The sequence below is a fragment of the Vigna umbellata genome, chromosome 3 (genome assembly GCF_029865625.1).
Source record: "Vigna umbellata cultivar VRB3 chromosome 3, Vumbellata_1.0, whole genome shotgun sequence".
In the NCBI taxonomy this organism is placed as follows: domain Eukaryota; kingdom Viridiplantae; phylum Streptophyta; class Magnoliopsida; order Fabales; family Fabaceae; genus Vigna; species Vigna umbellata.
This window is the reverse complement of record NC_142167.1, coordinates 511,579-616,384: the sequence shown is the minus strand read 5'-3', so window position 1 is coordinate 616,384 and position 104,806 is coordinate 511,579. Positions and strand designations below refer to the sequence as shown.

Sequence of the window (104,806 nt, the reverse complement as noted above, 5' to 3'; positions counted from 1 at the left end):
ACCAAGAACGAACCAAGCTCCAGCAGGTAAACTGCCTTGCACCTCTGGGTTGATTACTGCATTCAATATCTCGGCTTTGGCTTGTTAGGTTGTGTGGGTCGTATATGATTGCTGTGTGTGTTGCATAAGATTGTTGTGTGAATACATGTTCTGGTCTGCAACCTCTCGCCGTCCCATAATACTGCAACATCCATCCTCTATTCCTTTGTCTTCAACTGTCATTCATCCCCAATGACCCCCACCACTCCTCACGGCTGGAGCACAATCCAACACTCACCTACAACCAAAAGCAACGGGAAGTGGGAACAACATGAGGGCACGATGAAGGGAAGAATCAGGAAACCGGAGCTTCATCACGTAGCACCTGTTCACAAGAGCTCCATTATCACTCCATTATCACTATCGTCCCCCATCATTTTCAACCAAGGCCCTTCGAACCTCCATCACAGCCACCTCCACCATTGTCATCAACCTCGCCAGATCATTCAACCTCCACTGTCAAACAGCCTCCATCCCAGCCACCATCAACTTCTTCTCTCGTCACCACGAAACCCACAACCTTCACGCTTCCACTTCAAACTTCCACCATCTTCATATTCATCTTCATCATCTTCAACTCCGCCATCCACTATACCTCCGACGTCTGCCCATCACCCCGTGAACCCGTCATCCTCCTTCACGCCGTCATCGCCGCTCCCCACTTCATCATCTTCATCTCCAAATCAGCCTTCACCTTCGTCATCACCGAACAACATCCACACACATAGCCCATTGTACAGTCAAGAAAACAACAAGAGGAAAGAGAGGAAGGGTTGGAACGAGTGCTGGCGACGCTAGGGCTGGCCGGATGGCGCGGTGCCTGTCGGGGGGCAGCGGCCGTTTGGAGAAGAGGAGACCGGCGTGTGGTCGCGCTTGAGGGAGGAGAGACCCTAGGTCTCTTTCATTTTTTCGAATGAGTGAGAATGGGAGGAAAGGGGCAGAACCCCTAGTGTTTCAGCTAGGAAGAAGGTCTTGGGCCTAGGTTCAGACCGTTTTCCTATGCCACCCCCTTTTCTTCTGACCGTTTCTCCTCTGCCACCCCCATTTCTTCTAAGTCGAGCCCCTTTTTCCACTTGGGCTTTGGCCCAATCTGTTATCAGAATTTAATTTGGTTGGCACCCCCTTGTTTCGTTTTCACACCCCTTCTTCCACTTGGGCTTAGGCCCAATCCGTGTATAAAAGGAAAAATAGCTTAGACACCCCTTTCTCTTATTTAAGCACCTCCGCACCTTTTGTTATTTACTTATCATTATTTATTTATTTATCTTTTATTTTTATTTTTTATCTTTCCTTTGGTTTCCATTATAAATATTTATCTACCTTTTTTAAATATACTTTTATAAACAATAAAAATAAAAATAACAAAAATATTTTAAAAGGTTTAGGCACATGTGTGATCGCACGCATCGTCCTTGTGCTAAAACCTTTTCTTCTTCTTTTCTAAAATTACAAAAAATATTTTAAAAGGTTTAGGCACATGTGTGATCGCACGCATCGTCCTTGTGCTAAAACCTTTTCTTCTTCTTTTCTAAAAATTACAAAAAATATATTTTAAAAGGTTTAGGCACATGTGTGATCGCACGCATCGTCCTTGTGCTAAAAACCTTTTCTCTTTCTTAAATAAAATTACAAAAAATATATTTTGAAGGTTTAGGCACATGTGTGATCGCACGCATCGTCCTTGTGCTAAAAACCTTTTCCCTTTCTTAAATAAAATTACAAAATATATTTTAAAGGTTTAGGCACATGTGTGATCGCACGCATCGTCCTTGTGCTAAAACCTTTTCTCTTTATTTTATAAAAATACAGAAAACAAGAAATCTACAAAAAAATTAAAAATATCTACAATTTCAAACAACAAACAAATGGCTACCCAGAACTACGTGATCCTTGATTCTCCATCAAAAGTGGAGATACGTAGGAGCAAGGCTAGCCCTTGTCAGGTTCACTTTCCCAAAAATCCAAATTTATCCATAATCATTTTCCAAACAAAATTTTCTAAACAATTTTCAAACAAATTTTCAAGCAGTTTTCTAAAAGAACTAAGTAACCCTGATTTCTCATTTTGAATGAGAATACGTAGGAGCAAGGTCAATCCTTGTCGGGCCCAAAAAACTAAAAAATATGTTTTGTTTATTTTAGAATTTTATTTTAGGGGATAGTTAAACATTTTGAAAATCACATCATATTCATGCATTTAGTTAAAGGTACTGCCTTAGGGCAGGCGTTGTGGGGTGCTAACACCTTCCCCACGCGTAACCGACTCCCGAACCCAATCTTTGGTTTTCGTGGACCGTGCTTTATCGTTTTATGGTTTTTCCGTAGTTTTCCAGAATAAACTATGGTGGCGACTCCAAAATCTCTTTTCAAAACCCGCGTTTCTTTTTGGATCGTCGTTCCGTCGCGATTCCGGTTGCAACAACAACTATGATCAAAATGTACCTATGGACGCTCGCTACCTGAGAACAAATAACATCATGACCGAACGCTCGCTACTTGAGAACAACTATGATCAAACATTACTAAACCGGACACTATTGGAACGACCGTTTTGAGTCTTGGTCGAACATTTAGAGCAATTTGCCGAACACCTAAAGTACTGAACAATCGTCTAGAATCCTGGCCAAATGATCACAATTTAACACATGACCGACCAGTACCACATCAGCACTTAACCGAACAGTATTAAATCAAAGCCTGATCGAACGGTACTAAAGGAGGATATCATGGAAGGCGCCAGCTGTTTCCTGATAATGACGCACGCAGACAAGGAGTTTGGAGGATTAATACATGAACGATCGTCCAGTAGCGAACTCCAATGGGTTGTGGACAAGTTTCCGGACGTCTTTCCGGATGAAATACCTGGACTACCTCCTCCTCGCGAGGTTGAGTTCACGATCGATTTGGTGTCGACAACAGAGCCCATTTATGTTGCACCCTATCGTATGTCACTCGCGGAGTTAGCCGAGCTCAAGAAGCAGATTGAAGATTTGATGGATAAGCAGTTCATTAGGCCGAGCGCATCACCCTGGGGAGCGCCTGTTCTCTTGGTGAAGAAGAAGGATGACAGCTCTCGGCTTTGTATTGACTACCGGCAGTTAAACAAGCTAACCATCAAAAACAAATACCCCTTGCCTTGTATTGACGATCTGCTGGACCAATTGCACGGTGCTACCGTATTCTCAAAGATCGATTTGCGATAGGGGTATCACCAAATTCGGGTGAAGGAAGGGGACATTCAGAAGACGGCCTTCCGATCTCGTTATGGGCACTACGAGTACGTAGTGATGCCGTTCGGTGTAACGAACGCACCAGCAATTTTCATGGATTACATGAATCGTATCTTCAGGCCGTATCTGGACAAGTTCGTGGTCGTCTTCATTGACGATATTCTCATCTACTCCAAGAACTGTGACGAGCACGAGGAACACTTCAGGGTCGTACTTAGCGTGTTGAGGGAGAAGGAGTTGTACGCCAAACTATCCAAGTGTGAATTTTGGATGAAGGAAGTACAGTTCTTGGGGCATGTAGTCACGGCTGGAGGAATCTCCGTGGATCCGGCCAAGGTACGAGCGATTTTAGAATGGGAGAGTCCACGCTCAGTCACGGAGATTCGTAGTTTCGTGGGACTTGCGGGCTACTATAGGCGGTTCATTGAAGGATTCTAACACGCTCGGTACTGACAAGGCTAAGTACTTCAACACAGGAACGGACGGCCTCTTACGATACAGGGACAGAACGTGCGTTCCAAATGACGGAGAGCTGAAGAGGATTATCCTGGAGGAAGGACACCAAAGTCGTCTTAGCATGCACCCTGGCATGACTAAGATGTATCAAGATCTCAGGAAATCTTTCTGGTGGCCAGGAATGAAGAATGACGTCGCTCATTTCGTGGCATCTTGCTTAACCTATCAACGAGCGAAGGCTGAACACTAAAGGCCGGGCGGTCTACTGCAACAACTTCAGATTCCTGAATGGAAATGGGATAGCATCTCGATGGACTTCGTGACCCACTTACCCCGCACGGTCAAGAATCACGACTCCATCTGGGTTATAGTAGATCGATTAACTAAGAGCGCCCACTTCCTAGCGGTCAACTTGAAGATGTCAGTGACGAAGCTTGCTCAACTCTACATCAAAGAGATCGTTCGGTTGCATGGAGTGCCCTCGAGCATCATCTCTGACCGAGACACGAGATTCACATCTCGGTTTTGGCAATCTTTACAAAGCGAGCTGGGCAGCAAACTTCAAATGAGTTCAGCGTATCACCCTCAGACGGACGGCCAATCCGAGAGGACCATCCAGACGCTTGAAGACTTACTGAGGACGTGCGTCTTAGATCACATGGGCGTCTGGGATGAAGTCTTGCCTTTAGTGGAGTTCACCTACAACAACAGCTATCAGTCCAGCATCGAAATGGCTCCTTTTGAAGCTCTCTATGGGAGGAAGTGCCGAACGCCACTTTGCTGGTTTCAAGAAGGAGAGAAGGTGTTGATCGGACCTGAACTTATCCAGCAGACGACTGAGAAGGTGAAGTTGATCCAAGAGAGATTAAAGACGTCGCGGAGCAGGCAGAAGTCCTACGCGGACAAAAGAAGGAGGCCGTTGGAGTTCGATGCTGGAGATCACGTTTTCCTTAGGCTGAATCCGACCACTGGAGTAGGCAGAGCTGTTCGTCCAAAGAAGCTATCCCCCAAGTTCGTCGGACCCTATCAAGTCTTGAGGAAAATCGGACCAGTGGCGTACGAGCTGGCCTTGCCATCCCAACTGTCCAACCTCCATCCAGTTTTCCACGTCTCTCAACTCTGGAAGTACATAGCCGACCCCTCTCACATACTGGAGTTAGAGAACGTTCGTCTTCGTCAAGACCGAACGTTGGAGATGCAACCCGTTCGCGTGGAAGACCGCCACACCCGATACTTCAAAAGGAAAGCAATCCGCTTGGTGAAAGTGGTGTGGGACGAAAAGACGGGCGACTCTACATGGGAAGTGGAGGATGCCATGAAGGACTTGTACCCTCACCTATTTTTGGGTAAGTTTTAATTTTCGAGGACGAAAATTTTGTAATTAGGGGGAATGTTAGGCCTCGTTAAATGCACCCAAAAACCACTGCTCAGACTCATTAAAAACACATCCAAACCCTCTGCGAAAACGCCAGGTGTCAAGAATCGAAGTTTCGAAAATCAGCTAGTGGATGGCAGGTGTCGACAGGAGAGCGTACGTCCGTTTGGACGTGGGGTAAACAAAAATGATTTTCTGAAAACCCTGCCCACTCTCCTCTGCATGCACCCTCTTTCCAAAATCTGATCTTTCATTTTCCTCCTTCTTCTCTCTAGAAAACCCTTCCTTCTCTCTACTGTAACTTACCTTTCTCTACTCCGATCACCGTTCAGGTACCGTAGAAGCATTCCCGGCGTCCCAAGCTTCATCTTGAACCGAACGAGTTTCAAGTTTGAGCTGGTAAGTCTTCTCCCCTTAGTGGTTCGTTCTTTTGTTACATGCAAACCACGTTTTGGTTTCATGCGAGGGTGTAGACTAAGTTATCTTGGTTTCTTGCTGTTTGGTTTAGTTTGGAAGAGTTAAGTGATCGTGAGGGTAGAAGTTGTAGTCGGACAAACCAAGAACCTACGTTTAGGACGTTCACAGAAGAGATAAGGGGAGCTTATTAATTTAATTTATTGACTATATGATGCATGAATGTTCGCTGTTTTGATTTTTATGATAAATGAAGGTGATATGTTATGATGCATGAAACGTATGAGATTTCTGTGATTTGGTGATATAAGATATGATTAATTGAATATGGTATGAATATAAATGTGTGAGACTATATGTTAAGAACTGAAATTTAATAATATTGATTCTGATAAGAAATTTCCCTTACGAGTGTATACGTACGTTACTGAACGATCCTCGACCGTTCGGTTTCCTAGTAAAATTGAATTGGTAGTGGATTCTTTCATTTGGGAAGGATTCTAGTTGAGGACGAACGTCCGCACTTCGGAGTACTGTGTATGAGCGTTCGGCCAAACACAGTTGGGCATTACCGTTCGGTTATAGATCTAAGAATATAAGTGATTGTATATTTTGTTGTTCGTAAGCACTACTTCAATAATATCTTACTATATTTATCAAAACGTTTATTATAAGTTTATTAGTGCTCGGTCTTACACCAAGCGCTCGTGCTGAGTAGTGCTTGGTCGTACACCAGGTACTCGTCCTATCACTTTAAGCTAAATTTCTTGATATGAGCGTTCGTTCAGTCCCTTTAGGGTTCGCTCACTGTAGTGTCCAGTATTAAACTCAAATAAACAAAGTATTCACAAACGTTTGGTTTCTTCATATGAGACAATTCTAAGTCTTATCTTTCGTGTCTTGAAATATTCCTATTCATTGATTTCATCCTAGAGTCTACGTCTTTGGTTTGTTCTCTTTACGTTCTGAGTGAATTATCAAGAGTCCGTTTATTTAAATTGACTCAACTTGAAATGGACGTTCGCCCCAATTTCCTTGGAATCTATTACTATACTCACTATCTTTTCTTATTATTCGATGTCAACCCTTGGTCTTAATCCATTCTCAAATTTGGAGATCTCTCAGTCTCGTTCTATGTGTTCGGCCCAGTTTTACATTCGGGTTGAACATTCGTTATTTGTAATCCTTATGAATCTTTGAACGAGGTGATTAAATGAGATATGTATTAGTGAGCGATGAAGAAATTGTGATATTGAAATGTTATGGTTTATGGACGAGCGTTCCGGGGAGGAACGACTCATGTATGAATATTGGAATTTGTAAAGTATGATTGTGGGCATGCTAATGCTGGCTGTTCATCCTGATGTTTCGTGGGCACTCGTCCTCACGTAGAGGAGGGTAGGTCATGTGTGGAAACGGCAGGAGGTCCCGTCCTTAGGGGTACTTTGGATGAATAGGACTAACCTCGGGTGGCAGCTGATGAGAGTATTCCAGTTACTACATCACCCGGGTGCACGAACGCCTGTAGCTACACAGAGTTCATACAGTCCGGTCGGTCTAGTGATAGGCGTTGAAATGATAATTATGTTGAAATGTTCTTGTGTTGGATTGTTTAACGTACATGTTGAAGCATGAATTAAATTACATAAGTTTACCCTGTGTTTTCCTTGTGTTGTCTGGTCTTGTACGTTCGTCTTGTCGTTGCAATGATCATCCGTGTGGATGTGAGCAGAAGGAGACGTGCTACTGGAAGAGGCGCTGGAAGAAGGAAATTTGGAGGAAGAGAATCTCGTAGAAGTTGAAGTTAAGGCCGAACCGTAGAACATTCGGTTAGTAGTACAGCTTAGTTAGTATAAGGTGTTGTTCGATCACCTTTTCTTTTGGTAGGAATGACCGTTCGGTGACCCCTTTTGTAAACCGTTCGGTCTAGTCTTGTCTATTTTGCGCAGTTAAATTTATAGCTCTATGTAAGGCCGTTCGGCCAAAATCGTACGCTTGATTAGTATAAAACTGAACTGATATATTACTAATTGTAATTATTTCTAATGTATGGTTTCTTACTGTATTTTTAGGATGTTACAGTAATATAGCTATTCTGAAATTTTGTATTTAGTATGTAATATATTATCTTATCTCAAAATATATATTATCTTATCTTAATATTTATTATCTTATCTTAATTTATATTATCTTATTTTAATATATTATCTTATCTTAATAGATATTTTCTTATCTTAATAGATATTTTCTTATCTTAATAAATATATACTCTTTAAATTTTAAATATTTGTACGTATATTTACATATAAAGTTTATTCAAATTTTGAACTAATTAATTATCAATTAAAATTATCTCATGATAATAAATCTTTTAATCTTTTTATTTTATTTTATCTCATTTTATCTAATATCTTTAGTTTGTTTACCAAGACTTAAAAAGTCTATAAATCAATCTTGAATTCACACAAAATACTCATTCATTCTTCTACTAAAAAAATTCTTTCTTATTTCAGTGTGAGAATTGAAAAGAGTTTTTTTTTCTTGTCAACTCTCATTCAATATTTGTCTTTCTCTTACTATTCAAGACTTGGCTTCAAAGAATCGTCCCAAGGAATTTACAAGTTTAGAAAATACATCATTTCTTCTCCAACTTGATTCGACAACGGTCTCTGTTTTGTTTAGGTAAGATCACATCATGTACATTTAAAATTTGATTGATAGATTTGTAGATTATTCTAAACTATGCAATGCACAAAATTTTGTTATTATGTATATAAATATTTTTTTTTCATTTTCTTTTTGAAGGTTTAAAAGGTGGAAAGAATATGAGACCAAATATCAATGAATCCCAAGATTTTGAAGGATCGTCAAAGAATTGCCTTTGCTCTCAAGAATATTTGATTCATGAAAATGGTCATAATGCTTCTTATTCACCACTTCTCGTAAACTACATAAACTATGTCTTATATCATAGTGAAGAACGTCTTGAAAAAAGACTCACAAAGAGTGATGTGAATATTAATTTAAATAGACTTCTTTTCAATAAAAAAGAAGCTGAAAAATATACGTTACCAATATTGAAAGATGACGATGATATTCAAGAGGGAGTAGATGTTTGTGCCTACGATGATTATGAGAATCTTTATTCACTGGCCTTCAAGAAGTGGGCAAATAAATACTATGTGTTGAATGGCGAGTGGAAATGTTTCTTCGAAAATCATAAATTGCAAAACAATGATATCATCAGAACATAGATGTTTCGTCATTCAGAGCATTCAAAGCTATGTCTCGCACTTGAATTTAAAAAGATTGAAATATAGTCCTAATTGACTTAATGAATAATGTTATAGAATTAGGTTGGAGTTTTATTTTTTAAGAATAGTACATCCTAGATGAATTGTTCATCAATATTTCTTATTTTAATGTTGTAAAAATTATATATTTGATTTTCATTATAGTTTTTCTAAAATTATTTGATATCACTGGTTAATATTTCTTATTTTAATGTTGTAAAAATTATATATTTGATTTTCATTATAGTTTTTCTAAAATTATTTGATTTTAATATATATATATATATATGTAACATCCCAATAAATAGTAAGTACCATTAATCAGAACTAATCACATTTACAGAAAACAGTGCAGTCTTAACATTTACAACAGCTGCTCAAAACGATAAAACAGCATGTACAGCAATTTACAGTATTCAGAAATTCATAAAAGGTACAGAACCAGTTACTGGACAAACGTTCTGCAGAGATATACAGTCAACGTCCCAAAATGCTTTACAGAAAGACTAACTACTACTAATACTGTATGAACAGCGCTGTAAAACTATACACAGAACTGTCAAAATACAGCACAGAAAACTAACTAATGCTACTACAGAAACGAGCCTCTACTGCTCAGCTTTAACTTCAACGTCCACAAGGTTGGCATCCTCCAAATTTTCTTCTTCCAGCATGGTTTCAAGGGATGCATCACCATCTGCTCACATCCACAACGGATGATCATTGCATTGACAAGACGGACATACAGAAACAGTAGACAACACAAAGAAATTGCAAGGGTAAGCTTAGGTAATTTAATTCAATACCATCAACATAATTTAACATATAACATCAGCCATATAGTTCATACAACATTAAACACATATTCACGCATACAGTAACTCATTCATATTCTCATAATTAAAGACTGTCCGGACTGTATGATGCCATGTATCTACAGGCGTTCTTGCACACGGGTGGTGTAGTAACTGGAACATCCATCAGCTGCCACCCGAGGTTAACCCTATCAGTCCAAAGTACTCAATAGGACTAGGGCCTCCTGCCATTCCCACGCATGACCTACTCCCCTCTACATGAGGATGAGCACTCACGGAATATCAGGATGAACAGCCATCAGCAGCTTTACCATGGTCATACTACACTACTTCTCATATTCACATCATGGAGACGTTCCTCCTTGGAACGCTCATTCACAATCCAATTCTCATAAATCCATTCAAATTACCATTCGTACATATTCACAATTTCTCTTAATCAAATCTTCATTTCTGTATTCCACTCTTTTAATTTAAATACAAGTTACTATTTAATAGATCAAGACGACTGTATTACAGTGCACTGCAGCCTCATTTCTGAACAAAAGAAACGAACCTTTATTCATGTACGGATGTTAAGAACACTTAAGAATTTAATTGAGATTGATTCAAAAAGATCTGATTAATACTTAGGATAATTCTAAGTATAATACTGGAGATTGAATAAAAAGGATAAGTATAATTTAGATATATTTCAATAGATAACCAGAATATGAAAGAAATTCAGATATGAACACTGTCATAAAAAAAACCGAACGTTAAATAAGAATTTGAACGAACACCATATACGTTCGCTCACGAATCCAGGATAGGACGAGCGTTCAGTTATAAAACCGAACACTGCTTAGGACGAACGCCAGTCAATGACCGAGCACCAAATAGAACTAACGCGCATGGAAATGAACGCGCATGGGAACGAACGTTCAGTGTCGGACCGAACGCTAACTAGAACGAACGCTCAATCTAAGATCAAGAGTTCCTTTGGGCGAACGCTCAATATAATACTAAGCGCCACTTATGACGAACGCTGGTGGACAAAACCGAGCGTACTAATACCCTTCAATTAAATTTTTAAATGGTTGGACACGCTAAGTTGAGCCGAACGCTCAAACTTAACTCTGCACACAAATAACACTCGTTCTCGATCCGAATCCTCTCCAAATGAAAGAATTCTTACTCTAAGTTATTGTCCAGTGAAACCGAACGGTATAAGACCGTTCGATGACGAGCGTACACCATCAATCAGAGAAGACCAGACTTTCCAGATTTTAAAACACGAGAATTTCACAGTTTTACATATGATTCATAACTTAGAATTTATCTTTAACATAACTCTCATGCATTCCAAAATTCCTATTATCAATCCATAAATACAGAGTCTTCCATCTTCCAGTTTCAAACATATCATATCAACATACAGTTCAAATCAAAATCATTCCAAATTATGCAGAATCAATCACATTACAACTCATACATTTCATTCACTGCATAATTTCATACAACATTCCTGATATACATCCATTTCAATTCTGCTTCATCACGCATATTCAAAATTCGCATAATGCATACATTTCAAACATCCATCACAATTCATTACTGTCATACAGATCAAACATATATTAAATTAAATTACTAAAGCTCCCTTACCTGGTCTAACACTGCACTTCCAAATGCTTAGAATTTATCTCGACCACTCACGGCTTCCTATCCAGAATTCACTCAACCACTTCCACTTATCTAATACACCAAAATCATTAACAGATCAGACTTCTAACTTACACATGCAACCAAAAATCTTGATTTGCATGAACTAAAACAGACAAGTGCAGGGACGAGAACTTACCAGTTCAGTTCTCAGTTTGGTTTGGATCAGAATAGCGCTCACGGTGCAGTGAAGGCGTCTATGGTCTCTGAAATTAGATCAGAGGAGTTGATAGTGAGGTATTTTAGAGAGAAGATGGAAGAGTGCAGAGAAAATACAGAGAAGATGTAAGATCAGAATTCGTGAAGAAGAAGAAGATTGCATGAAAGGAAGAGAAGAGTTTTCAGAGAAATTATTTTCTCTCCCTCGTCAAACGGTTGAGCAGTTACTCACTGCCACTTGGCTTCCACTACAGCTTTTAGAAGCTTCCAAAGTGACATATGGCATTCAGTGCATGCAGAGAGAAAGAGAGTGGAATTTTGACGTGGCAAGGTGAATTAAAACAGTGATCAGAGGATGGATTTAAGTGTGTTAATTATCAGGTTCTCACATTCCCCCTAACTACAAAAATTTTCGTCCTCGAAAATTCTAAAGCTTACCAGGGAATAGGTGTGGATACAATTCTCTCACAGCCTCTTCAACCTCCCATGTTGAGTCACCAGTCTTTGCATTCCACACCACTTTCACAAGACGAACCTCCTTCCCTTTGTAAAGTCTGGTGCGGCTGTCTTCAATGCAGACTGGTTGCATCTCCAGTGTTCTATCTGGCCGAAGTTGGATATCTTCTAACTCCAATACGTGTGATGGATTAGCCATATATTTACGGAGTTGAGAGACATGAAAGACTGGATGAAGGTTGGACAGTTGAGGTGGTAAAGCCAATTCATACGCCACTGCTCCAATCTTCTTCAGAATTTGATAAGGTCCAACGTACTTGGGAGAAAGCTTCTTTGGACGAAGGATTCTTCCCACACCAGTGATTGGATTCAACCTCAGAAACACGTGATCTCCAGCAGCAAATTCTAAGGGTCTTCTTCTTTTATCAGCATACGATTTCTGCCTGCTTTGAGAAGTCTTCAAACGCTCTTGGATCAGTTTCACTTTCTCTGTTGTTTGCTGGATTAATTCTGGTCCAGTGACTGCAGTTTCACCTTCTTGGAACCAACACAAAGGAGTTCTACACTTTCTTCCATAAAGAGCTTCAAACGGTGCCATTCCTATGCTTGCTTGATAACTGTTATTATACGTGAATTCCACAAGCGGCAGAACCTCATCCCACACTCCCATATGATCTATAACGCAGGTCCTCAACAAGTCTTCAAGAGTTTGGATGGTTCGTTCAGATTGGCCATCCGTCTGAGGGTGATATGCAGAACTCATTTGCAGTTTGCTTCCCAATTCTCCTTGCAATGACTGCCAAAAACGAGATGTGAATCTCGTATCCCGATCTGATATAATACTGGAAGGAACTCCATGCAATCTAACAATCTCCTTAACGTACAGCTTGGCCAAATTTGTCATGGACATCCTTAAATTAACAGCCAGGAAATGGGCGCTCTTAGTCAATCTATCCACAATTACCCAAATTGAATCATGGTTTCGGACTGTACGTGGCAGATGAGTCACGAAATCCATAGAGATGCTATCCCACTTCCATTCTGGAATTTCCAAAGGCTGCAGCAATCCTCCTGGTCTTTGGTGTTCAGCTTTGCACGTTGACAGTTAACAAGAGGCCACAAAACGTGCAATATCACTCTTCATCCCAGGCCACCAGAATGACAAACGAAGGTCATGATACATCTTAGTCATGCCAGGATGCATGCTAAGACGGCTGTGATGTGCTTCCTCCAATATGATTTTCCTCAGCTCGACATCATTAGGGACACACGTCCTTCCCCGGTAACGCAACATACCGTCTGTTCCTGCATTGAAATCCTTATCTTTATTCAAACTGAGCTCGCCCAATATCTTCACCAGCTCTTCATCCTCACGTTGCTTCTTCCAGATTCGGTCAAATACATCACTGGAAATTCTGAGATTACAGCATCTGATAACGTCCGTTCCCAAGTCAAACTGCAATCTTAGATCTCTAAAGCTTTCTACCAAATTCAGCTCCTTCACCATCATTGCAGAGACCCTTACGGCTTTCCTACTCAATGCATCAGCCACCACATTTGCTTTTCCAGGATGATACAGTAATTCAAATTCGTAATCCTTCAAGAATTCAAGCCACCTCCTTTGCCTCATATTCAACTCCTTTTGATCAAAGAGGTACTTGAGACTCTTGTGATCACTAAATACTTGAAACGTTGCACCATACAGATAATGCCTCCAGATTTTCAACGCAAACACCACTGCTGCCAGCTCCAAGTCGTGTGTGGGGTAATTCTTCTCATGAATTTTCAACTGCCTGGAAGCGTATGCCACTGCCTTTCTTTCCTGCATCAGTACACAGCCCAAACCTTGATATGATGCATCACAATACACTTCAAAAGGTTTGGCGTGTCTGGAATGACCAACACAGGAGCACTCGTTAATTTCTCTTAATTCCTGGAAGCTCTCCTCACATCTATCTGTCCAAGCAAACGGCTGATCCTTCCTGGTGAGGTAAGTCAGAGGGGCTACTATCTTGGAAAATCCTTCAATAAATCTCCTATAATAGCCCGCGAGTCCCACAAAGCTTCTAACTTCCGTGACTGAACGTGGACTCTCCCAATCCAGCACTGCCTTCACCTTGGCTGGATCCACTGCAATACCACCAGCAGAAACAACGTGCCCCAAGAATTGGATCTCCTTCATCCAAAATTCACACTTTGAACGTTTGGCATACAACTCTTTCTCCCTCAACACTCTCAAGACGATCCTCAAATGTTCTTCATGTTCGTCAAAGCTCTTGGAGTAAATGAGGATGTCATCAATAAATACCACAACAAACTTATCCAGGTACGGTCTAAAAATTCTGTTCATATAATCCATGAAGATTGCAGGTGCGTTTGTCACTCCAAAGGGCATCACCACATACTCATAATGGCCATAACGAGACCGAAATGCAGTCTTCTGAATGTCCTCCTCTTTCACTCTAATTTGATGATAGCCCGAACGTAAATCAATCTTAGAAAATACACAGGCACCATGCAACTGGTCCAGCAGGTCATCAATCCTTGGAAGAGGATACTTGTTCTTGATGGTCAGCTTATTAAGTTGTCTATAATCAATGCATAGCCGTGAGCTGCCATCCTTCTTCTTTACCAACAATACAGGCGCTCCCCAAGGAGAAGCACTTGGACGGATGAACCTCTTGTCCATTAATTCTTCAATTTGCTTCTTGAGTTCCACTAATTCAGCTGGTGCCATCCTGTAAGGTTGGACCGAGATGGGTGCAGCAGTGGTTACCAGATCGATTGTGAATTCTACCTCACGAATAGGAGGTAGACCAGGGACTTCATCAGGAAAAACATCTGGAAACTCATCTACTACTGTTCGTCCTCTGCTGCCATCATTGTTGGACGAACTCTCTACCCCATTATCTTCATACGTCATTATCAGAAAACAGCTTGCTCCCTCCATGATATCCTCCTTCAATTGACCGAGAGTGGGACAATTCCTCTTCTTCTTCATTGGGAAAAACCAACTCCTTCTTCCCGCAATCAATGAGGATCCGATTGGTAGCCAACCAATCCATCCCCAAAATTACTTCTAAGTCTTGCAGGGGTAAACAAATAAGATTGACCTTATATCTACGCCCCTCAACTTCTATAGGACATCTTACACAAACTGTAGATGTCTTAATCCCACCAGCTGCTGGGGTTGACACCACCAGATCAAACTGTAATTCACTCTCTTTTATTCCCAGTTTCTCAACACACGCCTTCGAGATGAAGGAATGAGTTGCCCCCGAGTCATACAGTACACAGCAAGGCTTTCCATATAACATGCAAGTGCTGGTGATGAGTGTACCTGAACTAGCAGCTTCAGCACCAGTAATAGCATAAACTCTCCCTGTGGCTTGTGCACGTCCACCTCTCCCTTGTTGGGTCCTCCCAGCGTTTGGCGGCCTCATTGCCGCTCTTCCTCCCATACTGCACTCGTTCTCTAAATGCCCACTCTGCCTGCAACGAGTACAATATTTTCCTCCTGCCAGCTGCGGACATGCCCACCGATAGTGTGGTCCTCCACACTGATAACAGGTCAAGCTTCTCGGCTGTCCAGATTGGCCAACAGTGACCAAAGCTTGTGATCCACCAGAGGATTGAGTGGGACGAGTATATGGGGACCCTCTCACATTTGATGTACCTCTGGACATAACCGGACCCCTACTCACTTGTTGTTTCTTATGTTTTTCAGCCTCAGCAATGTTCTTCTCAAGGACCTTTGCCCTTTCAACCATAGCAGGGAAAGATCTGATACACAAACAGGATATTAATACTTTTAGATCACTCCTCAACCCGTTCTCAAACTTCTGCATTGCCATTCTTCACTTGTTGCCATAGTATTGAACCGCACAAGGTGTTTGAATTTATTAGTGTATTCTGAAACTGACATACTCCCTTGAACCAGCTGTAAGAACTCAACTTCCTTTGCAAAACGAACGCTGTCAGGGAAGTATTCTTCATAGAATTTTGCTCTAAAAACCTCCCAATTAATGGGGTTCTGCGCGTCAGTCAAGATAGCTTTCATACTTGTCCACCAGTGACTAGCTTCACCAGTCAATAAGTATTCTGTGAATGCCAAACGGTTCTCATTTGGGCATCTTTTGGCATCATAGATCCGCTCCATATCTCTAAGCCACTGATCCGCCTCATCCGGAAGCCCTTTGCCATTGAACTTGGCAGGATGGTGCTGCAAGAAGCTTTCCAAACTCCATTCTGCATGGGGTGCAGCATTAGAGGAGGAGGCTCCTGGTGTGCCTCGGCCAGCTGCCAAGATGTCCATTAGCTGTCTTTGCGTTGCTTCTGAGTGAACACGAGAAGCCTCCATACTTTGCATTGCTTCCTGGTTTTGCCTCATCAAGGCAGCGTTCTGCTCAACCAAAGTTGTGTTTTGTTGTTGAAGCCTGTCTATGACTGCCTCCAACACACGGGCACTAATTGGTGCATCAGATTCATTCGGCTGAGGTGGGGGAGGAAGTCTAGGAGCCATTCGTTTTCTGGATCAGAGAAAACGTACGTTAGCTATGTTCAAGAGTTAAAAATTAATAACTCATCAAACACATATCAAGCACACAACGAAAAGCACAGTGCACTCATACCCTATATGTCCTTAAAAGAACAAAACTGCTCTGATACCAATAAATGTAACATCCCAATAAATAGTAAGTACCATTAATCAGAACTAATCACATTTACAGAAAACAGTGCAGTCTTAACATTTACAACAGCTGCTCAAAACGATAAAACAGCATGTACAGCAATTTACAGTATTCAGAAATTCATAAAAGGTACAGAACCAGTTACTGGACAAACGTTCTGCAGAGATATACAGTCAACGTCCCAAAATGCTTTACAGAAAGACTAACTACTACTAATACTGTATGAACAGCGCTGTAAAACTATACACAGAACTGTCAAAATACAGCACAGAAAACTAACTAATGCTACTACAGAAACGAGCCTCTACTGCTCAGCTTTAACTTCAACGTCCACAAGGTTGGCATCCTCCAAATTTTCTTCTTCCAGCATGGTTTCAAGGGATGCATCACCATCTGCTCACATCCACAACGGATGATCATTGCATTGACAAGACGGACATACAGAAACAGTAGACAACACAAAGAAATTGCAAGGGTAAGCTTAGGTAATTTAATTCAATACCATCAACATAATTTAACATATAACATCAGCCATATAGTTCATACAACATTAAACACATATTCACGCATACAGTAACTCATTCATATTCTCATAATTAAAGACTGTCCGGACTGTATGATGCCATGTATCTACAGGCGTTCTTGCACACGGGTGGTGTAGTAACTGGAACATCCATCAGCTGCCACCCGAGGTTAACCCTATCAGTCCAAAGTACTCAATAGGACTAGGGCCTCCTGCCATTCCCACGCATGACCTACTCCCCTCTACATGAGGATGAGCACTCACGGAATATCAGGATGAACAGCCATCAGCAGCTTTACCATGGTCATACTACACTACTTCTCATATTCACATCATGGAGACGTTCCTCCTTGGAACGCTCATTCACAATCCAATTCTCATAAATCCATTCAAATTACCATTCGTACATATTCACAATTTCTCTTAATCAAATCTTCATTTCTGTATTCCACTCTTTTAATTTAAATACAAGTTACTATTTAATAGATCAAGACGACTGTATTACAGTGCACTGCAGCCTCATTTCTGAACAAAAGAAACGAACCTTTATTCATGTACGGATGTTTAAGAACACTTAAGAATTTAATTGAGATTGATTCAAAAAGATCTGATTAATACTTAGGATAATTCTAAGTATAATACTGGAGATTGAATAAAAAGGATAAGTATAATTTAGATATATTTCAATAGATAACCAGAATATGAAAGAAATTCAGATATGAACACTGTCATAAAAAAAAACCGAACGTTAAATAAGAATTTGAACGAACACCATATACGTTCGCTCACGAATCCAGGATAGGACGAGCGTTCAGTTATAAAACCGAACACTGCTTAGGACGAACGCCAGTCAATGACCGAGCACCAAATAGAACTAACGCGCATGGAAATGAACGCGCATGGGAACGAACGTTCAGTGTCGGACCGAACGCTAACTAGAACGAACGCTCAATCTAAGATCAAGAGTTCCTTTGGGCGAACGCTCAATATAATACTAAGCGCCACTTATGACGAACGCTGGTGGACAAAACCGAGCGTACTAATACCCTTCAATTAAATTTTTAAATGGTTGGACACGCTAAGTTGAGCCGAACGCTCAAACTTAACTCTGCACACAAATAACACTCGTTCTCGATCCGAATCCTCTCCAAATGAAAGAATTCTTACTCTAAGTTATTGTCCAGTGAAACCGAACGGTATAAGACCGTTCGATGACGAGCGTACACCATCAATCAGAGAAGACCAGACTTTCCAGATTTTAAAACACGAGAATTTCACAGTTTTACATATGATTCATAACTTAGAATTTATCTTTAACATAACTCTCATGCATTCCAAAATTCCTATTATCAATCCATAAATACAGAGTCTTCCATCTTCCAGTTTCAAACATATCATATCAACATACAGTTCAAATCAAAATCATTCCAAATTATGCAGAATCAATCACATTACAACTCATACATTTCATTCACTGCATAATTTCATACAACATTCCTGATATACATCCATTTCAATTCTGCTTCATCACGCATATTCAAAATTCGCATAATGCATACATTTCAAACATCCATCACAATTCATTACTGTCATACAGATCAAACATATATTAAATTAAATTACTAAAGCTCCTCTTACCTGGTCTAACACTGCACTTCCAAATGCTTAGAATTTATCTCGACCACTCACGGCTTCCTATCCAGAATTCACTCAACCACTTCCACTTATCTAATACACCAAAATCATTAACAGATCAGACTTCTAACTTACACATGCAACCAAAAAATCTTGATTTGCATGAACTAAAACAGACAAGTGCAGGGACGAGAACTTACCAGTTCAGTTCTCAGTTTGGTTTGGATCAGAATAGCGCTCACGGTGCAGTGAAGGCGTCTATGGTCTCTGAAATTAGATCAGAGTTGATAGTGAGGTATTTTAGAGAGAAGATGGAAGAGTGCAGAGAAAATACAGAGAAGATGTAAGATCAGAATTCGTGAAGAAGAAGAAGATTGCATGAAAGGAAGAGAAGAGTTTTCAGAGAAATTATTTTCTCTCCCTCGTCAAACGGTTGAGCAGTTACTCACTGCCACTTGGCTTCCACTACAGCTTTTAGAAGCTTCCAAAGTGACATATGGCATTCAGTGCATGCAGAGAGAAAGAGAGTGGAATTTTGACGTGGCAAGGTGAATTAAAACAGTGATCAGAGGATGGATTTAAGTGTGTTAATTATCAGGTTCTCACAATATATATATATATATATATATATATATATATATATATATATATATATAATATATATATATATATATATATATATATATATATATATATATTAGAATACGTTGTGGTCAGTATTAGGTATATTTTTTATAATTTCTTTATATTATGGATTTTTTCATTTGAAAAGGATATTAATATTTATTAATTATTAGAATGAGTTTTTTATGCATTTTAAAAATAGGGTTTGAATATTTTAAGATTTTAGAAGTGAATGAGACATGTGTGGAGTGTTCGAAAAGAAAAATAGGAATTTCGATGTAATTTCAACATATATTATGATGTTTAACTTGCACATCTGATAAATATAAATTACTACAGGTTACATTCTTTGAAGAGATAATAGATTTATATTTCAGGAATTTAAAATTAATAAATAAAATGAATAAGATTTTACTAATTTTTTACAGGTGAGTTTTCTCAATTCTTAATAATGTGATTAAGTTATACGATATTTTTAATAAATTAGATATTTATGAACGAATATATATGTAATAAATATGATCATGAACTGGTAATATTAAGTTTGTGATTAAGAGTTGATCCAAACTCATAATATATTGAAAATTAGACAAATGAAATTTTTTATAAAGATTAGTTTAGTTATACTTGATAAAGAAATCATTGTTATCTTTGGATCAACATTTTAAACCATGTATTAAAAGTTTAAATTTATTGTGAAAGTTTGAAAAATCAAATGTGTCAAATGTACTTCATAACCGAGTTAACTTATAAAAATATAAGTAACGATTTGTATTTCTAATGTCAACACTTATTCCAAGTTCTAAATTCTTGAAAATGACATTGATATGTATTTACAATATTTAATTGATGAATTAAAAAAATTGTGGAAAATGGTGTAGAGACATTTGATGCCTCAATAAAAGAAGGTTTAATGTCTTCGTACTTTCCTATTTTGGTCATGAATTTCAAATAGGTCTTCTTTCTTTTCGGCGTATCAATTGAATCCTTATTTTTGTAAAATTTAATCAATTACAGGTCTGCCGTTAAATTGGACAAACGACCGTTACAATATTGGTTACGTGCCATGGTCATTGCAGTTACTAAGCAGATGTAACATCCCAATTATATAATAACCAATATTATATAATAAAGACGTCAGCATTCAAATATAGAGAACAGTCAGAATATGACGTGTAATTTAATTGTTAAATTACAATCATCCAAATAAAATGAGCGAAAATTTAAACTTGAACAGTTGAAAGGATTGATCACTGCAAGTGTTCAATCCGGAAATTTTTAGGAAGACTACTCTGCAACATCAGCAACCTCTAGCTCTTGATCCAAAGGACTCTCCTCGACAGCATCTGCTCCCATCCAAGTGGATGATCATCGCCAAAGAAATATATCCAAATTGGCACACAACACAAACAATGCAAGGGTGAGCTAGATATAAAAAGCATGTTATACATACAACACAGTTAATTTATGCAATCATTCGAACAATTAAAGCATACTCATTGATCCATATTTTACACACTCCCATGACATGTAAACATTCATCCAAACATGGCAAACTGACATCACAAGACTTGTTACTTTAAATCCCGACTTGTTGCTTTATAGACCGACTCGACCGGACTAGAATGATTACCGAGCTATGGCGGGTCTTGCACTCGTGGTGGCTTTATGAAATTTGGGCACTCCCGCCCTGGCACTACCGCCTTATGAAACTTGGGCACTCCCGCCCTGGCACTACCGCCTGGTGAAACTTTGGGCACTCCCGCCCGGTGGAACTCTGGGCACTCCCGCCCGGCCACAATCACGAGGTTAATCCGTTATTACTCACCTTGGATCATATGGAAGCATCCAAGACTAGGACCTCCTGCTACTCCTCACCACATGTTCAATCCTCTCTACGTGAGAAGAAAGATCATTGGAGATTCAGGATGACCCCAAAACTGAGCTATCATGTAATCATTCTATACAACCCCCAAAACACCACCATGTATTCTCTCCTTGAGGATCATGGAATTTCGTCCATGAATCATACTGTTACTTTGAACCTTAACCCAAGTCATGAATAACCAGATACCACCATATTATCACAACAAATCCAACATATCTCATACATTCACATATTTTCAAATAAATCACGTCACAGACAATATTCCAACCATTGGTATACATAATCCAACTCAAGACCAAAGGAACTTAGAACCCATTACCATTTGCAGACCATTAGATGGACGAACACTATTCACCAAGCGTTATAAGCCGAACGCCACTATGCCAATTGGACGGACCCTAACAAAAACTGACCGAACGCTAAAACCGAACGCCTGGACACAATTAGGCCGAACGCTAAAACCGAACGCCTGAACACAATTAGCCCGAACGCTCAAACCGAACGTCATATTTTATTCAACACTATTTGGCCGAACGCCAAAATCGAACGCCTAAACACAATTAGGCCGAACGTCAAAACCGAACGTCTTACTGGATTCAACACTATTTGGCCGAACGCTATGAGATCAACAGGCCGAACGCTAAGAATTTCTAATCCCATAATAATAATACCGAACGCTCAAGATTCAAACTTAATACTATCAAATAAAGGCCGAACGCTTATTTATTCATAAAAACCGAACGGTCAAGATTCAAATCCAAGAATACCAACCTGAGGCCGAACGTTAACAATCATATCCATGAACGAACGCTTATGATTTGAAACTTAGAGTCTAAATTGAACTCGAACGCTCCCAACAAAACCGAGACCGGACGTTCACCATCAGAACAAAACAAAGGCCGAACGTTAATCAAGCCAAGACCGAACGCTCATAATATTTCATTAAAACCGAACGTTCATTTACTAATACAGAAATGAGACCGAACGCTACAGTCACGAATTAACCATAACGGACGTTCAAGATTCAAGCCTGATAATACTAAATTATATCGAACGCTATATTTACCAAATTAACAACGAACGTTCACGATTTACACTTATACATACCCATTTAACAACGAACACTCAGGCTCTATTTATACTCAGACGAACGCTAAAAATCCATTACACACATAGACGAACGCTCTAAATCCATTATACATTTAGACGAACGCTCAAAGGAGGATTTGGACGAACGCTCATTCATTATTAAGCGCGTACGCTACACTCATAGGACGAACGCTACACTCAGAATTTACGAACGCGAACGCTCATCAAACTTAATACCGAACGCTCAACATATTTTGGCCGACGAGTCATTTTGGACGAACGCTAACGTTCGCTAACCACAAAACCGAACGCTCTTATCGAATGGGACGAACGTCCCATTTTCACTCACCAAATTGAACGTACGCGCGTTTCTGCAGAATTCTGCAGAATTCGCACCAGGTTTTCCAGAACCCAGAAAACCCCAAATTTTTCATCCCCAACTTCCCAGATTTGCATTAAACATAGTATATATCAACAATCAAACAAAAGATCTAGCTCCCCTTACCTCTTGAAGACTTTCTTTGTAAAATTTGTGATCCATCTTCCTCCAATCGTGCAGATCAAGATCTCTTTGCATCCTCCACAATTCTTCGCTTCCTCTCCCAGATCTTACTGCAAAAGACTCCATTCTCACCAGATGCCCATCCCAGCTCCTCCTCTCAGCCCTTCCGAAGTTGGTACAGCTTCCCATGGTGTTCTTTGGACGGCTGGAAATGAAGGAAGGAAGGCTCCCTTCCTCGGGCTGCTTTCTCGCTCCCTCTCCCATGCCAAAATGAAGACACCCCCTTTTCTCAGCTTCCTCCCTTCCCCTTCAATAATGCAGCCCAATAAATGAAAAAGTGGTGCCCACCATGTCCCCACCATTCCCAAAATTTACGGGTCTTACACCCATGGGTGCTCCTTGAACGGCTGGAAACGAAAGGAAGGAAGGGTTCCTCCCTCTGTTGCTCTCTCCCTCTCGCCCTCTCACATGCCAATAATGAGAGCCTCCCTTTTTTTTTTCTCTTTTGCAAAGCCTCCCCGTAAAATGCCACCCCCTCTCCTTTTCTCCTTCCCTCATTATTGCATTCCAATAATGCCAAAGGTGGGTGACCACCGTGTCCCCACCACCAAGAAAATGAAGTCCTTACAGCAGACGTGGCATTTAAAAACATTTTTGTATTAAATAAAGAAGAAATAACAGAAGTATATCAGTTTTGGGTTAGCGTATACTTGGAAAATGTCAGACCTCGAAATTAAGCAACCAAACCCACCTGTCTAATCTCATTTATTACACCAAAACCCTGCTCAGAACCATTTAAAGCGCACTTAGAAACCCCTCTGAGCGGACGCCAGGTGTCAATAAACGAGGATCCGAAAATCAGTTAGTGGGATGCAGGTGTCAGCAGGAGAACGGACGTTCGTTTTTAAACAAAACTGAATTTTCTGAAATCCGCGTCACTCTTCTGCATGCACCTTCTTCTTCCCAAAATTCTGACTTTCCATTTCTCCTCCTTCTCTCTAGAAAACTCTTCCCCTTCTCTCTATCGTAACTCATCTTCCTCTACTCTGATCACGTTTCAGAAACCGTAGAAGAGGTCCCGGCATCGTAAACTTCATTCTGGACCGAACAGTTCCAGATTCTGAAACTGGTAAGTTTCTTTTCTCTAACCGTTCGTTTCTGGGTTACATGCAAAACCAAGTTTTGGCTGCATGCAAGGGTGTAGTCTAAGTACTTCGATTTTCTTGTGGTTAGATTTTATTGGAAGAGTTAAGTGACCGTTGAGGGTAGAAAACGTTAGTTGGACGAGCCACAAATCTTGCGTTTAGGACAATTTGATCACGAATCCAGGTAAGGGAAGCTTATTTGATTTAAATTCATATTTTGTGGTTGTGTGAACGATCGCTGTTTGATTGAACGAATATGATGTATGTTGGTTGACCTGTATGATAATGTTTGATAGTTATGAATGTGAATATGAATTATTACTTTGAAGTATGAATGAATAATGTGAATTCTGAAGTATGTAAATTGATATTTGATATGAATTTATAAAGTATGAAATGAGATGTTAAATCTGCAATTTGATAATATTGACTATGATAAGAAATACCCCTTATGATTGTGTACGTACGTTACTGGGACGGTCTTTGACCGTTCGGTTTTCCAGTGAAAATGATTTGGTAAGGAATTCTTTCATTCGGAAAGGATCCTAGTTGAAGGACGAACGCCCTCTTGTATTAGTACTACTTTTGAGCGTTCGGCCAAACGTAGATATCCCGAGTGTTATGTGAGAAATTGAGAAGCTTATAAATATACCTTTGGACACTTAGTCATTTCTAAATCCCAATTTCACCATCTCGTATTACATTTATTCTATTTTTCTATTATGAGTTTAATCAGAAATGGGTCCCGACCCAAAACGTACGTTATGAGTGGCGCTCGGTCTTATACCGAACGCTCGTCCTTATATTCAATTACCAAACGGGTGGAAATAGCGTTCGTCCATATTTCAGTAACTCCGTATACTACGTCCGGTCATTGACTGGCAGTTAGTTTATATAATGGAATTATTTCCGGTATAGTTATTCAGTCGTCTTGTGGTATTTTTATCCATTTGGATTCGGCGTAGAGCCTTGGTACTTAACTTATCCTGAGTATTGATCGGATCGTTTTAGAGTCAGTTCATTCAACTGATTCGAGTGGTAATGAAGCTCGTCATTCGATATGTGTCGGTCTTATTTTCTTCTGAAATGAAGATTTCCCGGTCTCGGTTTTAACGTTCGTCCTCGTTATGAAGAGGGCTGAACGCTCGTTATTTTAAGTAAGTGGGATGGATGATGAAAATGATATTAAAGTGAAAAGTTATAAATACTGAACAGAATATGAGATGAAATGATGGTTGTGGATTTTGAACGAGCGTTCCAGGGAGGAACGACTCATGTATGGATGAATATGAAATTTTGTAAAGTATGACTGTGGGCATGCTAATGCTGGTTGTTCATCCTGATGTTCCGTGAGTACTCGTCCTCACGTAGAGGAGGGTAGGTCATGTGTGGGAACGGCAGGAGGTCCTAGTCCTTAGGGGTACTTTGGATAGGGCTAACCTCGGGTGGCAGCTGATGTGATTATTCCAGTTACTACATCACCCGGGTGCAAGGGACGCCTGTAGCTACACAGATTCATACAGTCCGGACGGTCCGTCTAGTAATAGTTTTTGGATGATTATACATGTTGAAATATTCTTATGTGTTTGGAAATGTTTGATTTAAATGTTGATGTATGAATTAAATTACGTAAGCTTACCCTGTGTATTTTTCCTTGTGTTGTCTCTCGTCCCTGTATGTCCGTCTTGTCATTGCAATGATCATCCGGGTGGATGTGAGCAGAAGGCGAGGCATTGCTAGAAGAGGTTATTGAAGAGGAGAATCTGGTAGACGTGGAAGTCAAGGCCGAGCCTTAGAGCGTTCGTTTGTTTAGATGTTAGTTTATTAGTTTTGATTTTTGAATGTTTGGTTATTTTGGTTTTGTAAAACCGTTCGTCTCTGACCCGTACTTCTGTAGTATTGTAGTAAATGTTGTACTTAAAGCCTTTTGGTTTTTGAACTCTGGTCTTAGTGTAAAGACTGGACTGTTTAATTATGAAATGTAATTAATTCTAATTTATGGTTATTACTGTATTTTGGGATGTTACAGAAAAAAGAAAAAATTAAAGGGCAAGACGTTTTAATTGAGGAATGCAACGGAGATTGGGGAAACAAATTGGGGGTTTTTATTATTAGGGTTCGCGTGAGGGAAGAAAAATCGCGATCTTTGTTCGAGCTGAAGCGGCAAGGTTCATCGGTGAAGAAGAAATAGTTGGAAGCGGCAGAGTGCATGCAGGGGTTCGTGTCTCGGTAGGTCAGGTGTGGGTCCTTTATTGATGAGAAACTACAATATTCGGTGGTGGTTCCCCAAAGCAACCCAAGAACCAATCATGCCATCATCATAGTTATCTGAAGTGTGTATGAATGACCAGGAAGCTCAACTATAGATGTGTGTATAAATGACAATGATGCCAAGTTTAAGGATCTTATTATGTAATAGTCTAAGAAACAATGTTTATGGTTTTACTAGGTTCGTCGGTGAAGAAGAAATAGTTGGAAGCGGCAGAGTGCATGCAGGGGTTCGTGTCTCGGTAGGTCAGGTGTGGGTCCTTTATTGATGAGAAACTACAATATTCGGTGGTGGTTCCCCAAAGCAACCCAAGAACCAATCATGCCATCATCATAGTTATCTGAAGTGTGTATGAATGACCAGGAAGCTCAACTATAGATGTGTGTATAAATGACAATGATGCCAAGTTTAAGGATCTTATTATGTAATAGTCTAAGAAACAATGTTTATGGTTTTACTGCTATGTAATTTAATGAATGACAATGATGCCAACTATGTATGGTTTTGGATGTATTACAATGTTTTGGATATATTAGAATTTTCTCCTTTGACGTCTTATATATTACAATGACCAGGAACTGTATTTCCATTGCTGTATCACTAAAGCATAAGTACTGTTTTTTAATAGTTTGGTTGGCACAGTTATGTTTAGAAATTTTTGCAGGTCTTATATCTGATACTTTAGGGTATAAGGTGGGAGGTAATGAGAAGGAGAAGAAAGGTAGGAGGGAAGTGAGGCCGAACGGTATCGATCGTAAAGGTCGAACGTTGGAAGGCAGGGAGCACATGTTAGGGGCTGGAAAGTGTACAAGAGAAGAAGGTGTAGGAGGGAGAGAGAGGGGGACCGAACGGTAGAAGGTGGGGAGCTATGTGACCGAACGGTAGAGGGAGGACGACCAGACGGAACGGTCGGGAACAGGAAGGTAGTTGGACGAGTGATAGAGGGTGGACGACCAGACCGAACGGTCGTGAGCAGGGAGGTAGTTAGACGAGCGGTAGACCAGGGAGGACGACCAGACCGAACGGTAGAAGGTGGGGAGCTATGTGACCGAACGGTAGAGGGAGGACGACCAGACCGAACGGTCGGGAACAGGGAGGTAGTTGGACGAGCGATAGAGGAGGGTGGACGACCAGACCGAACGGTCGTGAGCAGGGAGGTAGTTGGACGAGCGGTAGACGAGGTAGGACGACCAGCTCCAGAATTGCTTCCTCTGTTCTTAGCAGTTCTAGCTGTTCTTACCACTGTTTTCTCTCCACACAGGCAAAGGGTGATACACCATCAATCGTAGATACTCCACCACCACGAAAAACGAAATCAGAGTTTTGATTCCGCCAGCCATTGCATGTCGAAGATGAACAAGAATGCGACTTCTGCACTTCATTATCCATCACTTCGAATAGAAGAAAGAACGCGCACCCTCCCACTCCCAACTACATAATCTTCACCCACGAACACTGGCGCTTCGAATCAAAGAAAGAATGGGATTTTTTTCCTCACGCGAACCCTCCTACTAGTAAGAACCCCCAATTTGTTTCCCTAATCTCAGTTGCATTTCTCAATTAAAGGGGGCTGCCATGAGTAAGGCTGGGCAATCTCTGAAATCGGTTCTCTTGGATTTGATTCACAAGAGCAATGGCTTGAGATCCTTCAAGCAAATTCATGCGCATCTATTGACTTCTGCCCTTGTTGCCAATGACTTGGTTATTTCCAAAGCTGCAATTTTTTTGGGAAAACATGTTACAGATGTTCATTACCCTTGCAATTTCCTGAAGCAATTTGATTGGAACTTGAGCTCTTTCCCTTGCAATTTGCTGATTTCTGGCTATGCCTCTGGCCACTTACCCTGGCTTGCAATCCTGATTTATAGATGGACTGTTAGGAATGGTTTTGTGCCTGATGTGTACACTATCCCAGCAGTTTTGAAATCTTGTGCTAAGTTTTATGGGATTGTAGAGATTAAACAGTTTCATTCCGTAGCTTTGAAGACTGGCTTGTGGTGCGACATTTATGTGCAAAACACTCTTGTCCATGTGTATTGCATTTCTGGGGACACTGTTGGTGCTGGCAAGGTGTTTGATGACATGCTTGTGAGAGACGTGGTCTCTTGGACTGGCTTGATATCTGGGTATGTCAAGGCTGGGTTGTTTAATGAGGCCATCGCATTGTTTTTGAGAATGGATGTGGAACCTAATGTAGCAACCTTTGTCAGCATACTTGGGGCTTGTGGGAAATTGGGTTGTTTAAATTTGGGGAAAGGAATTCATGGGTTGGGTCTCAAATGTCTGTTCGGGAAGGAGTTGGTGGTATGCAATGCTGTGTTGGATATGTATATGAAGTGTGAGTCTGTCACTGATGGAAGGCAAATGTTTGATGAGATACCTGAGAAAGATATTATTTCTTGGACTAGTATGATAAGCGGGTTAGTGCAGTGCCAGTATCCCAGTGAATCGCTGGACTTGTTCTGCCAAATGCAAGGCTCAGGTTTTGAGCCGGATGGAGTTATACTTACTAGTGTGCTTTCTGCTTGTGCCAGCCTTGGGCTTCTTGACTACGGTAGATGGGTCCATCAGTACATTGATCAATGCCGTATCAAGTGGGATGTTCATATAGGAACTACATTGGTTGACATGTATGCAAAGTGTGGTTGTGTAGACATGGCGCAGCGTATCTTCAGTGGAATGCCTTCTAGGAATATCCGTACTTGGAATGCCTATATAGGTGGCCTAGCAATAAATGGACTTGGGAGGGAAGCATTGAAGCTATTTAAAGATTTGATAGTGTCAGGTGCAAAGCCTAATGAAGTGACATTTCTTGCTGTTTTAACAGCTTGCTGCCATTCTGGCTTGGTCAGCGAAGGCCGAAAGTATTTCAATGAGATGTCAAGTCCCCTCTACAACCTTTCTCCCTGGTTAGAACACTACGGCTGCATGGTTGATTTACTCTGCAGAGCTGGACTGGTGGAGGAAGCTGTGGAGTTGATAAAGACAATGCCCATGTCCCCTGATGTGCAGATCATAGGAGCGCTTTTGAGTGCCTGTAATACATATGGGAATGTTGGATTCACCCAAGAAATCTTGAAATCACTGCAGAATTTTGAATTTCAAGATAGTGGCATATACGTGCTTCTTTCTAATATGTATGCCTCTAACAAGAAATGGGCTGACGTGAGAAATGTTAGGAGACTGATGAAGCAGAAAGGAATAAGCAAGGCTCCTGGGTCTAGCATTATAAGGGTGGATGGTAAGAGTCATGAATTTTTAGTTGGAGACAGTAATCATACTCAAAGTGAGGATATTTACGTACTATTGGACATCCTTGCCAATCAAATATACTCTGAGGGGCATATTAATACCCTCTGCTAATCAGACAACTCTGCAGTCAACTACGCCAGGTTCGTATTAAAATTTTTATTACTGGTCATTTATATTTTATTTTTCTCACCAGATCCCTGTAGAGCAAGTTATGTTTCAGAGGTTCTACATGGTTCCTCTTTGTTGGTGGTTTTATTCCTTTGTATCTTAGTCTCTTGGTGTTATTATAGGTATGATGTTTGGAATGGGGCAGGGATGATGTTCGGGTGTAGGGAAATCTTTAATAAATTATTGTATTTTTGCTTTAATTCAGCTTATGTTGTATTTGTCTGCTTCTTATTGTTCTTATTGTCCTCCAAGACTTGAATTGGAATCAGGCTTGTTCTTTACATGTTTCAAATGCTATAGGTGGAAGTTGCTATTTTAGCACTGTGCAAAGCTATAAGGCTTATTATATGTCCTGAGGGTTATACTGAAGAAAGTTCTTCTAGGTTCTTGACATTTCTGTCTAATGAAGTTCATTTTGAAGCAGTTGAAAGGCTCTTATCTTCACAAAATTTCATTCATGCCATTTATAAAGCTGTTGAATCTATTCCAGAAGGGCAGGTGTGTGGGTGTATTAGACAGATAAGAGATGATATTTCAGAATCTCTCATGTGGATGAAAGATTTTTGTCCATTGGTTGATGGCAAGAAATTGCAATTTTTTAATCTGCAAGTGGAACTGTTTGGTAAAGGGCTATCCAGACTATATTGTTTAGTGCTTGGTTCGGTGACAGTCACTGATGGTAACCGCAATCTTTTTGGAGTTTCCGTAAAAGAATTTATGGAATTAATGCGTCCCTACTTGAGTATTCTAGTTGGAAAGCAGCAAGATAAAATCTGCAAGTTCTTTTCTTCTGTCATAGGTCAAACTGTTGATCGAGTGGTTAGAAAGGGAAACTTTTTAAAGAAATTTGGTATGTCCATCCAATGGGTTCTTGTGTTCTTCTTTCAGTTGCATGTGTCTTGCCAAACCTTATATAGGCAAGCAAGCCTTATGCCTCCTGATTTGCCAAAAAAGTCTGCAGAGGTGGTAGATTATACAGCATATTCTGCTTGTGAGTTGATGGACATGATTGATGAGATAGACTTTGACTTTTTTTCTTGGATTGTTCAACCCTCAGGTTCCCTCCTTGATGTTATGAAATTTATTTCTGACATATATCTTAAACATGGCCCAGATGATTCTTCCCCTTTGATCTATATCTTTCAATCTATGGCTCTTCGAAGGCTTGTTGACTTGAATAAACAGATTATATTGTTCAAGTATATGCAAAAGAAGCATTATTTGCAGAAGCCTTATAGATCCCAAATCAACACACTGAAGGAAGAAGCGGCTGGACTTACTAATTTTATTATGGAAAATTTATCATGTGTGTTTCAATCCCCAATCTTTGTTTCTGAATTTGCAACTTGTGAAGATGTAGTTTCTGTGGCCACTCAAAGCAACGAATGTGATCTAGGAGTTTATTTTGCTGACAGAAAGTCATTGCAAACACTCATTTGGTCTAATCTTTGCAAAAGTGTTGATGTTTGGAGCAACCATGCTTCAAAGAAGAAAATGAAAAAATTCTTCTCACATTTACTCCATACTTACCTTCAAAGTCTAACAAGTAGTTTTCAAGAGTCAGGTGTGCAAGAAATTGACAAATTTAAGCGGCTCAAGAGGGTCACTTTGTCACAAATATCATCAGAACTTTTAAATGATTCACTTTTTTATAAACAAAAAAGTAAGATCCTCCTTTTGTTATACACAGTTCCTTTTAACCTTCACACACAAACACCTATACTTAATCTTTCCAGTATTTGGTTTAGCTTTATAGCCATCTTTAATTTGTTTCTTGTTTAATGCTCTGGTGTGATATTTTGAGAAAGATAAAGTTACACTATATGTCTTCATTTCATATTTTTGTTTCAGTTTGTCCACAGGAATCTGGCCTCAATATCCTGTGATGCTTTAGAGAAATATGCACTTCCATTATTTAGTAATGTTCCGATGTGAATCTTCCGTCATCGCCTAATTGGGTTGAGTTTTTAAGTGCCCTTGACAAGTCAAGGGTGCTTATTGATGAGAATAAAGAGATTCCCGTTGATTGTTCTTGTAACACCCCTAACTGGATGTCATTTGTGAAATAGAATAACACTTTCCTTATATAATTTAAGGTTTAATGTCTCCGTAGTCCCTATTTTGGTCATGAATTTCAAATAGGTCCTCTTTCTTTTCGGCGTATCAATTGAGTCCTTGTTTTTGTAAAATTAAATCAATTACAAGCCTGCGTTAAATTGGACAAACGGTCGGTATTGGTTACGTGGCATGGTCATTGCAATTACTAAGCAGACGTGGCATTTAAAAGCATTTTTGTATTAAATAAAGAAGAAGGAACAGAGGTATAATCACTTTTGGGTAAGGGCATATTAGGAAAATTGAAAAACTATAAGGGCAGCTGATAGGTGTAAACTTTACTTGTTTTTGTTGCTTAAATTGTTGTGCTTTTGAGTAAGTTTTAGTGTTAATTCTCATGAAAAGTATATAATTGTTGATATAAGTATAATTTTGACTGTTTAAATGTTTTTTTTTATGCTTTTGTTTGTTTATTTCGAAGTAAAATAAGGATTGGATACTATCAAAGACTTGGACCAGGCTCATTGGACGCTGTTCTGCCGAGAGTTTCACGCCCGGGCGTGAGAAAAAGGGCGCCGGGCGCGATTTTACAGAGAGGCTCGCGCCCGGGCGCGACTTAGAAGGATGCGCGGACGCTCGTCACATAATGAGCGCACGCTCGTTCCATAGCGAACGGACGCTCGTTTACCAGAGAACGAACGCTCATCGTCCAGAGGACGCTCGTCCATCAGAGGACGCTCGTCCAGAAGAAAGCGCTCGTCCAGCAGAGGGCGCTCGTCCAGACGCTCGTCCAGCAGAGGACGCTCGTCCACGCTCGTCCAGAAGAAGGCGCTCGTCCAGCAGAGGTCGCTCGTCCAGACGTTCGTCCAGAAGAGGACGCTCGTCCAGCCTCGTCCAGAAAGTGGACGCTCGTCCAAAACTTGGACGCTCGTCCAGAAAGAAGCCCGTGACTCAATTATTGGACCTTCTCTTTAAAAACAGATTCAGAGGCAGGGGGAAGGCAGATCTGGACGGGGAGGAAACCAGAGGTGACGCTGCAGCTGCTGTCCAAGTGCTTCCATGGTGGAAAACCACCAATTTCCACCATCCAATTTCTCGCTTCTATGATGTATATGTGTAGTTAAAACTCCATTTCACGGGGTTGAGAGTAAATTTCTGAACTTCTATGTAATTTCTCTATTAATGCATGAACTTGCTTGAATTATGTGTTCTATCCTTATTATTCATGCCTATGATGGGAATATGAGCTATTTGAACGGTTAAATCATTGGCAAATGTATGAGACCGCGGACCTAGGATAGAACTGCTAAAGGATTTCAAGTCCTAGACATAGGATGGAATTTTTAGTCATATTTGACATTGTGTTTAAGGCAAATCTGATAACTGAATTAGCTAAGGGATTAGTAATTTAGTTTGAATGATTCTGAACTGTCATCTGAGGGATCAGTGGCTGCATGCGCCTAGGATGTCGATGCTAAATTCTGAGGAATTGTGTTAGTAGAAAATTACCTGAGTGAAGAACTTGAACTTCAACCCAGTGAACTTTAACTTGACTGTTTTTACCACTTTAATTTCATCTGTATGCAAATCTTACTTTTGTTACAAAATTTCGTTTAATAATCGCTAAATTGGTAAACTTTAACAATTTGTGAATCGAAACAAATCTCTTGGGAAAATGATTTCCGGACTTACCGGTTTATTACTTGTACGATTCGGTACGCTTGCCGAGGTCTCAACAGCAGCCCCCTTTAATTGAGAAATGCAACTGAGATTGGGAAACAAATTAGGGGTTCTTACTAGTAGGGTTCGCGTGAGGGAAAAAATCCCATTCTTTCTTTGATTCGAAGCGCCAGTGTTCGTGGGTGAAGATTATGTAGTTGGAAGTGGGAGGGTGCGCGTTCTTTCTTCGATTCGAAGTGATGGATAATGAAGTGCAGAAGTCGCATTCTTGTTCATCTTCGACATGCAATGGCTGGCGAAATCAAAAACTCTGATTTCGTTTTTCGTGGTGGTGGAGTATCTACGATTGATGGTGTATCACCCCTTTGCCTATGTGGAGAGAAAACAGTGGTAAGAACAGCTAGAACTGCTAAGAACAGAGGGAAGCAATTCTGGAGCTGGTCGTCCTCCCTCGTCTACCGCTCGTCCAACTACCTCCCTGCTCACGACCGTTCGGTCTGGTCGTCCATCGCTTGTCCAACTACCTCCCTGTTCCCGACCGTTCGGTCTGGTCGTCCTCCCTCTACCGTTCGGTCACATAGCTCCCCACCTTCTACCGTTCGGTCTGGTCGTCCTCCCTCGTCTACCGCTCGTAACTACCTCCCTGCTCACGACCGTTCAGTCTGGTCGTCCACCCTCTATCGCTCGTCCAACTACCTCCCTGTTCCCGATCGTTCCGTCTGGTCGTCCTCCCTCTACCGTTTGGTCACATAGCTCCCCACCTTCTACCGTTCGGTCCCCCTCTCTCTCCCTCCTACACCTTCTTCTCTTGTACACTTTCCATCCCCTAACATGTGCTCCCTGCCTTCCAACGTTCGACCTTTACGATCGATACCGTTCGGCCTCACTTCCCTCCTACCTTTCTTCTCCTTCTCATTACCTCCCACCTTATACCCTAACATATACAGTATCAGATATAAGACCTGCAAAAATTTCTAAACATAACTATGCCCACCAAACTATTAAAAAACAGTACTTATGCTTTAGTGATACAGCAACGGAAATACAGTTCCTAGTCATTGTAATATATAAGACGTCAAAGGAGGAAATTCTAATATATCCAAAACATTGTAATACATCCAAAACCATACATAGTTGGCATCATTGTCATTCATTAAATTACATAGCAGTAAAACCATAAACATTGTTCCTTAGACTATTACATAATAAGATCCTTAAACTTGGTATCATTGTCATTTATACACACATCTATAGTTGAGCTTCCTGGTCATTCATACACACTTCAGATAACTGTGATGATGGCATGATTGGTTCTTGGGTTGCTTTGGGGGACCACCACCGAATATTGTAGTTTCTCATCAATAAAGGACCCACACCTGACCTACCGAGACACGAACCCCTGCATGCACTCTGCCGCTTTCAACTACTTCTTCTTCACCGACGAACCTTGCCGCTTCAGCTCGAACAAAGATCGCGATTTTTCTTCCCTCACGCGAACCCTAATAATAAAAACCCCCAATTTGTTTCCCCAATCTCAGTTGCATTCCTCAATTAAAACGTCTTGCCCTTTAATTTTTTCTTTTTTCCAAGTATACCCTTACCCAAAACTGATTATACTTTTGTTCCTTCTTCTTTATTTAATACAAAAATGCTTTTAAATGCCACGTCTGCTTAGTAACTGCAATGACCATGCCACGTAACCAATACTGTAACGACTGTTTGTCCAATTTAACGGCAGGCCTGTAATTGATTTAATTTTACAAAAACAAGGATTCAATTGATACGCCGATAAAGAAAGAGAACCTATTTAAAATTCATGACCAAAAGAGGGACCTACGGAGACATTAAACCTTAATTTTTTGAGCTATTAATGATTTTTCTGCACAAAAAATCTATCGAGATGAAGTACTAAAGGAAAATCGTCCAAGGTTTCAAAAATAGATCATAAATTTTTTATGAATCTTATTTAGAATGAGATGCAATGTTAAGTATCACATCAAACACAAAAAATAAAGGCAAGAAAACATAAGAGACACGTAATTTTATTTTAAAAGATACTAAAATAAAAAAATTAAAGACAGTATTTTGTACATTATTTATTCATATTTTTATATTTTATATTTTCTTAATTTTACTACTTTTGTCTTTACTTGTTTAAATTTATTTAATATTTTTTTTCCATTTATTCATTAATTATATTTCATCACTTTTGTCTTTTTTATTATTATTATTAGAAGATGAAATTGGATGTTGTAATGTAATTAATTTGAAATATTTGTATTTAGTATGTAAATATATTATCTTATCTTAATATATATTTTCTTATTTTAATAAATATGTACTTTTTAAATTTTAAACATTTGTATATAGTCATATAAAGTTTATTTAAATTTTAATCAATCAATTATTAATTAAAATTATTTGATAATGACAATAAATCTTTTTATCTTTTTATCTCATTTAATCTTATATTTTTAGTTTGTTTACCAAAGACTTAAAAGTCTATAAAAATAACCATGAGTTTACATAAAATATGCTTTTAAGTGTAAATATGTATACTCTTTTGATCCATATATATATATATATATATATATATATATATATATATATATATATATATATATATATATATATATATATTTAATGTGTTTTAAAATTTTGATTCAAACTAAGTGTTCTTGAATCATCCATATATATATATATTAAAAAGATCTTAACTAACGATACAATGTTACGAAGCTCGGTAGGAGACAACCTTAACATACTCGATAAAAGAAAATCTTAACCAACTCGGTACGGCATGCTCAACAAGAGAAAACTTCAACAAGCTTAGCAAGAAACAATATGAGCAAGTTCGAAAAGAAACAACCTCAACAAGCTTAACAGGAGACTAGCTTGGCAAGGCAAACTTGAAGTGAAAAATAAAACTAACAAAAAATGATCCCCTCAAATATTGCAGTTGAAAAATGTCATCAATGTTATATTGTACCCAAAACAATCTTCCTCTGGGTGAGATTAGATGTCTCATTAAAACATAAATTTGACTCATCCTTTTCTTATTCTGTAGGGTTCAGGCATCAAGAACACTTGGCCAAATATGCTTTCCACCCTTCAAGTCGGTATTCACGAGCTGCCTCAGCAGGATTTGCTGCTTTGATTATGCCTCGTCCCACAATGATTATGTCACTGCCCCTATCATGAACCACCTGAAAAAGAAAGTGAAAAAGGAAAACTAGAATCAACTTTTTCATAACCTAAAATTGGTGTAAAAATTATTTCATATTTTTCTATAATCTGATTCAGTTTTTTTTCTATTTCACTTGTAGAAATTCAAACAAGTGAGATTCTCTTTTTAATGCTCTATGCAGAAAGCAAGGGACTGTATGGTAGAAACTAGCACACCCTCCCTCTTCCTTTTTCCTCCATTTTTTTGTTTTCAATCTAAGAAAGAACAACAAATAATTGGGGCAAAATACTTCTGCAAATCATTGTCAAAAACATTAACTTACGGAGTATGGAGTGTTGTATTGCTGGCCTAAAGCATCTCCACCGGTTACCATTTGAACTCCAGGGGTTGCCTGAATGAAAGAGGGATTTATAGGTGCTCTTGGCCATGATGCAGGATTGACTGAGATGAAGCCAATTACAAAATCAGAATGATCCTCAGCAATTTTTACTGCAGCTGCGGTATAATCTCCCTTGGCAAAGTTACCTGCTGAACTCATTTCAGCAAGCAGTAACAGACCCCTGCCACGAGGTAAACCCTGAGTATGGTTCAAGAAACTAGTTAGGCCATGAGTTGAGGTGTTGCTATGGTGTAAAGTGATTATATTTACTACTAGTGCATACCTTCAATTTTAATCCATCAACAATTCCAGGACCTGAGATTATGTGAGCATTCACTATATGAGCCCAATCCAATATTTGAAAGATACCTCTGAGACAGTGGAATAGAAATATAAGTCATGTTGAATGCAAAAATGGATGAGAGGAATGCCAAAAAGGATCATGAAATTGAGCAGGCTTACCCCTGCATACTGCATAGTCACTGTGTTACCAATATCAGCAAATTTACGATCCTCAAAGATCAAGAAGTTATGTTTTTCTGCAATCTTCAATAGAATAAAACATACATTAAACTCAAGTAGACCATAAATTTAAAAGATTGCTTGAAACATATCACAGACAATGCTCAAAATACATAACATAAGGCCCTTATCATCATAGGTTAAAAGCAGGAATCACCATCCTGTTTGAATAAATCCAAGCAAACAGTCTAGGTGTGATTATGTCAATGATATCAGGAACCAAAAGGTTTCTTGAGCTATCCGGAAAAGAGAAGAATATGAAAAAAAAACTTCTTTTAGCACTATACCGAGAGAAGCTTTGAGCCAAATTCAGGAGTAAAATCTGGAAAAATGTCCACATGAGTCTTCAGCAGGCAAATCTCAGGTCCAACCTGAGAAAGAAAACCAACCAAATAGTCAAAAGAAAATATATGATCATTGTCAATCTTCTAATCAGAATCCAATTGATGTTAATAAGTCAGAAAACACCGAATTCTTTAAAGTACAAAAGCAAGAAAGAATTCTGCAAACTGATGATCCGAGTGAGAAAAATAGTAGTGTCCAAGAAAATGACATCAGAACTACCTTCTCAGCGATTTCAATCAATTCAGCTGCAGTTCCAACATCGGCAGCCAGACACAAATTACTCGTCTTCGCAGCCATGATCTCAAACAACCTCTTTCCCATTGGATTCTTTGAGAGCCTAGCCCTCTCCTCAAATGGCAAAGCCTTGACCTTTGTTGCAGGCTTCTCCACCTTTGGCACAGCCGCAACCTTCCGATTCTCCTCTAAGAACTTTGTAACAACCTCTACCATCTCCTCATCAAGTTTCCCATGATTGCCCAAAATTTTCACCATATCCGTCAATTTAATAATTGCATGCAGCTTGATGCCATTCTCCTCCAAATTTTCTCTCCCTCCTTGCTCTCTATCAATCAAGACAACAGCATCACTGATCTCCAACCCAGAAGCACGTAGTGGTGCCGCTGTTTCCAAAACCGATGTGCCGCTTGTAACCAAATCCTCAATGATCAAGCAACTTTGTCCAGCCTTGAAATCACCTTCAATAGCTTTAGCAGTGCCATAATCTTTGATTTCCTTGCGGCGCATGACCATGGGAATGTTTTGGGTAAGGGAGACACATGTAGCAATTGGTAAGGCAGTGTAAGGAACACCACATACAAGATCATAGGAAGTGGAAGAGACAGAGGAAATAAGGGTTTGAGAGATTTGCTGGAGGAGAGAAGGGTAAGATATGATGAGGCGTAGGTCTATGTAGATTGGTGAGAAGATGCCAGATTTGAGCTTGAAGTTGCCAAATTTGACAGCTGAAATCTCATGGAGTTGAAGAACTAGAGACTCTACCAATGATGATGCTGACATTTCCTTCCTTTTTTTCAGTGTGTCTCAGAAAGAGGATTTATGATCTTAGAGATAACCTGTCTCACCCAGTATGCATAATAAAACTGCTAAATTAAAAAGCTCGAACAATTAGTGTGCAGAAGTAAAAACTGCATAGATATTTTTGTTCTACAATTATAAGCAACAGAATGGAATCCAAAACATAGACTCAGAATCATAGTTACAACATTCTCACCTTACCTCAGATCAAATCATAGAATGAAATCATAGATTGACCAATTCGTACAACTTAATCACAATCATAATAATAAATAATGCGCAATGACTAGAAGAAAAAGAAAACTGGGTTCAATAGCATAGCAGGTAGCATAGCAGGTCACACAGACATAGATCAATCCGACAACCTCAACACAAATTCTTAAAAAGGAGCCAAACCATAATCCGACCAAAATAATTATAAGACTTCTAAGCATCTTTGTGGAATGCCTTCCAAAACATGGTTTTGGCCAAAACTTATTAGATCTTAGAAAAAAAAAATACAATCTACCTTATAAATAATTTAAAACGTAATTCTCAACTGGTTAAAACATAGCCCAAAATCACCTAAAATATAAAAGAAATCAAATAATTTATAGCATATAAAAAAGACAATAATATCAAATTTACATAGCATAAGCTTATAATCAAAGAAATAACCAGAACGATCGCAGATAGGTGAGGCAGGAGAAAAATAAAAATATTAAGCACGGGTATCCAAATACTAAAAGAGAAATTTGGTGTTGATAATTCTCATTATCATATTACAAGTTATAATCGCACAACTAGATATAAACCGTGTATAGCAACCCATCAAAAATGAACAAAGTAACCTTGAGTGATTCTATGTATGCATTGTATGAAGAACCTATTTCTGAAAGCTTGTACTAGTTGCAAATTCATATCAACTATATCACGGTTCCCATTTTAGCATGTAACATCATGTATGTAATCCTAAAAGCATTCCAGAAAAGATTGACTATACTGAAGTCAAGCACTCAATACATCAAGACAGTCGATGTAAATGCACTCATCATCAAAATGCATTGAAAGACATACACCCACGTTTAGCTCCCCCATACATACAACAAATAAAACCGGTAGTGAACACAGTAATCACAGTTCAGATCCCCAGTATTACTCCCCATTGAACAACCCAAAAGAACTAAACCCTTCCTTATTCAGCTCATCCCCAGATGCAATTCAAGCATCCTCAAAATACAAATTCTAAATGCCACACACAAACGTCCAATCAAGTAACTCCGAAAACCATCGCATCCCTAAATTTGTCCTTTTTTTCTTGCACAAGCAATAAAAAAGAAACAAAAGAAATCAGCACACATCTATCTCCAGTCTTTCTCATTATGTAATATATATTGATATTAATAAGAGTACCCGAATCTAAATAATAATAATAATAATTAATAGTAATAATTAATACTTATAAAACAAAAAATCGAAAAAAATTCCACAAACTTTAGAATCAAAGGATACGCCAAATCTACCCCATGAATTGGATTCTCGAATACAAACTGAAATCATTACATCAACCACAGGTAAAGATCGAAAACCGTATCGAAAATACCCAAACCGATTCAGGTAACGAAGACCTTGTAAGGTGAGAAGGACGATACCTTCTTGAAGCTTACGTGGTTTGGAACAGATTGTGAAGTGTAAAAACCCTGCAAAAACCCTAAGTCACTTCTTTCGAATTTTTCTTTTTAATCCAATCAGCAATCCCTCCTCCTCCAACTCACACGTTTTGGGCCGTTGGGCTTGTTATTTTCATAATCTTCACTTCACTTCCTCATTGAGCTAAAAGAACACACACCTGAGAGAAAGAGAGAGCTGTGATGGATGGAGATAGAAAGACGGCGCTGCTTAAGTGGCTGCGTACAATCTATGCAATGCTCTTTATTCGTAAAGAAATGCCATGTCTGGAACTGCGCTTTTATATATTTATTATATCATCTAACCCTTCTATTTTCATTTATTGCCACTTGGTCCTCTACTAATAATAATTAACAACTCGGTCCGTTAAAATCTGTTAAGAGGGATCTCTTCCTTTCGCAGGCAAACGCATGGTTCTACCAAGTTGATGGTCTTTAGAGAGTTAACATTCAATCATTTTAAAAAAATTGATAATTTTACTGCTTTCTTCAGCATTTGTTCACTTGAATGAACTTGAGTAAGAATAATTGAATGGATTTGAGAGATTTAAAAATAATTTTTTTTATTGTTTATTTGAGTGGGTTTGAGATAGGTGAAATGGATTTGAAAATAAATTTTTTTAATTTGTGACATCAATTAAATAATACACTAATTCTCATAAAATTTATTTTCAAATTTATTCACATCTACCTTCAAATTCACTCAAATAAACAGCAAAAAAATTTATTTTTAAATTCTCTCAAATTTACTCAACCACCCTCCCTCAAATCCATTAAATGAACAAAGGATAAAAGATGATAATCTTTTTGAAAGAAAAACACAAAAAATATTTTCTATAATTAAAATTAATATTTTTAATGTTAAAGTCATACCATGTAGTGCTTAAATCCTCATATTTTTATCGTCTTCTCAAGCGAAAACTTATCAAACAGAATATATATATATATATATATATATATATATATATATATATATATATATATATATATATATATATATATATATATATATATATATATATATATATATATATATATATTATGTATTTGTAAATAACAAAAACACTTTGAATTTGTCAAAATTTAATGCTTATAAAAGTCATATTTATCCTTTAATGTAAATTACTTAATTGAAATATAATGAATTTTGATGTAATTATCTTCCTACAATAAAGTATAAACAAACATATTTTAGAAAATAATTTGATAAAAATTAAGCTGTCACAAACAATGTTCTGAAAATCCCTTCAAATAAATAAAAATTTAAAATGAAAAAATTACTTTAAAATATTCTTTTTAGATATTGTAATATCTGAATTATTGCAAATATATTATAATATTATGATTTAAATAATTAATATCTATAGATTAAATTTCAATTAATGATTTTAATAACATAATTTAATATGTAAAATAATAAAATTTTTAATTTATTCAACCAAATATATTAATTAACTAATTAAAAAAATTAAATATATACATGATCAAATTATATATTAAAAGATTATGTATTAAACAAGAAAATTTCTAAATAATCATCAATTTTAACAATAAAAAATATATTTAGAAACCAATTTAGAGATCAATTTCATTCCTAATCAAAATTTTGGTAGTTAATGTTAGTAATCAATTTAGAGACTAATTCATATAAAAACTATTTTAGTTACCAATTTAGAGACCAATAAAACTTTTTATTCATAATTGAAATTATTTTAGTTATTAATAATTTTTAATTTATAAATTAGTATTTAATTAGTCACTATAGTAATTAATTATTTTTAATCACTAAAATTTGTCATCATTTAAAAATTTTCTTGTGTATTGTAAAAAAAATGGATTATATATATATATATATATATATATATATATATATATATATATATATATATATATATATATATATATATATATATATGTATATATGTATATATATAATTTATATAAGGTTTAATCCTTTACTACATCCCTATTTATGTACGAATTTCTCAATTGGGTCCTCGTTTTTTAAAGTGTATCAAAATGGTCCCTAATTTTGAAAATTGATATCAATTAAGTCTTTTCCGTTAAGTTGGCTGGACGGCGTTAAAAAAATTGATGAGTGGATGCTGAGATGACGAACGAGCGCTCGTCCAGCAGCGAACCAACGCTCGTCCAGCAGCGAACGAACGCTCGTCCACCAGAGAACGAACGCTCGTCGACCTCTTACTGCTGGACAACTGTTCGTTCCACACTGGACGACCGTTCGTTCGGTGGTCGACGATATTAATTTTATGGTTTTTTCCAGTGTGGAACGAACGGTCGTCCAGCAGTAAGAGGTCGACGAGCGTTCGTTCTCTGGTGGACGAGCGTTCGTTCGCTGGTGGACGAGCGTTCGTTCGCTGGTGGACGAGCGTTCGTTCGTCATCTCAGCATCCACTCATCAATTTTTTTAACGTCGTCCAGCCAACTTAACGGAAAGGACTCAATTGATATCAATTTTCAAAATTAGGGACCATTTTGATACACTTTAAAAAACGAGGACCCAATTGAAACATTCGTACATAAATAGGGATGTCGAAAAGGATTAAACCTTCTTTGAAATACGACAATTCTTTGAAAGCAAGTTTCGAATAATAAGAGGAAGACAACTACCAAACGATAGTTCACAAGAAAAAATCTCTTTCCAACACCAAACCCAAAAAGAAAGAACTTTTGAGTAATGATAAGAAATAAATGAGAATGAATGAGTATTTTATGTGAACTCATATTGTTTTTATGGACTTTTAAATCTTTGATAAAGAAACTAAAGATATAAGATAAAATGAAATAAAATAAAATTAAAAGATTAAAAGATTTATTAATCGATAATTGATTAATTAAAATGTGAATAAACTGTATATAAATAGATACAAATAGTATTTAAAATTTAATATTAAGGTACGAAAATATCTATTAAGATAAGATAATATATATTAAGATAAGATAATATATTATATACTAAATACAAAATTCAAAATAGTTATATTACAACATCTATGATAATAATACAAAAGTATGATAAAATATAATTAATGAATAAATGAAAAATACATTTAAAGAAGTAAAGAAAAAAAAGGTGAAATTAAGAAAATATAAAATATAAAAATATAAATAAATAATAAACAAAATACTAAAGTATGTTTTAACTTTTTTGTTTTAAACAAATAAAAAACAATATTAAAAGGATAATTAAATAAAAATGTTTGTTTGTTTTGTTTTAATATTTTTATTAAGTTTTCTTTCTTTTTCAAGAGATTTTGGTATGAAAAGTCTTCTTCTTTATATCAGCACACCTCACTACTTCTTCAATACACACTGCTTTAATTCGCAGAACCTATTACATTTCTCATATTTGCATTGCAGCGTCTTCCTTTTCTTTTCTCTTATCTACCTACGATGAAAAAAAATATATATCTACTTGTGGATATTTGAGATAAAATTATTAAATAAATATTTTTAATGAATATATATTGATAATGGATATGAATATTTAATGGGTGTTAATAATTATTATCTAAAGAAAATATAAAAAATTATTATTATTATTAACTTTTATTTTAGTATTTTTTTAAACTTATGTTATAAAAAAATAATATTATTTGTAAAGTTACCTTTTAAAGTAGCTTATAAATATATAAAAAAAGGCATATTAATTTTTAAACAATCACTTATATATATTTCTTTCAATTAAGTATTTTTAATATTACGTATTCTATTATTAATCTTAGCCTATATTTTTTTAACGAAATTTAAAATAATGTAAAATTATCAATAATTAATAACGATATATGTGTATTTATAAACATATCTAATACAAAAAATTATTAAAAGGGAAATTCATTAAATAGCTTAAGGATAAAAAAAATTATTAGAGGTTAATAATGTTTTAAATAATATTGCTTCTAGTAACGTCTCAAAACACATTACAAGCTAATGAAAAAGTTTGCTTATCGAACACTCTTATTAACATCAAACAAGTTTTTCATTTAGGAAAAAACTAGAAGCTAGCTCAAAACCCTTCTCAAACAAAAATTACATGGATGCCAAAACACAAATAAAGAATTGCATAAACAAGCTTCAATGTGGTCATTCTTTTGAAAAACATAAATTTCATTTTTTTTTCTAATAAAACAACTTTTTGTATACATGAGAAACACAGTTTTATGATTTGTTTCTCTATTTCCTCTTTATCTTTAGGATAAATTACCATATTTCTTAATCCTATGATTTGTTTCCTAACTAATCAGAATTATGGTTAGTGTAAATAAGAATCAATCCTATAAGAATTGTGAATATATCAATACATTATAATAAATCTCAGTTACTATATCAAGTCAGATTTTAACATTAACCAATTTATGATGACTTCTTACGATAGGGCCTTAAAATGTTAAGATACATCAAGCTTGCAGGCAATAAGAACCAAAGGACTGGAAAATTGATAAAAAAAACCATTTCTTGTTTCTTCAAGAAGGTTCAATATGGGAACATGATCTTCCCCACCAAACATTTTCTGGAAAATTCCTAGGCTCAGCCTACCACTCACTCAAATACTGTACAATGCTGAATTGCTTGAAGAGAAGTAATGAAGCCTTTGCTTCTCTTCATGCTTAGACTGGCCACATAGCTGCATAATTATTTTAGCAGATATTCAGGCCCGTGAAGGTTTCAGAATACCTATTTGACCAGGAAGTTCCATCACAAATTAGGATTTCAACCTTACTGGAGTGGCACTTCTCAGTTCTCCTGGCTTTTAGTTGTATCTATTATCTTCTCCATCTGTAAATTAAGCAGTTCATGCACTCTCTGCTTCAACTACACAACATAAGCAACACAACGCTTATTGATCAACAAGCTCATTCTCTGTTACCTATAAATAGGGAATTCTTAACTGACAGTAACTGCCTTTATCAGAATCCATAGTACAGTTAGATTTCAGTTAAATAATTTCATTGAAATCCATCAAGACACATAATTTTAGTTCAAATACATACATACATACATAGATATATATATATATATATATATATATATATATATATATATATATATATATATATATATATATATATGTATATATATATATATATATAATGTGATTGAGCATATTTCAAACCCACCCGAGGGAAATGGCTTTGCATCATGCCAAAGAGATTAGCAGTTGCCTCAAAAGGATGCATTATGCACTAAAAAATGGGATGGAGCACAAAGAGTGCCACTATGGCTATCATTAGAAGTTTTCTGTTCATAAAAGAGTGATTTATTAGGGGAAAAAGTGGTTATGATTTGGTAGGCTGAGATTCTGCAAGACTTTCAGCACATCTAGAATAATATCATAAATTGTTTCACAAGTAAAGAATTCCATAAACCAGCTTCAATGTGGTCATTGTTTAGCTAATTCTATGGCGTTATTCTAACATACACCCATCATATAAGAGATTCTAGTCAAAATGTTAAAATAAGAATAGATTTTCCTCACCTCAAGTAGCCCTTCTCGTGTTTTCACAGATACATTAATAGCTCCATCAGGACCTGATTTCCGGTAGTTCTCAAGCTCAGATTGTAAGGGATGCGGCTCATCTGTTGCATAGACCACAGGAGAAGTCTTCAACAGATCACATTTTGACACGACATCAACCCATAAATGCCCAGTGAACCTTTCTCTGAGTTCTTTGTATATTGAAAACTGCATATAACCAACCGTCATAAATTGAATGTAATAGACAAAAGTTATAACCAAAAAGCTTGTCTTTCTGTGTAAAAATTTTCAGATTAATTATACACATAAATTCCCATTTGCCAACAATTACCCAATGGGATGGCAAGGTTTCTCCACTAAACTGAAGTACACAATTACACATAGACAACCATAAGCCAGCAATGTGTCACAATTTGAGAATAATAACATTGTGTTAGGACCAACCTTTTCAACTGTTTAATTTTCTACCCAAATCTAGAGTAAGCACAGTGCTACACAAGCAAGAATGGAAGGAAGTAGCGCTTAATACACAAGGAACAGACCAAGAACAGATGTCCATCAACCCCATACAGTGGCCTCTTTTAGCTTATAATGGCTAGTTTTTTCATTTCCCAACTACCTGAAATGGCTATCTTTTTGTCTATACTGCATGTAAAACCGTCCAAGAAAACAAACACATGTTGAGCTGTGAAAAAAAAAAATTGCACCAATAGTTACCTGGGTAGAAGTAGCTGAACTGAAATAAATATCCAGCTCCCATTCTATATCCCTATCTTATCCCTTTTTCCAGTATATACTTCACATTGTAATCTTAAATACTGTCAGCATGGATGTGTTGGTACTCTTCATCATTTATAGTCCTTTAAGTTTAAAGCCATTAAATAGCTTTAATAAAATTCTTCAAAGATAAGAATTGTAAAATGTTTTTCCTCTCTTGAATTTGGAACCACTTTTAACTAGCGTAAAGATCTTAATAGGTTGGTGATATTTTGCTGCAGTCCAATTTGAATTGATTGTTGTAGCGATCAATTAGTTTTATATGATTGAACCGAGAGCAACAGAATCTCATGTGATGCATCCAAGTTAAGGTTAATGAACCCATTTTTTGTAATGCACAAGAATCCAATAACTTAGACCGTAGCTCATTAACAAAGGAACTTTCTCAAAGAAGGCATAGCACTTAATTTTTTCCCCTTTACAGTAGTATGCATAAATCAAAAAAGGATAGGAGCGGATGACCATAAAGAGAAGCACAGAATATCAAGCATCCTCACTTGAGTCCATCCCAATCGCTTCATCATCTCTAATTTCGTTATTGTTTTATTTCTGACTGCTATTAGATATACCTTTCATAGCTTTCTATGGAAGTAATTACATAATAAATAACCGAAAATTGATAGCCCCACAATACATTAGAATGAAGAATCACTGAAATTGAACACAAACACAAGTCTTTCATTGGCATCTAAATCTTATGGAGCCATAAGTCCAACTTAAGCCTATGTAGACTAAATAACTACATGATTCAACCCTTGAATGAAAATTGTCTTTTTAGCATTTTAAGTTTGAACGCAATGAACCAGATAACTATCTTTATAGCCACTTGAAGAAGATTTATATTTCACACTTATTTTTAGTTTTAATAATTCAGTTGCCAAAGAAGCACACCTGATCGGAAGGTGAGGTCCCACACTCCCCCGAAAGGTCATGGACATACAAAACTGCTGTTGGCAGGTGTGAAAGGACGGCCAGAGTCAACTTTTCCAAATTATTCCTGTCCTCTAAATATCCAAACAAGAGAAACAAATTAAAAGGTGGGAACGATTGTGCTTAACTAAATAAAAAGGAAAACAAAACCAACAGTAAAATTAATTCATAATCACAAACTGTGATTTATTGGAGCTAACTTAGAGGATACAGGAGGTCTAAGATCCTCCAACAACCCATAGTATTATAATATATACCATACCCCTCCTCTTAGGAAAACTGATCCTAAAACCAATGGACTAAAAAAATTCTCCAAGAAAAACTTCGGAAATATAACATTCACCAAATAAGAAAAATCAGGACAACTAGAAAACTGATATAAACAAATGAAATGTTAATTACCATCATGCCTCCTCAGCAGGCCCGGAGTATCTGTAACCTACAGATGTGCAAGGTATAAAATTACAATTGCATGATATGGAGTTCACAATGAGAAAAGAATTCTAAAAACAAAATAAAAATTCACAAATTTGCTAACCTGAAACTTCGTAATGTTAAAAATAATATGACCCATAAGAATTCCTCTTGTTGTGAAGGGATAGTTACAAATCTGAAATTTTAGGTAGAAGCAAAGGAGAAAGGATGAGAAATAGTGTGGATGATGGAATCTATAAATACTCAGCAACTAACAAGTTTTGCTTAAGCTTGAAGCAACATATGTCAAGATTTAATTTAGTTTAGTATCGGTTCACTGTACATATGATTAGTTAGGGAAATTATATATACAAAGTTACCTCACAGTCTAGTAAAAATCATTCCTTCGAGAGCAAGAGAAAGAAAAAGCACAAGTATAACATAAGGCACTCGAACATTTCTGAACCACAAGCACATAATCATTGGGAATGGTCACAGATCAACCAAGTAACAATATAGAAATATTTATCCTTTAGTTACAATTAAAACCAAGGTGGTTGTATCGTGATTGATACCGCATGTATTTTTAATCTTTTAGGCACACCAATAAGGAGGAAATTTAAAGAGACGTACATTTATTGGAAACATGGATAGGATATTTAGTAGGATAAACAATTCCATTCAAGCCCAGATTTTTAAAGAGGCTAATGCAGTTTTAACAAAGAATTATTATAGCATTTAGTTGCATACCTCAGGCTTGCCGGTAGAGAGTACATGGACCAAAGAAGATTTGCCTACATTAGGAGCTCCAACAAGACACAGAGTTGGCATTTCCAAATTGATTACTGGCATTGCTCTGAGAGTCTGTAACATTTATCATTATCAGCTGGATGATATAAACTAAGTTGATGGATTATTATTTGAGAAAACAAAATTAAATTTCACAGGTCACCCAAATTGTGAACCCTGATATGTATGTTTGTAGAAAACACAGTCAAAACCTAAGTATTTCATTTGCTGAAAATGCAGAATACCTTAGCTATGTCTAACAAATCATCAACAACTTTTCTTTCTTGAGCAAAAACCTCTTCAATTTTCTTAAGACCCTGCATAAAATCATGGTGCATACTGAAATCTTCAGAAAAATTGGGAAGCAGATGATTCCTCAAAAGATCTACACCTCACCTCACTCAACCTTTCCTCTGCTTCTCGCTTTGATGAAGACTGTTACAAGATGAAATAAATCAATTATGTTAGCAAAGCAAAGGATAAAAAGAGAAATCACCAATTTAAAAGATGATAACGTAAAGAGACATTGGAACAGTCCATCCGAAAGAATTCAACTCATAAAAGTAACAGGCTGAGGCTGACACGATGGTACAGATAGTGACATAAGTAAACCTCATACTTTAATAATGAAGCAGTGAAGACTGTAAAAATTATATAAAAATCTCTTTTTCTGAAAAAAGTTAAATAGCATAAAATCTTGCCATTGGGGAAGACAAAATTCCATACCTTCAACAAGAACAAATTAGTATTGACATCAAGACCTGGCATAAAATATTCCAAATTTTGCTATTAAGGCTTCCTAAATATCATATAAAATAATACTTTCAAGCAGCATGATGAAAACTACATAATTACCCAGCGAAGAAATAGATCAAGATCAAATGTAAATTACTAAATAAACCTTAGCACAAAGTGAAGCATGTTCCTTTCCAACAGATACTACTCTCTTCCTTAAACCATCTACCTTCTGTAGCACCTGTAAAAAATATTTAAAAACAAATTAGACAAAGTCTAAAATAACAATTTATATGAATGCAGCCATTATCCAAGAATATGTATACATGCAGCATTGGGAATGATAAATAATGATAAGACTATTATATGTCATGTAATAACAAAGGGAATGCACTAGTGGAAGTTATAAAACATGTATAGTACTGCAAGACTGTTTTACTAACATACCATTTCATAGTATCCATCTCCAAGAGTAAGCTCAATCAGAGATCTTTCATAAGGATGAAGATATGTTTTGTTAGGAAAACTCTGCACATAGGTCCTCAAGGGGACAGCAATTTCCTAACAAGAGTTGCGCTATTAACTTATGATACATTCTTTTTCCTATAAAATGGACAGTAGAAACTGGCATACAAATTATAGCTCAAAGCATGACATATTCAGAAGTGAAAAACATACTTTCATCAATGCATCAAGTTGCTTTGCACCCTTGTTTTTCTCCCTTTTCGCAATGTTGGCAATTCCTAAAGTTTAAGCAAACTAAAAGTCAATGTCAACCATAGGGTTTAAGATGTAAACACAAATATCAACCAGGAACCGAAGAACATAATTTCAGCCAAGTACCTTTCGTTGGAGAAACCTTCCTCGCCTTTCTCAATGCGGATCCTAGAATGTCAATTGATGGCATCACTATGGGCAACTTTTGAAATGCCCCAATAGATTCAGTTTTCCTAGATGGCTTCTCCTAATTCAAAAATCCCTTCAAACAGTAAAACTAGCAAATCTTTCTTCCAAATTACCACAAAGACACTATTAAAAGGAATATACACATACATACATAAATATACATAATACTTAAGCAATATGCTCATACTACATAATCACATACCATCGTATTTTTTTCTGTTGGGTGTTGAACAGTAGGATGATAGCTTCCATTGGAAATTTCATATGAATTAGTTTGGATGGCTTTACATAAGTACAACATGGGGTGCATTTTTACATTAGGTGTCCCTGCATTATGTACCCAATAGCAAACAACACTCTTTAAAGTGTATTAACTCAAACTAACCCAACAAAATAACAGATTCAAGTTCATTGCAGCAATAGTTATAGCATGAAATGGTTCGATTAAGATATGAGGGCTGGAACAAATCTAAACAAAATTGAAGGAGTGAAGCGTTACTTACGTTGGCTGTTTGTGAGGAGAAAAAAAGAGGAAGGAAAGACGTGGCCTTTGAGGAAAAGAGAAGAAGGGGCTTTCATGTCTCTGCTTCTTCTCTTGCTGTGGATTCGAACAGAGGAAGCAACGGCTAATGTTACAGAGAAGCTAGCGACCACTTTTATAAAACTCTGAATGACGTTTTTGTTCACCGATAATAGTCTACTTTACATAACATGAAATGTTTTTCTTTTTATTTTATTTTAAAAATTTGTTTGGTCGAATTTTAACATAATTTTTTTTATTCAATGCCAAATGAAGAAAACAATTTATCTAGGACAATGCCCTTAAATGGAGATGGTTAAAATGATTATAGTTAGAGGGTAGTTCAAAAAATAAAAGGGTTGTATATTTCGTAAGGTTTAATATGATTAATTACTATATAAAAAATATAAATATAAAAAAAATTGAAAATAATTATTATTTTAATCTTTTATACCATAAATTGCAAATGTTTATTTTTTTAATATAATATACACAATTGTGAATATCCTATTTAGTTATATATATATATATATATATATATTATCGTAGACTCGTTTTGCGAGTTCTCTTTAGTGGATTACTCTTTAACTAATATTTTTAGTCTAAATTTTTTTGGATCGAAATTATCTACTCTAGACTAAGATCGATCACTCTCAAACATAGTTCTTTTGCCTAACTTGTCTACGTCATTCACTTTGGATCAATCAGTTATAAAATGACTATTAATAATAATAAATAAATTTCTTAATACAGACATGATTTAATCGTGATTAGATCAATAAAAAAGTAAAAATCTACGTAAACTATTATATATAAAAGTCTAAGATATAACTTTAAAATAACATGCACATAGCATTGATTACTAACTAAGCAGTCATACTAACTTTAACATAATAATATCTTTTGTAAATATCATCTAAGCGGACTTTAAAAGATGTAAAAATTGAACAGCAGAACAAAAACAACCTAGGAAGTGGTTCAACCCGTCCAATCTACAATACAACACATCCCATGGAAGTATTCTCTTTTTCTAAAACATAATGGTTATCTTCTTACCACCATTCTCACCTATATTGATGATATTGTTGTTATAGACAACAACACTAAAGAAATCCAATGCTTCACTGCTCTTTTACATTTCACCTTTCACATCAAGAATCTTGGCGATAACTCGGTAGCACAGCCCAACACATCGACAACACAGCCTCATAACACTAGTATAGCCTAGCAGCACCCCATTTTCTCGTTTTTGTTTTTCCTTCTTGTTAAATAGAAGTTCACATAGTATATCAAATACAATATACACATTAACCTTTTTAGTTCTTTTCAATAATATTAAGTTTTCTGATTTCTCTTCTCCCTCTGATTGTTTCTTTTCCTTTCGTTTCTCTTTCCCTTTCTAGCAGCCTGGTACCTCATGACCTTTAGATAAAATCAGGAACTAAAAAACTTTTAAGACCTTAAGGATCAAATGCACGGAAGAGCCTGCAATATGAGTAGAAAGCATGTGCCTTTTGCAGCATAGAGTGGGAAGAATGCAGAAGATAGGAGCAAGCTAAGATTACACATCTATATTAAAATATATCATAATGAGCCTTCTTGTTCATGTATTTGATCTAGAGCTAAGCAAAGAGATGTTGCCACCTAAATTACAAAATGCAATACATGAACAGAAGATCCATACCACTACAAAAGAATTAAGAAATAGGTACACTACAAACTAATGTAGCTAATACAAATAGGTCATCATTGTTCACTGCTCTTTCCAAATTCTCCCAGTGACTCGTAGTTTCAGTTCCTTCTTGTCACCCCCAGAAAAGAAAAGAGCCATGCTCCTCTGAATGATGAGACCATCAAAACTGTCACGAACCTTGCGGTGGCTATCCCTAATGCTTCTGGGCACCCCTTGCCAAATCATCTTCCTCCCATTTCCACCCACCTCCAGACTGTACGTGTAGTTCTTCGCCTCATTGTCGTCCCCCATGAACCGCAAAAAGGCGATGTAGACAGGAGCCATTCCTAGCTGAAAAGCTTCAAAGTGTAGACAGAAATACTGACCAAAGCAACTGAAAACCTACAAACAAAAGTCACCTCCAAAATCAACTAAGTGTTCACATGTTTTGCACAAATCTACACTATATGAAAGCAAATTGTGTTGTGTTGTGTTGTGATGTGTTTTGTTGTGTTGTGTTATGTTGTATTGTGTTATGTTGTATTGTGTTGTGTTGTATTGTGTTGTGTTATGTTGTGTTGTGGTGCTATACAAAATGTTAAACACAAGTTTGATATGCTGCAAGATTGAAAAACATTAATCTAATGACTTTTCTTGTTGAAGCATAAGAAATTTACAAATGGTGATTTAGTTTAGTTTAGTTTACTTCAATTCTATGCTCCCATCAAGGTATCTGCTGACGAAGAGAAACGTATGTGGTTATTTACATACTAACACAGCTGAAAATAACACAATTTCATCACTGGATCCTTCAGGATTGCTAACAAGTAACAACACACTATTATTATTGGTTAAAGTTTAATTGAAATCATGAGATTGTGAGAAAGACTCATCATACCGAAAGAACCACATCATTTTATGAGTCAGTCACAACAAATAAAAACCAATAATAACAAGACAAAGGAATAGAGAAGGGAGTTCGGCAAAACATTACCGTTAACATCCACGTGGCATTTTCGACTTCTTGTGGATTTGTTTTGACATAACGGTGATTGAAAGTACAACCATTGTGCATGTCCACTTTATGATCATCTTTCAGATGGGTCACAAGGTAAGGTATATCACCCATAACTGAACATTCTGAACCAGCATATGGGCAATTATAAGGTCTAAATGCACATTGAGATTCATGCTTTAGCTTGCTGTAATATGGGTATATGCCCATGCATCCAAAACCTTGATATTTACATGGAAGTTCTAATGATGCAGCCACCTTTTCTAGTGCCAGACATCTGATATTGCCAAGCTCGTGCCTACATGTAGGGCACCGATCATGGACTCTGGGTTTGCAACCAGAGCATAAAGTGTGACCATTTGAACACTGCAACAATGATCAACAAAGCAAATGCTGTTATGCAAATTTTGAAAAGGTTCTTTGCTATAAAATTGTTAAAGGATGATTATTTTGAGTTGAAAGAAACATAAATAAATTCCAGGAGATACATATGACAAACACCACTGAGTCCTTGTTAAGTTAAAAATGTGCTTTCATCCTTGTTCCATGCATGAGAGTATCACATCCTCTAAATGAAGTTCAATGGATTTATTTGAAATGACATGAAACTTATGAATCAGATTTAGTTATTTGACATTTCAAACGAGATATTACCCCTAATTTATCATCCATTTCCATAGCATGTATAATCCAAATTTCTTCATATCTTACCAAAAACAGTTGAAGATATCCAATCATCTCACATAGATCAGCCTATAGACATGAGGAGGGGATTACTTTTGAATCGCAATTAGTTCAATGACATGTGTTTGGAAAACTACTTCAGAAGTCCTCTAATTTTAATAGTTTTTCACAAGCAATGGTTAACTCTAAAAAGTTAGACAAGCAAAAGCACCATATACAGTGTTTTTCACAACAATTACATAGGAAAAAAATGCATGGCAAACAGTTACATAGGTGATCCAAGCTCCATACTTGGCATAATAAGAAACCCTTTCAAGCTATTTTTTCCATTCAAAAGTCACTTGCACATAAGCTTGTTCAAATCATGAGAACTAAATTCACACCTAATCATAGAAAAAGGCGAAACATTGCAAATCATGAAACAAAATCAAGGGCAAAGTACCTAGTTTTCAAAAGTCAATAGGACATCACAATCATTTTCATAAATCAAAGCATCAAAGCACAGTTGACCCCAGTACTACTAAATTAGAACCACATGTTATGTTAGGAACCAAACAAATCAGAGCAATTAACATCAACAAAAACAAACCTGGTGGATTGGAGGGTACATAGCATTTAAACACACAGGGCACTCTAACAGCTCGCGAACACTGCTTGTAACAGTCCCGTGAGGTTTAAGGGCAGTCTGCAGAGGCTCATTCACAAGTTCACCAACTTCAGTTGGCTCTTCCGTTTGAGGAGGATCGACGCTTGATCTGCTTCGGATATCATCAAAGAATGGATGACTAGAAGCCATGTTTGTCCGACCAACCCCCAGAAGCCCTTTTCAGAATGAAAAAGAAAAGCATTTCATTAATCACAATCAACCACATCAAATTTGATATGTAGAATTCATATATCTTACTATACAATATACATTATCACAGTTCACATAATTAGTAAGTATTACATGCATATTACCAACTTATTTTAACTTAGGAAACTAACATTTATATCCCTTCTCTATCAATTCTCTTGAACTAGAGTAGTTTTCCTGTATGGGAAGGATTAAGGTACAAGAATTACTGACGACAGTAATATTGATTTTGAAGTATAATTTAGAAACTTTGTATGGCTGAATAAAGCATAAAGCTGATGAATATAATTCACAAAAGCAAACAAAAGAAATCTAACTTCTAAAAGCTGCAATCATCATTAAAAAATATTCAAAGTTCAGTCCACTTTTCTACCTTAGGAATTGTTTTCAAAAGCACTGATCTATTGGGTATGTTTATCAAGTACCCATCAAAATAGCTTAGGTTTTCCATTTGCCTTAGACATTCAAGAAAAACATGAACGGTAAAATGAAATGGAATTACACAAAATTGAGACTAAAATCACCAACATTAGCATCAAATTGTGGCCTAAAGAAACTAACACTTACGAGATAAAAGTAATAAAATAAAATAAAAAGGAAACATATTGTACAACAATTAATTAACATAAAATTAAGTGATGAAAGTAAACAACGGCAAATAACTAAAAGATAATACAATACAAAGAAACCAGTAACCCAACTGTTAATTGATGTATGGCTGTCCACAAAAACCCACAAAAATCATTTCAATGCACATGATTATCGAATCGAAGTCAATACACAACAAACATATGAAAAAGGTCAACGGACACAGTGCCATCATAACCTAACCCCCAAAGCCAAAACAAGCCACATACATGCATGGTAATCCAAGGTACCCATTTTGAAAATTTACATTTTTTGCATGACCCCGAACAATCCAAGACACCCCAATGGACCAAGCAGAAACTGAAGCACGCAGATCAATCACAAGGGGTAGCAACAAACTGTTCCATCAATTCCACACGCTCAATAACCAAAATCCCAACCTTGGAAACATCAAACAAATGCTTCGGGTTTCAGACCAAACCTACCATAAATCTACCTACGACACACAAAAACAACACTCTCACCAAATTTAAAAAAAAAATAACAATAATGAGGTGGGTCACACGAAAATTTAGTTCAAAATTGAAACTTTAAACACCCCGTGTATGAAATGTTTCGAAAAATCAAAACCCAGAAACGAAAACATACAAACTTATCTAAAAAAGAATAAAAACTCAGAAAGAGAGAGAGGTAGAAAGTTGAATAGAAGAGACAGATACCTGAAATGATGGTTTGATCAAAGGGCCATTACAGAAACAGAGAGGAAGGGTTAATGATGAAAATTTTGGTGGGTGAGAGCGTGTATATGATCTGACAAGTGCAATAAATAAGAAAGAAGGCACGAGTGCGCGTCTGTGAGTGGAAGAAGAATTCAAACCAGAGACAGACAGAGGAGAGAGAATTTTCTCTATAAAAAACAAATCAACTAGTTAAAAATAAAACAACTAGCTTTGAAAATTTGAGAATTTTTCATCTTTTTCTCCTTCCTTGTCATTTTTCTTTCAAACATAATATATTGTCTTCAACAACAACAAAAAAATCTTAATGCTTTTTAGTCATTTGAACTTAATATTCTCAATTATGTTAGTCCATAATGGTCTATGAGTCTCTCTTTTCCATGAAAATTTACAAATTTAGCTTTAAAAGAAAAATTTATTATTAGTTCCTCTCCATTTATTAATTATTTAAAGATAATTTAAGAAGACGCATAACAATTATAGACAAATTTAATTCTTTAAATTAAGTTAAACAAGTAAAAACTTGCTTAATAAACATTAATAAATTATAAATGTCTTATAAACAAGGAGGAATGAAGTATTTTATTATGAGAGAGTAGATGCATGTTTGAACTTTGAATATGATTTATAGTATGTTTGGATTATGGTTATATTAAATGTAACATACTTTTTTTTCTCAATTCATTCATTACAATTATTGCTTCACTTTTATGTATTTTGGAGAGCTTAAATTTCTGTTTAAAGTTGGTTAGATGATAATCCATACTAACTAGTAAGTGTAATGAGATTAAAGTATACTTCATTTATATAATAACTTAAAATTAAAAATTATATAAAAATATTTACTGTTGTCAATGCCGATATTAATTACGCTGTGTTTATATAGAAGTAAAAATATGTTTTAAGAATTTAAATGTAATTTTTAAATTCTTAAATTTAAAATGTAATGCATATTTTTAAGGAAAATGTAATGAGTATTATTAATTAGGAAAAAATTATGAATTCCAAAAAGGATATGATGAAATAAATGTATTCCCAAAGAGTTTTAATTTGTTAACAGCGAAAACTTGTATACACTAATAATGTACGTAAGTTATACTAGAAAAGAAGAAGATTTTTTTTAGAATCTATTCATTATATAAATTAAAAAATAGGCTTAAATTAATTTTTTTTTTATATTTATATAATTATTTAGTCTTATCCCTGTATTATTAAAGGCTTCTACTAAGTTCCTCAAATTTTAAATTAGCATCAACTTTGTTCTCGCTATAAATTAGATATATTGATTTGTTTTTAATATTGAATATTTATCATAATTTAACGTGGATTCTTTTTAAGAGGAAAAGGAATTAAAATTTTAAAGAGTTTTGTAACATCCCAAAAATACAGTAATAAAACCATATAATAGAATTGATTACATTTAATAATAAATCAGTTCAGTCTTACACAAAACAATGAGCGTTTAGGACCGAACGGCCTTACACATGTTACAAACTTAAATTGTTCCAAATAAAAGAAAACATGACCGAACGGTTTACAACCGTACAATTATCAAACGGTCACATAGATCCAAAAGAAAGAAGGTGATCGAACGATCACCTCACAACTAAACTACTAAGCACTAGCCGAACGCTCCTATGGCTCGGCCTTCACTTCCACTTCTATCAAATGCTCTTCTTCCAGCGCATCCTCCAACAGCACGTCTCCATCTGCTCACATCCACGCGGATGATCATTGCAATGACAAGACAGACGTACAAGGACGAGACAACACAAGGAAAAACACAGGGTAAGCTTATGTAATTTAATTCAAGTGATAACATACATTTCTCATAATCACACACATCAAATACATTTCAACGTACAATTCAAGCAAGGCCTACTACTAGACTGACCGTCCGGACTGTATGAATTCTGTGTAGCTACGACGTTCGTGCACCCGGATGATGTAGTAACTGGAATTCTCATCAGCTGCCACCCGAGGTTAGTCTGTTTCGTCCAAAGTACCCCTAAGGACTAGGACCTCCTGCCGTTCCCACACATGACCTACTCTCCTCTACGTGAGGACGAGTACTCACGGAACATCAGGATGAACCGCCAGCTAAGCTTTACCACATTCATACTTTACAATTTCAAGAGTCATCCATGAGTCGTTCCTCCCCGGAACGCTCGTCCAACTTCACATCATTTCATTCATAATCATTTTCAATTCCATCCTTCATTATCACTTTTCTCAAATTCATCTTTGTTTAAAGGTTTATAAAGACACCAGAAACCGAACATTCAATCCTCACCCAGAACGAGGACGAACACTTGAGACGTGACAGATAGGTCTCCAACTCCAGAATAGAATAAGACCAAGAGAATTACTTTTAGATTCAAGAATAATCCCGGGTAAAATATATATAATATGTAACGAACGTTATTTACATTGTGAATCAGTTAAATGAACTGACTCTCATGAGTTCAGACCCACACTCAAAGAATAGAGTAAGTACGGAGGCTCTAGGCCGGATCCAATGAACGTAGACACATCAGAACGTTAACTAATCATAGTTTAGAATCAATCATATACAGAAACCTAATGTCCGTCAATGACCGAACACGGTAAAAGGATTTACTGAATTTGGACGAACGTTGTTTCATCAAGTTTGATAAATTAAAAACGATTACGAGCGTTCGGTATAAGACCGAGCGTCACTCATTACGAGAGCTTGGGTTGAGACCCATTACTGATTTAAACTCATAATAGAAATATTAATAGTAATAAGTATAATACGAGATGATGAAGATAGGGTTTAAGAATGACTAAGTATCCAAATATATGTTTACAAGATTCTCACTCCCTCACATAACACTCAGGGGCATCTACGCTTGGTCGAACGCTCAAACATAGCATTATTACAAGAGGGCGTTCGTCCTCAACTAGAATTCTCCCCAAATTGAAGGAATTCCATTTCAAACAAATTTAACAGAACTACCGAACGGTCAATGACTGTTCAATAACAAACGTACACTATCATGGGAAATACATATTCAGACTTCAATTATATTCAATTCATTTCTCAGTACATAGTTCATAACTTTATAAAATTCTAATCACAATCAATGTGATTACTTCATACAATCCATATCATACCAAGAAATCATATTCCACATCAACCGCCATATCAGTATTCATACTTGATACATACATTCAACCATTCAGCAACAAGCATTCATTATCAACGAACGTACAACAACATACAATTAAATTAAATAAGCTTCCCTTACCTGGATACGTGATTGACAGTCCTAAATGTAGGTTCTTGGTTCGTCCTAAACCGAACAACATAAAAATCCAAAAATAACTTAGATTATACCCCTGCATGCTACCAGAACTTGGTTTGCATGTAACAAAAGAACGAACGGCTGAGGGGAAGAAACTTACCAGTTTTAGAACTCGAAGCCGTTCGGTTCAAATCGAAGCTTGGGACGCCGGGAGTGCTTCTACGGTCTCTAAATGATGATCGGAGAAGAAAAGAGTGAGTTTTAGGTAGAGAGAAGGGAGGGTTTTCTAGAGAGAAGAAGGAGAAATGGAAAGTCAGAGTTTGGAAAGGAGAAGGTGCATGCAGAAGAGAGTGGGTACGAGTTTTCAGAAAATCACTTTTGTTTTCCCCCGTCCAAACGGACGTCCGCTCTCCTGCTGACACCTGCCTTCCACTATCTGATTTTCGAAACTTCGTTGGTTGACACCTGGCGTCCGCTCAGAGGGGTTTTTGGTGCGTTTTTAATGAGATTAGACAGGTGAGGTTTGGGTGGGGTTTTTCCTAGGTCTGACAAGTTCAAAAAAAATTATAAAAAATAAATTATTGATCTTAAAAGAAAATTAATTTTGATTATAAAATATTATTCTTAATGTTCTTTAATTTTTCATAATTATATAATATAGATTTTTATAGGTTTTTTCTTTCTTTCAAAAAGTCATAATTATATTAATTAATTTTAGTCTTATTTCAGGGTACAGAGTCAAAGTAACGGTTATATCCACTAAATAGTTTAAAGATCTAAAGTTATTTTCAACTCCAAATATTTTCATAATGGTTCAAAGAACATACGAAGAAGACATTTTGATGTCAAAGTCAGCTTAACATTTAATCGTCTAAATATTAGTGGTAGAATAAATACATATCACTATCTCTTTATTCCAGACTTATATTTATAGATTTTGAAATAAATTTTTAATTAACATCAATCTAATTACGGTATAATTGTAAAATATTTGATCTCTAGGTTATCAGTTTTAAGGTTAATTGTCTTAGCCAAGTGATTTTCTAATCCATAACTAATCTAATACTATACAAATCTTATTCATAACCCAATTTTAAGAAATTAACAAATGCATCATAGTTTTCCTCACAGTAAATTTTGAAAGGTTTAATCAAATATTATATTTTATTTTACAAAATCTTACGACTTTTACAATTATGAATAGCAATTTGACGAAGTGGAAAAACAACTAAAAGAAGAAATTTTGTATTCATTTTCAAACTTTTAAAATAATTTTTTTGTGATGTATAATTCTTTTTATAAATCATGTTAATACATAACTGAAAAATTTATTTGAGACACCCATCATGACTTTTATGATAAAAAGTAATATTAAATTGTGGTTATTTAATTATGTTATTTTGTGTGAACAATGAAAAAACTCGTAAGATCTTCTAAATGAAGATATTAGAAGAAAATTTTAAAAGAAGAATGATAGACCCAAAATACTTAAAAATCAACTAAATTTCTTATGTTAAAAGAGAAAACTCAATTTTCTTACAAATTCATATATATTAATTATAAAGTGTATTCTTTTATAGGATGAATTAGACAAAACTACGTGAATTACACGTTAGTTTTCAATTAATATTCTTTAATATCCATTAATATTATATTTAATTCTTATTATATGAATCATTACTTTCTATGTTTAACTAAAAGATAAAAATTACAATGAAAACTGATCAAAAAATCTCTTAAGATCATAACAATACTATAAAGAAAACCATTTCTTTTATTTTTTTTTTCAAGAATTCAATATTTTTATTCTTCCAAATCCATGCAATATGAATTTAATTCATATATGAATGGTAAGAATTAAAGAAAAGACACAAAAGAACCACGTTTAGTTGTTTAATCACACTGATTAATTAGCTCACTAATTTTTAATAATTACAAAGATCTTTAAGACTTTGTTCACTTGAATGGATTTGGGGGAGAGTAATTGGATTTGAGAGGATTTGAAGATAAATTTTTTTGTTGTTTATTTAAGTGAATTTGGAGATAAATGAGAGTCGATTTGGAAGTAAAGTTTGTGAGAATTAATATAGGATTTTATTGACGTGACAGATTAAAAAAATTTACTTCCAAATTCACTCTCATCTCCATTTAAATTCACTTAAATAAACAATAACAAAATCTATCTTCAAATTCTCTCAAATCTCCTCAATTATTCTCTCTCAAATTCATTCAAGTGAACAAGACCTAAAAGAACAAGAAAATATACAACATAACAAAAGATTGAATCTTATAAAAACTTCTATCATCAGTTGTGAAACCTTATCACAAGCTACAAAACATCTTGAATCTTATAAAGATCTCTTACAATACAAAGATAAAAACTACTAAGAAAAGAAAAAAAAGTTTTATGAACAAGATCATTTGGATAAATTTTAGTGTAAAGATTAAATTATGATCTTGATAAAGTGATTCTTGTATAAAAGTTAAAAAAAAACTGTATTTAGAAAGCAAAACTCATGCTTAAATGTTTTTCAATACTGTACATTTTATTAATTCGTGATTAAATTCGTATTTAAAAAGATTAAGTAGCGTAACTTTGTAGATATGATAGTTTTAGTTGGTTGAAACAACTTTAGAAAAAATAAAACAGTTGTACAAAATTCCATAATTTTTCACCAGCAAAATGACATTTTAAGTCAACTTGAAAATGGTCTTTTAATGATTAACTAGATATAACAACCTCAACTTCATTCCTTTGATATTTTAAATGACTTTAGTTTATTAAAACAAAAATTTAACATATCTACTTATGACTTGATAAAAATGTTTTTTCCTTTTTAATTATGAAAGTTTAGGAAAAAGAGCTTTAGACAATAGATAATATGATCAAAAAGCATATTAGATAGATGATAAAAAGCATCTTATGTATAAAATAGATAGATGGTAAAAATCATGTTATGTAGACAGTAAATATTGAGAGTGTAACATAGAAGAGTTGAGTTGTTATAGAAAAAGTTGTAGTTCAAGTTTTGATTTAAACGAGATTTTATCCTATGTTTTTTATAATCAGTTTTATCAATATTTTTAATTAGATATGATATGCTGTTAGTCTAACAATAATTTAAGTATTATTCTAATTACGGTTTAATCTTTGATTTGAATGGATGAAGTACTAGTTGTTAATACGATAAAGTGTGTATGATTTAATAGTAATAGAAGAAAGCTGATTTAGGGCCATGTAATAATTATGTGTAACCTATGTAGTTTCCATGGTTTCACAGAAAGAAAAAACATTATGAGAAGATTGATTTGCAACGCCATTTCTTTCCTTATCTTTAACAAAAACTTTAAAATCTGTAACAATAATAATAACAGTAATTATTACTGTATATATAAACTCTATAAAATTGACAAACGATTCCTCTTTTTAACTCATTTTTTTAGACAATCTTTCCCGACCTTAATCCTTTAAGTAATTGTTATTTTTAATTAAAGTAATTATTCCTAATAAAAAAATCATCTACACTATAAAAGAATTATTTATAATAAAATTATTTATTTTATAGTTTTTTTATAAAATTTATTTTATAATTTGATAATATTTTATTTCAACAATTATTACCAATAACACTAATAAAGAAAATTTTATTATGATTTTGCACTTTAAATAACTACTATTTTAAAATTAAAACAATTACTCGTTATGAAAAAACCACTCCATTGAAATATTTTATTTTAATAGTATACAACTATTAAAAGAGACTTCACACATCAACAATTAAAAGAACAAATTACTCAAAAAAAATATGTACATAAGACTATTACACTCATTTCATAAAGTAATTATAACATCTTATACACATATACAATGATTTTATAATACTTAGAGTATTTGTATACTAAGTAAAAATTATAATATTGTTTTATAAAACTGAATAAGACAAAAAAAATCTAACAGTCTAACTCTAAACTTCAACGCTGCTCCCATCATGCTTTGTATCAATTGGAGTAACTTCAACTGCATTAAAGTGATAATTACAAATAAAAAGGAACACAGAGAGAACAACAAAAAGGAAGGGGTAAGCTAATATATACAAAAAACAATCATATATCATTTTTATATAAGTAAGCATATAATACATATAAATCAGTCAATCCTAAGACATACGATCATTCATTCTAGACTTGACCATTTGGATACATGTATTGATACTAGATTCTATGGTTTCATCACCTGTGTGTGGTGGAACAACTCACCCACTCAAGCTACCACACATCAAAGTTAATGCGTCAAACATCTATGACCAAACAACAACCACTAGACTAAGGACCTCCTGCTACACTTTACGACACACCCAACCCTTTTTTACTTTAGACTGGATGGTTATTAAGAGTGTCAGGATAACTCCCCATACAAAGTCTCATCAATACATACATTATTGAAATGCCACCATAAAATCTCTCCAAGAGATTCATGGAATTACGTCAAACACATATATTATACTCACAACTAATAACAAACTCATCATCATCACAATTTGATACTTGAGTAAACACTATACATGTTCACAATCATGTTATTAACCAACCATGGTTTCATCGTTCACATAATTACATACATTAAGCACATCATAAGAGGTGTAGGTAAGCTTAGTTAAAAATTTTATATTTTCACTCAGTCATCAGATATGATAGCAAAACTATTAGTACTTGACAATACACTCCCTCAACTACCAGATATGCTTGCTCAGTGAATAATGCCTGATACCACACTCACTTAATCACCAAAAATGTTCACTTAGCGAGTAGTACCTGACAACACTCTCACTTAACGACTACATTGCTTGCTTAGCGAGAATATCACTAGAACTAACTAATTTAAATCCTTTCAAAAGTCGCACAATGAGTATATTCTCACCCAACGACTATCAAGTCAGTGAACTCTTAGACTTTGACTTCAATCAAACAAGTTTGCATAATTCTGCAAAACAAAGTTCTGTAGATTCTAGTCTTGCAAAACCAGTTTAACACTAACTACAGATGCTTAAAACAACCAAACATCATATTATATATAATTCAATTACTTAAATCACCTTAAATGACATCTCAAATATACAACATATCTCCTATTCAGTATATAATCACTAAAGACAATTCAACCCGCCTAACCTAACTCAACAGGTCATATTTCATCAATCATCTCAATTACACAAATCAACTATCATACAAAAATACAATTAATAATTAAAAGTTGTCTATTAGTTAAAATTAAGGTAATTAGTTTCTCTTACCTTTTTGAAAGCTCAAAAAACTTTATAGAACTTAAATTGACCTCATCGATCACAAAACTATCTACACTTACAAATCACAAAATGATGATCAGAGTATGCGGTTAGGACCACTGATTAGCAAAGAGTCTTATAGAAGACTTGGACAACACATGAAAAATATAGTTGGCTTGCATGTAAGGGAAATGAATCAGACCAAAGAAAAAAATAGAAACTAACTTACTATTTTGCATAAACTAATCGGATAAACTTGAAGATCTCGTCTCAATGATGACTTAGGTGGTCTCTGATAACAATGATGAAATCTCTTAGAAAGAAGTCAAATAAATCTAGAAAAGTAGTTTATAGAGATAATATGTTTTAAAATAATGAAATTCCTTCATAACAAAACTTATTTATATTAAAACTTTTTAATTTTAAAATAGTCAAGTTTTACTATTTTTAAACCACGACCACTTTTAAAATACCATTTTATAAGGTTTTACATACCAACAATAAAAGAATTATTTATAATAAAATTATCAAAATTATTTATTATCTTTTTGTAAAAATAAATTTATAATTTAATAATAATTTTTATAATAATAATTTTATATTATTAAAGGTGAATATACTATGTGTTTTCATTAGTTATATAAAAAAAATACAAATAAAATATATATTTTATATATTATGTTTTAGTTCTATAATTATAACTATTATTTCTCTCTTACAATGTTCCACAATTATCTCACCATGCATGTTAAAACTCTTTTTCTCCCATTTGTTTTTGCTAACCTTTAAATACTAACATTACATTATATTGATGGAAGAAGTTACATAAAATCGAAATAATTACTTAAAACAAATATATCCTGCCTAACCAGGGCTAATTTATAATCATTATTAAATTATTTCTTCACAATGTTTTGAATTTTCTCTGCATCATTTCATATACTTTTTTTTTGTTCTTTTTCAGTAACTATACTTTGATCCAAACATTCTTAACTATTATAGTTTATGAGTAGTAAATATTATAAAGTATCCCACATGTTATTATAATGTATTATATTCCAAGACAATTTTCTTTTGCATATTCAAAAGCAGAACATGAAACCTTAATATTACAAGCAACAGATACAATTTCTAAGCATTTTACAGTAACAACGGTGGCGGGTATCTCGGATTCAAAACTGGATTATCGGATTCCACAAACCCAACTATATAAAGCACACGGAACTGGGAATAAAACTCAAACCCAAATACTAACACTCTCCAATTGCATCTCCAATTTTGAACTCCCTATTACTAACTTCATATTTTGGTACTCTAACTCTTCTTTAATTAGGTCACCATTTTACTATATTTTCAATTTTCCGTTTCTCTTTATTGTTATTATAATATATACTATACTTTTTATTGTGTTTTTTTTTTCAGGAAAATGCCAGACGTTCAAGCCCTTGTTAATGGATTTGTGAATCTGCTCAAGAAGCGGTGAGTTTTTCTTCTCTGGTGATGTTTGAGTTCGATGAATGGTGTAATTGGGATGAGGGTGTTACTTTTGAGGTTTAGGATTTGATTTTGTTTTTTCTTTCTCTGTATGTGTGTTTGATTCGGTGTTAAATTGTTGTTTTTGTAATTTCTAGTTATTGATTTTGTTGTTGTGATGGCAGTAAAATTGAAGGGTCTCAGGCCACAGCGAAGCAGACAGCAGAGTTGCTCCGGTCAGTGATTTCGCATCAGCGGGTGCCACACACAAACCAGGCCACATCTCTGATTAATGCAGTAAGGGCTGTGGGGGAGAAGATTATTGATGCTAATCCTATTGGTATATATATCAAGTTTTCATACTTTTTTTATTTTATGACAGAGATATACTTTTTATGGTATCTGGTAGTTTGAATTGGTATTTTTTTAGCATGTGGGTAAGGGTTTGGTCTTGAAGTTCATGTATACGGAAAAACATTTATTGAGAGAGATAAACACCTTAAACGGATATGTACCATTAGGGGGACTAGTCTCTGGTTCTTGGCTGGTACCCTGGGTACCCCAAACACATTTTGTGTGTGCTGCGTTTAATGTTTTTATGACAGTCAAAGAATGTGTATTCTGATTTTTGTGCTTCCTGATTTCCTGGTTAAGCAGTTCTGGTTAAAGGATCCTTCAGTCATTTGGAATTGGGAAACATTAATTGTTTGCATATTGTAACATGTTATATATGGGATTGCAGAGTTATCTGTGGGAAATATCGTGAGGCGGGTTCTTCACATTATAAGGGAGGAGGATCTTTCCCTTGTTACAGATGCTTTGGCTGGTTCTGGAAGTGATGATGAAGATGATGTCGAGCGCGATGATTATCCTGCGTTATCTGCTGCTGCTGTTGCAGCTGCTGCAAGAAGCACCTTGCGTCCACCCTCATTACAAACTCTTCTAGAGGATGTGACCGATTCAGCTGCCGTTCCACCAACTCCTTCCTCGACGGGTGACTCTGATGGGAAAAGTAGATGTGAGGATGACGTGAAACTTGAGTTTTGTTATAACTTTTCGATCTTGTTCGTGATGTATTCTTTCTGCCTTTTGATGAAAAATGTTGATATTTCAAATGCAGAAATTCAAGCTTAAATGCAATAGAAAAGTTACTTTTTCATTTCAACTTTTCTCATGCAAAAATATTATGCTAATACACAAAAGAGGTATTCTTTTAGATAATTATCACCGATAAAGTTAATGCTAAAATGCAATATGTAATTGTTTTTCTTATTTTTATAAAAATATTTGAACACTTCATTGATATTACTTGATAAGTTTTTGGTTGATTGATCCCATTGATTATTGTAAAATATTGGGTCCTAGTTGCTGTGTGGCATTTCATGAAGAAATTGTTGTTTTGGTATTCAACTACGTTTATCTTTTGGTTTTCTGTTATTACAGCTGTTGAAAAGGGTACAAGAGGTCGGAAGTTGAAGCATGATGTCATTGAAGCAGTCAATGAACTTATTCAAGACATAACCTCTTGCCATGAACAAATAGCAGAACAAGCAGTAGAGCATATTCATCAAAAGTTCGTTTCATCCGAAACTACTCACAGACATGTTTATCTCTTGCTACTTTAAAATGCTTGTTTCAGAACATGCCATTATAAGATCCCAAAAAGCAGATTGATCTGAGATTCAAAACTTAAGAGGAAAAACATATTTACATGTCAATCTATTTTTCCAAGACGTAATCTTTTCTTTTATCATCAATGATAAGACAGTTGGTCTTCTTATCACTGGTCATAAATACGCATTGGTAAAGGGTTCCAGCACCCAAGAATTCTCTTTGGTTAATTGAAAGCTTGTCTTGTGAGCTGAGAATTGTTACCATGTCATATAGTGATTAATAACATTACAACTATTTCAAGATGGGTTAAATTCTTAAATCGCAAACTAACTGTTGTGGTGATGTAAGAAGCCAATGCATATATTCAATGCTTGATGCTTTTCTATTAGGACACATGGAGAATAGAAATTAGTTAAGATAGTTAGAATGAGTTACTTGAGGTGTTAGTTAGATATAACTAGGAAAGAAGGAGAGGAGAAGGAGGTGAATTTTTGTAGATTGAGTTTTAGCTCTTTGTGAAGGGGAAACCCTTGAAGGACAAAGTGCTCTCTTATTTTTGTTCTTTTCAGTTATTCAATAAAAAACCTTTCTTTTCTTTCTCTTTTCAATTCTTGGTTCCTAACAAATTGGTCCAACTTGTTGTATATGAAGAAGGGGGAATTATGGAAAGTAAAGTGTGTTCTTTGGAAAGATAGGCCAGCAAGCAAGGAAGAGTGATTGTGGAGATGAACACAGATTTGTCTAGTATTAAAGATACCCTATAGGAACATGAGGGAGATTGAGGAACTTCTTCAAGATATCAAAAAAGGAAAGAAAGAGATCAAAGAACGGTTACAAGAAATCAAGAAACTCTTTGAAGGAGGAGAGTACTTGGTTAATGATGAAGAGAAGAAGGAAGAAAGATATCTACATTAAAAGAGTGGCGTTGGTCATATTTGAAGGGAATGACTCCTCAAGGTTGGTGTCACAAGCAAATCAAACACCATAATATCAATTGCAGGGCTGCAATCTAACATTCAAAATCAGATTCCACAACAAGATCCAAAGGACTTGATTAGAGTTATGGAAATTGCTCTAGATGTGGGAGAACGGTTAGCAATGAAGAATCACACCCTTTTGTAGTGAAGAAAAAACCAAAAGAGAAGTGAGATTTGTACTAGACTAAAGATTATGATGGAGGAAGAAGGGGATGCACCAATAAAGAGAGTGAAGATTATGTGCTGTGAAGGTCATTTTCTTGATAACCCAGTTACATAGTTAACCAATAAGAGAGTTGAAGGTGGAGATGCAGCCAAGCAACATTTTCTCCCAAAATCAGATTTACTTAATACGAATAAGAATTCATTGTTGAACTTAAATTTGATAATGATTGGAACATCAATAACATTGGAATTTTGGAATTCCAACTTGGTGGGTTCAAAGTATGTTATACAAAAATCACTCTCATCTCCGACACCACCCAAGCCTTCAGACTAAATTTGCAGGCAGTAGCCAGTGTGTTCCCTTCCTATGATATGAAAATATTACAATGCTATCAGGAGGGTAGATAACATGTTGATGAAGATGAGCCATTGTATCAAGCTTCCAAGTTCCAACCTTGAGGACAAGGTTGATTTTTGGAAGAGTGTACGGTTAGGACACATGGAGAAGAGAAATTAGTTAAGATAGTTAGAGTCAGTTACTTGAAGTGTTAGTTAGATATAAATATGAAAGAAGGAGAGAAGAGGAGAAGGAGGTGAATTTTGTAGATTGAGCTTTAGCTCTTTGTGAAAGGGAAACTCTTGAAGGAGAGAATGCTCTCCTATTTTTGTTATTTTCAGTCTAATCAATAAAAAACCTTTCTTTTTGTTCTCTTTTCAATTCTTGGTTCCTAACACTTTGTTTTTGAGTTCTTTTTACGTTGATTGTTATTGGATTGACAATGGCAAGGACTGACACAATGGAAGTTTCCAATTATTTTTGGTTTAATTAAAGTATTAAATGGTAGAGTTTGGCAAGCTACTGTATAGTTAAAACTTCCCTTGTAGTCTGTTTGTACTTTATTTTACCTTTCCTTGGGGACTGCATTATTGGTCTTGGATGTAATAGAATAAATAAAATGATGATTTAATTATTTTATTTTGTGTGGCCAAGGGTGTTGGAATAAAACAAATATTGGGACCCATTCCACTATGAAATGCAGGAGCCATTGTTCCCCCATCAACAAAATAATGCACCAAAATGTCTTCCACTTTGCTTGCTTTTCCGTAAATTCAGCTCACCACCTCAACAACCATTTTGTTTGTTTTGGCTTTCTCACTTCTTAAATTTGAGAAGCTAGGCAGCAACACAAGAATAGAGAGAAGGAGAAGAACCACCGATAATCAAAACCGGTGAAGAGAGAAGCTAATAGAGAAAAGAGAGAAGTGAAGCCACGGTTGTGTGAGAGAAAAATAAAGAGTCTATTTTGTGAGTGTGTGACATAGAGAGAGTTTTGTATACCATCCGAGAGAGTGAGATTAATTGAGAGATCCTCAGAGAGTGAGAGAAACACTGTAATCCTACTTTCATAGTGGAGATATTTTTCTGGACTAGGTCCCGTGGTTTTTCCGAGAGGATTTTCCACGTTAAAATTCCCGATGTTATTTTTCTTACGCATACACTTCTATTTCTACGCTTCCGCACAGTGCCCATTTTGGGGTTCACAGAGGAGGGAACAAATACCGCTGTTTCCCAACAGTGGTATCAGAGCTACCGGTTCGAAAAAGTCAGAATCCTGTGAAACTCAAGATGGAAGGAGACATGTTCAAGCTAACTGCGGATAATTATTCCTACGGGAAGCCGATGATGGAAGATCATCTATACTGCAAGGATTTGTATGAGCCGATCACAAATCCGGAAATTCCGGAAGGAAAGACCGAAAAAGACTGGGAGATTCTGAATCGTAAAATAGTGGCTATGATTCGGAAATACATCGACAAAAGCTTGTTTGAGCATGTATCGACTTATACCAATGCGTATGAGTTATGGACAAAGCTTGAATCTATGATTCAAAAGAAGACTCCCAGAAATAAAGCTCACCTTGTCAGACGACTCGTAAAGTTGGAGTACACTGACGACCAGAATGTGATCGAGCACCTCAACACCTTCAAAGGTATTGTGAACCAACTAATGAAGGAGGATATGAAGATTGATGACGAGTTACAAGCTCTTTTACTCCTTAGTTCTCTACCGGAGAGTTGGGACACATTGGTGGTCACTCTCAGTAACTCAGCACCAGATGGAAAGCTCAGTCTGGATAACATCACCGACAGTTTACTGAATGAAGAATCCAGAAGGAAAGAAAGGGGATCGAGTAGTTACTCAGAAGCCAATGTTGTTGAGAATAGAGGAAGGAGTGAACAAAAAAGCAAAGGAAAACGTGAAAAGTCACGAGGAAGATTCAAGTCTCGTTCCAAAGGTTTGACATGCTTTTATTGTGGAAAAGATGGTCACAAGAAGCCAGAATGTAGATTCCTGAAGAGAGATCAGAAGAATGGAACTGTACACCCTGATGTGGTAGATCCCAAAAAGAAGCTGGAAGAAAAGACCACAACAGCGGTGGTATCAAATGATGAGAATGTGTTCCTTATCACTGAGGTAAACTACCTAAATATTGCTTTTGATGACTGCACTTGGATAGTAGATACCGGAGCATCTTTCCATGTTACTCCTCATGAGGGATTCTTCTCATCCTATCAAAAAAGGAGACTTTGGAACAATAAAGATGGGAAATCATGTCATAAGCAAAATTGTGGGCATAGGAGAAGTGACTTTGACGACAGAAAATGGAAACAAACTTGTGCTGAAGGAGGTAAGACATGTACCAGAGATGTGTCTAAACCTTATCTCAGTTGGCAAATTAGATGATGCTGGAATGAACAACCAGTTTGGAGATGAAAAATGGAAACTTAGCCGAGGAAGCATGATTGTTGCTCGTGGCAAAAAGGAAGGCTCTTTGTATGTCATGCAAGGAAAGATATGCAAAGGAGAGACAAATGTTGCTCAAGAAGAAAGTAAGGAGTTGTGGCACAAAAGACTAGGCCACATGAGCGAGAAAGGATTAGAGATCCTTGCGAAAGATCATCTCCAGAGTATAAAAGGACAACCACTTGAATTATGTGAAGACTGCCTAGCAGGTAAGCAGCGTAGAGTGTCCTTCCGTAGATCTGAAAATGGAGGAAGAAAAGAGCATATTTTGGATCTTGTACACTCAGATGTTTGTTCAACATCTGAAAAGTCCCTTGGTGGTGCTCAATATTTTGTTACCTTCGTTGATGACCACTCCAGAAAGTTGTGGGTCTATCCATTGAAGAGAAAAGATGAAGTTCTACGAATCTTCAAGGAGTTTCATGCCTCAGTTGAACGTGAAACTGGTAGAAAGTTGAAATGCTTGAGAAGTGATAATGGTGGAGAGTACAGAGGTCCGTTCGAGCACTATTGCAAGACTCATGGGATCAAACATGAGAAAGTACCTCCCAAGACACCTCAGATGAATGGTGTAGCTGAAAGATTCAACAAAACGATTGCCGAGAAGGTCAGGAGCATGTTGTCTCACGCAAAACTTCCCAAGTCATTCTAGGGGGAGGCAGTGGTGACAGCAGCTGATTTAATCAACTTATCACCTTCAAGACCATTAAATGGAAAGATTCCAGAAGAAATATGGTCCGGTAAAAAGGCCTCATATCGCAACTTGAGAGTCTTCGGATGTATGGCATCAGTTCACATTCCGAAAGATGAAAGAGCAAAGCTTGATGCTAAGGCGAAAGAATGTGTATACCTTGGTTTCAGATTATGGGATCTGCAAACAGAAAGATTGTTCGAAGCAGAGATGTGGTGTTTTTTGAAGATCAGACAATCCAAGACATCAAGAAAGTGGAGAAACCAACATTTAAGGTGATAAGAGATCAAAGCCCTATTGTGATAAACAACTCAGGGGGAGAGACTCATCAAGCCGAACCAGAGTTACAACTTGATGAAACGGCTGAAGAAGCAGATCAACCTAATATGACGGAAGAAGATCAACCAATTGAGGATGCTCCGCAAGAACCCCAATTGAGACGATCAACAAGGCAGAAGCAACCGTCAAGAAGGTATTTTTCAGATGAATATGTTAATTTTACTGATGAAGGCGAACCTCAAAGCTTTGTAGAAGCAATGGAGATGAAAGACAAAGACAAATGGTTGCAAGCCATGGAAGAGGAGATGCAATCCTTAAAGGAAAATCAGACTTATGATTTGGTAGAATTACCAAAAGAAAGAAGAGCATTGTAGAACAAATGGGTGTTCAAGCTCAAGAATGAAGAGAACAACCCAAGCCCAAGGTACAAAGCACGAATTGTCGTGAAAGGGTGCAACCAGAAGAAAGGAATAGACTTTGATGAAATATTCTCACCAGTAGTGAAGATGACATCCATTAGAGCGATTCTCGGTCTGGCAGCAACACTAGACCTGGAGATTGAACAACTGGACGTCAAGACAGCATTCTTACATGGAGACCTAGAAGAAGAAATTTACATGAAGCAACCAGAGGGTTTTGAGGAACCGGGAAAAGAACACTTGGTGTGTCGTCTTAAGAAAAGCCTCTATGGTCTGAAGCAAGCTCCAAGACAATGGTACAAGAAATTCGATTCCTTCATGATCCAACATAATTTCAAGAAGACCTCCGCAGACCATTGCGTGTTTGTGAAGAATTATGAAAATGGTGAGTCCATCATACTTCTCTTGTATGTTGATGATATGTTGATTGTAGGGAAGGACAAAATTAAAATAACTGCTCTCAAGAAGGCATTGAGCAAGTCTTTTGCCATGAAAGACCTGGGTGTAGTAAAGAAGATACTTGGAATGAAAATCTCCAGAGATCGTTCTAGAAGAATGCTATGGGTATCTCAAGAAGATTATATTGAGAAGATTCTCAAAAGGTTCAACATGCACAATGCCAAATCTGCTCGTGTTCCAATTGCTGGACATTTCAAACTCAGCAAGTCTCAATGTCCAAAGAATGAAGAAGAAAAGGAAGAAATGAACAAGGTACCCTACTCTTCTGCCGTGGGTAGCCTTATGTATGCAATGGTTTGTACAAGGCCAGATATTGGCTATGCTGTAGGAGTTGTGAGCAGATACCTGTCGAATCCAGGAAAGGAGCATTGGGAAGCTATTAAGTGGATACTAAGGTATCTAAGAGGATCTGTCAACAGAAGCTTGTGTTTTGGCAATAGAGACCTAAAGCTAATCGGATATTCAGACTCAGACATGGCTGGAGATGTCGATTCAAGGAAGTCAACATCAGGTTATCTGATTACTTTTGCAGGGGGAGCTGTTTCTTGGCAGTCAAAGCTACAAAAATGTGTGACATTGTCTACTGCTGAAGCAGAGTATGTTGCGGTGACTGAAGCCTCTAAAGAGATGTTATGGATGAAGAATTTCCTAAGTGAATTAGGACATAATCAAGATGATTATGTGGTGAACTGTGATAATCAAAGTACCATCCATCTAACCAAGAACCCCATGTTCCATTCACGCTCGAAGCATATCGACGTGCGGTATCACTGGATACGAGAAGCGCTGGATGAGAAGAAATTGAAGATAGAGAAAATCCATACAGACTTGAATTGGTCTGACATGATGACTAAGTCAATACCAACCAAGAAGGTTGAAGACTGTTGCCAAGGTGCTGGTATCTTGGTACCTTCAAATTAAGTCAAGAAGTGATGGAAGACCCATTTTTGTTTTATGGGAGAGTTTTGTTGGAATAAAACAAAAATTGGGACCCATTCCACTATGAAATGCACGAGCCATTGTTCCCCATCAGCAAAATAATGCACCAAAATGTCTTCCACTTTGCTTGCTTTTCCGTAAATTCAGCTCACCACCTCAACAACCATTTTGTTTGTTTTGGCTTTCTCACTTCTTAAATTTGAGAAGCTAGGCAGCAACACAAGAGTAGAGAGAAGGAGAAGAACCACCGAGAATCAAAACCGATGAAGAGAGAAGCTAACAGAGAAAAGAGAGAAGTGAAGCCACGGTTGTGTGAGAGAAAAATAGAGAGAGTCTATTTTGTGAGTGTGTGACATAGAGAGAGTTTTGTATACCATCCGAGAGGGTGAGATTAATTGAGAGATCCTCAGAGAGTGAGAGAAACACTGTAATCCTACTTTCATAGTGGAGATATTTTTCTGGACTAGGTCCCGTGGTTTTTCCGAGAGGATTTTCCACGTTAAAATTTCCGGTGTTATTTTTCTTACGCATACACTTCTATTTCTACGCTTCCGCACAGTGCCCATTTTGGGGTTCACAGAGGAGGGAACAAATACCGCTGTTTCCCAACAAAGGGTTGATCGACATGACTAACGTCTAGAATCCATACCTTATTCTTCTATTTTCTACTATTTATTTTCTTACATCCATCTTGTCTAATAACGAAGGCAAGTTACTCTATTGATTGATGTGTTTAAGTATTAAATGGTAGAGTTTGTCAAGCTACTGTATAGTTAAAACTTCCCTTGTAGTCTGTTTGTGCTTTATTTTACCTTTCCTTGGGGACTGCATTATTGGTCTTGGATGTAATAGAATAAATAAAAAGATGACTTAATTATTTTATTTCGTGTGGCCAAGGGTTGATCTACATGACTAACGTCTAGAATCCATACCTTATTCTTCTATTTTCTACTATTTATTTTCTTACATCCATCTTGTCTAAGTAACGAAGGCAAACATTACTCTGTTGATTGATGTGATTATGTCTTGATTTTATAGTCTTATTTTCCTTATTTCTTAGAAAAAGTAAAATCTTATATTCTCTTTCTTATTTGTTTACACACTGCTACTTTTCAGTGAGGTAATATTGACGCTAGGCAGTTCTAAAACAGTGTTCGAATTTCTTTGTGCTGCAAAGGAGAAAAAGAGATCATTTAAGGTTTTTGTTGCTGAAGGTGCCCCGAGGTTTGTAGTTGTGGCTAATTAACATTTGCAAGGCATGATTCTGGTTTATTAGAAAGTATTTGTCTGTGTTCTTCCAGAAACAGCTGAATGTTATTTGCATATGCAATCAGGTATCGGGGACATCTCCTTGCGAAAGAATTGGCTGCTAGAGGCTTACAGACCACAGTAATTGCTGATTCTGCAAGTTTTGCTATGATTTCCAGAGTGAATATGGTGGGTGATTCTGATGTAAATTTTTGAATCAAGGCTCTTGGCAGATTTTAAATTAATTTCAGCTTATAATTATTTAGGTTATAGTTGGTGCTCATGCCGTCATGTCTAATGGTGGAGTAATTGTCCCAATTGGGTTGCATATGGTGGCACTTGCAGCTCGTAGGCATGCTGTTCCTTTTGTTGTACTTGCTGGAAGTCATAAGGTAAATTTTTAATACATTCTCTCTAACACCCTCACATATGTCATGTTATAGGAAGCAAGAATTCTTTTGACATTTGATGTCTCTATTATTTCTTTCCCATTCTGTTATAGAGTGGATAGGTTACTGCCAAATCTGTTGGAGGCAAGGAGTTTGATATTTTTTTTTAACTCGAGATTTTAGAAATAGTTGTTATGTGCTGTGCATTTACTGATCTAATAATAATATACATAAATTTGTAAATTGAAATATAAGAATCTAAAAAATGACTGCAGTGTTTTTAGATATTATACAGGGTTTTCAAAATGAATTACCATACAATAATTGATAGTTCAACCAACTTGTAGGCAACGTAATAATTTGATTTGAATTAAAATGAAGTCTTAACTGTGAACAAGTTTGAACCTGATTTTTTTATTTAAAGAAATGTAGAAATTGAGGATAGTCATAGAAAAATTTAATTGGCAATGAATGATCAATCTAAAATGTTCCATAGCTGTTAAACCTTTGTCCTTGTTTAGGCTATCTAGACAACTTATTATGCACTAAAATGGTAATGAGGGAGAGGTGATAAATGATGGACTTTTGGAATTTATAAACAAATGAGTCTTTGAAATAGATCTATGTTATGGTATAGCTAATATTAGCGCTGTAGACATAGTTCGTTCTCTGTCTCTATCAGTCAACTTATTCCTTGTGATGGTTATCTACAATTATCAACTGTGTCTGTAACTTGTGTGCGTATATGATACTGATACTTTCGATACTTCACCATGATGGTATCACTAATACACTTTGATGCACCACTACTTCAATATGCATCATATATCCATATCCAATCCTGATACTCTGTTACTTTACCAATATATATCAATCAAGTATCTAGACCTATGAAGCACAAATAATTTTATTTGTTAACGTATTTGATACTTTTAATACTTCACCGATATGTGCTGCTGAAGCGTCCTCACTTTTAGAGCATGTATATCTGATAAAACTACCAGATACATACAAGTATATATATGTAATATAGAAACTGTCCTCTCATAAATCAAAGTGGGAAAATGTCCTCTTTATGAATTATTTTTAAAAAAGTAATGAGATTGGTAGTGTTATTTCTTTATGTAAATAATAGGAAGTAATATTTGAGAATAAAGATTTATTCCTTTTTTATTTTGACAGTATCTAAGAAATGTGGTTTTAATTTGGATCTGCATAGTTGCAATTATATTTTTGCTATGTTTCAAGACTTTTTATACACTTTTAAATATGTACCATCGTATCCTATTCTTAAATTAGTGTATCGCTGTATGGTATCAGTGCATCTTAGCTAATACACATTACCTCAAGCATTTTCCTTAATTGCAAGTACGTAGACCTTGTTACCTCATCCTGATATGGAATTAAATTGTGATCTGCTGCTTGTCACCCGACTAATTGACTTTATTGAAAATTGATTTATTTTATTGACAGTTGTGCCCTCTGTATCCTCACAATCCTCATCTCCTATTGAATGAATTGAGATCCCCATCCGAGCTACTAGACTTTGGAGAATTCTCAGATTTGATGGATTCTGCAACTGCTGTTGGTTCTCTTCATGTTGTTAATCCAGCATTTGATTATGTGCCACCAGACCTTGTTAGTCTCTTCATTACTGGCACGTAAGTTAAACTGGAATTAATCAAGAAAACTAGCTCAACTTCATTGCTGAATTGAGAAAGTACATGTATTAATCTTTTCCTTTTCTTCCATTTTCTGGTTTTGGAACTTCTCAGTGGAGGGCATAACCCATCATATATGTACCGGCTAATAGCTGATTATTACTCTGCCGCTGATTTGGTGTTGAAACAGAGACCTACTACAGGGAATTGAGTTCAGCTACCCCAATGTTTGGTCTATAACGGTAAGCAATCTATTAAATTTTTTAATATGTTTGCATTTTGTATTTGTGTTTTAGTCTATTGCTTTAGAGTACTGATTAAGCAGCTGTATTAATTTAGGAATAGAAAAGATTTATGTAGAACTTGGTTTTTATGAAACAAGGGCACGCAACGCACCTAGTAATAGTGACCTGAGTTTCTTTCTATAATTGTATACTCCTTGTTTCACCAGTCTTCATTCTTTTTTATGAGGGCTAATTTTGAATAAGCATTTTAATTAGAAATTCAACATGCAATTCTTCACTACAAACATATTATCGATGATTTTTCACTGTAACAGTCAATTATCAACGTTGCTGTTATCCATCCATCTTAAGGATTTTGCACTGATATCTGCAATGGATTTTGTTTTAAAGGAAAGTCTATTTAATGACATTTGGTGCTCAATTTTCAGGTTGTTTGAGATGTTCTCTGAGAATGGCGGGATAGTGATATATGTACAAGAAAATAAGTCTTGTATGAGAAATTTTAACAGGGGAAAATATATAGGAAGATTCTAACGGGTATTTGTTTACTATTACTATAGTCATTTCAATTTTTTGTCTGGTCATGGGCAATCACTTAGGCTTACTAGTATTTGTTTACTAATTAATAAATTATAACAGCTTCTTAGACATTTTATACAAATTGTTTGAGAAAGTTGATGAGTTGGGACTCTAACTTCTTGTTTGGACAAGAAAAAATATTTTACTTAATAAAGCTAAAAGATGACTTAAGAAAATAAAATTTAACTTTAACTCAATCTCAGTAAAGTGAAGTTTGTATTTATATATTATAATTTAGTTATATAGTTAGTTGATATGAGATTTATAACACCTTTTCATGTTAAGAACGGAATATCTTAGAATGAGATTAGATAATCTGAAAGTGGATGACATGATAAGTTTATTAAAGTAAATTAGAATATAATCTAATAACATCTTAAAGAAAATAAAATTTAGGTTTAATTTAATTTCATAAAATCAATTTAATAAGATGAACTTTGGAACCACTTTTATATAATAATAATGGTTAGATATGTAATAAATGTGAAATTTTCGAGAGAATGTTTGCAGGTAAAAATTAGGCTAATACAATAATTAATTATATTACTATTATTATTATTAGTGTTAAATATGATTTTAGTCCCTAAACTATCAAGCGAATTTGTTTTTAGTTTCTCTTTCAAAGTAAGGTACATTTTAGTCCTTCTATTTAAAAAAAACGTTAATTTTTTATCCTCTCTAGAGGACCATAAATTAAGGTTTTTTTGAAGGAGGAGGACTAAGATGTACCTTACTTTGAAAGAGGGACTAAAAACAAATTCGCTTGATAGTTTAGGGACTAAAAACATATTTAATCCTTATTATTATTATAAATAATTGTGTTTTGATAATATTATTAAAAAGTAATTTTAAGATAATTTGTTTTATTATTATGAAACAAAAAACAAGTTTTTTTTATAAGAGGAGTGTACGAAGCTGGAAAGGAAAAATGTCACCAAAATATAATTGACAAAATTTTAATATTGTAGAAGGTAACTTATTCTTTTAAGTTTTTTATTTACAAATATAAGTTATTATCTTAAATATATAACATATTCCTTCTTTTTCTCTTGAAAACAAGAAACGGTTGAATGTAAGATTTAACCTGTTAAAATCATGTTCTAAGTAGAAGGGATTGTCTTCATAAATGCATATGAAATTTTGATCTTCATTTTTTGAACTTTTACACATTCTGTTTTAGGTAAGGACACTTTTTGTGTGATTCACATCTTATTTTTTAATAAATTAATATTTTGAATTTGTTATTATATTAGAAATCATTATTATTATTTATTTAATTTATATTGTTTAACTTTTTAATTAATATTGTGCCTGATACAAATTATTTTTAAAATAAAATTTTATCCATTAAACTAATTTTGTCTTAAAACTGGTGAAATAATACGATGTTATTTTGTAAATACTTGTTACTTGAAAAAAAAATGGCTTGAAATCAATACTAAATATTCGTACTTTTATACAGCTACCTTTAATTGAAGGTAATTCTTTATGCAAGAAAAAATAACTTAGTTAGAGTTAAAAAGCTTTGGAATAGGTTGATAAAACCTCAAACTTCTATCTGCATAAGCATCCTACTCTTTATTCGTATTACTAATGTATTTGCCTTTTATGTGTTGATTAAGAAAATGAGGGTATACAAATTTTCAATCCAAAAAATCTAAATAAGAGATAAAATCAATTATAAGGGAATTGGAATTGACATTGAACAAGCTTTTTTGATTGGCCTATCCATGATATTTGGATCGAGTGTTTCATTAAATTTCAGTCGTGCATGGTATGTTAATGGATATGATTTTTGTTGTGTGCAGTGTTTATAATGTTAGAAATATTTTGTATTGAAGTTTGATGTTTTCAATTTAATAGCAGATTATTCATAATTTGGTTGTTGACAATAAAAACAAAAATACATTATGTGTTGATTGAAGCTTCGAAAGGTGTGAAGACCGTATGAATAAGCATCAAAATTTAACTTATTGCTAATAAAAAAATTTAAGTAATGAATCTCTAAATTACTCAACAAACATAATGCAAAGAATTTGATTAATATAATTTAGTAAATTCTTCTCAATCATATACGGAAAAGTACTATATAATGTTGGGTGTTTCTTTCTCCACTCATCAATATATATATATATATATATATAACAATGTTTTAAAACCATACTCTGATAATTCTAGTAGTTCATACATACATTTGAGTTTAATATATTTAATATGTTTAATTTGAATCATATTAAGCAATGATTTTCAATTTTAGTACTGTTTTAAAAAATTACACTGGCGTTTATTTTATTGAGTTATATATATACAGAGATACATACTCCAAATGAATCTAAACCTCTAAACATATCATGTCCTATATTTCTCAAGATGTGATGAATCCCTGTAACAAATAAGCGTGGCATCCAATGTCCAATTCGTCCATCATATATTCAATCTCATGATATGTGAGAGTAACTTGCCTTATAAATTATTGCATTAAATGTAGACAACTCATTATGAAGACCATGGTAAACTGAATGTTTGTTGCTTATAAGACATTCTAATAGTAAATCACAAGAACCAAAAGAGCACAAGTCAAAGAATGAAAATACCATAATCACTACTAAAGTTACAGACAAGTCTAGGTAACCAGAACAAATAATGATATCAGAGAGGCTTGTCATGGTCAATTTGATCACACATCTGCTCTACATCAAACCAGAAAAGAAGTGAAGTTCGAGCATAAATCACTCTCACACGTTGCAAAGCCAAATCCCCACTTGTTAGAACAGCTTTGGCACCCCCTTCAATTCGGGTCTGTGAAACAAAGACACCATCACTGTTACTCTTGGTTTGTGAGGGAAGCACCTCACTGCTACTACTGGCTGTACTCACAATGGGACATGAGAGATAATCCAGAGGATTAGATTCACATTGAAGTATGCATCCATCTATAGTTAACCTTCCCTTTCTATGTAGCAAGCAGCAACCAAGCTCAGCCCTCACAGTTAAGTTTGCTAATTTGCATGTGGATAGGAACTCTAGTGCACTGCTCCAACAAAACAAAAAACACATACCAAGTGTTGTTGAATATTGTATTATCTGGTGGTACTTTTCAAGGGATAAAATTAATGTTGACCAAGATTGTAAACATTATAATGCATGATGATATTGTGAAATTTTCACTTCAATCTTTAAGGATGTTTGGATTCCAAACAAACAACTTTTGACTCAATGCATTGGAAAGCATAAAACCTCTGTTCAGTTCAATGTTTCAAATACACCCTAACTTTGCAAAATGGCATTGGCTGAAACCAACTTATCCCTTATAATTTTGTAAAATGTCAGTCGAAAATGTAATGATCATCATCAAGGACGAAAGTAAAAGACATCTTTCTATGAGAATTTGTTTTGTTTCCATGAGTCCTTTCCAAGCTACTGGATAATGGTTGAGATGGCTACAGATATTATGAACTAACATTCATTGAAAGAGGATATAGACCTTTCTGTTTGGCCAAGAATCTTATCCATATAAACCCAGCAGCATAGAAGTGGTTCCTAGCTACTACCTCACAAGAACACACTATACAAAGTTTAAATGAAAGGAAAGCAAACCTGTCTGAGCCTCGAGAACAAACAAGTGTTGTGTCATCTGGAAGTTCACCTGCACCAATCTGAACAAACAACATTGATTTGGGAAAACCAAAAATATGGAGATTTTCTATCATTAATGCTTCCTTGAGAATTAGAATCACGAGAAGGTAGGACAACCTCTAACTACCAGTAATGAATTCGAGTGCATGAAATTAGCAGTGAAACCAGTAGCACTGTTTGTTTTAGTCCTTTTATTAATATTATTTTAATACAGTTCTGAAATATCATTTTAGAAAACAATAACAAATGAAAATTCTTGTTTTAGCTCCCTATTTTCTGTCCATTGGGATTAAAAGCACAAGCATCATCATGAAAAGAGGACTTCCAAACATGTCATCAACCTCAACCACTTTTGGGGTGGCGATTGGATGCAGAAGAAAATAGTGCTTCTTAATCTCCATTGTGATGGTAGACGCATCCGAATCTGAGAAAATTCTTCTTGTTGGCAATGGAGTCTGAACATTCTTGCTGTGCTTCTTTTCTGCATTCTGATTCCATTTTTAATGTTCTTTTTGCCAATTTGGTCACCTAATCACTCCAACTTGCGGTTCTTACCCATACTTCAATGAAACCAACTCCTGATCTAGTGTTAATAATAAATCCAATCCACGACATAGAAATTTTTGAAATCTACTTATTTGCAACATCACTAGTTGACCTAAACAAATTGGGATAACCTTATAGAGAGCAGAAGGGATGCACAATCATGTCTTATTTTTGTGAAACAAAAAATTAAGAGATAGGAGTCCTGCTCAGTACTCAGAAAAATAACCAAACAGCAAACAATAAAGACAAAAAAGGTGAAAATTGATGCAACAAACAATAAAGTTTCCCAATATCAATCCAAATATCTTGCTAAGAAGTACCCAAGCACTTGTAGAACCCAACCTTAAAAGCTAACTATTAAGGAGGGAGAACCAAACACTTGGAGCATCACATACCACTCGATGTGGGACTTAGGCATCCCAGAAAACCCAAGTTCCTATCATATCTCAACCAGTGAAACCCCATTAAAAAATGCACCTTTGGTTAGCTTTGGATAGACTCTAAAAGTCAAATGCCTAATCTCAAGGATGGTTGTTAGGGGAAACTGGATGAGATTCAAAAATCTGACTAAAGGTAGAATAATCTACGCACACACACAAATTGGATAACTCACTAAGCAAAGTGGTTTCCTTATTTGAATGTTTGCGACGTGATGACTTCCACCAGCTGCTATTAAAATGGTATCACCTGGTCTGTATGAAAGAAAGTGACGATTAGAATCCATACCCTGAAGAAAAATCTAAAATCATACACAAATGGCATTAATTTTACATGCCTTGAAGCAGTAACGGCAGTTTCAATGTTGGGGAAAACACCAGGTTCGGATGAGTCTTTCACTGATCTATCTACCCGAAGCCACAAGCGAGGATGACATGCCAAATAATTCCATCTGTGGCAAACGAGGGCGGTATTAAAGCGATCTGCAAACTCAATAGCAACGTTGTGATAGAGAATGATCTGCAGTATGTTATTAATTTCTTAATTTCTTCTTTCTTCCATAGAAGGAAAATTAATTGATGAGAATATCCAAGTGTAAGGACCAAGAGAGTAAGGATATAACATCATCTCAAACAAGCAGAAATAATAGAGAAAAGCTAACATTGTAGCAGGGCTTTCACCTGCCCAATCTCTTCAAAAATTATAATATCATGTCCTTAAAACAAATATGGGCTGAACAAGAAAACCAAACAGAGAGGGCGAGAGGATAAAAACACAATATTGAGCCAAAATAGATTTATCAGCAAGGAAACACTCTCCAACATGAATGCATTCAGCATCAAATAACAGATGCAGGTCCAATTTACTAGCTAAAATAACAGCTCGATGACGGAAAACTATGGATAGAATACAATCATGTCAACAAGGATGGGGATTGTAAGTTGTTAAATTCATTTTAGAGGCTTCACTAAACTTGCATAACATGAAACTAAACATGAGCATGGTTGTATTTTCATTTCACAATTATCCATCTTAAGGCCCCAAATTTTGACCACATACCCAACACACAAGTTGGTTCAGGTATCAAATTTTAAGCTTTTCATTCTCATAATACAACAAAAGCAAAGCAATAAAAAAATGTTAAACACCAATTAATCAAAATATTTACAAAGAGGGTGAGATATAAAAACAAAACCTAGTTCATGTTGCTAATTGCCAGCTTAAAAGCAGGTTAAGTACCATAAATCTCACGAAGGCACATCAAAGTAGCAAAATTGAACAAAACAAAAACAAGGGTGTTGTTGAATTGGGCGAAAAAGATTGAAATTTTAGAGAAAAGGAATTAGGAGGTCAAGGGGAAAAAAGGAGAAAGAAGGGGTTATACCTGGAATAGGGAGAAGGAAGCTGAAAATGTGCATAAGACATCCATCATCGAGATTGCTGATATGGGAAGAAGAAGAAGAGGATGACTTTGTCCTTTGCGACCTCTTCAAGTGTTGCTTCAGTGGTGGGTCATCCATCATTGGCCTCGTGTTCTTCTGTGAACCAACTCCATGTCCCTCTTCTTCCTTAGGTTCGGTTTGGCTTTTATTATGCATCCAACGAAACGAATATTTTAGTTTTTTTTTCAAAAAAAATATTGGTTCTTGAATTATTTAATTTAATTTTAACATTTCTTTAATTTAATCTTCAATTTTAATTAATTTTTTAATAAGGTTCTTTTTGCTAATACTTTTTAAATGTGAACTTTTTTAATTTTTAAAAATCTTTTTAAATTTTATAATTTTTTTTAATTTAAAAAAATATGTTCACATGCTAAAGTAAAATTGTGTAGTCAATGTTTTATATTTAATTTAAATTTTATGGTTTTGTTTTAGTTTTATTTTATTAAAGATAAAATAATTTTGTATCTTTTTAAATTGAGACTAAATTTAATTTTTATATAAATTGTTTATCAATAATTTTATTAAATGTTTTTTATTTAAGGTTATAGTTGGATTAAAATTAAAATAAAAAATTTAAAAGTGAAGAGTATCATTATTGGTTTAAAACTTTAAGAGATCGAATAAATAATATATAGTAATATTTATTTAAATTATCATTATTATTACATTAAAATTTTGTGTCCTTATAATTATAGAAACATGGAGAGTGAATTCAACTTTCATTTGGACTCTGACTTGACAATAAGTATAATTATGAATGATAAAATTTGGAAAACAAATGTATATACTTAGCTGATTATACATAATTGTAGAATAAAATATCTTATTATATGGTTAAATAATATAGGGTTAAATATGTTTTTAGTCTCTCATAAGCGAATTTATTTTTAGTCCCTCTTTCAAACTAAGGTACATTTTAGTCCTCCTCCCAGGAAATCATAATTTTTCGTCCTAAAAAACCAACGACGTTAAAAAAAAGCTGAGCTAGCTAACGGTGGAGCGACATGTCATTTTTTTTACAGAGTCAATCTGTCCCTCACCATACGGTAATGACTGAACGGTATTGTTAATGGCCGAACGATTATGATAACTGAATGGTGGTGGTGAGTAAACGGTATTGGTAATGGCCGAACGGTTATGACGACTGAATGGTGATGGTAATCGAACGGTGATGGTGACTGAATGATGATGGTGACTGAATGATGATGGTGACTGAATGATGATGGTGACCGGACGATGGGACACAGATTAACTCAGTGTCAGAAAAAAAAAATGACGTGACACTTCACCGTTAGCCAGCTCAGCTTCTTTTTAACGTTGTTAGTTTTGAGGACGAAAAATTAAGGTTTCCTAAAGATGGAGGACTAAAATGTACCTTACTTTGAAAGAGAGACTAAAAATAAATTTGCTTCATAAATTAGGGACTAAAAAAATACTTAACCCAATAATATATCACATGTGAATTATTCTAAAGTTAACAAGTTTGAAAATTGCGATTTTATTTTTCTATTATATGTGTATTTAAGGATTAAATAATAGTATAATATATATTTTTGGGTATAAATAATAAGGCTTTTGATTATTTTATTTGTGTTAAAAAAATTTAGTTTGACGATTAATATTTTATGATGATATCTAGACGTTTGGGTTTATTGGGTTATATTGTGTTGGAAAAAAAAATAAAGAAAAATAAAATGTAGATTTGGGTTTTTATTAAAGTTGTCGTGGATATGATTATATTTATATAAACTTTTAAATTTTAAATAATGTAAATTGAATGAAGATTGGTGGTTATAGCTAATTGAGTGAATAATGAGTGATTTAGTTGGGCTAAAAATTAAATTGGGTGACAATTGCGAGATTATATGACTTATTAATGTATAGGATTGTTGGGTGTTGCCTTAATTGTATACTACATGTAGTAATGATGTGAGTTTAAGTTATGTGGTTGTTTAATAATAAGAAATGGAATGTGAATTATGAACCTAATACTTGCATATGTGATGTGATGGTGTAGATGAGAAGCGTGTGCCTCGAAGGTGAGGGGCCTCTGGGAGCTGACCTTAAGGAAGCTCTAGGAGTTAAAATTTGAGGACTCTAACTATGGTCTTTGGGAGAGCAGCAAGGAGTGATGCATCTTTGCTAAAGGTGATGGGGTTTTGGGAGCTAACCTTGAGGACTCTAGTTGTGGTCTTTAATGCCCTGTTCTCTTGAGTGGATTTGAGGGGATTTGAGAGGATTTGAAGATAATTTTTTTTATCGTTTTTTTGAGCAAATTTGGAGGTAAATGAGAGTGAATTTAAAAATAATTTTTTTTAATATGTCATGTCAATACAATTCTATACTAATTCTCACAAATTTTATTTTCAAATTCACTCTCATTTACCTCCAAATTCGCTCAAAAAAACGATAAAAAAAATTATTTTCAAATCCTCTCAAATCCCCTCAAATCCACTCAAGAGAACAGGGCCTAAGAGAGCAACAATGAGCAGTGCTTCTCAACTAGAGGTGAGAAGGCTCTAGGGGTTAACCCTGAAAACTCCAGTTGTGATCTCAGGGAGAGTAGCGAGGAGTTTGGACTCGATGTAGTTGTACCGAAGGTGAACTTCGTCAGAGAAACTCTCTAGGAAAAGTCATACCTTTGTACTTGGTAGAGTAAAGGAAGTAGGCTATATTTGGAGATTCCTAGGGAGTAAGAAGAGATAGTGGTTTTAACTCTAAAAATGAGGTGATTTTGGATGATAAGTTACATGTGAGGGTATGTTGATTATTGAACCTCTTGAGTTGTGTTTACATTTAGATTTATTATTGTTAAATGATATAACAATCATTTTCATTTAATTTTTTACTATTATATGAATTAAAGAAAGATTAATTATTATATTTTTTTTAAGTTAATGATGATTGTAAAACTTGTGTTGTATGTAAGTAGATAACGCTGTAAGTGGTAATTCAAATACACAATAACAAAAAAGTTTTTGGAATACGTTTTCTTTTATTTTATATGTATTTAAGATATATCTTAATTATTAACTAGTTTTAAATGTGTTTTTGTTATTTAAAATAAATTTTATTGAGTGAACATTTATTTGATGAAATAAATAAACGTTTTAACTGTGATCCTTAACATTTAAAAAAGAAATCTTAACGCTACCATCAAGAAACTTTAGATTGTTTTTGGATAGAAAAGCTCTCTTCATATTTCTACTCCAAAAAAATTGTAATTTGTCTAGGTCAAGGATGGTGAGACAAGGATCAATCCTGGGTAAGAACTGCTGGGAATGAGACGTCACGTTGGATGTTCCATTTGAAGAAGTCATCTTGAAAACGTAAAAGAAAAAGACGGACAAGGCAACGGAAACAAAGCAGACTATGATGTTCTAGTGGAACATCACATATGAAGAGTTATAGTGGAAGTTTGTGATGTTTTCTGTATCATATGAACCATAGCGTAACTGATTTTCTATCTTGGTTCAAGTTATGTAACTACTTTATTTTATTTCAAAAACTCCTATACTATGTAATTACACTTAATATATATGTGCTCATACATGCTATTTATTACTTAAATTTGTAGGAACCCTGGTAATCGAGGAATTCCACTTTTAAAGAGTTGTTACAGACATTACATTACTTTCTTACAAAATTTCGTTTTTTATACAAATTTTTCTTTAAAAAATTTGGTGATTTAAATTTCTTTAAAATATATGTATTTCTAAATATTGATTTATTTAATTTTAATATATATTTATCCGAATACTTATTTATATACGAATTTTCTAAATATTTATGTATAGTTTTCCTAAATAATTAGGATAAAGGCAAAGGTCTCACACACTATTGGCATGTGCCTGTTAGTCTACCCTCCTCCCACTAATATATATACCTCACTCTCCCATAACAGAAAAGTGAAACGACAGATAATTTCATTTGTATTTGTATTTGCATTTGCATCTACATTTTGCAGCGACAATGGATTGCATCGCAAGTTTGATAGACAACGGGAGCGTTGAGAGCAGTCGCTACTTCCTGAGCCGTCGAACGGTGTTGGAAATGCTCGCAGACAGAGGCTACGACGTCGTTCAGCACGCAAACCTCATCTCCTCGCTGAGCGACTTCCGTTCCCGCTTCGGTCAACAACCAAACCATGAAGCCCTCGGTTTCTGCGTTTCGCATCTCTCCAATCCCTCCAACACTGTACGCATGTTTCTCACTTCTCTCCTCGCCCTTTTATCTTCCCTTCTCTGTATTTTTCCTCATCGTTTTGGCGTGCAGGTCCAGGTCGCGTTTGCCGGAACCGATGCTATAAAAATGGGAACCGTCATGGAAATATGCAGCCGGATTGTCGACAGCGGAAACTTGAAATCGCTCATAATCATTGTGCAGAGCAAAATCACTGCCTTCGCACAGAAAAAATTGATGAACTTGCCATACAAAGTTGAGATTATCAGGGTAACAAATCATTTTCATTCTATAAAATTTACTTTAATGATTGATAATTTTTTGTGTATGGAAATTAAGTGGAGAATCTTTTGAATAATTGTATAATATGTGTAGGATTTTAATTTATATATATATATATATATATATATATATATATATATATATATTGAATGACTTTGAAATCGAACCGACTTTTGCTTCTCTCACAAAGAGAACATAATTTAATTATTTATTATTTAATTTTTTAATGTATAATATAAAGTAAGCTTAATGTTTTTTAATTATTATAATGGTTTTTTTTTAATTTTGTCTTGCTGATTTAATTGTTTGACATAAATTACCATGATTTGACATAGGTTCTCACATTGGTTTATTTTTTAAAAAAATTTGAAACAAATCGAAAACATTAACAAAAGTGGAAAAATCATTATAGCAGAAGGAGAGAAAAACAATTAAACCCATAAAATATTTTAAAATCAGAGACGTTCCTCGTTTTTGTAAAAATATGTGTTTATATGTAGTTCAATGATGCATTTTTTTTTTCGAGAACAATAATTAAATTCATATATAATCTTGTCCTTGTTTAGAATATATATAAATTTTGATGCATGAGGGTATTTGATATATATACTTTTATTTTTTTCTTTCTTAGATTGAAGATTTGCTGATCAACATTACAAAGCATGTTTTACAACCAAAGTATGAGATACTGACTGATGAAGAGAAGAAAGCACTGCTCACCAAGCATAGCTTGGAAGAGAAGCAGGTAAAATATATGTTTCTAAACTGTTCTATTCATAAGAAATTATGAGAAAATTTGCATATTTGGAAACTACCTTTAACAATATACATTATGAATTAGATATGTTTTAGCTGAAAAAAGAATTAAAGCATCATATTCCTTTGTTTTAGAATTATGTATTAGATATGTCTGCATTTTCTATTTGAGTGAATTCTTATAACTCTGCTAATGTACTTTAACTAGTAATTTAACTATTTTAGGTTAACTTGTTACATGATTTAAGAGTTGAGTAATAAACACTATTAATTGTATTTTGGAATTTTATGCAAAATAGTTACTATTTTTGAATTGGTAGTGGCATAAATGAGAATGTCTTTTTCAGCTTCCTTGCATGTTAAAAACTGATGGTATAGCTCGCTATTATGGGCTGGAGAAAGGACAAGTTGTCAGAATCACTCATAGTGGTCCAGTGGTTGATTCTCACGTGACTTACCGTTGTGTTGCATAGTACATCTGTTTCATATGATGCTTAAGGTAACAAAAAATAATTATATGTTATATCTCTTTAAAAACTGTAAGCAATGATGGCAAAAAGTTTATTATGGTGGAGCCATTGCAAGAGGAGGCTATTAGTAGAACATTTTTAAATGTACTTAGAAATATAGTAGAATTATATTATCATCACATATGTTAGATTAGTTAATGTGAAATTTAAGGTAGGTTAATGATTTTTTTTTAATCTAGGCTACTAAAAATATGTTCTTCTATGTTTTCTTAATTAGGTCAAATTTTTTGGTCACCAGATGTTACTTTTCGATGTTATTTACGTCTCAAGTTCCTTTATTTTAATTATTTTCATTAAAAAAATTTCTCTCACAAATTTTTAGTGCTTTTCAGGGTTTTGAAAAATAGAATTCAAAATAATACATTTCAAATTCTATCAAGAAGCTGTTGGATTTTAAAAGGAATTAAATCAACAAAAGTTCATATTCTAATTATTTTAAGTAAAAAACAACTTCTATCTTGATTTTTCATTAAAATATAAAGCATACCTATAACCCTCCTTTATTGTGACCAATTTAAAAGGATACATAGGTCTTATCAGGGAACATATGATAAAAGGAACTTTTACATTCGATGAGATGCGCTAACATGATTTCTTTTAAAAAACGAAGATAATTTGATATTTTATAATATTTATCGTATTATATACTAAATTAAACTGATGTGATATTTGTATTACAAATATGTTACATTTTTGTATTTTTTTATGAAATAGAAAGCCGTAATAAAAAATTTGAGCTTCAAACTTTCAAAAAGAACTTGATTTTTATATCAAGCACTCTGATATAGGCCTGCTCTAAACTACATTTTTTTACGTTTTATTGTTTATATAATTGTAACTAATTTAGTTGATTTGCTTTGTGTATATACTTATTTTTATAATTTATTTTAACTTTGATATTAATTTTTAATTTCATAATTATTGTAATAATGAAATTTTGGTAAAAAAATTAAAACATTGAAGGATATGGATTCTTTAATAAGAAAAAGCCGAGAGTTATACACATGCATTACCTTCTGCTTATGTAATTTAAAAAAGAAAAAGTAACAAGAGGTAATCCTATAGGTTGTATACATTTTAAGAATTATGTATTACTTTAATTTAGATAGATACAATTGGAGTAATATTGATATACTTTCTAAACATTATTTAAGTAACATAAGTTTTGTTATAAATTGAGTATAAATTATATAATTAAAACTTATTGGAAGTGTAATAATTAAAAGAAACTATTCTTAAATCATTTAGTCTATTTTCTTACATGGCAAATAATATTAATTTTAATTTTTATACATAGCTATTTCATTTAGACCTTTTTGATTTTGACTTTTCTGTCTTAATAAGTTTAATTAAGATGATTTTTTAATAGATTTAGAAAAGATTTAATTAAGTTTTAAGTTTTGTAAAAAGTCTGAAAACTTTCAATTGAGTAATTATTAAATTTGTGTTACACTGAATTCTCCAAATTTTTAAACTTTTTCAATTGAGTGTTTATTGTTAGATTTTTCCTATTTACTTATTTTTTTCTATTTATAATTTTACAATCTTATAATTTTATAACTTTATAAAGTTATAACTTTATAACTTGATAATTTCATATTTTATAATTTTACAATGACTTCATAATTTTATAATTTGTAATTTATAAATTTTTACTTTTTGCACACAAAAAATCCCTAACTACCTTTTGTCCTCTATATCTTTTAAACCTCCCTTCTTTGACTATAAACTTCGTTGTGAATTTTGTAAAAGATAACACTCTTAAGTTAACTTCTTCCACATGGGAACCATGCCTAAATTTAAAGGGTTTTCCTGTGCAAACTAACTTTCCAAATTGAGTCTTGCATATTTCCTTCACCACCCAACATTTCGAAATATGTTGAAGAAGGGTATTTTTGGAATGTGGGGATGCAAGAAAAAAGTGGGGGAGGTGCAAGGAGTAAAACTCTTTGCATTATTCACTTGTAAAAGCTCCTGTGCAATATTCACTTGCAAAATGTGGGTGAGGAGTGAAGGGGCGAGGAAGATTGGGATGAGCGTTATTTTGGGATTAAGAGTTTTTTTGGGGTGCAGGAAGGGAAAAAGGGGAGGTGCAGGAAGAAATCCCCACCTTGATATATCTCATCCCACGTATATATTATTAATCTTTTTCCGTATTTTATATAGAAAAAAGAATAAGAGTTTTAAATAAAAAGAAACATGCCGAAGCAACCCTGAGTGGAAGGTTATAGCTTGGTTGCTCAATCCTAACCATGTGTCCTCATCGCCATTATATCCCCATAATCTATATCTTTCATATTAAGAACCTGAACACTCTTCAACGTCAGACAACATAGAAAGCGGTAACAACTTTAAAAAAATCTGAGAATTAAATAGATGATTTTTTTAGCTTATATCATGCACTCAAGCTGCAGGCAAGGACGAAAATAGTTTACAGCAGGTATTGAGTGCACTATCAAAATGCCACTAACAATCTACTTTGCCTTCAAAAAGCATGGCAAATATAAGCATCGACATGAAATACAATCAATGGGAATTTGGGAGACTAACCGAGTAAACTGTCCCATATAAGAATGCCAGTCAACCTGAAAATTCAATTAAAATGAACAGAAATATTATGGCTTGATATATCTCTCTTAGTATTTTGACATAAATGGTGAAAAAGTTAAATTCACATTAAAAATATTAAGTTTATGGCTCAATCTCAAATAGTGACAGAACTTAAAGAAATACGACATAAACTTTAAAACCTGGTCTAAGTCAGTCAGTCAAAGACTTAAATTTGACATCTGAGTGCGAGGCATTTTTGTTGCAGTTATGAACGATACAACATAGCACTCGCGACCTTAAGTATGGTCAGATACTGATATACACACTCCGTCATGTTTTGAAACAGAAGAAACGATAATAATATGACAACCATGAAACTGGTTCCCAGGATTCTACAGCGATAACTGTGCTTGCTTATGATCTGAGTGGCTGACAATAAAATAAAACATTTGAATTACCAGTAAATACATATATAATTGAAAGAAATAAGGAAGGGTTTACCTTCAAATATCTGGAGAGCCCTCTTTCTTCTTCATTGAGAGGCTTCAAGTTCCTGCGTGTTGGATGCATTCTCAGAAGTGTCTAGGCAGGGACTGTTTCTAATTTGATCCATAGACTGGGTATCAAACCAGGAATTCTTCAGCCCAAGGTGAGAAAGTTGTTGATTGTTTTTCGAGTCATCGTCTGGTAAGCAACTCATGGGAAAGTTCACCAGGTTAGCTGCTTTGCTTTCACATTGCACCTTAGTAGAAACAGGTGACTCAAGCTTGTCAGAATAGTTCTGGGTTAGCTCCACAGGACTATGAAAAAGTAAATGGGCTATGGTTCTATCAATGGGATTCGTTTCTGTTTCAACATCTGGCATCCTGGCATATCTGTAATACCAACATGGTTCGTACAGTAAAAATAGTTAGCAACATAGCAACTTTAGAGTTAAATCAAGCTGATGATACATAGCAACTTGTGCAATCAACCTACTTGAGATCATGGTTGATACAGTAAATTCATACACTAAAGATAGTTAGCAACATAGCAATTTTAGAGATAAATCAAGCTGATGATACATAGCATCTTTAAAGTGAAATCAACCTATTTGAGATCATGGTTGAAACAGTAAAAACAATGACGGTTCTAAATTCATTGTTGTTGTTTTACAAGATAAACATGCTTATAGTTATACTGCAGTTTGGAGATAATACTGAAATATCAAATAAGGTAAACTATAAACTGAAGCCCTACTCCATGAATTGATGTTTACTTGGTGTAACCTATTTAGCTACTATTTATGAGTAAAAGTGCCACACTTCCTAGACACGAGTGTGATAGGTTCAGGGGTAAAGTCTATACTAGGAGAAATAAATAAAGGAGGCAGTTCTAACCTCCACAGTTGTAACCTTGTAAAACAGACTATTATATAAGTCTGTGTTTAGGCTGTTAGTCAGCTTTTGGAGTTTAGGAGGAAAAAGATTTGGGAGAGTTAAGGTCCTCTAGGAAGACCTGTGTGTTCTGAGACATCTTGGTTGTATTCTTGCCACATTGGCAAAACAGTTGTGTTCATAATAAAATCATTCAAGAACCTCCTCTTGGATCTTTCTGTAGCTACTGAGTGCCCTATAAGAGTGAAACAACCCCTACGCATGAATAAGTACCCCAAATAGAGGAAGATTTGAACTTCCAAGAATATAACAGCAAGAAACTCAAGCACCAGATAATTTACTCATAATGTACTCCCAACATTTTCTGTTTAAATTTGCCCATTTGTCCATTAGTGAGGTAAAAGGAAAAACACAGAACTCAGTAGCACCAGAAATTTTCACATAAACCTATGGCATTTTCCTCCTATTCTGCTTTTGATGTTAATCATGATGGAATCATACTGAATTCATAATAAGTGCTCTTTGTAAAAGCAGAAAGTAATGGCCTTTAAAGTTGTAGTGCATTTGGTAATTTTTCTACCTATTTTGACTGTTGCTTTCTTCTCTTGCCACAACTTCAAGTTCGTCTCTGCTACTTTTGTTTGTACTGTTAGTATCACTAGCATAATGCCTTTGAGTTGCACTTTGTGCCAACCGGATCAAACTGTCTCTGATGCAGAGTCTTATTTTGATATCCAACTGTAGAAAAAGTTTGCCTCGGCATTGTAGCCATGTCAAGATTAGTATACAAGGAAACAATTCAATATATTATATAATATTAGCTAGTATCAATTCAACCATACCTTTGATATAATATCCTGAAGTTGGTAAAATATGGTGTCTTCAACAAAATCATTTCCAACTGCTACTGACATTGTATTAGAATCATCTTGTTCAATAGGTGGATCTGGAGCAGGAGGAATTCTTAGATCTTCATCAGTCCCGTCACTGAGATGACTTGGGATTTCTGGAGGGCATTTCTGGGTGCTTGATTTGCTATTACTAGGGACTTGATGGCCCAATTGTTGCCGTTGTTTCTGAATAGCAATCAGTGCCTGCATTTGCTGCCGCCTCCTCAATTTTTCAATTTTCTCCTGAGGAGTCATGATTTGAGGTTTGAATGAGTCCACAGAATTTTTCACAGGATTCATTATACCAGGAGACACCTCGTACCCAGAAAGCACAGGCTGCTGCCTAAGATCACCTGATGAAGTCTGCGACAGCATTGGCATAGCAGGATATGTACCAGTAAGGTTCTCATACACAGAAGACGCCGCATATGGATTTACAATATTCTGAAATAAGGTTTCAGCTCCTTGGATCTGCTTTTGTTGACCAAGAATTGGAGAGGGAGAAGATTGTATGACAGATGGTGATAATTCATTCTCAAATTGTCTTGCCAGTGCTACTGAAGGAGACCAATTACCATAAAAATCTTGCAAGTTATTCTCCTCTTGTTTTACCTGTGATTTTTTCCGAGTTTTCAAAAGATTCTTTTGCCTAAAAACCTGCATATATATGAAATGAAAGAGATCAGGTACTTACTTGACCTTGAGAAGGAAACAGGTATAAATCTTCTGCTAGAGCTGTAACGCATAATTATGCCAAGGAGATTCAGCCATGTATGATAGACATACACATCTAATCAGAATAAAAATACATTCAAAGGACACAATATAAGCGCAATTCTAAACACAAAAATGTTTAAACAAAAAAGATATCCATCAGGGAACCAGTGCTTTCTAAAGAAGTTGCATATTTCAAATTTCCTCAACCTAGAAACCAAGACAAATATCCCCTACTATATAAACTCCTAAATAATGTAAGTTGTTTTTGGAGATAACAAAACCATATATTGCCAAAATGGTTGGAGCTTAACTTTAAACTTTCAAAATGAGAAGGTATAGAAACCAAACAACCAAAGTAGTTCACAAGTGACAGGACTAGAGATATCAAACAAGGAATGTTGGTACGGTGCACTTAGGGATGAAATCAATAATATAAATGAAATACGCGTCATTTGCCCATGTATCATTCCTTTTCATTTACAACTAGCAGTTGTCCATTGCAACAGCAACATGGTCACTATCACTATCCATTCCAACACCAACATGGTCACTATCACTACTCTAGTACCTCCGGTAAAGGACATACCTTATTAACACAAATTACACATGATTATCAACATTGCTGAGCAAAAAACAAAACAAGAACAAAATACATGATTATCAACACACTCCTTTTAAGTTGGATCAGAGATGCTAATCAAGCCCAACTTGTTATACTGACTTGATGTAATTATCTTTTACTTCTCTAACTAATATCATTTTGAAAACAAATTATGATATTTACATAATAAATATTTTATTACCAATATTGACAGTTGTTGAAGGTAATATTTGTGGTCAAAGTTAGTAACAAAATATATTACTTAAATTGATAAATTACACCCATCTTGTAAACTTTAGTGTAATTACAATTAATTTTTCTCTTTTACTCAATATCTAACAATTTGTGTTTGGTATCTTGAGAATCTGCCCCAGTCTTGCCTTGAAGAAAAATTTCACTATTGTAACCTGAGATTTAGCAAAACATATATGAGAATGAAATTCAAAGAAAATATTATTATTGTTAGAGATACAATTTGATTACATTAAATCCGGAGATATCATACGATTTGGTAGGGAAATATCTAAACAAATATTTCCCAGATATTGATTGTTTCTCATTATTGTATCTCTTCTTAAATAAAAAAGAAGACTTGTGTAGACAACACACGAAATTCATGACATTCTTTCATGGCTTCTCTCTTCTTAACAAGGTATCTCTTAAGAAGTGAATTTTAAAGCTTAACTAGACCCTATAAAACTGTATTGTATGGTGAGGTTTGCACACCCTTATATATTGTAAATTTACTTTATCTCGAGTCGATGTGGGATCTTCAACACACACATCTCAGGCCAAGGCATATACATTTCGAGCATGAGACTAAATATTAATGAGTGGCCCGATAGCAACTTGATAGCAGATGGCACAATAAGACCAATGAACAACAAATCACGCTAGGATAGGCTTTGAATGACTCTTATACTATCTTAAGAAATGGACTTTAAGCATAACTCAACCCTATAAAACTAGCGTGTAAGATGAAGTTTTCACCCACTTATATACAATAAATATGCCTTATCACTAGTTTATGTGAGATCTCCAAGGGTACGATAGTGGTAACATCCTCCGTGACCATTTTTTCACTAGTCCTTTCAACATGGATCTCCAAGCCTAATGAGAAGCACACCAAATTCATGCTTTTCATATGGTCCACTATTGGTACTTCCTCTCCAGCCATGACTAGTAAGAAATTCAATTCCTCTTTCAAAGTTTCTAAAGTTATATGTATGGACTCTTAGGTTCTAGACTCTGGTGCGACAAATCGTATAACCCCTCATTCATCTCTTTTAACCAATGTGTCTCTTTTCGGTAACCACACTATTGTTTCCAATGGGACTCGTACCCCAATAACTGGACGTGGTAATGTTTCTCTTTTGGACTTTAAGCCTAACTCAACCGTATAAAACCGGCTTGTAAGGTGAGGTTTACACCCGTATATATACTTTAAATTGGCCTTATCTCTAGTCGATGCGGTACTTTCAACACAAATCTCTTGTATGGGACTAGACATTAATGGATGGTCCAGTAGCAATTCAATAACGAATGATATGATATGCCCAACACACACAAATCTCGCTAGGATAGGCTCTAATAAGACAAACCCAAGACCTATAAGAATTTTCAACCAACACTATGTGCCAACCAAGTGACATGAAGCTAAGATGTTTACAAAGTCATTACTAATGTTAGAATTTGATTCAAATATTTGCAGGCTGGGAATGATTGACCTCTATTGATCAGATTGAGGGGGATTGTTTGATTTGGTTTAATACCAATAATAAAGAGTGGTTAATTATTGATAGAGAATATTGGTTCCTTTTTATAAGATCTAGTTTAGTTAATGTTCAGGGATTCTTTTCTGTTGTTAACTCCTACTCTTTAGCTTCACAACAACCCGTCTGTTGTATATGATGTACCTTGGTTTTATAGCAAAACGATAATCAGATTTACATAGTTTAACCATGAGTTGCCATAGGCAAACAAATGGAGGAACCTATTGATAAAGAAGCTTCCCCTTAGTAGCATATTCATTTGTGTAAAAGAAAAACAAGATTGTCCGTTGCAAATGCATCCAACATAAAGGACTTGCTCCCTGCAAAGGTTTCCCTGTAAACTTAATCCAGCTACGATTTCTTTCATAAATTGTCCCAAGGGTCCAAGTTTTGCCATTTTCCTCAAACACCAACATATATCACAATAAACAGCTATTGAACATATTGTCTAAAAGAGAAAAGGGAAACAATTATTCATTTACTACTCCACTTTGCAAAAGGATAAATAATGAAAATATTAGATCATTGTGAAAATTGGCATACCTGCCGTTCCTTTTCAGTAGGCTTGCTTCTAACTCCATCATTTCCCGCATTACCTGTGATTGTGCATGAATTTTGTAAAACTTGGGATGCAGGAATCCCAATCTTCTCATAGCTGAGGTCCAACGATTTGCCACCATTACATTGAACATACTCTTCTTTGATTTCCAAAGGATCAGTTCCGTTCCTCAAAGCACCAGACAAACTTGGTGTATCCAATGGTAAAGGTGCTGGATTGTTGGTCACATCTTTGGAGGACCAAAGGTCATTAGAATTATCAAGACTTACATGACCGAATATAGGGTCATCATTGCTGAAAAATCATCAATTGTGAGAATACCCAGTCAGAAAGATGCCACTGTCAAATAAATGACTAATAACTGTAAGAATAGATGTATGTCTAAAAATATTTACTGTTAATCAGAACTCTGAAACTTCTTTCCGATGTTATACATCTCGTGCACCATATGACGAAAACCATGGAGGTGTAAAACTATCAAGTGACTACATTTCTAAATTGAAACTTTGGCAAAATGAAGTCATCCTAGTTTAAAGTGTAAAATTGTTATAAAAAAAACAAATAATGTAATCCCCTTTTTTCACTTTTAATGATATTACTTTATTGCTGAACCTTCAAAATTTTCCATTCATGTTTGATAGAAGGAGCTAAAACTATGATTGGCAAAGTGAGAGCAGTAATGAAAAGTGATGAATACTACCACAGTTCTCATAAATAGGATGACAGGTGAGAGAAAAGTTTAGACCATTTTAGGCTTCAGTAATTAAGTAAAAAGAATGAAATGATATTAAATACACTTGTGGCAAAGTGCTATAAGACACATGTATTATATAATGCAAAATAGATAATTTACTTTACCTAAAAATTCGATCAAGGTCATCAAAACTTCCTATGTTGGCCCATTCATAATCAACAAAATCACCTTGCTCTTTACCTTCATTAGCACTTCGGAAAATTTCAGCATCCTTTTCATGCTGTTTAGATTCTCCTGTCAAGCCTTAGTACAATTAGAAATGGCCAAGTATAACTACATATCTTGCATGTTTATTATTTTGTGAGACAAGAAGAAAAAACATCAACAGATAGGGGCCTACATAAACACAAAAATGAATTCACAGGTTTCTGGTCAGAATTCCAGTAAATAGCAATTTTACCAATTCTTGAACTGAATTTGCCAAGTTCTCTGAAATTTTTAGATACTTCAGTACCAAGGGTTCCCTGATCAATTTTAGCTGAACTGGACAAAGACAAGTCAGGCCAGGCATCTGTTCCATATCCTGAGACAGGTAATTCTACACTATTATCCAGGTTGGAACTGCTTCCAAGCTTTCTTTCATAAAAATCACTTTTAGCCTCTGGTCTCTTCAACTCCGTGAGCTTAGTTGTAGAAGCTTCCTGATTGAATTCTTTCTTGTTGCTAACATCTTTATTTATCTCTGGATAAGGCACAATATGATCATCACTCTCACCTCCTTCACCCCATATTATGTTAGCTAGCTGAAAACAGTCCATCATTAATGATTAGTTTGAAAATACCATTAACGAAGTACACTCTAGATGTTGACAGTAGTAACATAAATAGACACCAGGAAGAATAGTAATGTGCAAAGCAAGTGAAAAAGACATAAAATTTACAAAAACTTTACTACCAACTACACTCAACATTTCAACCAATGAAGGATATCCCCAATTTAATTGTGTATTTCAGTGAAACACCCAACTAATTTGGTATTATCAAGTCGAAAATTGTAATATGGTTGTGATTAATGGATATTGGAGTGATCGTCAGATCAGTTCACTACTCCCCTGTTATAACTTTTAGCTACTCATGCCAATGAGATAGTGTACAAAGCTTTAAGTTTTGCCTCCTTCTAATTGGTTTGATTGTGTCACATGTATCAAGTACAATGATTGTCGTTTTTGGTTCAGACTTCTTTTCTTGGGTTGGCCTCCGCTGGCTCTTCTGCCTCATCTATGGTAGACACTACTATTTTTCAAAAACTTCTGTCCCTCCATTGAGAAATTGGATGGTTCAAACTAGTCTACTTGGGCTAACATCATATTATGGATTAGTGGTAGTGGTCCAGGGTACAAATCTCACCTTATTAGTATCACTAGTTTTGCACCCATAGCTAATTGCCCACACAAGGAGAAGATTCATACCCAACTGTGTAGAGTCATTTATTCACCATCCATCATTTCCACTTTCTAGCCACATGTAACATGTGAATCAACATAATGATGACCTATATAATACCTAAACATTTTGACAGGCCTATCTACATACCTTGGTTGTATTTATTAATGTCATATGTTTGTTGTTTGTTTTTCTTATATTGTAATATAGTTTTATCACTTTTTCTGTTTTTTATTTCTCTTTATTTTGTCATTTTTGGAGGTTACACTATTTTGTAACCACCCATAACTGCTCATTACTTCTCTCTTTCTCTCTAGAACTGTTCTCTTCATCCTCCATTGAGCTACTGTTCTGATATGGTATTATATATACATATACATATATATATATATATATACATATACATATATATATATATATATATATATGTATGTATATACATATAGATATAGACACACACACACACATAAATATATATAGCTGAGAGAATGCATTTTTTGTTTGGTTTTGACTGTTTGATTCAATTGTTCTCTTCATCCTCCATTGAGCTACTGTTCTGATATGGTATTACAGCTTATAAAGCCTTGTAAAGAAGGGGATAGAAAATCAAGACTACAGGTGATGGCTGAGGAGTGAACTTGTCTCACTGTAATTTTAAGGTGGCTCCATACCACAGGAAATCAAAAGCTCTCATCGACCCACACTAAAATAATTTGTGATACAAAATCTCAAAGAGTAACTGTTGTTTAAAGACTAGAGAAGGAAGTCAATCGATGATACAAGCAGCTGTAGAGACACATTCTCCCCCAAAAGAGATAGGAACTTTAGATTGAAGGTGATTTGGTTTAACCACTGAATTTTGTTGTGGCCTGAGATCTGATCCTATAATTACTCGCCTGCACAGCATACTTAAAATCCAGCTTCAATTTGACCAACCAAAACCCCAGCCTGCCCAAAAGATTATTCCTATCTTACCCATTCAAACAACATCTCTTATCCTAACCAAAACTGCCTTGTCTATGCTAAACTTTCCCCAATTAACAGAAACTGCCAAATTTCCACTACCTATTAATTCACCTATTGCCACCAGGCAGTAATATATCCAGAATGGAAAAGAGCTATGAAGGAGTAATTACAGGATTTAGAGTGTAAACTTGGTCCATAGCACCACTTCATCCCAACAAAAATTGAATTGGATGTCATTGGATATATAAGCTGAAATATAAACCAGACGGTAACAATGATCAATACAAGTCCTGTTTGGTGGTGGACAGATACACACAACAAGCTGGAATTGATTTCAGACACATTTTCACCTGTTGCAAATCTCACTTCTGTTCAAGTTTTGTTAGCGGTTGGAGTAGCCAAACAGTGGCACCTTTTAGGGCTAGAGGCCAACCAGGCTTTCTTGAATGGAGAATTATTTCTACAGGCATTTACCATTAGGATATTCCACTTACAATAAAAATCTTGTTCACATGTTGAACAAGTCATCATAGCTTTTGTGAAAAATCATCCATCTTACACGCCAATGGGTTCAACCAGCCAAAGCACAATTATTATTTATTTACTGTTGACTTAGGAACCACTCACTACTTGTGCATCACACAATTCTTGATGCACTCCCAGACCTCATACTACCTTTGACGATACTTGAAACTTTCATCACTATTCCGCCTACTCACCCACTGCATCCTGCTAACTGAGATCTCTATTCTCTACCCTTCTCTTTTCATTCTTTATGCTCAAAATTCCCTTTCCTGAGAAAATAAATTGTTCATCAATTTTCTCTTCACAACTTTCTACCAACTGTGGGCAATGCACGGTGGCTCCAAGGTTCAACAACCAAAGAATCTCTCTCTCTCTTAATGTTTACTTCTCCTCTCATTCTTCTTCAACCTGCCACCGACCTTTGCTCAGGATTCTGTCGTTCAGGACTTGAGGGAAGAATCTGGCGGATCTGTGAATCTCAGCTGCTGAAGTAAAATTTCATTCAACAGTTTAGAGAATGATTTGGTCCTTTCTCTTGGCTTGGACTCCACCAGACCAGGACTCGTCAAAGCATTTTTCCCCCAGTCTACGAAGGATCATAATCAGTGAGATTGGGGTGAGACTTTTACAATAGCAGCTATCATGACTATGCCAAGTGCCTTAGTTCCCTGATTACAGTGACAGTGGCCTTTTAGTGCCATGCCATCTTCCACTCCCCTAGGATCCAATCTCAAATTAGATGGTCATGATGGTGACTTAGTTTCCAAGGCTTCTTCCTAAAGAGGGCTAATAGGCCGTCTCATGCATTTGACCATATCTCGACATTTTCATCACCCAAGCCACTCGTGTAAGGAACGCTATGGCCATCTAAACAATTAAACAATATTTGTCTCTCTCTACCTATCTCTAGCTAAGGGTTAGGCCTCCACGACATCCCAATATTTGCACGACATAAGCATGTAACAACAAGAAACTAAGCAGGATTACTAATACCAACAAAATTACACTAGAAAATGGATCACATACTAACAAAAAAAATAAACTAAAAAATTCCAAAAGAAAAGTAAAATGTTGAAAAAATGTACACACCTCTTCGTCGTTCCAATCAAACATTTCATATAATTCGAGGAAACAAAACCGCAAAAGCGAAACCAGAATCAAGCATCAGGCACCGCATTAACACAATCATCGCCGGATTCCCCTTGAGATCACAGAGAAACGCACTCCATCAAACCAAGTTGAGAACGAAATGGCGTCGCTTCACACTTCACTGATCAACAGAGGAACAAACAAACATGCAACAAGTAAGAAAAATCGAAGAAGAAGCGCAGACCTTCACCAAAGCAAAGCAGTAACGGAGTTTCGAGAAAGTAGAAGAAACAGAATAAGATGTAGAGAGAAATGGTATGGTATGGTATGGAGTCGATTGCACGTGACGTCACGTGCGTAGGCGATTGGTTAACAATTAGAAGGTGGGTCTCATGCGTGCGACACGTGTGTGTGAAAACGTATCTGAAGTAGTGGTCAGAAATGGCTCTATCAAATACTCAAATTTCATTGGCTACGTCTTCTCCCTCTAGATTTTGCGTTTTACGATTTGGCAGTGTCGTTTTGGGATTTTTCTTTGTTGGAGAGCTTGTGAGCTGTGTGGGCCCCACGAAGGATCTGTTTGGTGGCTTGGGTCGC

The 104,806-nt window shown here is 35.3% G+C and overlaps 9 protein-coding genes and 1 long non-coding RNA gene across 19 annotated transcripts; 4 read left to right on the top strand and 6 right to left on the bottom strand.

Annotated features, from left to right (window-relative positions):
• Positions 1-16,622: 16,622 nt before the first annotated feature.
• LOC148201339 (uncharacterized) lies at positions 16,623-19,074 on the bottom strand. Of its 2 annotated transcripts, XR_015785187.1 has the most exons (3): positions 18,991-19,074; positions 18,794-18,883; positions 16,623-17,025 (listed from the first exon to the last, which is right to left on the bottom strand). It is a non-coding gene; the product is annotated as an uncharacterized LOC148201339 (long non-coding RNA). The 2 variants fall into 2 exon arrangements; XR_015785186.1 differs by lacking the exon at positions 18,991-19,074 and having other exon boundaries at positions 18,794-18,933.
• A 7,972-nt stretch (positions 19,075-27,046) lies between these two features.
• Positions 27,047-31,172, top strand: LOC148201338 (pentatricopeptide repeat-containing protein At4g38010-like). Its single transcript, XM_088110165.1, has 2 exons — positions 27,047-29,699; positions 30,028-31,172. The coding sequence occupies exon 1, from the start codon at positions 27,883-27,885 to the stop codon at positions 29,668-29,670; it is 1,788 nt and encodes a 595-aa protein (XP_087966291.1). The 5' UTR covers positions 27,047-27,882; the 3' UTR covers positions 29,671-29,699; positions 30,028-31,172.
• Positions 29,771-32,983, top strand: LOC148201337 (uncharacterized). The gene is made up of 3 exons (XM_088108806.1): positions 29,771-29,791; positions 30,028-31,390; positions 31,579-32,983. The coding sequence occupies exons 1-3, from the start codon at positions 29,771-29,773 to the stop codon at positions 31,611-31,613; spliced, it is 1,419 nt and encodes a 472-aa protein (XP_087964932.1). The 3' UTR covers positions 31,614-32,983.
• Positions 32,984-36,263: 3,280 nt separating this feature from the next.
• Positions 36,264-40,855, bottom strand: LOC148201336 (uridine 5'-monophosphate synthase-like). Its single transcript, XM_088109813.1, has 7 exons — positions 40,562-40,855; positions 38,115-38,995; positions 37,838-37,921; positions 37,483-37,574; positions 37,312-37,399; positions 36,972-37,226; positions 36,264-36,668 (listed from the first exon to the last, which is right to left on the bottom strand). The coding sequence occupies exons 2-7, from the start codon at positions 38,910-38,912 to the stop codon at positions 36,540-36,542; spliced, it is 1,446 nt and encodes a 481-aa protein (XP_087965939.1). The 5' UTR covers positions 38,913-38,995; positions 40,562-40,855; the 3' UTR covers positions 36,264-36,539.
• A 4,046-nt stretch (positions 40,856-44,901) lies between these two features.
• Positions 44,902-51,323, bottom strand: LOC124841832 (uncharacterized). 3 transcript variants are annotated; one of them, XM_088110951.1, is made up of 15 exons: positions 51,149-51,323; positions 50,848-50,972; positions 50,583-50,703; positions 50,418-50,482; positions 50,187-50,300; positions 49,906-49,980; positions 49,401-49,439; positions 49,250-49,321; positions 48,966-49,079; positions 48,340-48,411; positions 48,204-48,240; positions 47,763-47,875; positions 46,095-46,301; positions 45,334-45,430; positions 44,902-45,242 (listed from the first exon to the last, which is right to left on the bottom strand). In XM_088110951.1, exons 1-14 carry the CDS (start codon positions 51,222-51,224, stop codon positions 45,353-45,355), a joined length of 1,308 nt encoding a protein of 435 aa, XP_087967077.1. In that variant the 5' UTR covers positions 51,225-51,323; the 3' UTR covers positions 44,902-45,242; positions 45,334-45,352. The 3 variants fall into 3 exon arrangements, with proteins under 3 accessions (XP_087967077.1, XP_047174148.2, XP_087967078.1); XM_047318192.2 differs by having other exon boundaries at positions 44,902-45,430; positions 51,149-51,308; XM_088110952.1 differs by lacking the exon at positions 50,187-50,300 and having other exon boundaries at positions 44,902-45,430.
• A 1,387-nt stretch (positions 51,324-52,710) lies between these two features.
• On the bottom strand, positions 52,711-56,864 carry LOC148201335 (E3 ubiquitin-protein ligase DIS1-like). The gene is made up of 4 exons (XM_088110013.1): positions 56,700-56,864; positions 55,126-55,358; positions 53,832-54,218; positions 52,711-53,239 (listed from the first exon to the last, which is right to left on the bottom strand). The coding sequence occupies exons 2-4, from the start codon at positions 55,330-55,332 to the stop codon at positions 52,919-52,921; spliced, it is 915 nt and encodes a 304-aa protein (XP_087966139.1). The 5' UTR covers positions 55,333-55,358; positions 56,700-56,864; the 3' UTR covers positions 52,711-52,918.
• A 9,510-nt stretch (positions 56,865-66,374) lies between these two features.
• LOC148201334 (uncharacterized) lies at positions 66,375-79,314 on the top strand. 2 transcript variants are annotated; one of them, XM_088108940.1, is made up of 11 exons: positions 66,375-66,577; positions 66,691-66,747; positions 66,927-67,081; positions 67,484-67,759; positions 68,185-68,314; positions 76,207-76,314; positions 76,425-76,527; positions 76,605-76,730; positions 78,201-78,388; positions 78,503-78,630; positions 79,062-79,314. In XM_088108940.1, exons 2-10 carry the CDS (start codon positions 66,695-66,697, stop codon positions 78,597-78,599), a joined length of 1,236 nt encoding a protein of 411 aa, XP_087965066.1. In that variant the 5' UTR covers positions 66,375-66,577; positions 66,691-66,694; the 3' UTR covers positions 78,600-78,630; positions 79,062-79,314. The 2 variants fall into 2 exon arrangements, with proteins under 2 accessions (XP_087965066.1, XP_087965067.1); XM_088108941.1 differs by having other exon boundaries at positions 66,375-66,601.
• A 2,409-nt stretch (positions 79,315-81,723) lies between these two features.
• LOC148201333 (F-box protein SKIP5-like) lies at positions 81,724-85,409 on the bottom strand. Of its 4 annotated transcripts, XM_088108944.1 has the most exons (6): positions 85,217-85,409; positions 84,170-84,314; positions 84,008-84,086; positions 82,810-82,868; positions 82,090-82,243; positions 81,724-82,011 (listed from the first exon to the last, which is right to left on the bottom strand). In XM_088108944.1, the coding sequence occupies exons 1-6, from the start codon at positions 85,353-85,355 to the stop codon at positions 81,862-81,864; spliced, it is 726 nt and encodes a 241-aa protein (XP_087965070.1). In that variant the 5' UTR covers positions 85,356-85,409; the 3' UTR covers positions 81,724-81,861. The 4 variants fall into 4 exon arrangements, with proteins under 4 accessions (XP_087965070.1, XP_087965068.1, XP_087965069.1 ...); XM_088108942.1 differs by having other exon boundaries at positions 81,724-82,243; positions 85,217-85,406; XM_088108943.1 differs by having other exon boundaries at positions 81,724-82,243; positions 84,170-84,351; positions 85,217-85,357.
• Positions 85,410-89,177: 3,768 nt separating this feature from the next.
• LOC148201332 (DNA-directed RNA polymerase V subunit 5C-like) lies at positions 89,178-91,264 on the top strand. Its single transcript, XM_088108947.1, has 4 exons — positions 89,178-89,474; positions 89,553-89,729; positions 90,373-90,486; positions 90,845-91,264. Exons 1-4 carry the CDS (start codon positions 89,250-89,252, stop codon positions 90,968-90,970), a joined length of 642 nt encoding a protein of 213 aa, XP_087965073.1. The 5' UTR covers positions 89,178-89,249; the 3' UTR covers positions 90,971-91,264.
• A 2,125-nt stretch (positions 91,265-93,389) lies between these two features.
• LOC148201331 (protein LNK2-like) lies at positions 93,390-104,517 on the bottom strand. Of its 3 annotated transcripts, none has more exons than XM_088108776.1 (8): positions 104,210-104,516; positions 100,647-100,989; positions 100,351-100,480; positions 99,477-99,786; positions 95,796-96,500; positions 95,534-95,691; positions 94,079-94,452; positions 93,390-93,612 (listed from the first exon to the last, which is right to left on the bottom strand). In XM_088108776.1, the coding sequence occupies exons 1-7, from the start codon at positions 104,231-104,233 to the stop codon at positions 94,110-94,112; spliced, it is 2,013 nt and encodes a 670-aa protein (XP_087964902.1). In that variant the 5' UTR covers positions 104,234-104,516; the 3' UTR covers positions 93,390-93,612; positions 94,079-94,109. The 3 variants fall into 3 exon arrangements, with proteins under 3 accessions (XP_087964902.1, XP_087964903.1, XP_087964901.1); XM_088108777.1 differs by lacking the exon at positions 93,390-93,612 and adding an exon at positions 93,682-93,998 and having other exon boundaries at positions 104,210-104,517; XM_088108775.1 differs by lacking the exon at positions 93,390-93,612 and adding an exon at positions 93,682-94,006 and having other exon boundaries at positions 104,210-104,515.
• Between the last annotated feature and the right edge of the window lie 289 nt (positions 104,518-104,806).

Coding starts and splice junctions, on each gene's coding strand:
- LOC148201333 (XM_088108942.1), bottom strand. CDS start 85,355: ATGATGGATGACCCACCACTGAAGCAACACTTGAAGAGGTCGCAAAGG. Junction 84,087..84,169: donor ACTGCCGTTACTGCTTCAAG/GCATGTAAAATT, acceptor TCTTTCATACAG/ACCAGGTGATACCATTTTAA. Junction 82,869..84,007: donor TAAGGAAACCACTTTGCTTA/GTGAGTTATCCA, acceptor TTGTTTGTTCAG/ATTGGTGCAGGTGAACTTCC.
- LOC148201331 (XM_088108777.1), bottom strand. CDS start 104,233: ATGTTTGATTGGAACGACGAAGAG. Junction 100,481..100,646: donor CAAATTCAGTTCAAGAATTG/GTAAAATTGCTA, acceptor AAGGCTTGACAG/GAGAATCTAAACAGCATGAA. Junction 94,453..95,533: donor GAAAGCAACAGTCAAAATAG/GTAGAAAAATTA, acceptor TTGGTATTACAG/ATATGCCAGGATGCCAGATG.
- LOC148201334 (XM_088108940.1), top strand. CDS start 66,695: ATGCCAGACGTTCAAGCCCTTGTTAATGGATTTGTGAATCTGCTCAAG. Junction 67,760..68,184: donor CTCTGATGGGAAAAGTAGAT/GTGAGGATGACG, acceptor CTGTTATTACAG/CTGTTGAAAAGGGTACAAGA. Junction 76,528..76,604: donor TGATTTCCAGAGTGAATATG/GTGGGTGATTCT, acceptor ATAATTATTTAG/GTTATAGTTGGTGCTCATGC.
- LOC148201335 (XM_088110013.1), bottom strand. CDS start 55,332: ATGGCTTCTAGTCATCCATTCTTTGATGATATCCGAAGCAGATCAAGC. Junction 54,219..55,125: donor TGTACCCTCCAATCCACCAG/GTTTGTTTTTGT, acceptor TCATTGTTGCAG/TGTTCAAATGGTCACACTTT. Junction 53,240..53,831: donor ATGCCACGTGGATGTTAACG/GTAATGTTTTGC, acceptor TTTTGTTTGTAG/GTTTTCAGTTGCTTTGGTCA.
- LOC148201332 (XM_088108947.1), top strand. CDS start 89,250: ATGGATTGCATCGCAAGTTTGATAGACAACGGGAGCGTTGAGAGCAGT. Junction 89,475..89,552: donor TCTCCAATCCCTCCAACACT/GTACGCATGTTT, acceptor TTTGGCGTGCAG/GTCCAGGTCGCGTTTGCCGG. Junction 90,487..90,844: donor ATAGCTTGGAAGAGAAGCAG/GTAAAATATATG, acceptor TGTCTTTTTCAG/CTTCCTTGCATGTTAAAAAC.
- LOC148201336 (XM_088109813.1), bottom strand. CDS start 38,912: ATGTCAGCATCATCATTGGTAGAGTCTCTAGTTCTTCAACTCCATGAG. Junction 37,400..37,482: donor CAGTATGCAGGGGTAAGCCT/GCTCAATTTCAT, acceptor CCACTGTCTCAG/AGGTATCTTTCAAATATTGG. Junction 36,669..36,971: donor AATACAACACTCCATACTCC/GTAAGTTAATGT, acceptor TTTCTTTTTCAG/GTGGTTCATGATAGGGGCAG.
- LOC148201338 (XM_088110165.1), top strand. CDS start 27,883: ATGAGTAAGGCTGGGCAATCTCTGAAATCGGTTCTCTTGGATTTGATT.
- LOC148201337 (XM_088108806.1), top strand. CDS start 29,771: ATGTTTCAGAGGTTCTACATG. Junction 29,792..30,027: donor TGTTTCAGAGGTTCTACATG/GTTCCTCTTTGT, acceptor CAAATGCTATAG/GTGGAAGTTGCTATTTTAGC. Junction 31,391..31,578: donor ACTTTTTTATAAACAAAAAA/GTAAGATCCTCC, acceptor TTTTTGTTTCAG/TTTGTCCACAGGAATCTGGC.
- LOC124841832 (XM_088110951.1), bottom strand. CDS start 51,224: ATGAAAGCCCCTTCTTCTCTTTTCCTCAAAGGCCACGTCTTTCCTTCC. Junction 48,412..48,965: donor TCTCTACCGGCAAGCCTGAG/GTATGCAACTAA, acceptor CTAAAATTTCAG/ATTTGTAACTATCCCTTCAC. Junction 46,302..47,762: donor GGACCTCACCTTCCGATCAG/GTGTGCTTCTTT, acceptor GGTTATATGCAG/TTTTCAATATACAAAGAACT.